Source organism: Cryptomeria japonica, chromosome 3 (genome assembly GCF_030272615.1).
Source record: "Cryptomeria japonica chromosome 3, Sugi_1.0, whole genome shotgun sequence".
Lineage (NCBI taxonomy): Eukaryota > Viridiplantae > Streptophyta > Pinopsida > Cupressales > Cupressaceae > Cryptomeria > Cryptomeria japonica.
The window spans coordinates 915,005,457-915,149,635 of record NC_081407.1 but is presented as its reverse complement, the minus strand read 5'-3'; the positions used below and the strand labels follow the sequence as shown (position 1 = coordinate 915,149,635).

The 144,179-nt window shown below is 36.0% G+C and overlaps 1 protein-coding gene across 2 annotated transcripts; it reads right to left on the bottom strand.

Moving 5' to 3' along the window:
• Window positions 1–58,943: 58,943 nt before the first annotated feature.
• On the bottom strand, window positions 58,944–103,040 carry LOC131073843 (CLP protease regulatory subunit CLPX1, mitochondrial). 2 transcript variants are annotated; one of them, XM_058010380.2, is made up of 15 exons: window positions 102,318–103,039; window positions 98,028–98,116; window positions 97,695–97,789; window positions 97,430–97,509; window positions 95,214–95,264; window positions 86,770–86,844; window positions 86,533–86,610; window positions 80,131–80,187; window positions 79,804–79,874; window positions 79,614–79,713; window positions 79,375–79,479; window positions 79,037–79,099; window positions 78,786–78,908; window positions 70,725–70,883; window positions 58,944–59,334 (listed from the first exon to the last, which is right to left on the bottom strand). In XM_058010380.2, exons 1-15 carry the CDS (start codon window positions 102,804–102,806, stop codon window positions 59,272–59,274), a joined length of 1,698 nt encoding a protein of 565 aa, XP_057866363.1. In that variant the 5' UTR covers window positions 102,807–103,039; the 3' UTR covers window positions 58,944–59,271. The 2 variants fall into 2 exon arrangements, with proteins under 2 accessions (XP_057866363.1, XP_057866425.1); XM_058010442.2 differs by lacking the exon at window positions 86,533–86,610 and having other exon boundaries at window positions 102,318–103,040.
• Window positions 103,041–144,179: the final 41,139 nt, after the last annotated feature.

Genomic DNA, 144,179 nt, shown 5'->3' with positions numbered 1-144,179 from the left:
CAATGAAATCTCTCACAAAGCGGGGAAAGAGAGAAAAACCCAATGGGAAAAAACCCTCCCCCAAAAGAGAGATGAAAACGAGATACAAAGAACTCTCATAGAAGTATGTGAAGGACAAAACCCCATGTGAGGAAAAAGTACCCCCCATATGAGAGAAGAAGAAGAAGAAGAGAGACTAGGAAGCCCCCCCTCAATGTGGAATCTGCACCAATGATAGAAGCTCAATGTATGAAGAAACTGCTCCACGAATGTCGAACAACATTCCTCCCCTTAGGAAGAAACAAAACCAAAGGTGTATCCATGAAGTCTCCCCAATCATGAAGGGAAGATGTATGAAAAAAACTCATGATGAATGGAATCTCTGAAAAACTTCTCAAGTGTCCCCATGTCAATGTTGAAAGATACCCCCTCCAAAGGTGGTAAACTGTGCCACACTGCTGAAAAAGGCACTCCAAGATCTAGTGGAGATGGATGTAGAACATGTCCCAAAGACTCACATGTCTCCTCAAAAGATAAAGAGACCTCCTCCAACTGTTGTACATAAGTATCGACAATCATGTCAACCTCAAAAGAATGATCATGTAGAGAATGAACAAGAGGGTCAGAGTGTGCCCTCGCAACAATCGAAGAAGGATCATCTTCATCAAAGAGAAGATGAATGTCATCAATGATGTCTCCCAAATCTGCAATGTAGGATTCCACAAACAAACCTGCAATGTCTGTCAAGTAATCATCCCATGAATCTGAAGCTGGAAGACAATGAATATCTTGCTACACTGAATCACATGAAGAAAAAATTGTCATATTATCTGCATCATCAGGTGCAATAGGTGATGTGATATCAATATGAGGAGATGAAATACAAGGCTCAAGAACGGGGTGACATGTGAGAATCCCCATGTTCAAGTGCCCAAAGTTCTCCTCAAAATCTGAACCATCACAAGAAGTGTGATCATCATGTGTAGAATCATCAAATGTGAAATCATCATCATCAACAAAATCTGAAAAGGAGTATAACCGAGATGCATGATCAACCATCTCAGTCGCAATGATAACTCTAGTCTCCAAGTCTCTAATGAAAACTGAGTTAGGTGTGAACTCCACAACTCTCTTAGTTGCACCATGTGTGATTTGATATATGGAAAGGAGATTGTTTGTCAAGTGGGGTACACACAACACATCATTGAAGGAGTTGTCCCCAATGTCAATAAATCCTTTCCCAATCACATCCATGTATGTATGATTGCCCATCAAAATCTACGGCATGGTGCAAGGCTCAAATGTAGAGAACATAGACTGCGAAGATGCCATATGATGAGAAGCCCCTGAATCTAGAAGCCATCTCTCTGAATCATGACTTGTTGTAGCACAAAGACCTTTTCCTTTTATTGTCCCAAAAAAGTGAGTCTTCCCACTTGTAGAAGCCATGAATGCTTGCCCTTTTCCTTTTGAATGTGAGGAAGTGGAAGTTGATGAATCATCCTTCTTGTAGACATTAGGCAAATCAATGTTATGCTTTTTGAGGATATGTGTGAGCTCATCAATCTTCTTAGAATGGCAACGACACTCCTCATGACCAAAATTTTTACAATAGGCACAAGTAGGTCTCTCCCTCTTTGGTGAGTTATCCCTCTTGGAAGAGGATGAATCTCCTTGTTGTGGAGAGGATGATGCTTTGTCCTTAGGCTTTGATTGCCATGTCTTCTTGTTTGAGTTGTCTTTTCCTTGATTTCCTTTGTTCCCTTGATTTGCCACTAATGCTTGAGACTTAGAAGCCTTAAGAATGTCCATGCTTACCAACTTAGTTTGTTCCATCATCAATATTTTAGTGAAAGCATCAAATGTAGGCATTGTGTAGCTTGAACCCATTGTCATCCTGTGGGTTTGGAAACTAGAAACAAATGTTGCATATTCTTGTGGAATTTTGCCCATCAAGTTGAAGATCAATTGAGTATCCTTCTTATCAATGCCACAATCCTTGAGTTGTGCCCTCAACTCATTTGCCTTAGTGACATAATCTTGTATAGTATCAAAGTTCTTGGGATCTAACATGGTGAGATCACTATCAATCTGATATCCCCTAATCTCATCAACTTGACCATACAAGTCTTGAAACTTTTGCCAAGCATCCTTGATTAGAGTACACTTCTCAATATGAAAAATGAGATCCTTTGAAACATACTTTCTACCAACTGCCATGATATTTTTAGTGAGCCAATCCAAGTGACCAACTGGATCAACCTTAGGATCAGCGGGAGCAACAATAGTTCCATCAATATAACGAGTTAGTCCTTTTTTCATAAGTTTACTCCATGCATCAATTTTCCAAGTAGCATAATTATGAGGAGTTAATAGAGAAAAATTAGAAGAACCCATAGCAGCAAAAAGGAAGGAACACAAGAGCACAAAAGCACAAGAGACACCCCCCAAATTCACTCAATCAAAGTACCCCCCAAAAAATGATGATTTTGGCACTTTATATGTATTGCGTGTATAATAGGCCACTTGCGAAAAATGGCAAGGTGGACTTCTGATTTTGTTTTACAACTGCCCCAATAGGTTGAGAGCTACAAAGCAAAAGATCAGAAAGATAGATCTATGAAATACAAATGCCAAATTGGCCAAATAAGACCATATGATGAAAGTACAATTTCTACCCAAAATTGCTGAAAACTAATAGCATATTATGAAAGTAGATGAAAAATTATGCACTTTAAAAAATGACACCTGAAAAGGAGTCCATAGGAACCCAAATGAAGCCTCCAAAGTTGTAAAAATCGAGATTTCATGATTTCCAAAAAACCTGTATCCAAAAATCTAAAAAATCCTACACCATTGTATAGATCACAAAATTCTACCCCAAAACAAAAAAAAATTCTCGAAAAAGGAGTCCAGATGAGTGAGATATCGCTATTTGAAAATTGCCTGCAAAATTATAATTTCTGGAAAATTTCCGCCACGGCTTCAAACTTTAAATGCCTCTAGATTTGGCCTCTGAAGTCCGATTTGGATGAAACAAAAGACAAAACTAACTTTCTTGGACCTCCTCAATCCAATGGTGACCTCATATTTGACCCAACAAGCTTTAATAATAACCTACAATAGAAAGCTCCAAAATGCAAACCTCAAATAGCATCAAATTTCTCTCAATTGGCAAACCAATGACACTCTAATGGCTCTGATACCATTTGAGATTTTGCCAAGATCAAGAGGCAATGGAAAGCACAAATAAGAGAGAACAAAATCGATGATAGGAATAAACTGCACTATATCAAGATGAAAATACTGATCAATTGGATCATCAAGCGTTCAATTACATACAATGAATATGATCCTGCTTATATAGGCAAGGCTATATGGATATGTGAGCACACAAACATGACATGTGGCTCAATAAGAAACAACAGTAGGTAGGAAATAGGTGTGGGTAGGTAGGAGAAACAATAAAATATTCCACATGAGGTGGATCACCCACTGAATGTGGAATGTAACAACAAGATAAGTTCAACACCATAAAAGGTGGAAATTCTCCTACACACACTATCCCAATGTGGCACAAACACCCAAGTGTCCCATACCCAAACTACTATGAAATGCATGTACCTAAGTAAACTTAAGTATAGTGTAATAATATCCATGATGAATAATTATTTACACCAACAAATAAGCTCCCCCTAAGCTTTATAGATAGCTTAGTTAACCGATGAAGGGTTCTCCACACTAGGTGAAGAATGAGACTCTTCTGATGGATTCTCGTCGCACTTGTTTCTCCAGATTTTGTTCATTTCATTCCTGGTCTCCTCCACATCAACTTTATTTTTACCTTTCCGACCAACAAATTGATTTACCAGTTGATTCATTCTTGCTTGACAAAACCTAGCAATGTGTCTCGGTTGATTCATTCTTGCTCTACAAAACCTAGCAATGTGTCTCGGTTGATGACAATGATAACATGCCATACCAGGTGCTCTCTAGGGTTCAGCATTTCCTCCACTAGTTCTTCTTTTGCAATTCATAGCAACATGTCCAAAATAATGACAAATTGTACAAATCACATTTATTCTCTTTTCCATCTCATAGGGACTAGACTGGTTAGCATAGGGTCTCTACCAATTAGGATTTCTCTAGTTATTAAAAGTTCTTTTCCAATCACCACCAGACCTCTAATTCATGTGAGGTGTTGGATTATTTGCTCCATACCTGCATTCAACTGTTCTATGCCAATACATGTTGCAAGTCTAGAAATATCCATTAAAATTTATAGGTTTATATCCTTGATAGGTATTAGGTCTATAACCATCAAAAGAACTAGAAATATTTCTACAAACATTAGCAGTATGTCCTGGCTTATGACAATTAAAACATACAATTTTTTAGACTTTCTTACAGGTGGTTTTCTTAATCTTAGGTGAAGATTTACCTTCTTCCATGGTGTCCTTAGTACCGGAAGACTCACCTTTCTCATATGTTGTATAATACAAGCCTTGTGTCTCTCCTTTCATCCTCTAAGACTGGATCTGCTCATCAATCATAGTAGAGCTCTTGTTAAATTTAGACAATAACTCATTAGCATCAGCCAGCTCTTTAGTTAGAACTTCATTCTTCTTCATCAAACTTTCTCTAAGAGACATTTCCAAGTCTAGATCAGCCTTTACTTCTTCTTTTTCTTCTTTTTCCTCTTAAAGATATGCAGTCAGGGTTCCAATCTCTTGGATCAATTTAAAGACCTCATGTTCCTTTTCTCTGATTTTTTCTTCAGCAATCCTTCTAGCTTCCATCTCTTGACTCATCCTGATAGTTAGGGCTTCAATTTCTCTCCTCGGATTTGACTTATCATCATTTAAATTTTCCACCTCATTCACCAAACCATCCATGTTTGCTTCCTCAGATGAACTGCTTTCACTAAGTTCATACAATTGTTTAGCTAGCTCTCTCCTCTTTACCAATGAAGCTTTGTACTTAACCCTCAATTCACCTAGGGTTTCTTTAGATTTTGCAAGTCGGTTAGACAGCTCTCTATAACTCATTCCTTCTCCCATGTTAGCCCTAGGGATCCTTCCAAAATGATTAACCCTTGAGGGAATTAGGATCTTATAGTAATAGATAAATTTATAAGGCATTGAGAGAGGGGGGTGAATCAGTGCAAGCAAAAACAATATAAATATGATCACCACTTTAATCAACTTTAAAATCAATACGCGTGCAAGAAAGATAACCACATAAGCCAACACCAAATAAGACATGCACACCATAACACAATGATTTTCACGTGGAAACCCAAATGGGAAAAACCACGATGGGAATTAGAACCCACAAGATTCACTATCTACAAAATAGAAATCTTTGACTGGTTAAGGTCTTACAAACTTTCCCAGTTAAGAGCGGACCATGTTAGGAGTCACCCGGTGAGAGGATTTACAACTTAGCTCTATTAGAAGCTTTACTTTGTTAGGAGTAACTTCCCTGGAGGATTTAAACTCAATTTTTTTAGCTACCCGGTTAAGGGATTTATACAATCAGGCTTGTTAGGACCTACCCAATTAAGGGATTTTGACTGCTACAACTATTAGGAAACAATAGCTAGATGATCTGCATATAGCACCTATGTTCCTAATAAGATCTGCTCTAGTTCTGCAATATACTTCAACAATACATCAATACAATGCTTCACAATTCACCGCACAATCAAATTCTCAATCTATGCTTATGATCTCATCCTTTATCTCATAACTCTTCACACTTTTTATTGACATCTCAACTTAGTTGGCTAACACCTTGGAACAAGTTCCTAGGTTTAATGAATCTATGCAATATTTCTCAGTATGCTTTATTTATGTCGGCCACCAACATAACAACCCAAAAATAAAAAATAAACACAACCGGATAACCGATTTATGTCATTATTCTCTATTGGTTAACAGGTTTTGAAGATTGATTGCCCTATATACCATAACTCACTCATACTCTTTAATCTCCCAATGTGGTGTGGGATATATCTGCAAGTACCTGTCTCCAACATTCTAGTAGAACCACATCACCTAACTCTTCATCGATCACCTGTACCGGTTGTCTGAATGTAATACTGGTCCTTGTTTACCGGTTGAAGTCTTATTTGTTGTTTTATTGTTAAACTGTCTCATGTACCGGTTATGCTTTACCGGTTGGCCTAAGAGACTTAGATGACTATCAAAACATAGTTTCCATCAATGACAACATAAAAGAGGTCATCAATCAACCTATTATATCATATCATCATCATCAAGCCAATAGTGATTATGTTTTATGATTATAGTGTATGTCAAAATGTGATGGATACATATGTAAGGTAATCTATGTATGATGTATGGATATGAGTTGTTGGTCATGGTCATGGTTTAATTCTTGCATATGGTGGATGTGATTATGTTTTATGATTATAGTGTATGTCAAAATGTGATGGATACATATGTAAGGTAATCTATGTATGATGTATGGATATGAGTTGTTGGTCATGGTCATGGTTTAATTCTTGCATATGGTGGATGTGATTATGTTTTATGATTACAGTGTATGTCAAAATGTGATGGATACATATGTATGGTAATCTATGTATGATGTATGGATATGATTTGTTGGCCATGATCAAGGTTTGATATTTGCATATGGTGGATGTGATTATGTTTTATGATTATAGTGTATGTCAAAATGTGATGGATATATATGTATGGTAATCTATGTATGATGTATGGATATGAGTTGCTTGTTTTTAGAAGCTAAACATATAATGTGATTATTATGGTGTGAACTTATGAATTTTAATGGTTTGCAAAAAATAAATGCGTAATATGAATAAGTAAAGATTGATGATTACTAAGAAGGCATAGAGGAGGTGCTAGAGGAGGTGATCAAAGAGGTCATGAAGAAGGAATTTTGGAGTTGTTGCAAAACCTATCAGCAAGAATGGATGTTATGGAGTAGGCACAAAGGAGATATTTTTCATTGATGATGTTAGTAACATTAAGGAAGAAGAGGAACCACAAGCTATTAATGATGTTCCATCGTAAACAAAAGGTGTTGAAGAAAGATTACTAAAATAATTCATGGGTGTTGGAGCCAAACCAAAGATAGAGGTTCTCACCTATTAGGAAGCATCAATGGAGAGGAACTCATTGATTGGATCGATGATCTTAACAAGTACTTTTAATACAATGGGTTTGTAGAGGAGAGAAGAGTTAAGTTTGCATGTACAAGGCTCAAAGGTCGTGCACTGCTATGTGCTGAGATTATGTTCAGTCAAAAATATGAAGGAAGAGTAAAGAAAAGATCACTTCTTGGGATAGGATGGTTGCCAAAATGAAGGCTAAGTTACTTCTAGGAGATTAACAAACTAATCTATTTTAAAGGCTACAATATCAAGAAAAAGGAGATGTTAGTGAAAGAATATATGAAAGTGTTTTACAAACTAGTGATTAGATCAAGCCATAGTGAAGAAGATATGGAGAAGGTACAAAGATACCTTAATGGATTGAGATATAGCTTGCAAGATGGCTTGAGTTTAGTGTCATCTAGATCACTTGAGTAATCCTATCAATTTTCTATTAAATCAAAAGAGAAGCTTATGAGAAGGAAAAATCAGCAAGGAAAGGTAGATGAAGAGGCTACAAAGGAAGAGGATAGCATGTTAGTGCAAAAAAAAAAACATCAAGATCAAGGGACCAATAATTCTATTGGACCAGTAAATGCAAAAAGAGGAAGCTAACAAAATAGAGGAGGTAGATCATTTGGGAAAGGTGGTTATCAAGGAAGAGGTAAGTGTTTTAAGTGCAACCAATATGTTGGTCATAAAAGTTGGGAGTGTCCCGAGTTCTTACAAGAAGGGCATACAAGGCTTAAAAGAAGCAGACAGATTCTACACACAAATCAAGAAAGTGTGGGATCACCTTCTCATCACAATGAGGATCCTATGATAGGAGAGTCTTTGTTATTCAAAAGAGTTTTGTTGAAGCCACCAACAAAGAGCCAAAAACCAGTACAAAGAAGAGCATTATTCAAGACAAAGTGCTACCTTGTTACATTTGCAATAAAAAGAAGAGGACAAAAGTAGTGGAAGCAGTAGCAAATTCATGTTAGTGAGTAGAAAAGAGTTTATACATATGACGAAGGATAAAGAAGTGGTATTTTCTTCGATACTCAAGCCCTAGATTGTGCTTACCTCTACAAAGTTGGATGGATTACCTAAGGAGATACACGATATATTGAAAGAGCGCATGGACATTATGGTAGTTGCTTTTCCTAATGTGTTTCCTCCCATGAGGAGTGTTAGTCAACATATGGATTTGATTCTAGGGACTATCCTTTCAAACAAGGCTACATACAAATTGACTCCTAAGGAGAATGAGGAGATTAGGAAGCAAGTTAAAGAATTACTTGAGAAGGGATTGATAAGAGAGTGTCTTAGCACTTTTTTTGTACCTATAGTCCTATTACCTAAGAAGGAAGGTGAATGAAGAATGTGCACATATTCCAAAGCCATTAATAATATTACTATCAGATACAAGTTCTCTATTCCAAGAATAGATGACTTGATGGATGGATTAAGTGGCTCTAGGTATTTTTGGAAGATTGATTTGAAAAGTAGCTATCATCAGATTAGGATAAGACCTGGGGATTAATAGAAGACAACATTAAAAACTAATGATGGACTTAACGAATGGTTGGTTATACCTTTTGGGTTCACGACTGCACCTAGCACTTTTATGGGGCTTACGAATGAAGTCTTAAAACCATTTTCAGGGAAGTTTTATATAATATGTCTTGATGATATTTTGGTTTTTAGTAGTTCTAAGGAAGAATATCTACATCGCATAAGACTAGTTATGACGATATTGTACAAGGAAAACCTGCTGATCAATCTCAAAAAGTGTGCATTTATGAAGACTGAATTGGTTTATTTAGGCTTTGTGTTATCCAAGGATGGATTAAAGATGGATAAGGAGAAGATTCAAGCCCATATATTGGACTACACCTAAGAGTGCATCTGAGGTAAGGAGCATTTGTGGATTTGCTAGTTTCTATAGGAAATTTATTAAAAAAATTAGTCATATAGTTGCTCCCATACTTGAAACAGTCAAGGGTTATGAAAATCGGCTTAAATGGACTCAAGAGGATAAAAGGAGTTTCAAATTTCTTAAATAAAGAGTAACTGAACAACCTATACTAGTGTTACCTAATTTTAGCAAAGCGCTCCAGGTTGAATGTGATGCTAGTGGCTTGGAAATAGGTTTGTTCTTAGTTAAGAAGGAAAACTAGTTTCTTACTTCAGTGAAAAACTAAATGATGTCAAGAATAAATATTCATGCTATGATCTTGAATTTTATGCATTGGTACAATCTCTTAAGAAGTGGAGGCATTACTTGCTTCCCAAGGAGTTTGTTGTCTACACAGAAAACTATGCACTATAATTCATTAACAGCAGACACAAACTGAATTAGAGGCATGCAAAATGGGTGGAATACCTTCAAAGTTCTAATTTTGTGTCAAAACATAAGAGTGGGCAAGAAAATAAGGTTGTTGATGCATTGAGTCAAAAAAGTTTGTTATTATATGATATTCGGGCAAACAGTGTTGGGTTTGAAAGTTTGAAGGAGTTATATGTGGATGATCTTGACTTGAAGGAAGCATATGAAGCTTGCAACAGTCCTATCAGTAGAGAAAGAGGACCATGGATTGATTTTATGTTGCAAGAAAGTTTTATATTAAAAGGTAATCGATTGTGCATACCTAAAGGGTCAATGAGAGAGAATCTCTTGAAGGAACATATCGTGGCAGCTTAGCAAGACATTTTGGACAAGATAAGACTTATATACAGTTGAGTAAACATCATTATTGGTCAAGGATGCAGGTTGATGTTAGGAAGTATGTGGAAAGATGCATAGTATGCCAACATGCAAAGGGTCATATTCAAAGCACTAGTTTGTACCAGTCGTTATGTAATGTCTCCTAATGGGACCCTCTTATATTCTGACCTAGAATAACAATTTTAGTGCATAGTAAATACAATAGAGGGACACTATCATAAGCTAAAGCTTGATCTTGAACCTGCACAATAGGTTAGTCAACACTTCCATTATGCTATGATAGATCATATATTCAACATTTTTTATATATTGTCGAGTTTATATAAAGGATATAACAACCTTTTCTCTCCCTACACTTGTCCCATTATGGAGCTCAAGTAGAATCACACAAGGCGCCTCAAGTCTATCCCTCGCCAACAAGCCCAAGAGCACTAAGGACCTCATCAACTTGGCCTCTTGGCCCACACTCGAGGTTGGTGTACATGTCAGAGCGTAGTGCTCTTGCTTCCTTGTATTCTCCATCCATAATTGGATGGTGAGATTAAAGGTATTACAGACTCCATCATATAATTTACTTAATCTACATATAAACAGTTAGTGATAGAAAGGCATTATTACATTGTCATACATATTGCAGTCTATATTAATATTACTATTAAATTTTGCATAAGAACATTATCAGGCATCATATATTAAACATACATATTAAGTGCATCCCTATGCATACCATCAAGAACAAGGATATTATTGTCTGTAACTTAATAACAGTTCCGATTTGATCTAGTCGATTCCATTCTTTCCAATCTCTCAATCTTATCAGCTTATACCTTTCACATAACCTTTCATAATGGTTGTGTCTTATCAAATTCAAAGGTCATATCTTTTCATGGAGGCCTCTATTGTGAAGTGTAAGTTATCATTTTAATTGTTAATATTAATCATTGCTTCATCAAATCGTGGCTATAAGATAAGAGTGTTGTATCATTGGTATTAGTAATGATGACTCATCAAATCGTGGCTATTAGATAATAAGATCGCCACTCATAACTTAATAATTAATAAATACTACTTTATTGTTTCCTACAATAATATGATTGTTGCTCCACAATAATCATACGTGCTTTGCTAATAATTGTGTATATATTATCCTAAGCATTGAGGTTGAACTGGTAGGATAGAGTCAATATCTATTTGTCTTGGCTTGATTAAATTATAGACTAAGGAGATGAATACTAATAAGTTGTTGTGTATGGTGAAAAGTGGATAATGGAAACAACAATATTGAAAGACTAAATGAATTCAACCACAAAACCCTAGCCTAACAACAACAAAGATCCACCATAACATATGAAGATTACCTAAGACAATGCAAATCAACAAAATCAAAAAGATTATACCATCACATTTCCACTAGGGTTTGAATCTCCATTCTTCCTATCTCCATTGATCTTTCTTGATATATTTGCTCTTAGATTTTATGTGTGCACAAGATCTCAACAAAGAACGGAAATGTGGTTGATAGTTTGATCGCATAAGATTGATTAGAATGCTCATTAGCTGAATAGAATGCTTAGAATGCTTAGGAGGGTTGATAATGAAGGAAGCATCCTCTTATATAGAAGACACTGTAGAAAATGAAGGGATAAGATTAAGAGGTGTAAAAGATAGATGGTCGGCTAGGATTAAAGAGTAGGTAGAGAAAATAAGAAAATAATGAGAGGTTAGTTAGTGTAGGAATTAAGAGATGAATGACATGTATCATAAGTAGAAAAGGCTAATGAATTAATTAAATAAATAAATATTTATTTAATTAATAGAGGAAATGGGATCAATTAAATAAATGAAATATTTATTTAAATTAGGGAAAAGGACAATTTAAATAAATAAATGTATTTATTTAAATGAGGAAAGGCTTAGAAGAGGATTGATGAATTAATTAAATAAATAAAGATTTATTCAATTAATAAAAAAATTAGGCTTAAATAATTAAATAAATAAAAAAATTTATTTAATTAGACAGGACAATTTTAGGTGTCTACAGCTGCTATTAGAAAATTGTGAAGTCTTATTTCATAAGACAATTTTCTTAATATAGATAATATCTTATTAAATTATTCTTGTTTAAGTTAGGTTGTGAGGAGTGTCATGGAGGGGGCATGACACATTACCAGTTCCATCTAGACCATGGGATTTTATAAGTATGTATTTTGTTATGGGCTTTCCTAGGATTCAAAGAGGCAATGCTTCTATATTCATAGTTGTGCATAGGTTCACTAAATGGTTTGAATTTAATTATGTGCAAGAGGACTAATGATGCAACAAATATTGCTATTTTTTTTTCAAATAAGTGGTGAGATAACATGGTATACCCAAGAGTATAGTATTCGATAGACACACAAAGTTTGTAGGACACTTTGGAAGAAGTTGGGTACACATTTTAGTTTTAGTTTAGCTTATAACCCCCAAATGAATGGCCAAATCAAGATAGTTAATAGAAGCATGTGTAATATGCTAAGGTGTCTTATTGCCCGAACATACCTGGAAGTTGGGATATGTCCTTAGCACAGGTCGTGTTTGCCTATAATGATTCTCCATTCAAGAGTACAGGTTTCAACCTATTTTATATTGTCTATGGTATGCATCCTATGGGTGTATTTGAACTCAAAGATCCTTGTGATTTGGAGATAAGTCTAAATGGAGAAGACTTTTCTAAAGTCATTCATGACCTTCATGAGGAGGTTAAAATGAACATAGAAGGTAGTAATCACCAATACAAACAGTATGCTAATAAGAAGCAAAGAGAAGTTCATTTTCAGGTGACTGGTTTTTTTTTTTGGCACATCTTAGGAAAGAAATATTTACTACATATGACTACAACAAACTAAAAATGAAGAAGATAGGTCCTTGCAATATTCTTAGAAATATTTCAGTGAATGCCTATGAGATCAACCTTCCTCCAAGCATGGGTATTTCTCCTATCTTCAATGTAGTTGATTTGTATCACTATAAGAGTACTGAAGATGAAGGTACAATAGAGGTAGAGTTGAAATCCACTGAGGAATAGCAAGTGACCAAGATCGCTTCGCTAGAAATTGAGTGCATTTTAAAAAAATATCATTGAAAAAAACCTACGAAAAAAGAGTATTTAAGGTATTTGGTGAAAGGGAAGAATCATTTTTTTTAGGACACCTCTTGGTTTTCTACACTTGAGATATCCAACTATGGTTATCCAATTGATGACCTGATGAATAGGAGCTCATGATAATTTTTGTCCCAAGGGGAATCTGATGGAGGAGCATCAACACTTTTGTTTCCCTTATTATGTCTTTTTGGTTTGTTGTTCAATTTTAGCTTGTTGAGTGGTTTTTGGAGTCAACCTCTTTCCTTTCGACATGTTGTTATCACCTATGGTTTTGGGGTCAAATTTTTTTCTTTCAACATGTTGTTGTTTCCATCTGTGTTTGACGGAGGGGGGTCTCTTACCTCCAATTATTTTATTTATCCACTAGTGGTTGTGGACATTCAATTAGGAGTATTTGGAAAATTGTGGAGAAATGAGGAGAAAGAGATACCGATCGAGTTGTACAGAAACCTAACAATACAGAGGAAAAGGGCACTGGCAAAGAAGCAATGTAAACCGCACCTTCTTAGCCTGCTCTTAGTCTAGTCCTTCCCTCTGCAAACCGGTACAAGTGGATTTGTGCCCTGTCGTAGACTGTGCATAAACGGTTTTGGGAAAAGCGTCGTCTGCTTGCTCCCGTGAACATGCCTCCCAGTCGTTGTTGTCGTCGAACCTCTCCGCGTATAACTTGCCAAAAATTTTGGCCCCTTTTCCCCTACTTCATTGTGAGAGTAAATGCATCTACCAACCCCCATTCGCGGGCATTTTTTCCCTCTAATTTGTTTTTGGCGGTAATAATAGAGTTTTTATATCAACGTTTTCTTGTGTTTCATTTGATATTTTATGGTTGTTAAAGAGTAGAGTTGAAGGGAAACAGGTACCACAAAACTTTGTATGTGTGTGTTGCAGTATTGTTGTAATTGAAAAAGAAAATCATCTTTGTTCATTATGTAGATATATTTATATATATGTTGTTTAAGTTTTATTTTTATAATTTTATTTATAGTTTGTTATATCTGAACTATAAAACTGGAGAATTTTCACTCTTCTGTTAACTTATATTCATTCTTAAATCATTTCAATAAATCTTTTGGTTTGGTAATTCTCCAGGATTTGAAAATTGATTTATAATTCATTATAGTTTTGTATGAAGCACAGTATAGCATTTTCCATTGCACAGGTTTTGTAGATATTGAAATAGACCTATCTCCTTTAAGCCAACTGATAACTTAGAAAATAATCATAAAGAAATAATAATATTACCAGATACTTATAGCTCCAAGAAATACCATGAAGCATAAACTAAATTAGTCACACACAAATTAAAAACAGAGCACCCTCTTTCAAAATTGCACACATGCCATATCTTTATTGCTGCTTATGAATAATATAGAGGTCTCTATATATAAACTTTTCTACTCCTCTATAAAAAACAATTCTTAGCATGACAAAATCAGAATTCTGCGTTAAAAGCAAAGCATGCTAGGCATACATTATTGCTTAAAAGAAAACTGAACAATGACTGGCTGCGGTGGATAAGTAAACACCAGTAAACTCCTCTACTCCTTTATGTTATCCAATACAATAGTTATTGCTTTAAATTTAGTTTTTGATAGTAGGAATGCTATTCTTAAGTAAATTTTAACAATTTATTATCTTTCAAAGAATCTGTATATTAGTATAATGCTTATAGAAAAATATAAAATTTTTAGTTATTTTGTAATTCTTTCCTTGGTTTGCATTCATTTTATCTTAGGGGCAAAGTTGTTACGCTTGATGAAATAATTAACTACGTTCAATTTCTGCGAAGACATTCCACCGTACACTTACTATAACCTATATAATAATGCACCCATCGTCTTGAATCAAATTCAAAATACAAGCTAAAATGTTTGTCCTGGCAAAGGAAAAAAATTGCAAAAAGGGCATTATTTGCTTCAAAAACTACATGCAACATGACATTTAGACTAGAGAATTAAAAAAACAATTGTTTAATTTGGGTGTCCTTCCAAAATAAAGCATAGGGAAAAATATTCAACAACAGAACAATTATAAATACATAGGCCCATTAGTTTTATAGATATTCAAATTCAAGTGTTACATATGAGCATGAGTGTCTTTGCTACCTAAAAATTAGTGTTTTAGGTAGCAAAATATGGAACTAAATTTGCTATTTATTTTTTAACTATATTATGTATTAAATAGTTTAATGATTTTAAAAAAATAATATGAATAAGATTTAAATTTTTTAATTATATTATGTATTAAATTGTTTGTGAATATTTGGTAGATTATTTATGATGTTCTCTGTTTACTTTAGTTCTTTTCCCTACACTTTAACTTTCAGTTCTTTTCTCTGCATGCATTAATATTTTTTAAAAGATCTCTAATAGAACATAATGTTATTAGGGCTCCATATAAAATATTATTTGAATATAATGAATAATAAGTAACAAAATCTTATTATTATTGTTATTACTATATGTTTATAAAGCATATGCTATTTAATAATCAATAATATAATAAACTATTAGAATACTAATTATTTACAATTGTTGATTTTAAATAGGTGTGACAAATACACTTTCAATTATTTTGCCACCCCTTCTATATTCTAGGAGCTTCTATCTCATTTGGAAGTAATTCAATTTTAGAGATTATATGATTTTTATCACCATGCACAAGATATATTATCAACTTTATGAAATTTAGAAGAAGTGAGTTTCCTTAAGTTTGGAGTATTGATTTGTAGACACAAATGTATGTGTTTTAGAATATAATGATACTTTATAGGATTTTTAATCTAGAAATATTCTCCCATGTATCTATTGTGCAATGCTTAAATGTGTACATCTTGTAATTCTTATTTCATTTATTTTATATTTTATGTGTGATGATTATTAACCAAATTCTTAATTTCTAACCTAGTATCAATGCAAGTTAAGCTATATTAATAATCTTTATAGATTATACTAGAAGACAATGATAACTCAATAAGTCTGTATTTAGAGTAAAATTCAAAAATCACCATATTTATAAATTTTATGAATCGCCCAATCTTTGTCATTTTGAAGGATCATTTGATCATTTGATCATTTTTTATGTTCAATTTTATTTAAATTTAAAAATTTGTATTTAATAAGTGATCTTTCAACACATTTAAACTAATGAACGTGCTATTTCTTTTAATCATTTTCTTAGACACTTAAATCTAATTAGGGGTAAAAGAACAACTTGTTTGATGTGTTTGAGAAAAGTGTAGAGGTAGGAGAGTATGCTCTTGTCTATTTAGACAATCAGAAATCTAGACCCTCAAACCTTTTCTAGTTTATTGTTTGCATACCCTTAGCGGGTCTGCCCTCCCGATTCGCTTGGCACACTCGCACAGGCATTGGTGAGAGGGGAATGACCCAAGTGAGTATGGTCGGACCTGGGCATTCCAGCTCACTATAATAAATAGGCCTCTTGAGATGAAAATTTTAGAGGTTGGAGCTATTTGAGAGTTTACTCTCATATTGAGCATCTTGTAGGGCCCTTGAGGTCTAAATCATGCTTGTGTGACTACTAAGGTGTTTGGTACTTTGTTGATCTATATGCCTCAATCACGCTTGCGTGACCTCCAAGAGTAGTCTTCTAACGGAAATCCTTACTAGAATCCTTGTGCTTAGAGACCAAAAACCTTCTAGTCATTGGTGCAGGAGGTCAGACCTCCAAAGGCGTCCACATTTTTACGGCCCTTAGTAGAGACACAAAGATCACCATGGGGAGTTTTCATGGGAACTGATGCTTGCCTACCCCGGAGAAGTGAGTGTCATGGAGGGGATCTAGTGGGGTAAATCATCTAAGTGTCTGCTTTGGGTAGGCGTAGCTGGGAAACCAAGTGGGATCCATTGACTATTGTCCTTGCCAGCCCTAGGAATGTTGTATATGAGCATGAGTGTCTTTGAGACCAAGTTCATTTGACCATTATGTTTGCTTTGCTTGAAAATTTATTTCCAAGAGTAGATCTAACACATCATCATCCCTAAGCACTTTGGAAAACATTTGTCGAAAACAAACAATTTTTCCAAGTCAAATTCAAAGTCCTAGTCATCATCCTAGTCATGGTCATACCCTAGTTTTGTCCTAGTCAACATCCTAATCATTGTCCTTGTCACACTTTAGTCATATCCTAGTCATCATCCAAGTCAAAATCCTTGTTATCCTAGTCACCATTATAGTCATACCCAAGTCATGTCCTAGTTGTCATCCTAGTCATGTCCTCATCAAATTTTGGTTCAATCTTAGTCAAGACCAAGTCATACTTAAGTCCACCTTTTTGTCAACAAGTCCAAATTCCCAAACAAGTTGAAACCACATTGAAACTTCGTTTGTCTAATGTATTACAAGCCCAAGTTGTATAAGCATCCTAAGAAAACCCTTGCGAGTCCAATTTAAAAGAAGAAGCTCACGATAGCTCATAAAATATTGATCAACTAGCAATACAATATGATCCATTATTAGATGATCCACTAGCAATAAAATATTGAGAAATCCCTTTAACCATGTGATAATAACATTTTATTGTTCTTACATTTTTTAAGATAGAGGGTCACTAACCATCTAATATTATTTAGAATGGGGAGGAAGTGGAAATGGAAATCACTCATCCAACTAGATGTGCAAGACATTCCCAATGGAGGAAATCATTTTTCAAGTGATGACCTTGAATGGACACCTATTGGAAATGAGGATGTCCAAGATCTGGATTTATGTGATGCTATTCCTCTTGAGAGACTCTCTCACTTTGTCAAAGGAGAAGGTTTATTGGATAGTGCAGAGACACAATTTATACACAAGGATCATAAAGAGACCAACTTGACAAATCCTACTGATCAGCTACCAAGATGTATTCAAGGTTTGCCTATATTCAATATTATAATCAAGCATATCACGTCTTATACTTATCATTTACAATATATATATATATATATTAATAAATATATTTGTGTACATGTATAAATAGGTATCATTGTGCTTTTGGGCCTGAGGATAAAAGAAATGAATCTAAAAAAGTGCAAAGGGTACGAAAGTTTACTCAAAAAATGGGTTGTCAAACCCACTTCATTGTTAGGGTTATGTATGGCAGACCCGACATTGCAATACTTACATATAATAACTTTACCCACCAGGATGCCAATGGTGAATTTTGTCATCGAAAGAATGACCCTTCTGGTGATCCAAGGAGCACTTTTGCGCCAAGACTATCAAATGATTGTAAATCATATATTGAATCCTTATTATTGATGGGTGTGGGCATTGACACAATATGTGAACAACACTACTTAGATCGTGGTTTGACAGAGTTGTTGAATAAGAGGGACACATGTTTGCTGAGGAAAGATGTATTGAATGCATGGAAAAGAGTACGCTCTCTTCGATCACAAAAAAAATGAAGATGATGCAAAAAGTGTAAGCTTGTGGTATGCAGAGGAGAAAGATAATTTCTTCCACTATAAAACACCAAACAATGTGGAAAATGGTTCATTTATAATAGGCATTCAAACACCATGGATGCGAGAAATGATGGTGAAGCATTCACACAACTTAGTAATTGCAATGGATTCTACATTCTCAACAAATAAATATGGTGTAAGTAGAGTAATATTAAATGTATTTATAGTTTTTTATTTGGTTATTGGTATATTTTATCTAAAAAAATAATTTCTTTATTTTATTAATACACAGTACCAATTATATAGCTTGCTTGTATTTGATGAACAAGAGGCTGGTGTACCTATTGCATGGGCCATATCCTCGAGAAATAAAGTTGAGGATATAAATGAATGGTTAGAAGAAGTTTATAAAAGAGGAAAACAATGTAAAGAAGATTGTCATGTCAACACATTCATGATAGATGATGCGAGTGCTGAGATTGAAGCAATTAGGTTTTATTACCCTCCATTTATATTTACGATATTGTATTTACTTAATATTTAAAGTTTATACTACTAATGAACTTTTATAATGTAACATGTAGATTATCCTTTGGTTGCCAAGTAATTTTATGTCTATGGCATGTTCGTAGGGCATGGCTAAAGAATGTGTATAGGTAAGTCAATGTTTAATTATAATTTATGAAAATTTACACTTTTGAACATCATATCTTGATATTATGATTTACAATCGAGGTATGTCAGTAATAAGGATGTTGGAACAAATATGTTCCATAGACTAGGTGAGATAATGCATGTGATGAATGACAATGAAGACATCACTACAAACCTGATAAGAAATTTCATTGAGGAATTCAAAGATGAGAAGAAATTTATTGAGTATTTTCAAAAAACTTGGTGTCATGATGAGAGGCGTATCGGTAAGATCATCAAAAGATTCTTTATAGTATTTATGCATTTACATTATTTAAGTTGTATATTGTGTATGCTAAGACATCATTACATTTGTTTGTATAGCAATGTGGACAAAACATTTTAGAGGCTTCTCTCATGCAAATCAAGAAACCAATGCATCCATTGAGTCATATCACTTCCAAATCAAGAGTCGCCATTTAAGTGATCGTTCTAAGAAATGCACAAGGAGGATGGATTGGCTAATACATACACTTCTTCACAAGGTAGAACCATTCTATAAGAATAAAAGATATTTGCAGTTATCTGGATTTTTAAATAACTTTAAAAAGGAAAGATATTACATGACTGCTTTAGAGAGACCAAAAGCAATAGCAGATGCAGGTTGTTGTCCATATGGTTTCCTCCCTGACACATATAAGATAAGAAGCCAAACATATCGAACAAAACGGTACCTTGTAAGGAAATTTGGACCAAATTTGCATGTGTGTGATTGCCAGTGGGCAAAAAGAGGAAACACATGCAAGCATGTGTTGAAGATTTTAGATCTTGTTAAGAGAAAAGAAACAAATGAGCAAGATCAATTTGTTGGTAAGAGTCTTTTGACCTTCAAGTATTACATTTATAAATTTTAATGATTATTATTTATTCTCTAAACTAACTAAAATATTTTCATTAAATTACAGATGGCGTTACTCCATCGATTGATGATGATCATGATGTTGGAGGGAGTTCTAGTCATGAGAATAATATCCTTGGTAAAGTTAGGACATGGTATAAAAGTTTATTGATTTTTATAGTTCCTAAACTTAATAAACTATTATTCCAATTGCAGATGTTTGTAATCCATCAGAAGATCAAGATGTGATTGGGGCTGCAACTAGTGAAGACCAAATAACTGGTAAATTTTAATGTCACAATTTTTTGAATATTTTTTTTTGTAAATATTATTTTAATGAATCGTTGTTATTTTTTATCATAGATGGCCGAAATTCATCAAGCGCTTTCAATGATAAATTTCAAAGTTTTGTTGACTATATGAATTCAGTACTCCAAAATCTGCCAACTGGACAAAATGAAAAACTCATTTTTATTGAATGTGTTGAGAAATTTAAAAAAGAGTTTCATGCGTCTCTTGCTTCCTCTTCAAAGTTTACATCGATCCCTGGCTCAGAGAACATGCCCATGAGATGAATACAACCATGGTTTAGCCCTAGTAAAATGCGCAAATGCCATTCTCTCCATCGAAGACGAAATGACATTCATCAAGAATTAAATGAAAGAGTAGTGGAGCATGATGAATTCCAATTCCCTTCTGCAGGTGGTAGAAAACAAAAGAAAAAAAGGGTCTTAAGATGTTCGGGTATAGCCATACAAGAAGAAATGGTTAATATCAGAGAACAACATAGTGAGTAGATTTGCTATAATTTATTTTAGTTTTTTCATCATAATAATTCTTCCTTTTATCTAACATGTAAGAAATATGTGAATGTAGTTCTTGACAATCAAGAGAGTAGTCGACAACGTCAATTGCCATTCTCAATTGATTTGAACCAGTTGACAATAGATGAAATGCAAATTACAAATGGTAATTTTATAACTTTTAAATTTGCTAATTTATTAATTGTAATATTGCTAAGCATTTACTTCTAACATGTTTTTTACACTTCATGAAACAATTACTACGTACAATTTGTGGAACTCAACCATCATCAAGTATCAATGTTATCCCCAATCAAACATTTCAACAAACCATTCTAGGTAATTACATTTCAATATTATTTACATTAACTACATGTTGTACTCTTACACTTATCAATTTATTTATGTTGTTTTGCTACATGTAAATGTCATTGCATCTTTAGATGATCAACAAAATAGTGGACAACATAGGTTACCATTTCGTATTGATCTTAACCACACACCTGGGACAGTGGATGCAATTGAAATAGAAGATGGTAAACAATTATGAAATTATTTTCTAATAGTTTGTAAATTTACATTTATAAATACATTTTATAACTAATTTATGTAATGTACAGGTTTTGATGACATTGCAATGGCCGATCATGATCAACATTATTACAAATAATAAAGTCGAGTGTACTATACTTTCAAAATTTCGATAGTCTATTAGATACTTTATGCTACGGTAATGTTTGGGGAATATAGAGATTCTTCAATGTGATTGTGTAATTACCTTCCATTTTGAGGGAATAGCTTGAAGATTCAAGATAGAGACATCATTAGTATATTATACTTTTGACTAATTATTATATATGTAGAAAAATGGCTCATTTTTTATAAAATGACTCATTGACTAAATTGACTAATTGTATATTCTATTTTATTTGTTATTAGGGTAACTTCATTAATAGAATTATGTGCTTGAATTCATTGTCTAATTTAGATTAAATAAAAGTTTGACCTAATTAGTATAACCCTTTTTAATAAAACAAAATAGTTTTTTTTCTCCTCAACTCTTCTAAATCAAGGGGTATAAAATACATAATTCGTAAGGTTGTGCATTCTAGGTGAAAGAAAGGTAATACAATATATCATCTAAAATTCTTTACTTCTATATCATGTTAGATTGAATAATGAACTTTCAATAATAAATATACCATGTAGGTTTAACCCCTATCATCACCCCATAATAGGTACACCATAAACATAACATACTATTTTTTAACTTTCTAACACCCAATACTTTTATCAAACTTTTATGCCTTAGAGAACATAACTTTTAAAAAACCTATTGGAAGGCCATTGAACGCAATGACATAAATGTCAATTATAATTCAAAAGTGAATAAACTTTCACTTTAGATCATCTTAAGGTTTAGGGTAATTTGTTTTGGGTTAGGGTTTTGGGTTAGGGTTTAGGGTTAGGATGAGGATTGTAATTAGTGTTTACCTCATGGTTAGGGTTACGATTGTAATTTGCAGTTAGTTTTAATTTTAAGGTTGGGTTATGATTCTATTTAATTTGTATTGGGGTTCAATTTGTTTTAGTTGTAGAAATAGGGTTCAAATTAGTTTAATATTTAATTACATGGAAGAGGTTAAGGGTTTATTTCATTTTAGTTTAGGTTTAAGGATCAAGGTGGCCTTGGATTTAGGGTTAGGGTAAATCATATTGGCTTAGGTTTAAGGCTCAATGAAAGTTTGATAAGTTTTATAACTGAAAGTTCAAAGTTTATTGGCTTGTAAAATTTATTAACTTTTGAATAAACTTTATAATTGAACGTTTATTCACTTATAGAGTTTATTCAATTTTATAAAATTAAATATAGAAATATTATTCATCCCACTATTACAAACTAGTATATACATCCTAAATATTTATTAATAGACATAAGGAAGATCTTATTTAAACTTTAAACTTATTTAATATTTTATTCAATATATTTTAATTATATATTTAGTATAAGTTTATAATATTAGTATAAATAAAATATATTAAAAAAATTAAAATATAATCTAAATTTAAAATATATTAAAAAAATTTAAAAAATATATAAAAAAAATATTAAATATAATTTTTAATATATTAAAAAATAAAAAATATAATATAAATTAAATATGTTTAAAAAATATATTTTAAAAAATTATATAAATATTAAAAAATATAAATATTTTTTTTAAAAGGGAGAGTTGGGCCAGCAGCCTTCTGGTGGGGCCCCTGGCTTCCCCAGCGAGACTGTGATTCAATCGCCTTCTCTTTAACGGCAATGGGGCAGACAACGGCAGGGAGGCATGTTCATGGGCAAAGGGGCCAAACTTTCCGGCAAGTTATACGCGAAGAGACTGGACGGCAACAACGGTGGGGAGGCTAAGCAGGTGCGGTTTACATTGCTGCTTAGCCAGTGTCGAGGAAAAGGGGGTTTTGTCATTTGTATAATAGAAAATAATAGGGATCGAGTAAAGAGAAGTCAAATAAAACAAGGCACACGAAGGAGGTTTCTATTGATGTTTGAGAGAGGGGAAAGGGGCATCGATCACAAAGAGAAAGTGATCAAAGAAGAAAGGAATATCAGAAACAATTGGGAAGGAAAATCAAATGTTCATTTCATTGTTCTAGTTTGTTGATTTATCTCTAGGTAGATATTAAGTATATTTAAATATCACATACATTAAAAAAAATATAAATATAATCTAAATAAAATATATTAAAAATATATATTTGAAAGTGATGCTTGTAATCTTTACATATCCCATACAATGTAGAGATCAAATGTTCATTTCATTGTTCTAGTTTGTTGATTTGTCTCTAGGTAGATAGTGAAATTATTGTGCTATGTTGTTTTGTTGATTTCTTGGAATTCCTATCGCGCTACAAGTTCATGTCATTGTTTTGAAGTGTTTGTCATCATTTGGTAGAGAGATTTTGCCCTTATTTTATTTGGAAGTAAGTTGTTACCAGTCGAACTAGAAGATCCAAGTGAAATAATGATTTACTATTTTGAGTAAGTGTGAAGGAATCATCATGGGTGGCATTGGAAATTGTGTTCAAGTTGATGCCACTTTTTTTAGAATTTTGTAACATGGTTTCAAAACCATTCATGATTTTCCATATTGTTAAGAAAGTAAGTTATCTAAATTATTGAAATTATTAATAAAATAAATTGTGCACTGTATTTCATACAATATGTAATAATGAATTTAATATTGTTATATCTTTCAATAAATTTAGTAAAATATTTGAAAGATAAATATTAAACATATAATATATTTAATTTTAATTAATATTAAATAAGTAGAAGTTATATATTATATTATACTTAATATATAATTTATAATATATTTAATATTTTAATAGGTATTATATATATAAAGTATTTAATAGAAGTTATATATTATATTATACTTAATATATAATTTATAATATATTTAATATTTTAATTAGTATTAGATATATAAATTATTTAATATAATCACTATTATTATATTAAATTTATATTTAAGAATGTATAATTTATATAAACATTAAATTTATTAATATATTTTGATGTATATTTAAATTATAATCATTTTTAAAAATTATCATTTAAGCAAGTATATGCTCAACTTAAATATTAAATTGTAGAATGGTAAAAGATTAATGTCAATTTTATATTTTATTTTGATTTGCAAGTAATAGAACATATTAATTTTATAGAGATATAGTCGAAGACAATGCTAAAATAAATTCCAAACTTTGTTCTAAATTAAAAATTAAAATAGAATAAATTAAATACAAAGTTTGAATATATCAAAATTTAAATAATAATAATAAAAATAACAATTAAAAAAATTTAATGATACATATAAAACTTATTAACTAATAAGTAAATTAAAAGATAAAAGTAATTTTTTAATTTATTAGAAATGAAATATTGAAGAAATAGAAATTTAAAAAATATAATTATTACATTACAAACAACATTAAGAAAGATAGATTCAATATTAAATATTAGATATTATTATAAAAATAAATTAAATTTAAAAAGTAAAATTATATTTTAAATAAAATATTGAAAATAAAAATAAATTATACAAAAAATGTAGAAGTTAAAATTTAAATTTTTATATTAGAATTCAAAATTAAATTAAATTTTAAAAAATTAAAAAAAAATAATGTATTTTAAATAGATAAATTATTTTTTATTTTGACTATATATTTTTTTTTAATCTTTTGATATCATAGAAATGAAGTTGTAAAGTAGAATTTTAAAAAGTTAATAGATATTTTAATGAAAAATTTAAAATTATTATATTAATAATAAATAGGTATTAAATTGCCTATTTGGAAAATTATCATGCACTTGTAATTTTTTCCTTTTTTTCAAGGTTTCCATTCTATTTTCCAATTTTTTCAGTGCACAAATTTTTAAAGGTAAGAGGATTTTAGTTATCATATTGTAAAATAAAATTAAAACTTTGTCCAATCGCATAGTATTGCTTCGTTTTAAAATGGTTGAATTTTTTTATGGATTTTTTTTTTTGGTTTTCTTGATTTTCTTATGTTATTTTATAGGATTGTTTTTGGTTTATGCAAAAAAAATTGACCATTCAAAAATGAACAACAAAAGAGTTTGAGGGTTTGTAATGTTAAGAAAGTAGCTTAAAAAATAGGAGAAAATGTTTGGTAAAAAAATTAGAACAACCAATATTTGCTTACTATTTTGGAAATCGTTCATGTAATTTTTTTAGAATGTTTTCACATGTGATCAGGCCAACATTAGCAAGTACGTAATGGAGTACGATAATTGATGGTTTGGCTTCCCCTCGAAAAAGCAACTTCAAGCATGCTCTTGGACACGACAACACAAGTGGACAATAAAAACGGATAAATATCTGCACAGCAATGCAAGTGGACAATAAAAAGGGATAAATATCCGACTAACCGTGAACGGGAAGTGGAAGTGAAAAATAAAAATAGCTAAATATTTGATTGATCGTGAACCAAAAGTGGAAGCAGAAAATAAAAACGGCAAATATCCAACAACGCTCCATTCATCTTGCAATGTACTCCGGCAATGTTAATTGTCAATCATAGAAGTCGGCTCGCTCATTTCATATAAAGAATGTCTTCGGCATAATGACTTTTTAATTATGAACACAAACCAAATAATATAAATTTAAACTCAAATGATTTGAAAATGACATAATAATATTGCATCAATAAGCTTCTCTCTTAAGATCCTAAATAAGATCCTCCCATAAGATATTGAATAAGCTTCTCTCTTAAGATCCTAAATAAGATACTCCCATAAGATATTGAATAAGCTTCTCTTGTCGATATTTTCTCATAAAATATCTCCTCACACTCATCCCTCAAATTAATAGTTTTTAACAAGAAGAACAATCCACGTATAGAATCTTATCTAACCCTAGAAGTGATATTGTTGCCCATATTATATGGTCAACTCTAATTGGTTGGGTTGCACAAATCCCAGGTTTTTCTTAACAGAAAACAAGAAAATAACTAATATTTATAACTTTAGTAAAAAAGTAAGCTTAAGAAAACTGGTGCACACACTACCACACAACAATTTTATTGAAAATAATTTTGTATCGATATTATAGATACATAAAGGAGAAGGTTTCTACTTTGTAAGGATTAATTCGATTATGAACAAATCGGTGTCAACATTTTAGAAGAAACTAGATATGTTAATCCAAGAAAGAAGACATTTTTAAAGCATGTTTAAAGAATATAGAAACATTTTTGCTTGTACATATGATGATCTTAAAGAAATTACACACAAGGAATTATTCATATCATTCCATGGATGCTAAGTGAAATCTTTCCATAAAAAAACATCATGAAACCCCTTGTTTAGCAAGAACAATCTTATAACAAAATCCCAAAAATGTTGGTGGAAAAATATAAGGAAGACAAATGGAGAGATAAAGATTTGTGTTGAATTCTATATTTCAAATTAAGTTCCATTGAAAAATAAATATATATCACCTATTATGCACCATGTATTGCAAATAGTGACCAACCCTAAATGGTGTCATTACTAGAGATATTCTCGAGGTATAAGAATATTGAAAAGATCATCAAGAGATCAATGTCTTGGGTCCTGTAGACACCTAAATTTGGCTAATTAATTTAATCAAATTTAAATCCTATTCTTCAAATTAATTAATTAATTTCCTATCCCTTTCTTCCTATTAATGATTAATTACCTTTAATTAATTAAATGTCTTTTTTCCCAAAAACCCCATGAATTAACTAATTCAATTAATTAATTAGACTCAAATCCTATTTGAGCACATGGCTCCTAACCTTAACCCCCCATCTAACCTAACCCTTGTCCTAACCCTGGGGTTCCAACGAACCCTATCTATCCTAACCTCCCCCAACCTAGTCATCCTCCAAACCTCCCAACCAACCTTATCCTATCTCTCCAAACCTCCATATGTGCACATCCTAACCAACTTCCCTAATTTGGTGGAAAATATCCTATTTTGGGTGGCTTTGCCCAAAATAGACATGTATCCTCATGGACACATGCCATTCCTCTTCCCTCTTGTTGAGCCACTTGTCCTTTTTTGGAGGACAAGTGTCTCCTCTTCACACCCCCTCTCCTTCCTCTCATCTTCTATTTAATCCCTCCATTTTTAGACCAAATCCTCTCGGATCCACTATTTATTCAATGCATCGTTACTATGTTGAAATCACTACTCACACTCATACATCCATTATCATTTGCATTATCATCTTCATCAAATCATGGAGCATAATCAAGCATTCGAATTGACATCCTAAGCACACATCAAATCTTGGAATAATCGAATCAAAGCGAGGATATTGACTTGCATAGCTTTTCTTTGTGGTTTTGCTTTGATTTTAACATTCTGATCTTGAAGTGTTGAGTTTAATGGTTTGTTTTGGTTAATTAGTTTATATTTTAGCCCTTAGTTTTGCACGCACATTTTCTTTCACACATTTTCTTTCACACATTTTCTTTCACACATTTTCTAGCACGCCCGGTGGGACCCATTTCACAGGTCACCTAACGTTTTTTGTTGTGTGAATGTGTTTATTGCAAATTTTGAGCACTTACAGGAAAAAAAGCAAATCTACAAGTTGATTTCCACCTAAACGGAAGTCTATTTTCTCAATCCTATGATTTTACGAAACTGCGGGTTTGTGCCCTAAAACCGTGGGTTCACTAACATCATTTTCATACGACCACAAGATCGCCATCATCACTTTTGTACGAAAGGTAAAAATTTTGTTAAGTTTTGGGTTTTTATAAATGATAATTGACTTATGTCTGTGACACAGCGGGTTCGCGCCCTGAACCAGCGAGTTCGCTATCTCGCACTTGCGTGTTCACTTAAAATAGCAGGTTTGCGCCACACAGTAGCGGAAACGCTAATTATCATTTACATGATTTTCCCAAATGTTATTTTTGGTACTAATCAGCTAACTTGTGAGTTAGCATTTTAGACAGACAGCGGGAACGCGTTTTATACAACCAGCGGGTTCTCTTAAACCAGTAGGTTTGCACCCTGAAACAGCGGGTTCGCTTAAAATAGCAGGTTTACACCACACAATATCGGGATCGCTAATTATCATTTATATGATTTTGTTAGCATGTTATTTTAGTACTAATCAGCTAACTTGTGTGTTTTTGGACAATATTTTGCTAACGTTTATGTAGCAAATCGAGCAATAAGAAGACCCCATGCTTTTAAAACATTAACAATTGGTTGCGGGTGTTGAAATATGTAGCTAGAATCGGATTCTAGTTTAAGTTATTCATATAATTGGGTTGGGCCCCATTGTAACTTATAATAATAGGGCAGGCCCAATTTGGGCATTCAACTTATGTATTATGTAATTGTTGTGGGGCTAGACCTATCAAATATGTAGCTTGTAATTAGACCTTGACCTATATAATTGTAACGTGTAAAACTCTTGGCATAATATATGCAAGCCGGCTTAGGGTTATTCAAGGCATGTGTCACCTATATCTACAAGGTTATGTGAAGACAAACAATTATCTGATACAAGTGATGTATGTCTGCAAAAACAGTGAACTTCCTACTAAACTATCAGCGATTCTTCAAGAAGTCGGTGAACTACTTATGTGATCAGCGAAGTATGAAACAAGGTCAGCGAACTGTTGCAGAGAGAGCGAATCATATCCCTACGACAGCGAACTGGTTCCAATGGCAGTGAACCTTATTGTAGGGTCTACAAAAATCATCTTGAAGACAGCAAACAGTTGATAAGATCTACAATTCACCATGTAGTGACAGCAAGCTCCAGCAAACTCCCTTGTGGTAGAAAACATCTTGTGTTTTATAGATAATTTCATCATTTGTGTGTTCGCCCTAATTTGCAAACTTAATACTATTGTGTTGATGTTAAATGCTTCATGTACTGAAGCTAAATTGTAAAGATACCTACTGATTATTGAATAATAAGATCTGGGAATTGTTGTTGGGTTTTTCCTCTAGGAGGGAGGTTTTCCCAGGGTACAATTGTGTTTTTCTTGTGTTGTTTTGTGCCATAATGTGTTTTATTTTCAGTTTATGTTATTTACTTTAAATCTTATTACTAAAAACAACATGGCATCAGAGCTTGGTTCGAATTAGGGGTAATTAGATTGATTGTAGTTGTTCCTCCTCTTCCTATTTGCTCTTATCACTTCATTCGAAATGTTCAACTATCTCAAGTTTGAAGATAGATTGGATGGTGCATCCAACTTCATGTCATGGAGATTTTGAATCATGCTTGCATTGAATGGAAGTGATCTTGCAAACTTTGTGGAGAGATCATCTATTGAACTTGAGGCAGAAGAGGAAAAGACTTCATGGAGGAAGAAATATTTTCAAGCTCAGAGAATGTTGGTTGACTCCATGAAGGATCATATTGTACCTGTCATCTTCAAGTTGAATACTGCCAGTGAAATGTTAAGGATATTGGAAGAGATGTATGAAATCAACAACACCAATCGTGCTCTAGCTTTGAAGCAGCAGCTTCATCACATCAAGATTGTTGGTGTAAATTAGTATTCATCATGGATATTATTACATTTTACTTAAGTTTACTTAGGTACATGCATTTAATAGTAGTTTCGGTATGAGACACTTGGGTGTTTGTGGCACATTGGGATAATGTGTGAAGGAGAATTTCCACCTTTTATGGTGTTGATCTTATCTTGTTGTTACATTCCACCTCTTGTGGAATATTATATTATTTCTCCTACCTACCCCTAGTATTTCTTACCTACCCTTGTTTCTTATTGAGCCACATTTCATGTTTGTGTGCTCACATATCCATAAGCCTTGCCTCTATAAGAAGGCTCATCTACATTGTTTGTACGGACATTCATTGAACATCTTGTAATGATCTCGTTGATCATATTTTACATCTTGATAGAATACAGTTTATTCCTACCATCTATTTTGTTCTCTCTTATTTGTGATTTCCATTTCCTCTTGATCTTGGAAAAATCTCACATGGTATCAGAGCCATTAGAGTGTCATTGGTTTGCTAATTGAGAGAAATTTGATGTTATTTTGGGTTTGCATTTTGGAGCTTTCTATTGTAGGTTATTATTGAAGCTTGATGGGTAAAATATGAGGTCACCATTGGATTGAGGAGGTCCAAGAAAGTCATTTTTGCCTTTTGTTTCATCCAAATCGGACTTCGGAGGCAAAATCTAGAGGCATTTGAAGTTTGAAGCTGCAATGGAAATTTTCCAGAAATTATAATTTTGCAGACAATTTTCAAATAGCGATATCTCACTCATTTGGACTCCTTTTTTCGAACAATTTTTTTTGTTTTGGGGTAGAATTTTGTGATCTATACAGTAGTGCAGGAGTCTTTTAATTTTCAGATACAGGTTTTTTTGAAATCGTGAAATCCCAATTTTTACAACTTTGGAGGCTTTGTTTGGGCTCATATGGACTCCTTTTCAAGTGTCGTTTTTTTTGAAAGTGCATAATTTTTTGTCTACTTTCATAATCTTCCATGTGTTTGAAGTGATTTTGAGTAGAAATTGTACTTTCAATATTTGGTCATTTTTTGGCCTATTTGGTACTTGTATTTTGCTTGGATCTTAGTTTAGATCACTAGCAGTATTTGTTGAAGTCTCTTATATCTCATTTTGAGAAGTTGCAAAATTAAAATTAGAAGTCCACTTTGCCATTATTTGCAAGTGCCAACATGATCTTTTTATGGGGGATCAGTTGTTCATTTATATCTCTTGGTGAAATTCCATTCAGAGGCATCTTCATCTGCAATATTCTACAGGGCTTCTTTGTTGGTGGCATCATTTTCATGTTTCCAGATTTGCACTATCATGTTGTATGCTCTTGCATGAGCAATGTTGTACTTGCACTATCATAAAGTGTCACACCGCTTTGTATCTTTTCATTGTTGACTATTTGATGTAATCCTCTTGTACACGTAGATTAGGAATATCTTGTGAGACTTGGTGCATGGCTCAAGTTGAGACTTAGATTGTACACATTTGTGCATGGCTCCCATGAGACTTGGATTGTACCAGTATTTCTATCATTTATGAGTATCCAGATGATGCTCAAAGCAAGTTGTCTCCATGCTTGATCTTCATTTTGTTGCAGTGAGTGATTCATCATCATCAACATTGGTACCTGGTTTTGTCACACTTTGACATTATTGGTGCGGTATTGGCTCTCTTTCTTCCTTATGGCGAGATATTTTGGTCAACATCTTAGACCATCCTTGCAGGAGTTTCAACATTGAGGGAGAGCTTCATGGTCTCTTCTTCTCTCTTATGGGGGGGACTTTTTCCTCACATGAGGTTTTGTTCTTCTCATTCATCATTTGAGAGCATTGTGTGCTTTCATCATCTCTCTTTTGGGGGGGAGCTTTTTCCCATTGGGTTTTTCTCTCTTTCCCCGCTTTATGGGAGATTGCATTTGCATTTGTACATGGGTACCTAACACGGCCTCATAGTCGGGACCCATCTTGCATTGCTTAGTTGCATTGTAGACTTTAGTGCATTCCCCTAAGTTGCACTTAAGGGGGGGTGTTGGTGTAAATAATTATTCATCATGGATATTATTACACTTTACTTAAGTTTACTTAGGTACATGTATTTGATAGTAGTTTTGGTATGAGACACTTGGGTGTTTGTGCCACATTGGGATAGTGTGTGTAGGAGAATTTCTACCTTTTATGGTGTTGATCTTATCGTGTTGTTACATTCCACCTCTTGTGGAATATTATATTATTTCTCCTACCTGCCCCTAGTATTTCTTACCTACCCTTGTTTCTTATTGAGTCACATGTCATGTTTGTGTGCTCACATATCCATAAGCCTTGCTTATATAAGCAGGCTCATCTACATTATTTGTATGGACATTCATTGAACATCTTGTAATGATCTAGTTGATCATATTTTGCATCTTGATAGAATGCAGTTTATTCCTATCATCCATTTTGTTCTCTCTTATTTTTGCTTTCCATTGCCTCTTGATCTTGGCAAAATCTTACAAAGATGATGAAAGGTGAATCTGTCATAGCATACTTCATGAGGATTTCTAATTTGAGAGATCAACTCTCATCCATTGGGAAGGTTGTTGATGACAGTGACTTGACCATGCTTGCTCTCAATGGTCTTCCGGCATCTTGGGAGTCTTACATTCAAGGAATTAGTGCAAGATCAGAACTTCCCAAGTTCGATCATTTGAGAGCAGATTGCATACAAGAAGAGTCGTGGTTGATAGCAAGAGGAATTGAGCATGATCATTATGATGTAGAAAATCAAGTCCTTGCTTCGTATATGGTTAAAGGCAAAGGAAGGAAGTGGGATAGAGACAGAGATTCAGATCCTGCCCCTAAATCAAAAAGGAAGAAGGACTTATCTCACATCCAGTGCTTTAAGTGCGACAAGTATGGTCATTTTGCTCAAGATTGCAAATTCAAGTCTACTCCTCTTGCTTCTTATGCAGAAGTTGGAATAGGGACATCTCAAGAGGAGAAAAGGTCAAATGAAGAGTCCCTTTTCTAAAAGGAGGAAATATTAGAGGGAGCTTGACATCTTTAGCTTCAGATGGAGCTTGTCAAGCTCAAAGGGAGATAGTTTCTTTCAGCTTCAGAGGAAGCCGCATTCTTTGGTTAATGCATTCTTCTATGGGAGAAGTTTGAGGTGAAAGACCTTGTTCCACCCTCTGGGAGTGGGTATGGTGGAGCCACCTTCTGTGAGTAAGCATGGTGGTGTTGCATTATTCTCTAGGAGAAGTCTGAGGTTAGAGCCCTAGTTCCACCCTCTGCGAGTAGGCATGGTGGTGTTGCATTCTTCTCTGGGAGAAGTCTGAGGTTAGAGCCCTCGTTCCACCCTCTGCGAGTAGGCATGGTGGACCCACCCTCTGTGAATAGGTATGGTGGGTATCATTGAAGAAATTCTACCCTCTGTAAGTAGGCATGGTGGTCCCACCCTCTGTGAGTAGGTGTAGACACCCAAAATTGTCCTGTCTAATTAAATAAATATTTTATTTATTTAATTATCTTAGCTTAATTCTTCTATTAATTAAATAAATCTTTATTTATTTAATTAATTCATTTATCCTCTTCTAGCCTTATTTCTCATTTAAATAAATACATTTATTTATTTAAATTATCCTTTTTCCTAAATTAAATAAATATTTTATTTATTTAATTATCCCACTTCTTCTATTAATTAAATAATTCTTTATTTATTTAATTAATTCATTAACCTTTTCTACCCATGACACATGTCATTCATCTCTTAATTCATACACAACCTACTTCTTTCATTATTTTATTATTTCTTTTACCTACCCTCTAATCATAGCCGACCTCCTTTTACACCTCTCAATCTTATCCCTCCATTTCATATAGTGTCTTCTATTTAAGGAGATGTTTCCTTCATTATCAAACCCTAATCAATCATTCTAATGAATCATCTTAAGGACTCGACTACACTACGATCCTACTTGCAACCACATTCCGTTCTTTGTTGAGCTCTTGTGCATATAAAATCTACGAGCAAATATATCAAGCAAGATCAATGGAGATAGGAAGAATGGAGATCAAAACCCTATTGGACATGTGATGGTATAATCTTTGTGATTTTGTTTGATTTGCATTGTCTTAGGTAATCTTCATATGTTATGGTGGATCTTTGTTGTTGTTAGGCTAGGGTTTTGTGGTTGAATTCATTTAGCCTTTCAATATCGTTATTATTGTTTTCCATTTTCACCATATACAGTAGGTATGGTGGGCATCATGGAAGAAATTCCATGATGAGTTCGTTCACCCTCTGGGAGTAGCTATGGTGAACGTATCATGTGTTTCATCCATGGGAGTAGCCATGGTGGTAGCCACTATGTGACTTGATTATTCATAGAATCCTCTCTAGCTAAGAGGGAGTGTTGAAATATGTAGCTGGAATTGGATTGTAGTTTAAGTTATTCATGTAATTGGGTTAGGCCCCATTGTAACTTATAATAATAGGGTGGGTCCTATTTGGGCATTCAACTTATGTATTATGTAATTGTTATGGGGCAAGACCTATCAAATATGTAGCTTGTAATTAGACCTTGACCTATATAATTGTAACGTGTAAAACTCTTGGCATAATATATGCAAGCCGACTTAGGGTTATTGAAGGCATGTGTCACCTATATCTACAAGGTGATGTGAAGACAAACAATTATCCAATACAAGCGATGTATGTCTGCAAAAACAGTGAATTTCCTACTAAACTTTCAGTGATTCTTCAAGAAGTCAGTGAACTACTTATGTGATCAATGAAGTATGAAACAAGGTCAGCGAACTATTGTAGAGATAGCGAATCATATCCCTAGGACAGCGAACTAGTTCCAATGGTAGTGAACCTTATTGTAGGGTTTGCAAACATCATCTTGAAGACAACAAACAGTTGATAAGATCTACAATTCACCTTGCAGTGATAGCAAGATCCAACGAACTCCCCTGTGGCAGCAAACACCTTGAGTTTTACAAATAAGTCCATCATTTATGTGTTTGCCCTAATTTGCAAAATTAATACTATTGTGCTAATGTTAAATGCTTCATGTGTTGAAGCTAAATTGTAAAGATACCTATTGATTATTGAATAATAAGATTTGAGAATTATTGTTGGGTTTTTCCTCTAGGAGGGAGGTTTTCCCAAGGTACTATTTTGTTGTTCTTGTGTTGTTTTGTGTCATAATGTGTTGCATTTTCAAATTTTGTTATTTACTTTAAATCTTATTACTAAAAACAACAGCAGGACCGCTAAAGAGGGGTTTCGCAAAAACAATATTTCCTTTATTGCTTTCATTTTCACATTTGTGTCTTTTGTTTAAATTAGGCACACTTCAATTCAACTAAGGAAATGGACATGTTATATCTTCTAAATAATTAGGCACACTTCAATTCAAGTAAAGGAATGAACCCCATGTCTTTTGTGTCTTGCATGCTTGTACATCTATAGAGTAGTCCTAATGCTAACACACACTATCCTCTCCCTCTGGCTCTCCTGGTCGTAGGTGCCAGAGAAAAGTGTTAGTGACGCTCGATTTTACTTTCTAAGTAGGAGGGATTGTCCCCCTGAGTATCCTATAAGGTCGGGTGAGGGGAGAACGACCCAAGCGATACTTTCTTTCGGTTCTCTATAAAAATATTTGTGATTTTAGCTAAAGCTATAAATCAACTTGTAACGTTGTGTTATACCAATGGTTTCCCTCAATATCATTATGCAAATACCTTTGTGGTCTTGATGCAAGTTAAAATTCCATGGTGCTTGTGTGGTAGATGTATAAAATTTGTGTTCTACGGGCTAGGATATCTCTTAAATGAGCTAGCCACTGCATGTATGACTACATGATTCGCCCCGAAAGTTCCCCCACTACGAGCCAATTGTTCTTTAGTATCCAAAAATCCTTCTATGTGTTAACTTAGGTGTTGTGATACATGCATATCGAAGAAACTCCTCATGTATCCCCCAATTTGAGATAGAAAATTCACTGGGAAGTGATTACCCAGGAATTTGAAACTTGGCATGCCCGAGAAGTGTGTGTCCAGTATTGTCAGGCTTCTATCTATCCAGATGGATGTGGTATTCTGGGCAAAGAGATTTAACACATACTATCATTTGATTATTCTTAGGGTTGTACTTAACTGATTCTATCTATTTTATGGTCATATCTTCATGCTTGTTGTGTTTGGTGTCAAGTCTTTTGACAAATATCAGTGTAGCGGGTTTGAAGTTAGTTCTAGCGGGTCTGTGGTCTATTACAGTGGGTTTGTAGTCTTGTATTAGCGGCAATGTTGTCAACTTTGAGCCAGAATTGACATACTTAGCACAGTCACTCATTTTCTCAACCAGCAGGTTTGCTCTTTGTTTTAGCAAGTTTGCATGTTGTTCTAGCAGGTTTGCGTTTTTGGTGTCGTTATGTTGTCCAAGCATTTTTTAGTCTTGCCTATCTTGTTCTAGAGAGTTTGCACCCTTGTCCTAGCGGGTTCGTGTCTTGTTTTGGCGAGTTTGTGGCCTATTATAGCGAGTTGGCTTTTATCTTGTCATGATTTGTCAGTTAGTCTCGTTATGTTGTCAAATTTTTGTTTCATTGATTTACAATCTTACGTTCCCCCAACAGTTAGGGTCTATCTTTGGTGAGCCCAGGCTTTAGACATCATTGTGTTGTCGTTATGTTGTCCACATTGCTTTATACATTTCTCAATCTATTGCCAGTGTATGCCCATCTTTTATGATCTCAGTCTTAGACGTCATTACATTGTTGTTATGTTGTATGTGTTGCCTTAGAAACTACTTGACTTTTCAGTTGTTAGTTATCTCTTTGATTTTGGTTTTTTGACATCGTCACGCTGTCAGAATTATGTCTATTTAGCGTTAGAGTTTCCTTGACTCTTCAGCTGTTAGTTATCTTTCATTATCTTGTTCTTAGATGTCATTGTGTTGTCATTATGTTGTTTGCATTACTTTATAACTTTCTTGATGTATCAACAGTTAACACCTATCTTTCATGATCTTGTTCTTAGACGTCATTACGTTGTCATTATGTTGTCCACGTTGCATTAAAATTTTCTTGATCTTTCAGTAGTTACAACTTATCTTTTGTGGTCTTGTCCCTAGAAGTCATGGTGTTGTCATTATGTTGTCTGCATTGTCTTAGAAACTGCTTAATCTACCAGCTTTCAGGATCTATCTTTTTATGATCTTGGTCTTTCGATGTTGTTACGTTGTCTTTATGTTGTTCGCATTGTGGTAGAAATCTTTGGATTATCACTAGTTGATATCTTTATCCATGCATTTTATGGTCCTAGATGTCCTTGGTCTAGTTGTTGTGTTGTTTGTGAGTCTCTAGATTCTAGTTTGATTAGTATCCTTTGGTTCTTGGCTTCGCACAGCGTTCGGTCATTGTGTCCCTTTTGCGTCTAAGTGTTGCCAATTTTTCGGTTAGATCACTTTATGTCTCATATCTCCCAGCATCAAGATTATCGTCCATCATCATATCTTGTCTCCCAATTCGCATCATCATTTTCTTCTTTCTAAGTTAGAGGTTGAATATCAAATATCCAAAATTGAACATCAAACTTCATCCTCTTTCTAACTTCTTCAAAGTCAGTCCCCATCTCATCTTGGTCTTTGGTCTATCGTTCATTCTCATATTTCATCTCTCCAACTCATCAACTAATCGTCATGTCGCAATTCTATTATGATGAGTGTGTTCGCCCTTCATTTTATTCCACTTCACCCTATGTCGATGATGACAATGGTATGGTTGATCAACTTGATGACACATATATCCAAGTCATCCCTCAATCCTACTATGATAAGTATTATCAATCCTCATTTTCTTCCATTTCACCCTATGTCGATGATGATGACGGTATGGTTGATCAACCTGATGAGACAAATCTCCAAGTCATGTCACAATCTTATCTCACTTCTCCATCCAATTCTAACCTTCCATCTTATCTAAATTCTCCATCCAGTTCTAATCTTCCATATTATCTCACTTCTCCATTCAATTCTAATCTTCCATCCTATCTCAATTATCCATCTGATTCTAATCTTCCATCCTATCTCAATTCTCCATCCGATTCTAACCTTTCATCCTATCTCTATCCTTCGTCTAATCCTAATTTTCCATCATTTGTCATGCAAGCTATGACTGGGGGCATGAATTACACAATGTCATTATCATCTGTGTCCCCACCCATCCAATCAGTGCCACAAGTGGTCAGTGCCCCGCAACATCAACCTCAAGTAGCATCACAACCTATTGTTTCACAACCACGATTCAGTTATCTACAAGCACCGCCTTCATCTATTGTTGTGATGAACATTCATGAACAAGCACGAGGCACCAGTCGCAATCCTTCATCTCATCTCAATCCTCCACCGTCCACTTCCTCCTATCTCAATCCACCATCCACCATAAATTATCTCAATCCACCATCTTCCCTTACAACCCCCACCTCTATCATTCCTCTCCCACTTCCTACCACCATCGAAGACCTTTCATCCATTAAGATCGTCCACCCATAGTCCCCATCACATATTCCTACCATCATCCAAACTCCAGTTGAAGAATCTCCCATCCTTCCATCCATTCCATCTCTCCCAGTTGATGAATCTCTCATCCTTCCATCTGCTCCATCTCTTCCAGTTGATGAATCTCCCATCCTTCCATCCACTCCATCTATCTTAGGTGAAGAACCTCTTGTTCTTCCATGCATACCATCTCTCCCAGTTGATGAAACTCCCATCCTTCCACCCACTCCATCTCTTCCAATTGAGGAACCTCTCATCCTTCCATCCACTCCATCTACCCCAATTGAAGAATCTCTCATCCTTCCATCCAATCCATACACCCAAGTCACTGAATCTCCCATCATTGCATCTGAAGAGTCTACTCACTCACCTCTTGTCACGCTATCCATATCAATTCCATCATTCCAAGATCTTGTTCCAGAGAATGTTGAAATAATTATTGATCCAATTCAAGATCCTACCATTCCATCTCCACCATCTCAAGATCCTACCATCCCATAGCCTTCATCTCAAGATCCCCTATCTTCCCCTCTTCCAAGTCAAGGTCCTCCCATCACATCTACTCCACCTCTTGATCCTCCATTTCCTCATATCCAAACCATCCCACCACCATCACTTTATCCCCTTGGTTCACTTGCATTCATCTGTGGCAGTTCGTTCACAGTAGAAGAACATCTCATATGCACCACCCATTCTCCTCCATCTAATAATGGACTCGCATCTTGTTACCCAGAGAACAAGTATCCTGCTTTAGAAAAAATGCACAAAAAATGAACTATAAACATAAAGGCTTATGCCTACATGAACAATGTACTTTGGAGCCCATCCATGTTAAATCACATACAAGATCTCATGGTCTTGGTTACATATCCCAAGGTACTTCATCAAAAAATGTTGGTACAACTAATGCAAAAACCAAGTATGCTTCCAAACGCACCATTACATCTCCCCATCATTCCTCCAAATCATTTATTGTCATCCCCCCTCCTCCATCGTATAAAGCTAAAACAATCATCCATCTTCCTCCTTCATCCGCCAAATCCATTTTGGGTCCCTATATCCCAAAATCTACCTTCATATATCCCCCACATGCTAAATCCATTTTGGGCCCTTATATCCCAAAATCTCATCCTCCATCTTTTCCTACTCGTCCCTCCATACACAAATCCACTATCTCCATCACCCATCATAAACATCATATTCCTTTCATTCCTAGTCAAGATCAACAAAGGCACATGTCCTCGTGTTCCATCCAACATCTTACATCCATCACTTCACCCATAATTAATCCATCTCCTACACCTCTACACACTCCTTCCAATGCTACTTGCAGCACTTTGGACGACAAATCAAAAATGCATAAAGCTAAACATCCACAATAATATAAAGATGACCATGTCCACTCAAAAAGACATGTTCCAACAATGCAAAAGTTGATACAAAAATGCAATGAATCCCAAAAGCCGCAAAGGCCCACCAAAGCAAAAAGAAACAAAGCAAAAAGAAGCAGTGCATCTAAAAGAACCTACAATGGCATCCAAAATTGCTAGTCCACCAACTAAAAATGCTTCCCCTCCATCTCCTAAATCTATTTTGGGTCCCTATGTCCCAAAGCTACCTATCATAATTCCTTCATCCTATCCACATACTACATTCATCTCTCCTCCACTCATACCACATTCCCCACAACATGTGCCAATGTTAGTCCTGACAACATCCTCCCATCATGCTCATTTTACCTCCTTCCATCCAAACACTTGTCACTACCACATCCCGTACATTCCCCATCAAAACTATCTAATCCAATCCTTTGTGTAATCCACTCTTTCCTAATAAAGTTGTACCAACATCCAGTGATTACTCCAAACAATTATCCTTTTGGAAAAAGACATCTGAGACACTCGCGTTGGCTTTGATTTTTTTTCTATCTTTGTTTACCTTTTTAAGCTCATGAGGGCTCTATTTACTCTTGGTCGCCATGATCTTTTATATCATGGTGCGCTAGAAAAAACAAGGCTCGAGATGTGATCTTGTTGCTTTTGGTTTTTGTTTGGCATGTCTTTTTGGCATATCCCTTTGTTGTTCCCTCATGAGGTCTCTATCATCTCATGTTACACTGGGGCACATCTTCTCCTTGGGGTTCTTCTAGCACTATTGTCTGCAGGGTCTCTGTAACTTTGTGTGGTGCTAGATTAGCCTATGTGTTTGTTTATATGTGTCAGTCCATGCATTGGCTATGAAATTCCACCCTGGCCCTTCATACCTTGGTGACTCACAGACATTGCTAAATCAAAATAAGTGCTATGTACATGGCATCCTATTTTGCAGGTGCTTGAGCTCCATGATCATTTCATCCATATCATCCATTGCATTTGCATTTTTCTCCCCTTCCTATTCTGCTTCTTTCCTTCTGTCCTGACTGCTGGGGTAATGTTTCTTTCGAGACATCGCTCGGTTCCTTTTTCCCTGTGCACGCTCTCGAGGGGGCATCCCTACCCATTCTTCCTTCATCGAGCCTGGGGCATTTTTCGCTTCCTCGCTCTTAGGTGTTTTATTTTTTTTCTTTGCACTTGCACTATTTTAGCACCACCGCGAAGAGGGGCAAAATGTAGACACCTAAATTTGGCTAATTAATTTAATCAAATTTAAATCCTATTCTTCCAATTAATTAATCTAATTAATTAATTTTCTATCCCTTTCTTCCTATTAATTAATTCTTAAGTAATTAATCTCCCAAATCCCTTTCTTCCAATTAATTAATTCCTAAGTAATTAATTATCCGATCCTCCTAATTAACTAATCTAATTAATTGATTCCTCCTAATTAATTAATCTAATTAATTGATTATCCCATCCTCCTAATTAATTAATCTAATTAATTAATTATCCTTGTTCTTCCATCCCATTTGATTAATTACCTTTAATTAATTAGATGTCTCTTTTCCCAAAACCCCCATGAATTAACTAATTCAATTAATTAATTAGACTCAAATCCTATTTGAGCACATGGCTCCTAACCTTAACCCCCCATCTAACCTAACCCTTGTCTTAACCCTGGGGTTCCAACCAACCCTATCTATCCTAACCTCCCCCAACCTAGTCATCCTCCAAACCTCCCAACCAACCCTATCCTATCTCTCCAAACCTCCATATGTGCACATCCTAACCAACTTCTCTTATTTGGGGGAAAATATCCTATTTTGGGTGGCTTTGCCCAAAATAGACATGTGTCCTCATGGACACATGTCATTCCTCTTCCCTCTTGTTGAGCCACTTGTCCTTTTTTGGAGGACAAGTGTCTCCTCTTCACACCCTCTCTACTTCTTCTCATCTTCTATTTAATCCCTCCATTTTTAGACCAAATCCTCTCGGATCCACTATTCATTCAATGCATCATTACTCTGTCGAAATCACTACTCACACTCATACATCGATTATCATTTGCATTATCATCTTCATCAAATCATGGAGCATAATCAAGCATCTGAATCAGCATCCTGAGCACACATCAAATCCTGGAATAATCGAATCAAAGTGAGGATATTGGTTTGCATAGCTTTTCTTTGTGTTTTTACTTTGATTTTAACATTCTGATCTTGAAGTGTTGAGTTTAGTGGTTTGTTTTGGTTAATTAGTTTATCTTTTAGCCCTTAGTTTCACATGCACATTTTCCCTCACATGGTTCCTAAATCAATAGATTGTAAAACCCTAAGAATATGTCAATTTCTATTATCAGGTTCCACAAGTGATTTGGCCAACAAACAAGAATCAACCCAAGGGTAGATTTATTCTGCTCTTAAAGCTCTGTTATACCTAGGCGGGTGTACCATTTATCTCATCATTTAAAATCCTTTAAATATTCAATAATGGTGATAAAGCAGATAAAACCTCACACAATCTTCAAAGGTTTATTTATTTGGAATCTTGATTTAAATATCCTCTTTATTTTCTATTCCACATTGGCATGAGGGTTTGAAACAGAAAAATATAAAACTACTTCTACTTCTACTACTGAAAATAAAGAATATAATAGGAAATTTAATTGGAAGAAACCCTAAGAATAACTGAGAGTGGTGCCTTCTCTACAGGGCAGCCAAGTCCAAATAACATGTATCTTCCTTCTGATTATAATTCAAATTGTTTGACACTCTATTTGTTCATGCCTTAGATAAACATGCATAAATATAATGTTACTAGGTTCTTTTTAATCCAAGTGATTCCTTCAAATTATTGTGTCTTATTAAGTGAATTTCATCCTACCTTGCAAAAACCAATTGAATATATCGCACAAAACATTAGAATTGCTTTGATAAATCAGATCCTTCATACTCTGATTTAAATAATAATAAATAAATAAATTTGGAGACAACCACATACCATTTATCATATTTTACCACAAACAATTGAAATCAGAATTTAGACACAAGATTCTTGCTTTATGATATTGCCATTCTAAAAAAGGTGTTACAAATTACTACATATGTTTCTTCTGGATTCCTCCTAACCCTTAATGCGGTCTTGGTTTCTCCCTTATACACAAAATGGGAGAAGCGACCGACTTCAAACCGTTACAAAGAGACTTTTCAGTTACCGCCTCGATTCCTTGGGGATCCACCCGACCCAAGCTCTTGTATGCGTATCCGAAAATGAAAAGATATGCCTTTTCATTCAAGATAACAAAATACAATTATATTGTCTTAAATAATTACAATTAAAGAAAAATAAATAAAACGGGAAACAATTAAAACATAAGGTAAAGTTGGTGACCACGAATACAACTCCTTGTCTTCATATTTCGAATAGAAACCCATGACCAATTGGTCTAGCAAGTTTCTATTTAACGTTGGAGTGGGCTCCATGTTCACTAGTTGTTACGTCACTGCAATATTCTTCTGAAGGCTTTAAGTATTGACTTTCTCATTGATACATGTCATATTCATTGGGCCACTTGTACTTCTGCACATCTAGGACATTCACCATGTGGTCCTTCCATCTTTTATTTGTTATTGCACGTACCTCATAGATGAACCTCATGTATCCATTATCCAATGTTACTATTTTGTCCAGGAAGAGACTAAGGCTTTGCACACTTATGTGGGACCATTTGATTGAATTCACTCTTCCAATCACTCAAGTCCTTGATATGTTTATCTTGATCAACAATCGGTGGGATGGTCCAATGCTTAAATGTATGGAATGAGACAATCTTAGCCTTCACCCTGGGTTCTTCTACCGAGATATACTAGAGCTCTTCAATCATATTTTTCAGCATTTTTTCAGTTGCTTTGATGGGAGGAGGGGCATTTGGATCTCTTTGCAACACTTTACACAGAGTAATCAGATTCTGATGCACTAACTGCGACCTTTTGAATAATGACTCTAACTCAAGCTTATTCTCCTTAAATATTTCCAACACTTTTAACAATGATTCATAGCTTTTATGGGCCTTCTAATTTGTCCATGACATACTTTACCCTATGTATCACACCTTTTCAAATACAGAGAGAATTTGTTATGTCATTTTTTGTTTGGTATCCTCATTCATCTTTCTCAATTCTCCAATCGCTTTTTCATAATTCTCCTTCTCTTTAGTCCATCTCTTGGTATCAGTGTTGTCCTCAATTGGCTTTGGTACTGAATGCTTATGAAGAACAATTGTTTTGCTTTAATTGGCCTCAATTCCTTTCAACTGATCTTTCAATTTAATATTTTCAATGTATGGTTTATTAATTTCTTCATTCATATCCACTAGTATTTTTTCATATTCAATTTTTTTTGTTGCATGTTCTTCACAGCATCTCTAGTGAACATTGTTGAATGCATTGTCATTTTGGCCTCCTCTAAAGGGGAGGTATCTTTGAGTGTCTTGAGGATAAAATCCCCCTTTGTTTCTTTGACCATGTCAACCAACTTTGGTTTGTTTGTACTTTTAAATTTCACCCATGCAGCCAAAGTTTCTATCGGGGGTTATACCATGTTCCACTCACTCCTTGCTCATAATCAAATTTTTCTACTACAATAGGGTCTTCTTGATGTTTGACCTGATCAAATAAGAACATTTATTTTATGATCATCCCTGGAATGATCAACATATTGCTTTTTAACACCATATCCCTAGCCTCATCTGGGGTGACATTTATGTCATCCAACCTCAATTCCCTATAGGTTTTTTAAGCAATTTCATCATGCTAAGATTCATCAGCAGCCATCGTATTCATTTGCTTCTTCTCCTCAAATTATTTCATCTTCATCTTGATCTAGAAGTCCTTGAATTTGGGTGACTTAACAAATACATCATCTTCCATGAATCTCAAAGATGTGGCAATTCTTTCATCTTCATATATTTTGGCATTGCCTCTTCCTTAGTCTAAACCCCATTTGGTGGGGGCAGACTTGGAGAAGATTCTTGAATAGATACAGAATGAGGAGCATCACAAATTACAACCTCCTTGGGTTTCTTCATAGGCAATTTTGCTATTTTGGGTGGTGTGTCACCACCAACTGATTTCCCATACAATTTTTCAAAGTTGTTTAAATACAAATCAATCCTTTTAAGGATATCAAGTTCTTCAGCAAAAAAATCCAAGGAAACTTGGATCCCTTTTCCTTTTCTCCTCTTCCAAGTTAATCAAAATATTCCATTTTCTCTTCCTTTGGAAGATCTCATCAAAAGATACACAGTTTCTGATTACATCTTCATCCAGCAGCACTTATGAGAAACCGCTAAGCTAGTCCATATTTTTCTTTGACAAAATTAATGTGACCTTCAAAGTCACATAATCTCTCTTAGCCCAATTTCAAATTATAGTTTGTTTTTAAATATCCTTGCAATTCCTCAAGGACATCTGATCCAACAAATAATCCAACATACTTGGCAACATGGGGTAAAAAGGTCCCCTTTTTTCTCTCTCTCCATTACATCCTTTTCCATCCACATCACTTGCCACATAAACTCTAGGAATGCAATTCTATCATATACAAACAATGGTAATTGGTGAGGAGCTTGTGAACATCCATAAACACTGATCAAGGTGTACTCGGCTATGTAGAACCAATCACCAAAATTATGAGTATGCTCTGCTTTAGGCTTTCTAGCAAAAAGCCTTATCAATTCCATAATTTTAGGTGACAATATGTCAACAAGGTGGTTCAATGAACGCATGATTGAGACAACAAATACATCATGAAATATTTCATAATCATTGTTTTTACACTTCTTATGCCAAACATAACACCACATTTTAATGGGCATCTTGTTTCCCATGTTATCCATAATCCCCATTTTCAACTTCTTTTCTAGAGGTTGCCTATTTTGGTATTAAATCAAATGACATAATAGTGAGTAGTGTTGGAAGTCACATGACCCTTTCTTCTCTTTTAATGCAACAAGATGCTCATGGATTCTCCTCTCAACCTCTAGGGCAAAATCAAATTCAAGGTTCAACTGAGAATTTTGTATCCTCATAGCCATGTACATCAAAGCAACTAGCAATCTGTCTTTTGCATCTTCCCCCAATATCTGGCATAGGACAAAATATGTCCTTTGAAAATACACTTGAAACTCATCGACAACAAATGGCTCATTTCCTATAATCCCCATAGCTCGGTTATTGAAACCCCTTTTGCGGTACAGCGGGAGCTCATCCCTCATGAATGTTTTCCTTAACCTAACATAATATCCTTCAAGCTTTACCAATTCAACTTTGGTTATGGCTTGCTTGTTCAGCATAAAACAATCTACAATAGTTGACCTAGTTATTACTAACAAGGGATTTCCATTGGGCATTCTCACAGTTCTGGTGACAGGATGGTAATGCTCTGCCTGCACTTGAATCAACTCGACATCCATAAACACATTCGACATAATTAACTTGGCCAGGTCCAAAGTCCATGGGTTTGACACTGGGACCTTCCCATCTCTTTTATCATAGAAGTACCAAAATAAATCCCACTCGGTCATGGGAATTAAAGCATCCCTACAACCCTGTAAACTATCTCTAAAAACTTTCCTAGACGCTGTGCCCTCTGACTATGGCAATATATCTAGCATGGATTTCTGCAGTGGCCTTTTCTTTTCCTTACGGTTTGAGGATTTTGCCTTCTTCTTAGAGCTTTCTTCCTTTTGAGGCATTGTCACCCTTCCTATTTTAGCTCAAATTCAATTGGGTTACTCTCCAAATTCGCTAACAACTTTCAAAGCCTTGGGGAAATGCAGAACTTACTTGTTAAGGAGAATTTGTAAGTGTTCTGGACCTTCCTTCATCGTTGCAAAGCTCTAACCATCAATTCCTCGAATGCAGAATGAATTATACAAGCAAGAACTCTAAATTTAATTAGTGTTTGCGAGTGTCACTTCACATTTACTCCTTTCGTGTCAGCAGACCACCTTATACATCTTAAAATTTTGCCACCCTTTTCAAAACACACAGCTATGATGTGCTTACGCCATCCTTAATTAGCTATCTTTACTTTTCTTTCCATCGCTCTATCGCAAACTCTCCTCAAGTCCCACTTTTAATCTTCGCGGGACTACGGTAATATTTAATCGCCTTAAGTCACGTTTGCAGCTCCTACGGGATTGTGGTTTCAATATTTCTACTTACCGCTATACTGTAACATTACTTCTCTCCAACCACTAGCCACTTTCGGTTTAGCGCTAACTTGGTTTACCACCGCTCTACCGCAAACTTCATGAACAAATAACACACCGCCTCTGCGGGAATGTGGTAACATTCATATTACTCCTTCCTATTACCGATGACCCGCTATTCACCCAAAGGAATATGTACTGAGGTCTGCGGTAGTGCAGAAAGCCAGTAAATTGTTTCTTTCTTACCGCCAGCTCGCCAAATGTCGACAAAATAAGGTTAAGGCTTGCGGGATTGCGAGGACTGGTGACAGGGAAACTATAAGCTAATAAGATAAAGTTGGAAATTACAGAAAGGGATGCAACATTATGGAATCCATAGGACAACATTCTCGAAAACTTGAGACATGAAAGATTTACAAAGGTGATTAAATGTTTCAAAGGTGTATTGGCAAAGATGCAGACTTAAAACTTATGATTTCAAAAGATTTTTGAGGCTTCTAACACAATGCAGGACAAATTTTCTACACCATGGAGAACTTTAACTTATCGCATAATGCACTTTAGTTCTAAAGAGGAGTGGATATTGCTTTTAGTTCTGTGAAGAATATGCTAATGTTTTCTTTAATCGTGTAAATAATTTTTAGAAGGTTTGTGAAAGAAGAAAAGTACATGTATTATATTTGAATCAAATGATTAAAATGTCATAGTAATAAAAGCAAAATTAATAGAGCATTTTATAGAAAAAAAGGTATGAAAATGATCTTAAGGTAGTAGAAGTCATAGAAAACTTTAAATTTCTATCTACAAATTAGGAATATATTCATTTTTTGATAAGATAAATTTTGAGATAATATATTCATATTTTTCCTAAATTAATTAGAAGTGTTATAAAATTGATGGGAGGTGCAACCCCATTCAAATGGAACATAAAAGGCAAGGAACCATTCTACAAGTTTACAAAAGCTATCAAAGTGCACTTATATTAGTGAGTATACATTTCCCAAAAGAGTTCATATCTAGAACTATGCATAAACAAATATTTTTAGCCATCCTAACTTAAAATTAAATAAAAAAGAATGAGTGTTGATTCTCCTATTACCTTCCCAAGTTTCAGCCTTAAAGATCACAAACTTAAATATTTGCGATTGGACAAGCATGCATTTGTGGTGGTTAAAGAAGTCAATCAATTTTGATTCTATGTTTTGAATTGTCTTACAACTATCAAGATTCTACATTTAACAATAAAATCGATATTAACTTGGCATGGGATCAAAAGAAGGAACTAGATTGCTGAAGTATAATAATATTACATATACATAACCTACAAAGATCGTTCAAGTAGCGGGATTATCTTAGTTAATTGTTAAACGGAATAATAAATAAAAATTAGAAGTTCAAGCAAAAATTGAATGTGAACTATTGGTACTACTCACATCATCTATTGATGAATGGTAAACAAATAGTGTGTATTACTTAACATATACTAGATTCCCACAACATAAATGTAAAGTAGACAAAAACTTTAAAGCTCAAAGTTAGCAAGTACAACATTCGAAAAAATTATTTATATAATAGTAATATTGGTGAAACTCTTTTTCAATGTGTAGATAAGGAACAAAAGAAAATTTTATTGGAAATTTTTCATGATAAACCATGTGGTGTTCACTTCTCTAAATTAATTGTCTTCAAAATCAGTCATGCTTGATATTATTGGCTAATGATGTTTAAAGACACCCCTGATTGGGTTCAACATGGTGAGACTTGCCAACAATTCATTGGGAACCAAAACTTCTCACCTAACACTAAAACAATTAGAAGTTGGTGCACAATGTCAGCTATGAGTACTAGACTTCAACAACACTCTTACTTAATCTTCACTCCTTCAAGTAACACACCAAAGTGTTGACAACTACATATTATTTCATAAGTTTTGTAGAAGATATAGAAGTTCATGATCAACCATAGGAGCCAAGATACATCTACAAGCAAAACACCTATCACACAAAAGAGATCAAGCAAAGATTGTATGCTCTATAACAACGAAAGAACTATGTATTATTGCACAAAAGAATTGGAGCTATGATTACAATGAATGAATGAATCCTTATAAAAGATGAATAAAACCCTAGGTGCAAAATCTAATGCTAAAATTAGGAGAACTAAAACAATGCAAAGTAGGAGCTAAATTAAACTCAACTACTTCTAGAACTAAAACTAGAAAAACAAACTCTAGATAATAAAAAAGCACTTAAGTTTAGCTTAAGTGAAAAAGTAATTAAAGGACCTAATTAATAAATAATTAGATAATTGTCCCAAAATTACTCCAACACAAGAAAATCCCATTAAGCACACTATTTTGCACATAGTTGAGATTTCTTAAAATAGAATATTATCTCATGTTAGAGTACCTACCTTTCATTAATATTGATTTAAAATGTCTTAAGTTAATGGAATTTTGTTACAAGTATGGTATTATTCTCTTTCATTCACTTGATTACTATCTTCAATGGAATGGACAAGTTGAGTTCTCCATAAAAAAATATGACAACAAAGAAACTAGTGGATCAAATTTTGTGGCATTAGCACAACAAATTGTATAATACCTTTGCCTGAATAAGATCAAATTTACTTTGGAGGGACCAAGTTTTTATATTAATTTCATTCAATTCACGGAGAAACCACTTCTGTATCCTGAAAGTGTATATTGCCACATTCTTGACCACACCAATAGATAATCATCTAGGCTCTCTTTATTGAAATGAAGGAATGAGGAATCTTTGTCAAGGTTTCTCGAAAAAGGAGGTCTACCTTCCCTGTCAGTCGCCAGAAGGGAATCTCCCAAACATCTTCGATTATTTTGATCGCTTTCATCTAAAACAGACTGAACAGGGGAAGCAAGGGAGGTCCTCCTTTTTTAACCTCTTTCTTCTTATCAGACTTCTTCCCTTTCACTTCGTGGTCTACAAAATCAGGATTATCATCATCCTCAATCTGCCAACCATTCTCATTTGTATCTTGGTTATTTGAGCCCACATCCTCCAAATTCGTGTTGTCTTCATTATCAAAATTACCCGAGAAAGGGGAAATTTTGGCCTTTCCTTTGGCCAACTTTAAGTGTTCCATAATCAACAAGGTTAACCCTTCATGTAGGATAGGGTTCTTAGGGTTTTTTTGTGATTCCTAATGCCCATTCTCAACGAAGAAAGAAGATTAAATTAAAAGGGAGCCTTATCTCTATATCTAAAATGGTTGAGTAAAACAAAATGATGACCATAAACAACAATATAACAATCATCTAGGGTGAAATATTGAATGAGTACCTTGAGAACCATCACCCAAAAGGGTTTCAAAGACTTCATTTTGTAGCCATTGTTAGTTGGTTTCACTAGACACTTGTCTTCTTTCCCTTTCAGGAAGTTCAAAACCATAGTATCAATAGACTTCTTGTCCTTGAAGAACTTCTTGCCCTTCATTGTGTTGACATGTATTTTGTACACAATCAAACACAGAATAAAATACCCAAGGGTACCTTATCCTCTCTTGAGTAAAGCCTCTGATTGCTGAAGATGTCGCGAAAAAGGATCAATCAGGATGACTCCAAGGTTCTTCGATGTAGGATCTCTACGTGTGGATAAGCACCAGTGGTCGTTGTGAATGATGTTTCCTCAAGGGGCCTTACGTTTCCGAATTGCAGGAACAGAAATTTTCCTAAAACTAACAAGTTCTCAAAAAAGATCAAAAGATAGGGTTTGCAAGAGGTGAATTCTAATTTAATCCTAAGAATGACTCAATGTAGGCTAGACCTGGTAAAATTCTACCAATTTCAGTATTGCCAAGGAATTACAACTCTACTGGAATTGATGCGATCTTCTAAGGTGATTAGTGATTTTTTCGAATCATCAAGAATTATAGACACTACCATAAAGGTACATATCAATAGTTCAATAATGATTGAAGGTTCAAGCAATTCAAATATCTCCAGTTGACCACACAAGGCATCCTTACAATCAGTAAGAAGCTAGTGGTTTGGAACATGAATCTCACCAAAGATCAAGCCCAACATTTAGTCCTTCAAACTAAAATGCTACTTCGACTGAGAATGATTCAAGAAAGTAAACAACCATGAAAGTAGCCACGAGAATTGCAATAAAACACCATAACTTCAATATTTTATTGATCTCAAAGCCAAAATAGACAACAATTGCTTGAAATTCCTTCTTCAATGCTCAATCTTGCTACAAAATAACTTTCTTCCCTCTAATATCTAATTGCTAATTATCTGACTATCTCTAATGACAAAATGAAAATGAGTGAGGGTATATATAGCATCCTCAATTACAATGAACGGCCCAGATCAAAAGAAGATCAACGGCTGAGATTCTGACACCTAAACCCTAATTAGGGTTTGTTACAAAAAGTTCCCTTTTTAGTTGAACAATATTAAATGCATAGCCAAATATTTAATTGGCACAAAAATCTAGGAAACATAGACTAATGATAATTAAGGCGCCACATCATCTACAACAACCTCTCTTCTAGAACCTTATTCCCTTTCCAATGTTCCTTCTTAGCATACGTAATGAATCTGGACATAATTCCTTCAATCTCAGCAATAGGAATCTCGGGAAGATTCCTCATTCGTTCCTCCAAGTGGATAACCTGATCAAAGGCCTTGAGAAGAGTCGCATCCCATCCAGGTTCGAGCTCTTTGATCTTCTCAATCAGGTCATGTGAAATGACTTGGTAGGCTTTAGTCTTCTCAACTGCACGTCCAAGCAATGGCTAATAATTCTAGCCCAATGAATTGTTCCTTTCCCTTGAACTATCACTTGGATGAAGTAGAACATCCACCTCTCAAAATAGAAGGCTTGAGAAGCCCCTGTAACTCGATTGAGCAAAGTTATCAAATCTCTGTACTCCTCCTGGAAGTCAATCCTATGTGCTGTGTTGGGAATCTTGCTCAGGCGAGGACGACTTTTGAGTAACCAATTCTTATTGATGATGCTCAAGCAAGTGTCTGGATCATCTTCATACATCGACCTAGCTCCTTCTAGGCTTTTGTAAATCATATCTTTATGCTCTGGAAGATGGAGAGCTTCACTTATAGCCTCCTCCGAAAGGTACGCCAAAGTTTTCCCTTCCTTGGATACGATCGATCTTGATTGTGGGTCATAATGGCGAGCACACTCGATCATCAACTCATGGCACTGGACTGTTGGAGGGAAACCGGTCGCCTTGATGATGCCACTTTCAATTATTCTCTTTGCGACAGGTGATGGCTTGCCAATGTAAGGGACCTCTCGAAACTTCTTCACACTGAAGTTTCTTAAGTTGATATCTCCAATGTTGCTCCACTTGGACATGATCTTGGTCTCCAATTCTTCATTCCTCTTATCTTCCTTCATGAGGGCTGGACGACTAGTGGATGCTCCTGCCTTTGGGGTCGCCATCTTGACACCTACACAACATTTCATAATGAGTAACATATTTAAGAGAGTATCAAGGAAGATTCAAAAGGAAGACAAAAGATATTAATTAGGAAACTTCATGATAAATCTTGAGTTATCATTTCCTAATTAACAACGCAATTTTCAGAAACTTAAAGTTCAAAATTCAAAATTTCAACATTGGGACTAGGATGATCTCGCCATACCTCCACTTGAGAATTAATTCTAAAAAATGATGCAAAAATAAGGTGAGTTTTGGCTAGGAGAAATGTAGATCAAAGTCCTCCCTTTAGCAAAATGCACCTCCTTTCGTCTTCACAAGCATCAACTCCACCACCTTAAGCCTCCAACACTTAGGATAATTCGCTCCAAATAGACTAGCTTTCGCACCTTCTTCTTGATCTCCAAATCAAACTTGAAGTAATGAATGAATGATTGATAACAATTGCTCAAAATACCCCTATTATATAGGACGTTCATCACTTCATCTCCCCATAGGCCGACTTGGCAAAATAGGCCAAAAAATAAATAAAATTGCAAAAAACAAGAGGCCGACTTAATAAAATAGATAAAAATAATACCTCAAGTGCTCTATTTTCAATTTTAATTTAATAAAAATTAATTTTAAATGCCTTAATAATAAAAAATCGATTTTTTGAGGCTCAAAATTAATTTATTAAATGCCATGCGCCCTTTATTAAATGCCAATTAAATTAATTTTTTCAAATATTTTGAAGTTGATGATTTTGGCATATAATGCGATTTGGAGGATGTCAATGTTGGGATATGGCAAAAAATAATGAATGCTAATGACTTCGCTCTGGTCCCTAGGTGAGGGATAGGAGCACTTTTCTCATTCTAGGCCTTGCATTCCTCATTTTCACGTTCAAAACTTCATCTAGGCATTTTAAAATGGCATTTTCAATTGGAGTCTTGAGTTTAATTCACTTGAAATTTAGAAAGGACGTGCCTTATGACATTTTCGCCCTGGTCCCTGGGTGAGGGATAGGAGCGCTTTTTCGCTTTTGTCCTCAATCCTTCATCTTTCATTTGTCGATTCTCATTGTGGTGTAAGCAAATGATCTCTTTCACTTGTTCCATGCATGCTTAACTTGTTTTTTCAAGGCAAAATGAGTGTTCCAAGGATTTTTGCCCTGGTCCCTTGGTGAGGGACAGGAGCACTTTTTGTATTTTAGGCTAAGATTCTCAAATTTTGAAGTCAAATCTTTATTCATCATGCTTTAGAAGATCCTTCCCATCTTGCACAACCTTGCCTTAGCATAATCTCGGAGGGAAATTGTTGAATTCATAAAAATCACTCTGGTCCTTCAGTCAGGGACCGGAGCACTTTTGAGTCCTTGTGCAAATTCTTGATCACATTAATCTTCAAATTACCCTCTAGGCGTAGAACATCACATTTCACCACTTCTTAAGTCTTGGTAATAAAAATATCATCGCAAAATGTAAGGCAAATGGGCATATTTGGAGATTTCGCCCTGGTCCCTTGGAGAGGGACAGGAGCATTTTTGCCATTTGTCGTCAAAATATGCAACTCTTGCATCTCAATTCCACCTTGAAGTATTTTAAACGTCCTTTCAAACTTGCGCCTTGGCCTAGATTTGTCCAAAATTGGAGAGGAGAGCTAGATAATAAGTTTTTCGCCCTGGTCCCTTGGTGAGGGACACGAGCACTTTTGCAATTTCAAGCCTATCCGTCCTTTGCTAGCTTTCCAAATTATCTTCAATGGGCTAATCATGCCTTCTTCCATTCATTTCGATCACAAACTTGCCTTGGCTTTGCAAGAAATTTGCACTTTTTGGAAAATCGCTCTGGACCCTTGGAGAGGGACAAGAGCACTTTTTGGAAAATCGCTCTAGTCCTTGGGTGAGGGACAGGAGCACTTTTTGCCTTCATGGTATATTTCCTTGTCTTTTAAACCTTCAATCGCATCTAAGGCATAAAACATCAATCGTCCTTCCCATCCAAGTCAAGTTTTGCCATAAAATATCAAACAAAGAGGATAAACTTGAAAAAGCGCCATGGTTCTTCAGTGAGGGACAGGAGTACTTTTTGTCACTTTGGTTGATTTACTCCTTTGTGGACCACTTAAATTATATTCAATGGATAAATCATGTTTCCCTTGACCTCTTCAAATCATAAAATTGTCTTAATCTTGCATAAATAGTGCAAATTTGAAATTCAAGCTTCGATCCTTCAGTGAGGGACAGGAGCACTTTTTGCCTTCTAAGCCAAATTGTCTCACTTTTCACCTCGAAATTCCTTTGCTAGGGAAGATTTCATCTTACTTCACGCTATGAATAAGAGTTAATGTCCAAAAAAGGTCTAAAATTGTGCATATAAAGAAAATCGCTCTGGTCCCTCAGTGAGGGACAGGAGCGCTTTTGACCCTCTAGGTAAAAACTCCATCATTTCATTGCTTTCAATCAAGTCTGGATGCTTTATCATGTTCATTTTGCCGTCCACCATGCCTTTGATGTTTCAATTCGACCAAACAAGGCCAAAAATGACTCAAATAAGTCTTTTCGCCCTGGTCCCTTAGTGAGGGACAGGAGCACTTTTTCCTTTAACCTTCAAAATTCACCATTTTTGTGCCTTCAAAATCTTCAAAAACACCAAGTCACGTCCAATTCTCTTTCCTGGGGACCCTGCACAAAACAAAATAGAAAAGTCAGTGACAAATATGCATAAAATAACATTTTTGCCCTAGTCCCTTGGAGAGGGACAGGAGCACTTTTGTCCTTTCTGACTAATCCATTCAAAATTTAAGTCTCCAAACATTTCACAAGGCGGAGTTAGGTCATCTTCAAGGCCAGGAACCAGTTAGCAAGCCCTTGCAAAATAAGAAATTGCACTTAGAATGAAATTCGCCCTGGGCCTCCAGTTGAAGGACAGGAGCGAACTTTGTGTGTCAAGCATCATCTTGCCTCTGAAAAAAGATCAAAATTTACCTAGGCAAGAATACACAATTTCATCTTCAAAATGCTAACACTTAGACAAAATTTGAATTTTACCCCAAAAACCCTGACTAGACCTAACCTAAGACTTATTTGACTTTCCTGACAGACTTACCTTACTTCAATAATCAATCCCCGGAAGGATGCTTAATAACTTTCAAAATTTGACTGGACTCAGCTTGAAAATATACGGAAGAAACCTCTAAGGTTTAGCCTTAGCCTAGACAGACAACTCACTCACTCAAAACCCTAAAAGCAGAGAGAAGAACAGGCAAAACAAAAGCAAAAAGAGGGGGTCCCCAATTTAATGGGGAGATGTGTGAAATGGTCACAACACATTGAAAGCCCACTTACATGTGCAATCAACTCCTCTATGATAAATTGTTGGCCATGCATCCTAACATATCCATCTTTACAAATTGGGGTCAAACCCATGTAATCGTTCAAGGTAAGGAGAAGTCCACCTATATAAAGAATTCTCCAAATCGTCTTGTTCTTCTTCACATCTTCACAAGTAATCAGTTCCAGACGATTGCTATCACCTCCCATAGTTAAATCCCTTCCCTTCACTATGTAAACGACCCCACAAAAAGCCCTATCGTTGTTGATTAGCACACCATTGTAAATGACCTCGCAAGGATAGTCGTTCTCACTACCCACAAAGTGTGTGGTAACAATGAGGAGTAAAGTCATTAAACGATTACACATCATTATAAGGAAAAGAGCACACAATCCAAGCATGAAGCCTGGCATAGGCAATCAGCTCCTTAGTCTGAGTTGGCAACGTGTCACCCCTTCGCCACTCCATTTTATTATTACTATGCACCCCAATATTAGCTAGGGAGTCAACAACACCATTGCCTTCTCTTAAAATATGAAATATATGGACTTTTTCAAATGTGTTTATAATAAAAGGAGCCCTCTATCCAATTTTTAATAGTCCAACTAGGCCTCTACGTCCTCTTAAGGCATTTTATGGTATTATCTGAATCACCTTCAATCCAAACATTTTTGCAATTATAGTAGTAGGCTAGACACAACCCATGGTAGGTAGCAACCGCTTCAACAAGGTGATTCATTTGATTTCCCAATGAGAGTGCCAACGCTGAAATAACAAATAAAGCAATTGTTGCACCCTTGCTAAACAACCTCATTGTTCAAAAAAAAAAATTGAAGATTTCTTGTGTCATTTTTATTATGAGGCTTAGAATCAAGTTGAAGTTAAAAAATTCAAAGCAAAGAATTTAATGTTAAAAAAATAAAAGACATCCATTGCACTTTTTTTAATTCCTTTTTCATTTATCCTTTGAGAAAATATAAGCTTGATTTTTTCCATAAGTGTTGCATATTTTAAAACTACAACATTGGGATTTTTTGTGTTACCCCCTTGGGTTGTCCTATCAACATCTATATAACCCTGCCTAATGCAATTCGTAAGGGTAGAAAGATCAATGTGATGCTTGTTTCCTAGAGCATGAACTTTCCCCTCTTGTTGAGGGGACCAAAAGTTTTATGATAGTGTACCCTATTAGATCTCCCAAATTCCTCAATCTATAGACACTAAAACAAAAACACTTTAGTCAGCAAGTTCATCAAACCACTTTGATCCCTACATCTTTCCCCATTGCAAATATTGCCTATATTGGGCACCAAAGTGGAAAATGTCGTTGGAGAATAGAGCTTTCTGCAAAAATCACACTACCACAACATTCATTATTTAATTGTTGCAAGAAATGTAGGTGTGATTTTCGACCCTATTCCCATTTGGAATATAGTGTGTCCCCCTCAAAACAAATTGTAATACCAAGGATGATGTCTCAATATCATGCAATAAGGTTATTTATGGAATTTTGTTTCATTGTTGTCATGTCCCCTCCTTGGCCATTATATATATAACTTAAATCAATATGATAATTATCAATAATAAAATCATTTGAAAACTATTATTTTCTAATTAATATTCATTGATATTTATTATTAATGCGATGAACCTTATAGTATATTTTTATCTTATAATATTACATCGTATATGTTTTATATCATAAACATAATTTGAATATATTAAATTCAATTCATAAACAATCTAATTCTCACGACCCTCTATATAAGGGTCGCAGCCCTACATAAGTGAGGAAGGACAGCGATTAAAAAATATGAAGAGGTGCATATTCATTATGAATTGTTTACTATACTAGTTTCTTAGTGGCCAGCGAACACTTAAAAAGAGATTAATTAATATTAAGACACGATAAAAAAATGATACGATTTGTTGGAAAATAAACTATGGCAGCCTCCGTTAAGACAAGAGATTCAACTTGGTGAAGACCATATAGAAGGTGCGATCATTACCAAGTGCTGCAACTATCCCGATAAAATAATAATAAAACACATGATCATCCAAGAGGTGTGAGATTAGTAAAACAATATATCAATTCAAATGTTAATTAATATAAGACAGATTTGTTAGTAAAGATTACCTTCGTAAAGAAAGGATGTGCCCCCTCGGTGGTATCTATCCAAAGGTATAAAACATTCAGAAAATATATATGTAAAAAGAAAATGGGAAGGGGAAGGGGAGGAAAAACAGATATTATCTGAAAAACATCGATCAGATCAGATTAGAACTGTTATTAATTACAGGCAGTGATATCCTTGTTCTCGGTGGTATGCACAGGGGATATGCATACCAGATCTGATGCATGCTAGATCTGTCTGCTTTTACAGCCACAATAGGTAGAAGTGGTGTTAAATATTTATATAGTAGGTAATTACCAAATATATCGGTAATATAATTTTATATATATATATAAAATCAAATTAGAATAAGGATAAAAGATTTAAATATCATAATGATGTTAGCACGATTTATATTGGCTTGATATATATATATATATATATATACTTGATTATATTTTCTTAGATTATTTATATATGTGTGTCTTATCTCGTAATCAATCAAAGGAATGAATAGAGGAAGTATGTTAGGGAATTGCTCTTTACCAGTTCTTCCAAGCTAAGTAGGCCACCCCAAGGGATGGAATTGTCATAGTGGGATGTTCCTGCCTCTTGTGGGCCAAGAGGTGAGTTTACAAGCACCCTCTCAAGGCTTTCCTACCAAACTAAACTATGATTGCAACAAACATTTGGTCATATACATACTGTGTTTGGCTGGACCTACACTTTTCTAAACAATGTTTTTACCCTTTCTATGATTTTCCTACTAAATCCTAACTTAATTTTGCTAGCCTTTGATTCTCCTCTATGTTAAATCTAATTTGTTTGCATCACATCAATGAAAACCCTTGCTGGATCATTACTTAATTATCCGGCTTCGTATTATCACTTAATTTTACCCCTTGTTATTCAATTCGTCAAATTTTTCACTATCATATAGACATGATTCCCCCTAACTTCATATGCACTCTCGTTGCAGACATTTTCATTAAATTATTTGCAATTATAAATGAAGTTCCACATGATAGTGATCCTAAGCCTTAAAGAGTTATATTTCTCACATCAAATATTTTTCTCCGTGCCATTATTTCTAAGTTGGATTCTCTGCTATGAAATGTGTGAAACAATTGAATGACATAAAATATTATGTTGATCATCAATTGTAGAAAGCAATGTTCCGCTCATGTTAGATATACAAGGGATAGAATGCTCAATTTGAGAAGGTGAGCATCCCAGATTTAGAACTTTAATGCAACTATCATATTCGTTTTCATGGTTACAACAAGGATGTGGTAAGATGTTTCCTCCCAACCCAATGAGATTTTTCTTCACAGCCGATAATAGCATATATGACAAATGGTGATTATTCATAACAAAGCATAAATTACACCTTTTGAGTTGTACAATACACAATTCTTTTCATCTATCTTCATGAGCAATCAGCTTCTTAACATTTGCATCTATGCCGCACTAGCAGTAAGCTCCAACTCTGGTTCTCTGTCCTCAGGCACATTTGGGGCAACCTGCACAAATAGTCCTAAAATGATCAAATTATCCACAAAATAATGTTTGGGTATCAACTGAATGCATAAAAAATCCATTACTAATCATTTTGTTTATTAGATTTCAACCAACTAGAGTACAAAAATACTCCTGTTTTGGTGGAAATTCAATTTAGATTGTATTTTGTAGGCGAAGAACATGCATCATGTCTACATTTCAAAGATTAGATCACAAGACTAGGGTGGCAAGATGCAGCATTAGTGAACAGAATTTTTCTTTTTCCAAAGTTTCAAAGAATTTTTATTTTTTTAACACTTCCTTCTTTTTTTCACGACACATGGGCAGGAGCTGTGACAGTAATGAACAGAGAATGGAAGAAAAAAATATAAAAGTTTCAGGCCCACCTAGAGATTCGTCAAGGTATGGGAGTGTTGTGGGTGAAAAAACAGTGACATAACTCATGTGATTGCCCTTCCACTGCCCTGAAAACTTATGCAAAGAGCCCTTCCAAACCCATTAAACCTCTTCTCCAATTTGTGATAGTTCTAAACAAAGACAGAAAGAAAACATCAGGGCAAAGTGTGGTTGAGTCATATTTGCCACAAAGATTTTGGAGTCATATACTAAGTTACCAGTCATGGTAAAGGTGTGGGTGTAGGTGTGGGTGTGGGAATCGCATATGACAGTATAACAATCTTTTTCCTTGCGTACAAATATGGGTTCATACATGCTGTATTCAAAAAATTACGAGTGATACTCATAATTGCCAATAAAAAAAATATTTAAATACCTCATAATTTGCAAAAAAGAAAATACTTGTTAAGTCATAATTCAATGATTTGTCAAATGTCAATAATGTCAATACACAATGAAAATTACATCTATATTTAATAATCTCCATAGTGCTCTTCATCAAAAGCATCAAAGTCAACATGGGGTTCAATTTGACAGTTTTAGTTGAACCACAGTGAGTTACAATGCCACTTCCACTAGCAATGTACCGTTACAAGCCACCTCATCTAACGAGATTTCTAGCAAGTTGTGCAACAATAATTTCTAAGTCGATACACTCAAGAGTTAGATCCTGATTCCTCATCATTATAATCAAGTTTCTTATGTCACAAAAGATCCTATTAACTAGATGGGGGTCTGGGAGTGGAGACCCCAGTGGGGTTGAGGGGCAGCACCTCTCATGGGGGTTTGGGTGCAATGCCCCTAGCAGGGTCGACAGGCAGTGCCCTTCACAGGGTCCAGGGACTGCTACCGAGCCCAAATTAAGGCCTTTGAAACCACACAAACCTCCGTGACACACCATTTTCACAATTAAATAGACACAATTTTTTGTTTGTAAAAAAGATTTTTAAAAATAGCTTTTTTCTGTTTTTTATGGGCAGCCCTTGTGTTCACCCAAGTTCAGCCCAAGTTGGCCCAAGGTCTCTCCCAAAGACCAAAGGTGCTCGAGAGGGACCGTAGGTGAACCTAGAGGGGAACCAGCCCGGGACCTAAACCCAGACCAAACTCATACAAGTACTGGGGGATCCAAAGGGACTCGGTAACATAGGGTATATAGTAACCTCTATTGCATTACAAGACAAGGGGTTAAGGTTTTTCTAGATATAAGAAGAACGAGCAGGGAAAGGTTAATAGATCATTTATGGAAGGTGAAGCACAATATAAGGGTATGTTGATGCCAGTGCAATTTGCACAATCAACTATGCCATTCATGATTGCTACTAGTACTGATGATGTTTCTACAAAAGAAAAGAGAGAACGGTGCTAGTGAGAGGGTGACAACAGTTGCTGGTATGTTCAATATGCAAACACAGTAAGCGGCAGGATCTTTCGTGGCCAAATTTTTCTTCGCCCATGCCATCCCATTTCATGTGGCATGCTCTCCTCATTTTAAAAAATATTAAAAAATGCAATGTATGTTGATCCCTTATTTACCACCCTTTTAGAACATAAACTACACACCACTCTCCTTGATAAGAATATTCAAAGGTGAATTTTGTGATGGAGGAGATTGTTGTGACGTCTTCACACATCGCCCCATTGCAAATGGGGACCCTCACTTTTTTCGCTTTTTAGGGTAGATGTTTCGCTTAGGTCGCCTTGGTTTAGCAGGTAGTTTCCTAGTGTTTGCCTAATTGTTGTTTAGGGTTTTTGAAGTTATAGGATCAAGTGTGTAAAAGTTGAGAGTTTAAATGATCCTAATTTTGTTTTTGAATGTCCTCGTCAGTGATATTTAAGTGCCTAGGTGTTTTTGGACCTTTAGGAGTTGTTTTTGTTGAAGATGGTAACTTCACCAGATATTGTATCTGCTATATTTATGGTTTCCTCGAGTTCCTTTTTGTTTTCAGTTTGCTGGAAATGGTTCGATTTTATATTACATCTGTCAATGATATTATTTCATGAACCGAAGTCTTTGTAGCTGTCACCGACTTCATATTAGCTGGCTCTTCGGTTTCTTTTCTTCACTGGACTTCATTGGCTCTTGGGTATGTCGGTGTATAACTGACATCTTTTGGCATTTCGTCTTTTTTGTGAGCTTCATTGGGTTGTATGATGAGCTATTTATTCAGATGCTGTGGGTTAGTTCAAGGTGTATTCTTCGAAGGTTTTCTGCTGCTGTTTTATATGCCCTTAATTTCTGAGATGATTATGTTAGCTTGACAGTGAACTTTGTTGTGGGGAAGACTCTCTCTATTGACATCGTCTTCAAGTATCTTGTAAGTAGGTTTCTGGGAGTCGTATTCTATTTATCATTATCAAGCATTGTTAAAGTGATTACCTTCTAAGTGTGAGTGTTATGTAATTATTCTGAGCCTTAAATAGAATCTATTTTTTGGTGGCTGGGTTTTTCACCCTCAGGAGGGGGGTTTTCCAAGGATAATTTGATGTCTTTCTGATCTCTTGCTGTCTTAGATTCTTTTATGTGAGTTTACAGCTTTCTGATTTTTTTTAAACATGGTATCAGAGCAGGTATAAAATAAGATCCTAAATCAGATTGCTTAGTTTCGAAATTTTCTTTATTTGGAGGAGTTGTCTGTTTATTTCAATTTTTTCATCATGGTGAATGGACTCAAAGTTGAAGACAGACTGGATGGTGCAGCCAATTACACTTCATGGAAGTTCGGGATTATTATTGTGCTAGAAGAGAATGATCTTATTAACTATGTGAAGTCTGTTGTAGATGAACCTTCAGATGACACAGAGAAAGGTCAATGGAGGAAAAACAATCTCATGGCTAGGAAAATTCTAATTGATTCCGTTAAGGATCATCTAGTACCTGTTATATCCAAGTTGAATTCAACCAAAGAGATGTTCGAGTGTCTTCAAAGTTTGTCTGAATTCAACAGTACTAGTAGAGCTCTAGCATTGAAACGTCAACTTCTTCATATTAAAATGGCTAGAGGTGAATCTCTTGTTTCTTTCTTTATGAAGATTACTGAATTAAAAGATCAGCTTAATGCTATTTGGTGATTCTATTGAAGATAAAGATCTTGTTATGCTAGCCATGAATGGTCTTCCTCATTCTTGGAAATCTTTCATTTAAGGTATTAGTGGAAGAAATGAATTACCTAAGTTTGTTCGATTGAGGGTTGATTGCATTCAAGAGGAATCGGACGCAAATCTCATCATGAAAAAGATCATGTTCTTGTTGCTCATTTGTCTAAAAGAAAAGGAAGGAAAGGAAATTTCAAAAGGAACAAAGATAGAAATTCTGATTCAGCTCCTGAATCTAAGAAAAGAAAGGATCTCTATACGGTTCAATGATTCAGATGTGACAAATTTGGTCACTTTGCTAGAGAATGTCCTACGAGACCCAAATCTCAAGTTGCTGCAACAAATGTTGAAAATGTTTCTCCCCATAGAGTCTACTGAAAATTCAGAAGGGTTCTTATTTATTTTTGCTCTCTCCAGTAACATTCCTATTGACAGTGATACATGGCTTATTGACAGTGGAGTCTCCCTCCATATCGCTGGTTATCATGAACACCTCTCCAACTTGAAGGAAAAAGATTCACATCTTCAAGTTATTATTGGTGATGATGCATGTTATTATGTGAAGGGTGTTGATTCTACTTCTTTTCAGTTGGATTCTGGTGTCCCTCTTCTTCTGAGTGATATTCTCTTTGTTCCTGGTATTAAGATAAATCTGATTTCTATTTCAGCATTAGAAGACAAAGGTTATCATGTTGCTTTTGTTGATGGAAAAGTTCTTGCATGGAAAAAGAACACCAGCATTCAGTTGCACGTGAGATTGGTGTTCGTCATGATAGTCTTTACAAGCTTTCAGCTCGTCCTATTCAAGCTTTAGCTCATGGTTCTACAAGCTCAAGTGAGCTATGGCATAAAAGATTTGGTCATCTAAATTTCAGAACTTTGTCTTCAATGGAGAAGGTAGTTGTTGGTCTTCCAAAGCTGAATCAAAACCATGAAGGTGTCTGCAAGGGCTGTGCTCTAGGTAAGAATGTTAAGAGTACTTTTCATAGTAGTGAAAATAGAGCAAAGGATATTTTAAAGTTAATTCACTCTGATTTGTGTGGCCCTATGTCAGTTGCTTCTCTCAGTGGTTTTTGGTATTATGTTACCTTCATTGATGACTTTTCTCGTAAGTGTTGGGTTTATTTTCATAAGTCTAAAGAATTTGATGAAGTGTTGTCTAGATTTAAAGAGTTTAAAGCACTTATTTAAAATTTATCTAACAAGAAGATTAAGATTTTAAGATCTGATAATGGGGGAGAATATGTTTTTGGTTTGTTTCATAATTTTTGTGTTGAAGCTAGAATTAAAAGGGAGTTTTGTGTCCCTTATAATCCTCAACAAAATGGTGTAACTAAAAGAAAGAACAAGACAATTGTTGAGGCAGCAAAGGCTTTGATCCATGATCAAAGTCTTCAAACATTTTTATAAGCAGAGGCTTGCAGGACAGCAATATACATTCAGAACCGTAGTCCTCATCAAATTCTAGACAACATATCTCCAGAAGAAGTTTTTTCAAGTATTAAACCTGACATTAGTCACCTCAAGATTTTTGGATGTCTTGTCTATTTTCGTGTTCCAAAAGAGAAAAAAACTAAGTTAGAGCCTTCATGGAAGAAAGGCATTTTTGTTGGTTATAGTGAGTCTTCAAAAGCATATAGAATTTACATTCAACGTCAAAAGCAAATTGAAATCAGTAGAGATGTGTCTTTCGATGAAGAAGTAGCTTGCAAGAAATCAAAAGAATCTTACATAGAATCTGACAGAGAAGACTTTGAGCCTCCTCATGATATAGATTTGGCTGATCCGGATTCACCTTCAGAAATTCAAAGGGAGAATACAGACTTAGAAGACTCTACTGATCTTGTTGATCCAATTGATTCTATAGATACTTCTGCAGATCCCAGTAATATTCCAACTAATAAAAAAAGACCTTTGTGGGCTCGAAACACCATGGAAGAGGCTGAAAAATTTGCAGCCCCTCATGGCACTTTCAGAGAGAGTAAAAGGCCTCATAAGTTTGCAAGATATGTAGCCTTGATGTGTCACTTTTTACATCCGAGCTTTCTAATTTTGAAGAAGCCTCAAATCAGCAAGTGTGGAAGGATGCCATGATGGAGGAGTATCAATCCATTATCAAAAATGATGTGTGGGATATTGATCCTAGGCCCAAAGGTAAATCTGTTGTTTCCTCTAAGTGGCTGTTTAAAATTAAACATGCAGCTGATGGGAGTATAGAAAAAATATTAGGCTAGATTTGTAGCTAGAGGTTTTTCACAAAAGGAAGGCATAGACTATGAAGAGACTTTTGCACCTGTAGCACGTTATACCTCTATCAAAACTATTATTGCTTTTGCAACTGTCAAAGGGTGGAAATTGCATCAGATGGATGTAAAAACAGCATTCTTGAATGATGTAGTTGAAGAAGAATTTTTTAGTGAGCAGCCAGATGGATTTGTGATTCATAAGAAGGAATCACATGTATGCAGATTGAAAAAAACCTTGTATGGCCTTAAGTCCTCGTGCTTGGTATGAAAGAATTGATCGGTATTTGTTGATCTTGGGTTTTCTCAAAAATGTTGCAGACTCAAATATCTATTTCAAGGTACTTAATAGTAAACCTTTAATTTTAGTTCTATATGTTGATGATTTATTTCTTACTGGAGAGGATGATCTCATTGCTAGATGTAAGAAAGAGTTAAACTTCTGAATTTGAAATGAAAGATCTTGGTTTGATGCATTATTATCTTGGTTTGGAAGCGTGGCAAAGACCAAATGAAATCATTTTGAGTCAAGGGAAATATGCCATTGATATTTTGAAAAGATTTGGTATGTTAGATTGCAAATCTATGACAACTCCCATGGAAGCAAATCTGAAAAATTTAAATGAGTTTGCAGCTAGTTCAGATTTAGTTGATCCTACTGTGTATAGGTAATTGATTGGATCTTTGATGTATTTTGTTAATACAAGGCCTGACATATGTTATGTTGTTAACACTCTCAATTAGTTTATGAGTGAGCCTAGACAGATTCATTTTGTTGCAGCTAAACATATATTGAGATATGTGCATTGTACAGTGGGATATGGTCTTAAATATTCTTCTTGTGAAGATCTGAAATTGCAAGGTTTTTCTGATTCAAATTGGGCAGGATGTGTACCTGACAAGAAGAGCGCTTCCGGTTGTTGTTTTAGCTTAGGTTCAGCTATGATTTCCTGGTGCAGCAGGAAGCAATCATGTGTGGCCCAAAGTACAGCTGAAGCTGAATATGTTGCAGCTGCTACTGCAGCTAGAGAAGCGATGTGGCTTCGTAAATTGCTTGCAGGATTGTTTGGACAGCCTTTCGAACCTACAGTGATTCATTGTGATAACCAAACCTGTGTGAAGCTTTCAATTAATCCTGTCTTTCGTGATACAATCAAGCATGTGGAAATAAAATATCATTACTTAGGAGATTTGGTACAAAGGAAAGCAATGGAGCTCAAATACATTTGCACAGAGGAGCAAACAGTAGAAATTCTTACCGGACAATGCGGATGTTTTGAGAACTAATCTGGACAACTTTGTTATTGATCTTCGTCCGAATTAATTTGTGGACATTCTAATCCGGATTCGCAGAACAAACAAGGATAATGCGGATGTTTTGAGAACTAATCCGGATGGATTTCCCACCAAGGTTGAAATCAAATTTATCCCATAGGTGTTTGATTCGATACTTGTTTGTTCTGCAAGTCTGTTACGAAGAAGGGAAGCACGATAATCAACACTTCAACATCACAAATGCGGATAAGGAAGATCAATACTTCAAGGATTGGATGAGGGTTTCCGGACATAGATTCCAAAAGGTGAAGATGAGGACTAGATCAATCATGAAGAAGGCTTCACCATGATGATGAACAAATGAAGGAAAGCAAGTTCAAGACATGAGCAAATAGGATTTCACATCAAGAAATCCGGAACTACATCAAGGGATTTCAGTATCAAAGAGCGCCAAGTAAGGAAATATTTCAAGATTCCAAGATTGGGGAAATTTTCCAAACATAAGGAGGGAACAGTTCATGGAATTCCCTAACATAAGGATGGAATGTAAAGTATCATAAAGTCTATAAGGCAAGCTGAGGTGGCATCCTAGTCACCATTCGTTCAATCAAAGGGTACCAAGTAAACATTCATTCAAGGAGGGAATAGGTGACACATGGCGCTACATCAAATATTATTTATCTTACCTACCCTCGTCTCTCATTGGCCAATGTAATGGTGGTTGTAACAAACCCTAATTAGGGTTTTATCTTGTAATCTTGGCCCTTGATTCTAAATTAATCTTGGTCATTCATTTCTTTTGAGGCTCTATATAAACCCCATTGCCTCTCATTTGTAAGGGAGAGATTATCAAGAATTGTTGGTATATGCTGCAGATTTGAATACAAATCATTGTTCGAATTGATGGTGATTTTTGTTTAAGTGTTGTCTTGCATTCAAGGTTCTCACTTCCTCCAAGTTAGATTAAAATTTCAGATTTAGAATTTGCTTTCAAGTATAAAAGATTGGATGAAGAAATTTGTTGAATGTATTTGTGTGGAATCCATTTATCCATACCACTAGCCTCTTGCCGATTGTAAGTGCGCCCTACGTGGTCAACTGGAATTTTAAGAGCATAACTTCAATTGTTATACATCCATTGTATATGCATTAACTTGAATGGTAATCAATGTTTGATGGTAATGGTTTGAACATCTTTGCATTATACCTTAGATGATTGCACTAAGGCTGTGTCACGTTGTTCGACTTGATGGTGAGACCTTGCCTAGTAGGATTCCACAAAATTCGTTCACCCTTTTCTTGCATTCTAGGCTTTAGAATAGAATTCCTAAACCCTATTCCTTTTGCCCCTTTTTTAGAAATCTTTGTTAGAATTAGAACTAGAAGTTTCGGTGCAAAATCCTAAGTCATCGACATACCCATCCTAATCCATGATAAGATTGAGCATTCATGTACAACGTAAGTCCCCTTGTGATTCCAGCATTATCACATCAAACCACTGAACTTATCCACACATTAAGACCTGACATTTCATAACCTTGGAGTTGTCTCATTTGAGCACGAAGCATAGCATTTGAGAGACTTTGTTCAAAAGAGGATAAGATACCTTGGTATTTTATTCTATGTTCCCATGTGCATAAAAAACACATCAACAGACATGAGGCAGACTTGGATGAAGATTAGTTGTTATATTGTCATTGTTGAGACATGGACCAGCTAGGACTCGAACCTAGGACATTCCATATGTTGCTGGAGTGCTCTACCACTGAGCTATTGGCCCCTCTTGGACCAATCCATCGTCGGTCCGGGTGTAGCTTATTTCCAACACCAACAACCCCCTTAAGCCACACCTCTCGTGTGCTTGGGGCTCCTAGCTTGGACCTGGCTCTGATACCTTGTTGAGACATGGACCAGCTAGGACTCGAACCTAGGACTTTCCATATGCTGCTGGAGTGCTCTACCACTGAGCTATTGGCCCCTCTTGGACCAATCCATTGTCGGTCCGGGTGTGGCTTATTTCCAACACCAACAGTCATGGACGATTGGACTGATATTAGACCTCAGCCACTCATCAATATCATAGTTAATGTGTTGTAGACTTTCATTTTCTTAAAACTGTTAATTGTTCAAAGAAGCACAAGAATGGCAACTCTCAATTACAAATTTTGAGAGAGACCATAGAGAAAGTTGGGGCCTCAAAATGTTGGACAAATGCTAACTAATTTGGCACGTGTGCCAATTAGCTTGCATGATGGTGGAGGATGGTTGAAGGTGTTTCCAAGCACATGTTTTGGACCCCACTTTGTATTCATGCATTGCACAACACATTGAAAGCCGGGGAAAATAGATTTGGTGAAGCGAGTGGTGATCAAAGTTAAAAGATATTTAAATATTCATTTGCAACCACCACATCACTTGCTCTCGTTAGGACTTTTAGAGGAAAGAATTCCTTAGGAGACTAGATATGCCAATTATTTCATTTTGTTAGAGAGGATACTTGAGGTGAAATATTAATAGTTGACAATAGTTAATCCAGAGTGGGGTAGATGGCCTAATGCAAACAACACTAAAGAAAAACATGTGAAACAAAAGAGCCTTAATGACAACTAGTAGCCAACTGTGAGCTAAGAGATTTCCAATTTTCCTGATATGCTCTGCCATTAGAGGTGGCTTTAGCACAATAGTATCTTTCACTTAAATGTAATCTCCTTACAAGGATTTTCAAACTCATCATCAACTATTATCTTGCACTTTGCCAAGCAACTATATTGTCATGTAATTCAACTTGAATCTAAATCCCACATAGCTTCATACTAATACCACCATTAAACAGAAGATGATGTACATCAAATGCATGCTCCAGGTGTTGAGTTACCAAATATAAATAACATCAACAATTGCATGATAGTGATCAAAAATCTAATATAAGAGAGATGACTGGGGACAGTTGTTGAAGAAAAACCCATAGAACAATTCTAAATTTCATATGAGAATACCATAAACAATGCTAAACCTGCTACTAACTTGGCTACAAGTGACCAGTTACATAGTCAAAGTTGTCGGGAAGGATATTAAGTAAGCAAGGCATCAATAAAATTACCTTTGTTGTATTCGAAAACCCTGTGATCCAATCAAATCTCACCTGAAAACTTCAAGGCTAGACTAGAAACTCTAGAGGATACTACATCAAAGTATTTCCAACTTTATCAACAAATGCCTTTGATTGCATAACTTAATATTGTACTACAAAGATGAACTTTCAATATTTTGACCTTCTTAATATACATATATGGAAAGCTGTAGTTAATTAAAGAATTGATATTTGATAGTATTCTTTTGTACAAGTTAGACATCTGCATGACACATATTAACATCCAGGCCATCAGATCAGAAAGTCAGAGATGTGCTCTTACTTGATCAAGGTGGGTTAGTAAAAGGAAAGCCCATGTAATGTTAGTATTTCACTTTGATAGAATCATCAGTAGTTGCTCGAAGCATGCATACAATACATCTTGCTTCAAATGGGTAAGAAAGTGAAAGCAATAGACTCCAATTTAGTTCAGGTTGCATATTTGTACTGAGAGCTACCTTTGATTGAATGTGTTCTTTGACAGTAGTGTTTCATTTTGATAAAATAGCATATGTTATGATAGCATGCAGAAGATACATCTTTATATTATCTCCTAACATCTTGTTTCAAATGTGTTACCAAATTAGAAGTTGTATTAACAATAAAATTAATTGAAGGTTTTCACGATCATGATGCCAAGATAAATGAGCAATGTTGAGAAAGTATACAATTCAGTATTTAGAGCTTAATGGCAATTTTCTTGGAAGATTGATTGAAGCAGCAAACGAAAAAAAACATGCATCCTATTTCATACAGATTATATTTCCACAAGTTTCAATAAACTTGATTTTACAGCTCGAATTTGAATTATACTTGCAGCAGTTTAATTATCAAGAAAGCAACGAAGACATGATGATTTTGCTTTGTGCAATATTGATATTTATTCGGCAATATAAAAACAATTAAGGCATCGCACAAAAATTTAAAATTGATACAATTTCAAGTTAACACTGTGTAGTTGAAGACCAACTAATCAAGATATTGTTTAGTATGCCTTTCATGCCCACTAAATTTTCCAAGCATTTCACTTTCATCCAGTTTACACTATCACAGTGCACATGAAAAATGATGAATACATTTCCTGTATTTTGATTTATTTCGTGTGGATAAATACTTCAGTAGATGTGGCTGGCAATGCCATGTGATGCAAAAATGCTCTTTCTCAAATAGATTCATTCAGTAAAAACCAAATATGCACCTTATATTAACTTTTGACAACACAAGAGAAATAAGTATACTCCGGAAAAAAACATACCAAAGAATGAATTCGCTCTTGTTCTAGAAGATATTGCTCCAATGAACCCTCGCCACGAAGGATTTTGGCTGTTGGCCCCTTTGAATTTACAGATAATACAGCTTCTTCATCAACAACAACAGCATCTATTCTATTGTGTCCAGCTGTCGTTTCAGGTATCTGAGATGAGAAAGAAAAATTAAAAAAGAAATCTAAGGAATGCTAGTCACAAAAATATAAAGATAGAACAGAAGCATTTGTGAGAAACACAATCCAAAGAACTTGATCTTGAGCAGCATCCAGAAGCATAGCATTTCTCAACATGTTTTCTGGAGTCATTTTGGCAGCAAGTTATCTTTTCACATCTTTAGCACATTTTTGCAATATATAGAACAGTTGTTTTGGGTGTATGAAAATGTCAATCATATGTATTATAAAGGGCATGTTTTCTGCCTACCTTAAGCAATGCTTTTGCAATTTTTTAACATGTCCTTCAATTAGATAAGCCAGAGCACTTACAACCAAACAAGGTCACCAGTATCAAGGCATATAACAGAATATCACACAATCGTTAAAAAAGATATGGGTCAAAGGCTGAAAACAAATAAGCTGCCTTCAAAAGAAGAGAACAACCTGGTGCTTCAAATAAATCAGTTGGAACAACCATGCCCAGATCCCATAGTGGATGGGAGAGATCCATGTTTGATTGCATAACTTATATATAATAAAGGGCATGTTTTCTGCCTACTTTAAGCAATGCTTTTGGAATTGGATAAGCCAGAAGCACTTACATACAACCAAACAAGCTCACCAGTATCAAGCTGTCAGCTACTTGTGCATATAACAGAATGTCACACAATCATAAAAAAAAATATGCATCAAAGGCTGAAAACAAATAGGCTGCCTTCAAAAGAAGAGAACTTCCTGGTGCTTCAAATAAATCAGATGGAACCACCATGCCCAAATCCGTAGTGGATGGAAGAGATCCATGTTTGATAGCACAACTTAATATCTAGACAATGTGTACTTGTCACTTATGATTCATATAGTTGTGTTTTTTGGGTGGTTCCTGAATAGTAAATAAAATTAAAGGTGTCTTTTTGCATTCACCTAGGGCAAAAAACAATTCAACTACTTCCGTACTAGATAGGAGATTTTATATTTTATGACTATCTATTAAAAAAATCTAACACACCTACCGAATGCTTGCAACTTTCAATTAAATGCAAGGATTGAAATTTACAATCAAAACTAAATTGGATTGAAGTGAACACAAATACAAAGGATTATGAATTAAGCACGAAGAACTGCATACAAAGCCACAATCCTTCCTCTAATAAAATCTGCAACACAAAGCTTGCATTAGTTATTAGAGTTTACCCAATTCATAAAATAATTGACTCGAAGGCAATGCCACAAAATAGGTCAAGCTAGAGGCATATCTAAGAATTAAATGAAAGTACATTTTACAACTCCATAAATTAATGGCCATCGCACAAAGGGTTGCATAGCATCGAAACATAAAGTGGAAGGTTTCATTGACAATAGCATGATTCATATTGAAGGTTGTTAGAAACACGGTTGTTGTTGCACCAAAAGATCGACTTATTAATGCCTGATACAACCACGAGATTCAATGAATCCACAAGAGGCGGTTAAGCCATGTCACAAACCCGAGCACTGTGCTGCACAGCACAAGGAAACCAAGGGCGCATACCTTGCAACAATCCCCCCCCCCAATGCAAGCGAGGGGTTTGAACCCATGACCTAGGCACTGATACCACTTGTTAGAAACACGGTTGTCATTGCACCAAAAGATCGACCTATTAATGCCCGATACAACCGCGAGATTTAATGAATCCACAGAAGGCAATTAAGTCATGTCACAAACCCGAGCGCTGCGCTGCACAACACAAGGAAACCAAGAGTACACACCTTGCAACAAAGGTATCAATAACAGGGGCAATCATTTGGTTTCTCCCCCTAATCAAAATTTAAAAGGTTTATATTAATCCATTTTCTATTCATAAATACATCTCATGGGCAAGATTCTATTGATATGGATCATATACATGTTAAAAAAGCTACCATGGATGATTGACATATTGATTCTCATGCATATTCACAAATGGATGCTTTTGTGGGTAGAATACAATCTAGAGATAATATTCTTCCTCCCACACTGCTCCATTGATCACATTTTTGGATGAGGAAGCCCTGCAAAACAGCCACGATGGTCCATTATATGTGGTAGGTCAAATACATACGAGAGTTAATGGTGACATTCTTATAGATGCTACAATCAATTCAATATCTATTATTTACAATTTTTCTAAGTTATCGATTCAAGTACGGGTACGGGTACGAAATTGTAAAATCGGCAAAAAAAAAAAAAGCTTTGGGTATGGGTACATCCATACATATATATATATATATATATATAACATCAAAATTATAAAATATAAACTATCACTACCATTATTACAAGGATACAATCCATACAATGTAACTTTCCCATACATAAATGACAAATCCATAATTGCCAATAAATATTCATATATCATAAATATTAAAGTTTCAAAATGTCATGACATAACTAAAATTCAAATTACAAGCCATCCATGGGATTTAATCTCCATATTCATCTTCATCTGAAGCATCCAACCCAAGCCCAAGGTCATCATTTGGTTCAAATAAAGCATCAATTGAACCACTATCTATTGGAATGCCACTCCCACTAGCTATGTCTCCCTCAAGTTCCATAGCTGCCTCGTCTATAGAGACTTGGGCAAGTTGTGCAACTGTAGAATCTAAATCAGCACACTCAAGGGCTAGATCCCAATTCCTTGTTGCACACGCATTATATTCAGGTTTCTTATGTGACAACAAACGAAGGTTGGAGTGTATGTAGACCAAATCCTCAGCTTTCTTTGCACCCAAACGATTGTGTTTGACTAAGTGGGTGGAGTATGTTCTCCAATCCACTCAACTGAAGAAGAACTTGCAACCCGTTAAAAGTTAAAACATAATTAGAAATTTATAAATTTTAAAATAAAAATATGATAGCATCAAAATTTCAAATGGAATTGGAAAACTATTAAATTAAAATAAAAAGATACATACTTAGGAGAGAAGTTTAATTGCAAGAGGATGAAAGAAAATGGAGCCTTGACCATGTACATACCACCACTCATCAACATCCATCCCATATCTAGCATGAAGAGCTATAGTATCATGATATTATGTGGATAAAAATTGGCCAAACTCCCTCAAGACAATATTTCTTGTCTCTTCATCTTGATATATCTTTTTAAAGGCAGCCCTATAGCCAGAAGCAACCTCTACATCTCTATATGGTAGCACCCTCCTTCTTGTTGCAAGCATCTTTGCACTATAAAATTTTGGCGTCAAAGAAAATGCTAAGAGATGTAAGGGGGTGGTCATCTTGTTCCAACAGTCAACAACAATTTTTTGCACAACTTTGAAAAACGTTTCTGTTGGGTCATTTACTTTTCTTTGTATTACTTCTATTATTTTCTCCACCATGCAATCCACGGCATCATAAATTTCACCCAAACATGGGCGATCAGTATTAGCATACCTAATCATGCTCATGATGGGCTCGGTGAAATTCAAAACATATTCCACATTATCCCACCATTTCTCATCAAGGATCAATGCTCCTACTTTTTTAGCTCTTTCTATGTTGGACTGCTTCCATACACTCCACAAGGTGTTGATGACCATAGAACTCAAGGACTCTCGCACCTTCACAAGTCATCTTAAGATGAATGTGTGAGATGCAAATCGTGCTTTAGCAACCTAACATGACATAAAAAATACACATCATATGTCAACTATAAAAAATTAAAAAATTAAAAATTAAAAAATAAAATTTAAATTAGTAATTACCTTCAACAACTGCAACTTGGGGAAGGTCCTATAAATGGCTTGTGACATATCATGATTAGTCACAAACATCTGAATCCCCTTGCCCTCAACGTACACTTGTTTCACCCAATCAATGCATGTGCCAATCTTTTGCATGAATAAATTGAGTGAGTGGACTGCACATGGTGTTCAAAAGATGTGACCATATGTAGCCTCCACTAGAGTCCCAGCTGCCCTACAATTTTTAGCATTGTCCATTATGACTTGGAGAACATTTTCAGGCCCCATCATGTCAATGCATTCTATGAGGATGTTGGCAATGAAACTTGCATCTTTCATTTGTCCCTCACAATCTACCGCTTTCAAAAACATTGCCCCTTTAGGCCACACTGCTATAACATTGATCAATGGCCTATTTTTACAATCTTTCCATCCATCAGAATCGATGGACACACCTGTTTTCGGCCATATATCTTTGATGACTTTCAACTGTGTCTGTACGGATGCTTTCTCCTTTGCCAATAAGGTGGTTCGCACCTTTTCATACCCTGGGCAAACATAATCAGAAGGTGTATTGCAAAGGGTATGCACCATGTCCTGAAAGTAAGGTGACCTAACAATGTTGAAAGGAAGCCCATTGCCATAAATGCAACGCCCAATGCCCTAATTTGCAATCTCTCTCATTTCATTTTTTAAGGCAACATCCAATGGGCCTCTTTTCCGTGAAACCACAACATTCTCTAGTGTAGCAGGTGGTGGTATTGGCATGAAAGGATGTGGGTCAGCCAGTCTTGTGGAGCCAGTACTACTAGAAGGCCTCTTCGAGCTTGACTTGGAAAGAGGGTGACCAGTCTTTGCTTTGCCACTTCTCTTATCAATTTCCTCTTGTTCTCTAATATATTCCAAAACTAGAGCTTTTGGCAGCCCATTGCCATCTGATCCTAGACAAAAATTTATTCCACGTTTGGGGATGAAGCAAAGCTGACCTTTCACTCAATAGTATGAGCTCGTATACTCAATGCCACAATGGTTACACCGCCAAAGAAAACTCCCACCACCAGACATTTTCTTGATCATTGTATAATGCCAAAGTGGTGAATCTGGATCAATTTTAAAGGGGTAATTTTGAGTTCAAACCTAGGCAACTAAACTAAAGCTTGCACTTGCACTTCCAGTTTGAGCCATTATGTATGATTATATGAATAATGCACCTAAAATAAAAAGAGAAAACACAACATTATTGAAAAAAATTGATAAAAAATCGGCATTATAACCCCATACTATGCATATAAAGTGTAAAAAAATATACAAGACTTATTTTTAAAAAAATTAAAAACTTCAAAAAAAAAATTTAAAAACTTGAAAAAAACTTGAAAAAATTCTTGAAAACTTGAAAAACATTCAGATTCACTCACCTTTGATGGCTACATTTTCCTTCTCCAATGATTCCTACGCCTTTGACGCATGTCTCACACCTCTGTAGCCTTCACCTTCGAGGAGAAATGCTGGGCACTTTTTGACCTATGGGCCCCATTTTTTGAACCTATAGGCCTTGGTCCGTCTGGGTCCGCCCTGGGTTCACCCCAGGTGCAACCCAGGCGGTTGGGTCCTCTGTGGGTCCTGCAAATTAGGACCCACAAAGGACCCAGCCGCCTGGGTCACACCCGAGGAGAACCCAGGTGCGAACAAGGCTTGGACCCGACTTTGATTCCAGGCTGGGAGAGGAGAATCCAGTAACTTAGCAATTTTTAGATAATGAACGCTTGAAGCCAGATTCTTATGCTCATTTAGGAGTATTATTGAAGATGACTAATGGAGTATTGGTTCCACTTTGGGTTGCATCATTTTACCTTTTACGATGGGTCCTAAGGAAGTACAAATATTATGTCATGTTATTCTGCTTTGTAAATATTTTCCATATTTCTTGGTAGACCATGTCATGAACACTTGAGGGCTCTCCCTTACAGTGTACATCAATGTGTTAGATATTGTCACAAGGGGAGAACTATAAAGATTAAACAAAATCCATATGAGACTCTTTCTAAGATGAGTCATTTTAATTTGGATAGTTACATACACACCCCAAGGAACCACCTTATGAAAGTTAAAAAACCTTGCAAGTATATAAAAAGAGATTAGAAGAACAAAAGGAAAAAAAAAATATAAAGCTAAGATGTAACATGATCATATCAAGCCTACTATACCCCCTATTCTGCCTCAAAAGAGTAAGGGACCTATGTTGCAAAAACCAGTGTTTAATGCCAAAAAGAAGAGGACAAAGCTAATAAGATAGCACATGATTATATCAACCCACTTTACCTAACCCCCAAAACTGACAAAGGAGGATGAAGGACTTTATTGCAAAAACTAGTGTTTCATGCTAAAGGATCTATTTTGTGGATTCCTAAACAAAATTTCATGGTTCAACAAATACAAAATCTATCTATGGGACCACCACCAAAGAAGCAAGAGAAATGGATAAACTAGTCCTATAGTTCTACATATTGATAGTGTTCACCAAAAGTACTAATTGGCATTCGTATCAGGAGGAAACATATGTAATTGAAGAAGAAAGTCATGCACTTGAGGAAAAAGAACATGATGCTAATTTTTGGATGAAGGATGACCTTATGGAGGATATCTCCCTAAATATGTTTCATGAGACATTGAGCATTGTTATCCTTTACTTATCTATATATTTATATTAGCTTTTACTTTTCATGTGTCCTTACTCCTTAGACTTTGGCCTTTTGTTTATGCCATGATTGTTTTGTTTTTCACCTTCTATATCATTAATGTCAGAGTTGTCATGTTTTTCCTTTTCTCAATTCACCTTTTGTATTATGTTGTATGCTTTGTTTCCCACTTGGAGGGCATTTCCTTATTGTCATTATGTGCTTCCTTTAGATTTAAAGTTCTGTGTATATGTCATTTATGTTACATGATATCTAGCTCCTATTTGCTTTTTCTATGTGCCTTGTCTAATTCCTCTATGTCCTTATGTTTCATGTCTACCACTTACGTTTTCACATGTTCTTTGTTATGTTCCAACGTTACATAATGCATGATGTTCATGTGCTTATGATGTTACTTCCTATGTTGCACAACTTGCTTTGAAAACCAACTATCCTCAAAGGTGGTAGAAATGGAGAAGATGACTAAGAGATTCCATTTTGGAAAAAGCAATATAAACATCTGACTATTTTAAAAGGAATTGATGCAGATGTGATTCAAAAAACTGTTGATTGTGTTGAAGAAAGATTCAACTCTATAGATAGTTTGGAGTTTGGTAAATGCTTCTTTCAAGGTAGGATGACTACGAGTCTGTTACTACACAACACAACTCACAAAGGAATGTTAGTGACATAAATGACCTCCTTCCAATTGGTTGTGTACAAAGGTAGCAAGGAATTGGAGGAGAGAAGAAAAATATATAAACAAATTAAACAGGCAACATTGTAAAAAATATTATGATGTAAGAGTATAAGCAGAGATAATCATGAAGGCATGACAAAGTTGCACCCAATATAGGCGAATGATGAAAAATAAGTATGGTAAAGCATGAAACAAAGTAAATGGTGTCATCATGTGATAATCATGCAAGCACATAGGTAGAAGATAAGAATTGAGGCATGTGGAATAAGATTGCTCTCAATATAGGCAAAAATAAAGATTTACAATATAGACTCTCCCTTACAGTGTACATCAAATACAAACTCCAAAATTGTAGATGAAGCCCTTATAATTCTGTTTTCAGAGTTAAATTCTGGTGCTTCTGAATAATCTTTGAAAGTATTATGTTGCATATTTCAATTTCAGAAGTTATTCAAAAGCTCTCCTTCACTTTTACAATACAAAGGACATTCAGTTTGAAACTCTTGCAAATAAATATAAGAATTTGCAATCAGGGACACAAAACCCCTTGAAACATTGCCATTCATATGGTGTGATCAGAGTTGGATATATATCATAAACCTACCTTCCCCACTACAAGACAGGCACAAACTAAGAAAGAACTAGCTGCCATCCAGTTCTATACATCTATCAAAGATGTATTCCAATTCCTCTAGTCCGAAGGATGTTGATAGATAAATTCATGAAAACTATAATGATTGCAGTATCTCCAAGAAACGCATAATTGATTAAAGCCCAAAACACACCTTAAAAATAGGATGTGCCCAAATTATTTACCTCAAACATTGCCTCAGTCAAAAGGTTTTCAAGGATAGAACGTAAACCACGGGCTCCAGTATTCTTATCCATTGCTTTCCGTGCAATCTGTCGCAATGCTCCTTCTGTAAAGTGTAGCTTGACCTACATAAAATGTCATATTAATAATTAATTCTCGTCAATAAATCTATTTCCATGCATAAAAAATTAAGCTTGTCAAACTCTATTTCCAAAAAACATCAATGGAAGACACAATCGACAATCTATCTTACATTATTCATAGAAAACAGCTTCCTGTACTGTTTGCCAAGTGCATTTCTAGGCTCCATAAGAACCTGTTAAAAAGACAGCACAAAGAACTTATCAGACATGTTGTTTCTGTCATGAAGCTCTTTTCTAGCGAGAGTATTTCAAGAATAATTTACAAGAAGTAAACAACCTGAAGAAAAATGATACATATGACAGCTAATTATTTTCAGTGCAAACATGTCAAAAGCATAATCTAAAATCTCAATATTGAAAATTTAAGTACTCAAAGTCAGTCCAAAAGGATGAGCCAACAAATATTCTTTATAAATATTAAAGGTCATAAGGAAGATGTAAGGGTCACCTTAACAAGTTGGTCCTCATTTAGAGCTGACAGGCTGACAAGTACAGGAAACCGACCGACAAACTCCGGTATCAAACCATAAGCAACTAAGTCACTACTCTCTGCCTGTGTAGATCAAAGAGATTAGAAATGCTTAAAGCATCAAAGGGAATTCATGTTTTAAGAAACACAATTTGCATATGCTAGTCAAATAAATAGAAAGCATTTGAACATGGCTGTTCAAAACAAGAAGCATTTACCAACTCCAGTAAAGATGATGTAACTGCTGTATTGGTCAGGCCACTGGATCTAATGTTTGTACGTACAGGTGCTCCAAAGCCAATAGAAGAAACTTGCCGTCTGGTATTTTAAATGAGTTAAAAAGTTAATAGAGAATAAATACTAACAAGCAGACCCTAACAGTTTGCTCAACAGTATTGGCAAAGCTACCTTTCTGCAATAGTTTTTTCTAGGTCCACAAATGCCCCGCCACAAACGAAGAGAATATCTTTTGTATCTATCTGCAGGACAAGGTAGCCAGAAACTAGAATGCTTTGATATCCAACAAAGCAAAACATTTACAATTGGACTTTACAATACAAACTCGAATATCTTTTGCATTTATCCTGCTTTGCCCCTACTTACAATTTGGCATTTTAAATTGTCTAGCAATGATCCAGAAGAAAATATTTCATGTTTATTAAACAATAACAAATAAAATCCATAATACATATAATTAACTAGATAAATGTAAAAAACTCTGTAAAATAAACATACCTGAATCTGATCAGCACGAGGATTCTTACGAGCCCCCTTCTCAGGGACATTTACAACCTAGTTACATAAACAGCTTTCCAACATAAATTTCTCAACATACCTGAATATAATCTTATCTTTCAAATAAAACCATATGAAAGAAAAGATGCATATGTGTATATATATAATCAGATGGGAACAAATTTCATACAGACAAAGGAACCATATATTAAATATTGTTCTAAAAAAGAACAATAAACTTACGTAGAAATTAGAATATTAGATTTTAAAAAGAAAACCCATGACCAGATACTCAATGGAACCAAAATGATATACTTACGTCTGCTTAACAGAATGGCTAAGTGTACACTTAACAGAAAATAGAGTAGAACTTCAAAACTTACAGCACAGGAAATGTTACAATCAAATTCTCCATAAATAAGACAGGAAGCAATTTTACTTCAAGAAAAACAATCCCATGTGGCAATTTCATAGCAGACCTCAAGGTTCAAATCCCTGAAAAACATGCTAAACTGAAATTTGAAGTGATATACCACGTCCATTTGAGGTGCAGCACAATGGGCAAAGCCAGATGCAATTACTGGGTAAATTCCACAGAACAGATACACATAGGTCACGGTATTTAAGCAAAAGGCATGATCCTTGCGTGGACAGCAAAGAGGCAATCAATTTAATCATAAATAACAGTTGTCCTTATGCTTAAGGTATAGAATAGAGTGCCAAAGGTCCCAACCAATGCTTCAAAGAACATTACAAATCCACACTTTCAAAATGAATAAACCACGGGAATGAACAAGGCTCTAATTTGCATCAGATAGACAGAGAGACATACAGGAGTAAACTATCTCTAAACTACATGAGCCAATTTCATCTATGTCTGAAAAAGCTACTAGATATTTTCAATTACTTCTTTAAATCTTCAAATCCAATAGCCTAAAAAATAAAAGCATATACCTATGATACACCAAGTTTTTAGCATGGGAATGGCAAGAAATGGGGAAACATGTTTCCCAGATGGCAGGGGATGGGACGCCTTTTTAAAGGTACAAGAAGGGGCAGCTATTAAAAACGATAAGGGAAATTTAAAAATATAATCATATTATGAAACATTAGAGCTAAATTGAGAATTCACACGAGTCAACATACAAATAAACAAATTGAAAATGAAGAAGCCAAGAATAGAGGTCTTAATGAAGGGGAACCTTTTCCTTGCAGCAATAAACCAAAACACTCTACTACTGTAATGTCCCCACTTTGAAATAGAATTTAATAATAAATAATAATAATAAAATTTAAATATTAAAAATTAAATTAAAATATAAAAGAATATAATTATATATAATTAAGTTAATGAATGGTCAAAAGACATGGAAGGAAAAGTTGTGACTCCCTAAACAATGAGATATAAAAGGGAGAATAGAACCTCATTTGAGAGGGAGATAAATGGGAAATGAGAAGTGCACATCTGATCTAAATAAGAAGTGCAGACCTGATTATGAAGCTTTATGCCCCTTTCAAAGGGCAGAAATAATGAAGAGTTGCAGCACTCTTTCAAAAGGTGCTAATGGTGAAAGGGTGTGTCTCTTGCCAAAGGGCATGCATGATGAAAAGGTGTGACCTCTCCCTCACATTGAGAGATATAAAGGAAAGGAATCAAAGCATCCAGCAACAGGACAATGGATTGGATCAAATCAGAACTGTTATTAAGTTACAGGCAGTAGCATCTTTGTTCTTGGTGGTATGCATGGGGATGTGCTGAATATATATGCTTAGTATATGAAGTCTGATAATGTTGTTATGCAGAATTTAGTAGTATTATTAATATAGACTGCAATATGTATGACAGTCATACGTAATTTCATATATATTCATAATACATGAGAAGTTAGTATACTTATAGTCTGAATCATGTTATTACTATCAGTATTTAAGAAGATGGGAATGAGATGTTCCAAACAAAGGTAGTCTAAATCCAAGCGATAGGTTAAGTCCCAAGATAGGGTGGGGATCAGCAGCCCATAAGCCTTGAGGGCTAAGTCACTAGGTTCGAATTCGAATTCGAAGTTCGACAACTTTGAAATACGAATGAAGTTCGATGAGGGAAAAATTCGAAATGTATAAAATTTGAATTAAATTCGCCATATGTAATTTTTAAATTGTTTTAATAAATATATGTAATATATCTATAAAATTGCCTAAATAGTTTAACATTGATAAATAGATTTGAAATCGTTACAAAAAGATGACATTTATAAAATATAAACCATAGGAAACATATGCTAGGGCACAAACTACAGGCAAAAATTGCAGGCGAACTTCTCTTGCAGGCTGCGACTATCACGGGTCTGCGACTACTTCTCTTGAAAGCCGCGACTCACGACAGACTAAAGATGTGTTTAAAAAATATTAACAGAAGAAGAAGGCCAAAAATTTATAAAGAAATAAAAATAAAAAAATTTTGAAGTTTGACGAATTTCAATGAATTTTTTTTTTTTTTTTAAGTTCGGCGAATTTCGAACTTCAAGGATGAAATTCGGCCAAACCTGACGACTTAGCTTGAGAGTATATGATGCAGAGCATCCACACCAATACCACATTAGGGAGATTTCTTTCTCCCAATATTCCTATTCAATAGGTACTAACTCTTCCAAGTCTTCACAAGTCCCTTACTAGATTTCTAACCTACTCACAAGGCTCCAATAGCCAAAAACTCACCCAAGCTTCTCAAACCCTTAACCAACCTCCCACACATATTCCTCCATGCATACTCAACCCTCTTGAACCCATATCCATGCTCCATAGCATTTAAAAACCACTAGTCTCCTTTGTACTCGCACAACCAAGGCTGCCCCAAATAGGATCTCCACTTTCCACTAGTTCCCAACTTCACAACTTGCCACAAGTATTCCACACAAACACACAACTCCCTTGTCAATCCTAAAAGGCTTATCAACATGTTCACTTTGGACTCTCTCTACCCATGCAACCTCCCAAAATAACAAAACAATGTTTAATGAGGACTCACTATTTTTAGGACAGTCAACAACATGTTTAGGACAACCATATATTAAGGTTTCTTTTCCACTTCTCAATGCCTCCAAAGGCTTCTAGAGACTCACTATGGTCTGCCCAATCACTCACCAACTCCAACTACAAAACCAAACAACACTCAAACTCACAAACACAAGTTCTTGTTAAACTGTCAAACTAGGACAGCCACTAGCCATTTTAGGACAATCAATAGTTTGTCCATTTGGATTGTTTCGCCAACTTGACAACCCTTGTTCCCTATCTATGGAATCCTCACACTCTCCACAACCCTCACTTGACCCCTCAAGGTCCTCCAAGACATTCAAACCAGCCAAAACTTCCTCTTTTACACTGCTGTCCCAGACTGAGACACAATTTTCAGTCAACTTCCTTCAAGTTTTGCACGTGCTGAATAATGTATGAATCCCTGCAACAAAAAGGAAACTAAAATAAATATATTTTCCCTCCATTCCACAAAGTTTTGGCCCTTGATCACGTGGAATGGAGGCTATTTACATTTTATAATGCCTCAGCAAACCCTAGGGTAGGGTTTTGACTGTTTTTAGTAAAATTACAACAACTTTTTCAAATCAAAATGAAATTCAGTAAGACAAAAGGGACAATGCAGGGGATTCACCCCTCTACCATGTCCAATTTGTTTGATCCTCAAAAGAATAGGTTAAAGCAATGAAAAACATGAAATAGCAGACTATTTTTCTGAAAAAAAAACAGAAAATGCAGGGAACATCAAGATATTTAATTGATTTTTCTTATTACATCCACCAACAGCCATACCCAAATGTGTACAAGGATTTTATAATGCCTTCCAAGCCTCCACACAGTTATAACCACTTTTACAACTCATTTTAACAACAAACACATGATTACCCTTACAAACTCAAAAGTTGCTTGACAACTCTTTTGTCAATTTTGACAATTTTGCTCCAAGTTGCATCTAGACTTAATCTATGACTCCCATGCCCCAATAATGACTCAAATAGGTCCAAATAGGCCACAAAGACCCTTACATATCATAAAACAACATATTTGACCCATTGACACTCATTTTCAACATAATGACAACTTTTGACAAGTTTTGACAATATTGACTATATGACTTCAACATGACTCAAAACACCTTCTAATGACCTCAAAGACACTTATTACATCAAGAATGGTCATGATTGACCTTACTACATCACATGAACTCAAAAACATTATGATATTGCATAATGCTTTATTAAGGCATAAAGACCTATTAGGCATAAGAACTATGAATAATGAAATTAATCATCTAATGAGGAAAATAACTAAGCAGTTGTTAATAACTAATCAATTGAAGAATATCAATGATTGGCTTTATGATTAGTCTCTCAATCAATTTTAGTATATTGAAATAGATTATTTATGTTAATCAGGTAGGGGACATTACATACAAGCTTCACACATTCTTTTTAAGATCCTTCAAACTGAACCAAAGGTCTGTACTCTCCCACCAAACTTCAGGGCATAAAATTGCCAAACCTAGACAATGAATGGGCTTTTAAACAAGTTGAGACCTTGCACCACAATTAAAAATCTCTGAAATCCAAACTTGCTGCTTTATATCAGAAATAACACTCTCACAAACCATTAAATTATTCAGACCAACACATCCAATAAATATTTCTCATCTATCCACAATACTATACAATTTTTTGGAAACAATTCATTGACGAATGTTTAGGAAAGTACTAATTTTATTTTCAATAAACAAGCAATATTACAACCCATTTTTTTCAAGGAAACTTTGGCTAAAACTAATATTTTACTAATCACATTTTGCCACATATTTTACTCATGTTACTTTTTAAAAGTTTCAACCAGAAAGTAAATGCCTCGTCCACATCAAATAAACTACAATTCCTTGCACCGTTTTTTAAAACCAATGGAACCACCAAGTTGACTAATATAGAAATTCTCAACAAAGTGCAGGTCTCCATTGTTGAAATCCAATCTTTTTTGTTTACATATAATTCTTACAAGTAGGCAATCCTCCTGATGTCACTTAAAAAATTTGGCAGATTATAATCTGAATCAAGACCAGACAAAAAAGATTGGAGTCATATGTTTTTAAGAAGCATGTGCTTGACATGTGGAAACCCAGTATGCTACTGAGGAAAACAGAGCTGTGTTGATAAATTTTCCTTTGGAAAAATGCAACCCAGACTATATACATCATATGTTCCTATGATGTGGATAAAAGGTATAGAATTCCTTCAGGGATTGTTTCAGCTTTTATAAGAGAGTACTTTCCCTTGCTAATGCTATAATTGTCCAGCATCCTTTTTCAGGAATGTTGAGTAAAAGATTCTCAATGAACTTTCCAGGCTATCTAGATGTATTTGTTATGAGAGATTGGTCACAAAGTTCCAGATATTCCAATTTTCAGTTTGGTAACTAGTTAGGTAATATTATCTCTTTAACATATTTATTCTGAACAGAATTAATATGAATAATTGTAGACATGTCTCAGTAACCAGACTTCGATGGATTCAGGCCAGAGTCACAAGTCCAAACCAGATATATGATTGACCATGCAAATACAGTTCGGAAACAGCGCTGAATAAGGACACACCAACGCTTTCTAAGTTTGTAGAGACTTGCCAAGAAAAGCGAGTATCGGGAGACTTGACCAGAACTCAACAACTCCCCAAAAGACTTGCTGAGTCAAAAGATTAAGCATGGCTAGCAACATATAAAATCCTGAAATGACAAAATTTCATTTAACTCAAGTTTTACTCTTTCCACACCAATTTACAAGGGGAAAGAGTGTATTGATTGGTAGAAACAGATTTAGCAGTTGATTGAAAAATGTTCCAAAAAATTAATATTTAAACATTCTGAAATCCAGAGTTACAGATTTCAAAGCACAGAATTGTTCCAGTCTTTTATTTATTTATTTTTTTGGTTTTGCTATTTATTACATACTTTACAAACATGATTATTTTGATGTCTTTTCGAGTTAGTTTCTTGTAGAATTATACTAACAAGGCATTTACTCCTAAACTTCTAAATTCTTTATATTTTAATAACTTTCAGTTTCATGAGTCTTTTGACAAATCTTGGTGCTGGGTATTTGATGAGTCCTAGTCAACTTTGGCTCTTTGCCTTACTGAGTTCAAAGCAACTCTGAATCTTGCTACTAGCATTTTGGAAATGCCTTGAATTCATTAAAGGTCTAAGCTAAAGCTTAAGTGGTACCATCAAAAACCTTTTGAAAAATGATCAATTTTAGAAAATCCACAAAGCTTACTTGAATGCTTGCAGCCATATTTTGAACTTGACATAACTACATACATTAAGAGCATCAAAAAGAAAACACAAGCTCACCGTTCCTTCTAGCATTTTTAACAATGCTTGCTGAACACCCTCTCCAGACACATCCCTACTAATATTCAAGCTTTCTGCCTGCCAATTCATACAGTTGAGTCTAATTGTCTCTAGATGACAGCAATCATCATTGAGTGCACAACAAACACCAATTAAGTACAGAGCAAAAAAGGTTTCATCCAGCAAATCCTCTATTTTGAATACAAAACAGAAATTAAAAACAAAATTTGAAAATACCTTCTTTGTGATCTTATCAATTTCATCAATATACACAATGCCTTCTTGAGCTGCTGCAACATTGAACTCAGCAGCCTGCACGTTAACCCAACAAAACAAACACAAAAGCATAAGCTAAATTATCATCTATATAAAGAAAGATTATCATCGATATAAAGCAAGAAATGTAACAGTTTTAGATAATTTCACCTTTTAATATTAATAAGCAAGACATTCATTGGAAGATAATCAGTCATTATTTCTGCCCTTTCAAAGGGACACAACCTTTCACAATCAGATCTGCACTTTTTATTTAAATCAGATCTGCACTTCTAATTCCCAATTTATCGCCCCTTCAAATGAGTTCTCTCCCTTTTATACCTCAAATTTGGGGGAGTCACAACTTAACGTTTCATGCCTTTTGACCATTCATTTTTATACCTCAAATTTGGGGGAGTCGCAACTTAACATTTCATGCCTTTTGACCATTCATTAACTTTAATCAAATTTACTTATATTTAATTATTTTTTAGTTTAATTTTATTTTTATTCTTTTATATTTTAATTTTATTAATATTATATTTCAAAGTGGGGACATTACAGTCCGCCCTACCCAAGATTGCTTGTCCTCAAGAAAAGATAATGTTGTGTTCAAAATGGAGTCTCCAATATGAAATAGCTTTGGAAACACACATGGAATAAACATGCCAGAAACATATCAGGCATGAACCAAACACAGAGCATACATATAAAAACACAGAGCATACACATGGATATATGCAAATACATGTATTGTTAGATTCCTTCCTATTGACTAGAATGATTCATTGATTCATGTTTACCCTGCAGGATGGCAGCATCAAAGATTTAATACCAATTGTAATGTCCCCAACTAGGAGGCTGCCAATTCCCAATGATTAACATATATCACTATGCATTTAAATCAGATTTAATTAAAAAAGATTCAGAATCTGGTGGAATTATGGAGATGTCATAGTTGACCAGTTTGATAGGCTGTTTGAGGAGGTGGCTTATGACAACACTTATGAAGCGTCTTGTATTTTATTTAGTATTTTATGGTGGTCTCCTTATTTGGACATGGTATTTGGGTATAATATGATTTTACATTGATAATTTATAAATATATTATTTTTCATTAGTGGAAGTTGAGGTGGACTTTTGCAGCATTTAATGCAAAATTTGAATGAAATTTTGGAAGGATTTTCAATCTCAACATGGGATTTAGATGAGTTACCCGATAATGGGATTTAGTAACCATAGAGGGGTCATCACATTTCATAAAATTGAAGACGGGAGTGGGAGGATTCAGTTTTACAGCTGCGGGTTGAAGAATGAGTAGGTAGTTGAAGGCAGAAGGCCTAGTTGATGGTTACAGTTTGAAGGTGGAAATGCGAGAGAGCTTAGGAGAAGGTTTTGGATGGCATATTGCTGTAGCATCATTTTGCTGCAGGTTTATATCAGTTTGTAATCAGATTTGCATGTTTGAATTGAAGCCAACAGACTTGCCTGAATGTATTTCAGTTTTATTTCAATATTTGAATAGAAATTCCTCAAAATTTCTTGCATCTTTTCATGAGCTTTTTGCTTTGAGTTTTCTATTGTAAATCAGATTTGTTGAAGGGCGAAGATCCCTCGATGTCAAAGTGCCCAAGAACCTCCAAATATTTCACTCCCTCTCACCCTGCTGTCACCAATGTTTTCAACTCCTTGAATCATGAATCAGATCCTAATACTGCCCTTGTTGGAGACTGCTCAGGCTACTAAGGACCCTGAGAATTCTCTGGCTGAAATTCCCCCAAGTGACGCTCTTGAGGGCATAGTGGTGACGGTTCACTCTTCCCGCTTGAAGGAAATTCACCAAGAGAGTCTTATCAAGCAGATTGAAGAAGGCCTTATTCCAGGACAATTTGTTGATCAAACCCCAAACTAGATCTGCTGCTAAGGTGGGCAGTGTTGATTTTTAGTGATCAGATTAGCAGTATAGAATAGAAAATCAGAATGCAAAGTAAATCATACACATAACACACATGTACCCTGGGAAAACCTCCCTCTTGGAGGAAAAACCCAGCAACCAAAGATTTTGATTAGACAATAACCAATCGAATCTTTACAATGAGCGTCAACACTTGAAGCTATCAGCAACTATGCACAGTAACATCTACAACCTAGGGCACACAGAGATGATGAACTTATCTGCAATACAATGTTGCTGTCACAAGGATGAGGTATGCTAGTCCTAGGATGGTGATTACAGCCTTCAAGAACAGTTCTCTGATCTTCAAATGATGACTGCTGCCACCTGAAACCAGTTCGCTGTCACACAGTGATGTTTGCTGACTGCTATATAAGGTTCGCTGTCTTCTAATAATGTTCGCTGTCTTCCAATTGGTGTTTGTTGTGCACTCAATGATGATTGCTGTCATATAGAGATAATTCGCTGCTTCTGAAGTACTTCGCTTATAGCAGTTAAGAATGTATTTTCTGAATGTACATCTTAACAATGACATTAGCATTACATATATATATGAGACTCTAGCCATCAATTTGCCTTAGGTTGGCTAGGGGTCTAATTACAATGCAAAACATAAAGTGGCGCCAAAACCAAATAACCCCACACGTTAAGATAGGGCAGGGTTACTCCACAAGTTACATATACCGCCTCACTTAGGGCACGGCAAACACAAGATGTTTAAGCCTTCTAAAGGTCGACAGGGCCATACACACGCCAGATATGCTAGTTCGGCCCTAGAAAGGGCTCCGACCTAGCTACTTACAACAACACTCCCTCTTAGCTAGGGAGGAGACCTTCAAAAGATCTGAGATTCATGGCTGCTCCATGAACAATGCAAATGAATACAACCACCATGACTACTCCCATGGATGACGTTCACCATAGCTACTACCAAAGGGTGAACAAGCACAAGTGCTGAATCATATCCACCATGCCTACTCGTAGAGGGTGGGTCCACCATACCTACTCGCAGAGGGTGGAAAAACACAGGTACATCATGGAATTTCTTCCATGAAATCCATCATGCCTACTCGCAGAGGATGGAGGAGGGCTTTCACCTCAAACTTCTCCCAGAGAAGAGTGCATTACCACCATGCCTACTCGCATAGGGTGGATCGAGGGCTCTAACCTCAGACTTTGCCCAGAGAAGAATGCATCACCACCATGCCTACTCACAAAGGGTGGATGCACCATGCCTACTCGCAGAGGGTGGAACAAGGGCTTTCACCTCAAACTTCTCCCAGAGAAGAATGCATTACCCAAAAGATGTGGCTTCCTCTGAAGCTGAAAGAAACTGGCTCCCTCTAAGCTTGACAAGCTCCCTCTGAAGCTAAAGATGTCAAGCTCCCTCTAACATTTCCTCCTTTTAGAAAAGGAAGTCTTCATTTGACCTTTGCTCTTCCTAAGATCTCCCTATGCCAACTTCTGCAAAAGAAGCAAGAGGAGTAGACCTGAATTTGCAATCCCAAGCAAAATGACCATACTTGTCACACTTAAAGCACTGGATGTGAGATAAGTCCTTCTTCCTTTTTGATTTAGGGGCAATATCTAAGTCTTTGTCTCTATCCCACTTCCTTCCTTTGCCTTTAACCATATGCGAAGCAAGGACTTGATTTTCTACATCATAATGATCACACCCAATTCCTCTTGCTATCAACCATGACTCTTCTTGTATGCAGTCTGCTCTTAAACGATCGAACTTGGGAAGTTCTGATCTTGCACTAATTCCTTGAATGTAAGACTCCCAAGATGCCATAAGACCATTGAGAGCAAGCATGGTCAAGTCACTGTCATCAACAACCTTCCCAATGGATGAGAGTTGATCTCTCAAATCAGAAATTCTCATGAAGTATGCCATGACGGATTCACCTTTCATCATCTTGATGTGATGAAGCTGCTGCTTCAAGGCTAGGGCATGGCTGGTGTTGTTGATTTCGTACATCTCTTCCAATGTCTTGAACATTTCGCTGGCAGTCTTCAGCTTAGAGATGATAGGTACAATAATTGGTGCCCTTCCTCAAATTCCCAGCAACTTGGAAGCTCAAAATTCACCACTTCAAGCAAGCTATCAAGGCTTGAACTCAGCAGCTCCCAATTCAAGATGATTTCAAGCAACTTTCCCTACAGTCTGGAGCGAATTGAAACTACTGTCGATAATCTGCTCCTTCCATTGAGTTGCTCAACAGAAAGGAAATCATCCTCCACAAACTATTTGATCTTTCTTCCCTGGATAAACAAAAGTGGAGACTCAAATCCAGAGTGTTATGGCTCAAGAAAGGAAACTCCAACACCAAATATTTTCACTTGAAATCCTACCAAAGATACAACAGAAACTTAATTAAGGAAATCAAGAATCTTGCTGCCCAAAACTTTGAAGACCTCTATCATACTGAAGATGATAATATTACGGTTCAAGACTTTCCTGAATTTCATCCCCTACACACTTCCAAAGATGATAATATTATGGTTCAAGACTTTCCTGAATTTTATCCCCTACACACTTCCAAAGGGCTCCAAAGGTATTCTTTGCCAAGCTATTTCCATGGTTGAGCTTCAAGATGTGGTGACTAAACTTCCCAAGGATAAGACTCCAGGACCTGACAACTTCACCAATAACTTCTTCTAGCAGTTATTTGATCTCATCAGCCAGGACCTGCTTCTCATGGTTAAATACATCCATAAGAAGTAAAATTTTGGGTTCTATTAGCTCAAATTTTCTTGTCTCAATTTCCTAAGACAAAAATGACGTAAGTTTTGGTAGATTTAGATTTATCTCTTCATGCAATTCTTCCTAAAAGATCACTGCCAATAGAATCAATAAAGTCCTTAACAAAATTATTGGCAAAGAGCAAGGTGGCTTCATCCCAAGCAAGCAAATCAACAAGATTGTGGCCGTCCACAAATCATTACACTCTTGTGGCAATCAGAACAAGAACATGGCTATTAATTGGATAAGTCCAACATGTTCAACAGATTCAACCACAACGTTCTCCCATGCATCATGAGCAAAATGGTGTTCCCCATTGAATTTTGCATATGGGCCCACAGCTATATCAAGGATCCTTAGAATGCACCCATGGTAACACATCCCCTTCCAATTTCTTCCAGGCTACTAGAGGCCTTCAACGGGGATTCCACCTTTTTACTTATCTTTACCTTATATTTGCTGACCCTCTTGGAAAAGCTCTCTCAATGAATAAATGCAGCCACCACTTAATTGGGACAAAGGTTGCTGAAGGAGTCGAGGAAACTACCCATGCGCAGTTTGCTAATGTACAATTCTTCTAGGTGAAGCCAGTAAATCCAATGTTAGACACAAAGCAATCTTGGACATTTTCTTGAAAGCTTCTGGTGCTGAGCTCAACAAAAATAAAAGTAGATTCTACACTTGCAGCTCCTCTCCAGCTGAGATTCAAAGGTTCAAAAATCATCAATTCCCTCATGGCAGAGATGGACCCTTCTGCTCTCACTTTTAAAATGAAGCATGTGAACTACTGGAATAGTCTAAAAAAGTTGATAAGAGAATTCACAGCTTCATCAATGGATGGCTCTCTTTGACTAGGCATGTTACTCTCATCAAATAAGAAATTGACAAAAATGCATGTGACTTCTATATACCAAAAAAGAAATTTCATCTAGTGAGCTAGAAGAATATTACCAACACTAAAAGTCAAGGTGGCCTGGCATTACACCTGCTCTTCACACAAATATAGCCATTGGAGCCAAACTGGTTTGGACCCTCATAACTCCCCCTCTTCATTTTAGAAGCACATCCTTGTTCATAAATATGGTAACAGCCTTCAATGGATGGAGCTTATTAATAATATCACTCCAATCAAAGGTGCCTCTTGCATATGAAATTTGATTTGCAGGTCCACTAATATCATAGGACAGGATCTCCTAGCTCCTGGGTAATGGCCAGCAAATTAACTGTTGGGAGGACTCCGTTCTTGGTAATGCTCCTATCAACCACTTCTTGCCCAACTGCCTTCTTCAGTCTTTGCCCTCGCTTCAAATTTAAAAAACTGCATCAACTTGTCAAATGAGGCAATTATCAGGCCTCCTAGGTTGATATAGAGGGTCTCAGTCAGTGTGATCACGACTCTTGGCAGCAAATCACAAAGACTCCACTAGCCTTGGCCTTTAGACCCCAATCGAAAAGATAAACTTGTTCAAGGCAGCATCACTTCAACCAGGCTCTACTCTGTTCTTGAGGACTCTGCTCTTCAGGTCTCCAGCCACCCTAGAAACAAATCTCTGCAATCCATTTGGAATTGGCATCTCACCCCTAAAGTCCTTTTCTTTCAGTGGCTTTTTCATCAACACAGAATTCTCACCGGCAGCGACTTGCTTAAGAGAGGTATTGTCGGACCACACATATGCAACAGATGTTTTAAAAATAAAGAAACCTTAGATCACCTACTTTTTAAACCCTTGCAATCCGCCTAGCTTTGGACCTCTCCTGCTCAGGAAATGGGAATCTCTATCCGCACTGGTCTCTACAAACAAAACTGTCTGATCAAATGGAACAAGCATCATTCAATATTTCTAAAATGTCATTCCTTTCTTTTGTGTCCAGTTTATCTGGCTGGGTAGAAATCAAAAATACTTCAAAGATGAAGCTTCTAGCAATTGTTCTCTCTTGTTTAAAATCAAAATTGAAATCTCACTCAACAGTAAAGTCCACTTCAAGCACAATCAGCACTCCAGCAATCTTTCTTCCTCTGAAATTAATCTTCTCAGCAGTTGGCACCTGATTGACCTTATCCAGAACAAGGTCCCTTCCAAGCAGCCTGTTGACAACAATCAAATCTCCTTTTCGGCTCTATTTCGATGGTGCCTCTAGGTCTAACCTTGGGGCTGTTATTGCTTGTGGGGTCATCATGATGGATTCCAAGACCAAGTTTCTAGATGTTTGTGCTAACATTAGCAAGACTACCAACAACCTGGCTGAACTCATAGCCTACAAAATCAGCCTCAAATTGACCCTCAAGACTCAGCTAAAAATTATTTTTGTTTATGGTGACTTGAAATTCACCATTCAAACCTTGAAGAACCTTCAAAGTGTTCACTCTATACAACTTCAAATCATCAAATCTGGAGTTTACACTTTGTCACACAATTTTAAATATTGTTTATAAACATGTTCTCAGAAAGGAAAATGACTATGCTGGCAAAAAGGCTAAAACGGATATTAACACCCCCAACAATAAAATCATAATCACTTACTCAATTGTAACTATCAAGACCTTGCAATCTTGATTGTTTACTGCTCTGCTGTACAATTCAGTTTCTCTAATTAAAGTCTACCCTTTTATTTTCAAAAAACAAACATTATAGGAAATATTGCTGATCAAATTATTAATATGAAACATTGTTGTTAAGGCGGGGACTACTTGTACTTAACTGCCAAGCATGATTCTTGCCACTACTGTAAACTTAAAGAGGTATCTGAAGAGGTTAGGACCATTTTGTGTATAGTAGTCTCTTGGACTTGATATTTAAGGCAAATGGTAGGGTTAAGACTTAAAGATCTAATTTACCTTAGTTGTATTTATTGCATGAAGGATTCATTATAAATCTAGAAGAGTTATTTATCAATATTGTAAAGGACTTTATCTTACAATTATCTGTAATCAGCAGTCTTAAAAATAATGAGAAAAATTTATATTTCAATGTTCATGGAGTACAATCTCATTTACTTTCACACTCTCTCTATGCAATTGGAATGGCTTTAGATGTTAAACACATCAGTTATTGCTCTTTTTTTCCCTAAGCTTTTTGGGTTCCCAAAACTTTCCCAATTTTTTTCCAATAATATCCTTGAAATTTCAAGATATCTTTATCTTTTGGTATGCTAAGAAATTCCTGAGAAAGATATTTGCTTCTACATATGGTAAGCCCATGACAGAATTTTCAAGGTTGTGGGGGTGTGACCCCGAAGCTCTTTAAAGTAAATTGATCCAGATCCTATGAACCAAAAGACAGTTTGCAAAGTGCATCCTGATCTGTCTCCTGCTGTAAAGATGCCACTTGCATCAAGATAGACAATCCTGTCGGTAGTGGCAGCATGTTTTTGGGAAAATATGTAGAGCGCAAATTATTTATCATTTACCTCTCCCTTAAACGGAAAAAAGAAAGACCTCTATATTCACACATAACTTTGTCAAAGACTGTTCATTAAGAAATGAAGAAAAAAAGCCTCATGCATTGTACGAATACAAATTTTTCGACATCTTTGCAGAGAAGTGATTGCATTAATCTCTTTTTAAACCCAGAATAGAGTTATCCTGTCGAAGATTCCCAAACAAGAAAAAAAATGCCATTAATTCAGTAACCAAACTACAAATCAAATGAAAGTGTGGAGAAGAGAAACTAACAAGGAATGCAATCCCACCATGGGGAAAGAAATTTTATTGGAACAGAATCATACCATGAGAAGCTTATACAAAATAGACTCCACGTCTTCTCCTACATACCCTGCCTGCAATCATATGAGTGTAATTAGACAACCAGAAGAAGAATGAAAGGAAAATGCTAGACAGGTCCCATGAAAAGAACCGAAAATGAAGATCAATATTTACATCAGAACCAGCTCTGCACCATCCTGGTAATTAAGTTCCTACTGAAAACAACTTTCCTGATTTAACAGGACAAGAATGGGTCTCTTTGACCAAATGCACTGACATCTGTTCACCTTAAAATTTCTAAAGGTTTTTTTCATCATTTTACAAAGAAAATCTAAGTTGCCGGTACTGGTACAGGTAGGGGCATGGGATATGGGTACGCAGACACAGCAATTTTTTCCTTGGGTGCATTATGTTTGGGTAAGGTGTGTATATATATACAAAAAAATTAAAAATTTAAAGAAATATACAGAATTGTAAAACTAAATACATTAGATAGCATTATACTTATTAAATGATAAAGATAAATATTAAATGACAATTGATAGTTTAGAATTTCAATATTATGTAAAATGGCATATAATATATATATCAGCTGCCCTTCAAAATGCCAAAAAGAGAAGAGAAAGTGAAGAGAGCAAATTGATCTTTGTATTGAGTGAAATGATACTTTTAGGGGCATTTTATGGTTTTTGGATGCAAAATAAAAGTTTAAAAATGCTTTTTTTGTTACTTTTTGGCGCTCAATGCCTTTGGGTACCGTGGGTACACCCAGCAAACCCGTACTTAGTACAGGTGAGGGGCAGGTTGTGGGCATACCCACTGCCTTAGAATAAAATCACTGAATTTAGCTCCAATATTTTGTAATATAATTTATATAAGCATTTATTTTACTTCTTCATGAGACTATACATTATGATTATGATAAAGTCAATCTTTGTGTCTATATTGCATGGATTTTAACTTCAGCTATGCCAAATTTCTCCCTTTTTACCATAAAGGAGGTGTTTGAAAACGGCAGGTATTAGGGTTGCACAACTCATCAAAATATATATAAGCTGTGGAAAGCAATGCCCTTGTGGACTTCCAGCGTCACACACCAAAGTGGTGTCTCTCTTTGTGCTAACCTAGAAAACTACCTTTACTTGCACCTTTTATAATTTATTTAAGTATCCATTTGTCTGCAATTCTGTTTGAGCCTGAGTGCTTCTGGTTGCTGACCTTAAAAAATGTAGACATGGTTTAAGCCAGAAGCACTCAGATTCACTATTATGGACTATAGAAACATCAAAATTCTAATGCAATTCTGTTTGCTTATCAACAAGGAAAAGTACAATGAGTTTAATTATATTCACTGACAAATTGGTCTAACACAGATGAATATGACATAATAAAACAACTTAGAAAATTACCATAAAAGTTATACTAACTCATTAAAAGGAATAGTACAAACAGATTTAAAAAGCAATGCCACTACGCACCAGTGTTGCTTGCACTGATATTAAAACAAGTATAATATCTGCTTTAAATTTTGTAAGCTTATAAGCATTCTGATGTTACTGTGATTAGATGGAACACAATAGACACCTGGAAGGGGATGTTACTGCTTCAATTCAGCTACTTTGGCATTCCTTCAGTTTTTTTACAAACCTGAACCAATCCCTGACATGAACAATTAAAATTTCTGCCCCGTTCGGTACTTGGTTAGTATTGATGTATGCTACTAAATAAAAATTTGCCTCCTGTGCCAGCTTAGGGCTTGGTTCAATAACTCAGTCTAGAGTTTCAAACCATCAGTTAGGGTTCCACTCCAGCTGCAGTACACACACCACTCCTCAACCACACCTCACCCCCTCCCACCATCCAACTTCCCCCTCTCACCCCCACTTAAATGTTATTGCCGTTGCAAGTCCCACAGCACAGAGTACATAGTCCTGAATGTTAGCATCCAAGCCACAAAGAAGTCTAATGTTTGCAGTACCATGTTTCTTGAAGTTTCCAACAAAACTATTGCTTCCCGTATTTGTTCCAAAAAACATCAATACTACAAGATATAATTTATGGTTGCCGGTTGGAAGATATAATTTTACAGAACAAAAAAATGTCATCATGCTAAGGCATTACAAGATATGCATATGTGTTATGACACTTCAAGACAAAAATGCCAGCTATATTAAAATACAAAAACTGTTCATTGAGGGGTATCCAAAGAATGGATGAAGTTCAAACTAATAACCAATACCTGTGTCAAGGTTGTTGCATCAGCAATCACAAAGGGCACATTAACAAATCTGGCCAAAGTTTTTGCAAGCAGTGTCTTACCTGTTATCCCAACATAATTCAGTTGTATCAGATGAGCAGTCAAACTGACATGTAATGAAAATAGTGAAGGTACCACCTATCCAATTAGTTTTCCAAAAGAATGCCTATATTTAGTATACTCTATTTGTGATAAAGGAAGACAAATCAACAATGGGAAAAAAAATTTAAATAGCAGAGGTAAATACCACAGCCAGTAGGACCCATTATAAGAACATTGCTTTTCTCCAGCTCCACGTTATCACCATCATCAGTTTCCTCCTGTTTACGGGACATGCTAGGCCTGCCACTCATAACCAATGCTCAGATTAGCTAACCAATATACCAGACATTATACCCAAAAAGGAAGAGTAAAAAATAACATTCAGCACACCTAAATAATGTGAGTAATAGTAGAACATTGATGCTAAAATGTCAAACCTGCTAACCTATATTAGAGACATCAATGGCATACATTGATTTCATAATGACAGAACTCTGAAAGAAAATTCACTGCTTGATAACATGTAATGTTTGCTCACCCTTCAGTTAATATATCCACAAAATTCTCTCTCTTTATTGACTCATAATATATCCGTTTGTAGTGATTATGCACTGCAACTGCTAGCACCTGTCATAAGTAATGGAATGTCTGAGCAGTTTACCAAGAAAATCGCACTTTTAAAGGCTAAGTTTTATAAAAGTATCTAAGTTGTGTATCTGACATTTATTTATAACTTTAACATCATAACATTGTCCAACATTTAGAGCATCTAGTAGCAACTCTGACGTAGATAATATATTAATCAGCAATGTAGACCTCCCAACAGGTATGCCATATGCAAAACATGCATGATGATAATAAAAGTAGTAAGAGGAAAGGAGAGGGAAAAGAGGGATCAGCCCTCCTCGCCTGGTGGGAAAGATAGAAGAACAATAAAAAAGATAGATCTTGAGTTCATTGATAGATTCAATCCTTATCATTAGAAGAACTAAGGCAGAACATTAAACAGGAACAATTGGTAACAGTATACGAGGAATCCCATAGACTCAACTTGAGAGGTAACAACTTGTCGCAATCCAGCTTAGCAAATTACATGGTGCAACAATAAGGAGGAATAAAGGCTCAAACCATGATATTATCCTAGCCATTACTTCTGTTACTACTGCATTAAAACTTTCGATTGTGATTATTTTTACAATGGCTAAGTTTTATGGCAATAGCTTATAGATGTCAAACGTATAGTTATAAATCTAATAAAGTAAGTTGTGTGTTTTACAACAGAATCTCAATAAGCAGCCCTCACATAAAATGAATAAAAAATATAGATAAATAATTCTATGAATTTTCTTTTAGTAATCCTCTTGACAAGAAGTCTTGTACATGCAAATTCAACTCTTCCTTCTCAATGAACTCATCCTATGCAAAGCTTTATTCAGAGAACTTGCTCCTGGAAGCAGATTCATCTGAGTAGTTGTCTTCCTTGAAGGTGGCATTCCATAAAAGATAATTTATCAATACCATCCTGCAATGTTTTCACTTCTCTCAATATTTATTTTGTACCAGGCTTCTCTATTCTGTGGATCACAGCAAGATATGCCTTAAATACCTCTTATCTATCAAATTTTCTTTTACTGAAATCAGCAACGTTTTATTATACTCCATCCTCTTCCTTCATTAGCAACAACTCCAGTTTCTCTGCATCTGCAGAAAATATAAAATTTATTGCTCCAATGTCATACTAACCCACTTTTCCTAATAGTGCATAGTAGGCACCCATTTCCATAGCATTGCACACCACCTCATCATGGTCTTTCTCTAATGTGGACATTCACCTTACACTATTCATTGAAAGTAATGTAATGATTCTTTTCCAGCCAAGACAATTTGTATGGACGCAGATGTGGGGTGTGCTTCAGATTCAACTTTTCACCATACCAGGTAGCAGTTTTTTTTTCTCACATCAGGCATGTCAAGAGCCCTTTAATTCCCTTCATTCACAGTCCATGCTCCAGGGACATGCACACCTCATACAATTTTCATGTAGCTTTGGAGGATCATCAGTCATGGAAGTAAGGGGAGCTCTAGGGTAAGTACCTACTTTTTGGCTAGGTTTTGGCTAAGTCCATCCAGCCAGTTATTCTTAAGCTAAGCCAGGTAATTTTCTTATAGCCATCAGAAGAAATCACTTCACAATAAATAATGAATTTGTTGGTTCTTCTGCTCCAAAACTCAACAGAGCCAGCTTTTATCTCCAGCCTTAGTCTTTAGCTTCAGTCTCCATCTGCTCCCATCTCATGTTCACTGAGCAACCTTTTCACATAGTTATTTTCTGACTTGTACCAATTTTGATCTCTGGCTCTGCCCTGCCTTGGCTTGCTTCTCATGTTTAGTGAGGTAACTTTTCACATGTTTAATTTCTGACGTGTGTAAGCTTAATACAATTTGGGTTCACCACTTATGTTTTCATTACATAGTTTTAGTCACTTTTTTTAATTCTTGAAGTTTTTATAAACATTCCTACTTGTACTTTCAAGTCCTATTGACCTACTTTTGTCGTTCATAGAAGTTAAAATATTTTTTGTCCTCTTTCTCCTCAATTCTCTCCATGTTCCAATCCAGCATGAACTGCCTCATCATCTTGCACATGTTTCTCTACTGGAAGCAAATTGACTCTTAATTCTTACCTCCTTCAATCATTGCTTCTGGAGATTCAAATGCACAAAGTTGAGCCTCTTCTAAGTCAAAATCTCTTTCCTCCATATTTTATCCTCCTGAGAGCTTATGTCCTGGTTCTTTGTCCTTGACAAGAACAAGATTCTCCACAGGCAACAACATTATTTATACTGGGTCCATTTTCCTTCTTCAGTTTGTCCACATCTCCATAGACCATCTCGCTCCAAAATCACATGCTCCATGGATGCCCTTCCTCACTTTCTTCCCAAGAAGGATGTCATCAATGGAGCTATCATGATGTACATTTATAGACAATATGCCATGTAGCATGGACCTTTCCCTTGCAAAATAAGTTTCCTCTATTTTCATCTAGTTTCCTCCCACTGCTTACAAATTCATGGAAGTTGCATTTGCTTTCTCTCATCAGATTTTCTAACTAGCACACCAATTAACATACATGGATGTGAAGACGTTTAATTTTTTATAGCGAGAATGTCATTCTTTTATAGTTGTGAAATTAACTCTTGCTATGATATTGGATCATTTTAGCAGAAGACATCTTGCTTCCCTCCACATTACATAGTTCCTAAAATGCAGTTTATAACACTTCTCCTCGTGTTATAAAACTAATATTCAATGAAATATTACATCCACTTTCACAACTAATGAGAAGCTACAATAAAATATTCAAATTCTGAAACTGAAACCTTCAGTCTTACAACTTTGCAAAATCATCATTAATTCACCAATAAGCTAAAGTTAAAATGGTAAAAATATTTTCACTCTTTACTTCAATCTCATAAAATTCCAAATTCACAGTAAGATAAGGAAAAATAAAGAAGAAAAAGGTAAATTTCATAAAGTTGCAGAATACTGTTAAATTTTAGTAGTAAAGTAAAAGGAAAAAATCAGAAGAAAAAAAAAACTTCATAATTACACTGGCAACCTCCAATTAAACAAAACTGAAGAAAAGATTATAGAACACGGTGAAGGCTAAAGTAAAAATAGGGTAGAGAACTGTTCATATTTTCAAATGGAGACCTTAAATTGTAATTAAAATTTAAGAAAGCTACAGAAAAAGTAGGGAAAGACTTCATAACCTAGTATTCTACACTAGAGACATTCAACTTAACAAAATTGCACGCTATTATTATTCAAACTTAGATTTTCTTAACAAAGGTACACACAAAGTGTTGATATCTTACACTAAAGACCTGCTCTTTAGAAAACTTACAAATTCACGTTAAATTTCAAGGAGGCTAAAGAAAACAAAAAGTAGAGAATAAATGTCCAGAGTTCAAGCTAAGCATGTTCCACCGTAAAGCACTGAATATTACAATTAACCATTCCAAAAGCTTTTATAAAAATAAGTAAACTGTAAAAAATATTGCAGGTAATTATTGACCTTAGAAAAATATGGGAAAGCTTTTAGAATAAATTTCAAGTCGTTATCAACCTAAAGAGAAAAATCAGAATGCTTTTAGAATAAATGAAAGAAAATTGCAAGTCATTAATGGATTCAGTTGGATCTGGTCCAGATCCAGCCGGATACGAATTTTTTTGACCAGCCAGACTTTTGTGATTTGAACCAAATTTTCCTTTCCCTATAGAAATTACACCCATTTTTATATACAAATTCCACATTTCAGTATTCTTTTGGCATCCTGAGCCTAGCAAATTTTCGAACCCGAACCCCGTGACAATGTTATTTAACCTGACAGGCAATAGGACAGAAAAAATGTTTGCATTTAATACTTAAGACCTAAGTCCAACCAGCTAGATAACCCAGGAGTGATGGAGAATTCCCACGATAACAACAGGGATTTAAACCCTCAAGAACCACTCGACAAGCAACAAGCAGGAGCAAGCTTCAACGTATGCACGTATTCCGTGCCCAGGCAGATCGCTGTTTGTGCCCCAGTGGGCAAAGGTTCCTTCTAAAAGACACTGAAAGCCTTAATTCTTACTATAGGGATAAAAATAGAAAAAAAATGTGCACATTAGACGTTAACAAAACTATAAATACTTGCAAAGTTTTGGTAAAGCTTAGAAAAAAGAAAAATACTCTGGAAACCTTCAAATTTGCAAAATTGTACAACATTAGTAAGGCTTGACAAATCTAACACCAAAAGGAAGGGAAAACAATCATTGGAACCTTTTTTGCACGCTCCTGGCCAATCACAAACTTGTCAAGGGCCTCGCAAATTTCTCTTGGTGTAGGCAAAGCCTTGCCAAGAGTCGAACCACCCCAACTTTCCTTCCCCGCACCGCCTCCGCCCGTCCCGCCGGTAGCAGGACGCGCGCGCACCAGATTCGTATTCGGAAGAAACGGCGGGTTTGGTGGCTTTTCAACCGGCACAGCCGGTGGCCCGTTCGGCCCATTTTCAGGATGCAAATCTGCGGTGAGCTTGAAATCTCGCTTACATTCTCCTAAAACTCCAAACTGCGCAAGCGTTCTCAAATTCAGGCAATTTAACCTGGACGGCAAACAATAACTATTTACAGGATTAAATGCAGAAAGCTTTGTAGAATACAGACGACGGTAGTAAATTTCAGTCAAATGACGGCTACTGCTGCTTCTATTCGGCGAGCCGGTTCGAATCCCAGCTAATCCTAATTCTCCCAGGCGTTTCCATCGCCCCATTGTAGTTTCTTATAACTTTTGTACTCTGAAGAGCGAGATTCGACCCTGCGACCTGAAGAGCCTCGTAAATATGGCGGCAATTTGATAATTTCGGTCCGGGAAATGGAAGGAAGATTGACAAATTTTAATCCGTCGGCAGGAGTATGGACATGAAAAAAAAATTCCTCCGGACGAATCTTCCCCCAAGGCCCGCAGCAATAAAATGTGTTTTGATGATTTATTTGAAAAGAAATTGTTAACAAAATCGAAACTCTATCCATAAATAGAGATTAATTACATAAAATATTGCGACTATTGTGACGTCAATACTCTAGATATATTTCGTGTGGGGAGGTGTGTGTTTATATTGCGATCTTCGATTTTTCTCTCTTTTCTATGTGTTTTTATAAATGAGAGCAACTATTTTGTTTTAATTATTTAATATCTGTATAAAATACAATCTCGTTTTTTTGAGTGGAAGTATATTGCCCTCATACTAGAAGATATATATAAAGGATTTTTATGGCATGAAAGCATTGGCGTTTGAAACTTCAGAAATTTATGGTCAACAAAGATACATTTGACACATCTTTATATTTTTTTAAAGAAAGGAGAAAAAACAAATTTGCTTCTTATTATTCTTCATATTTACCATTTGGCGTGGAAATTTTGAATATAAATTTTACTCTTTTTTTATAAAATATCTAAATTAATTAAATGAATAATTAATATACATATCTTAAATACATCTATTTATTAGAAGGGTTGAAATTAATTGATTAAAATATTAGGTTTCTATTATGGAGACCCAAGTTCAATTTCTTATAGGAACGGTTAAAATAGTTTTAAGTTGTGACTCTTGGTCTTTCATAATTGATTTCTAATATGGAGGTGGTTTCTAAATAAAAATGGATCTCTAAGTAGTGACTCTTGATCTTTCATAGATGATTTCTAGTGTGTTTACTTATAAAGAGTTTGTATTGGTCTCATGTTGATGCTCATTGAGCAAGATATTTGTATGCAACACAAAAAAATACACCTATCTAAACTAGCAATTGCGCCTTGGTGTGCAATAGGCACATCGAATAAGTGTGGATGGTTAATCAGAGAGAATTTTGATCTATTTTTCTGCATATATGATGTCAATTGGTTGACATAATGTTGTTTTTGCAACAAAGGTATCAATAGAGAAGTGATATCTTCATTCCAAACACAATTGAAACAACACCTTTCAATTGAGAAGATAATTAGGCTCTATTGTTGACGAGCTCATGTTATGTTTGCAATAGGGAGGGAGATTGGGGGGGTAGAGATGGAAGAGATAAATATATAGAGAGTGAGAGATAGAAAGATAAATATATAGATAGGAAGTGATATATAGAGATAGGTAGAGAGAGGGATAGACACGGGGTAGAGAGAGATGAAGGGGTAACAAAATAGAGATAAAGGGGGAAATGGAAGAGGAAATATGCAAAGATGGTGATAGAGAGGTGTGTGTGTATATATATATATATATATAGAGAGAGAGAGAGGGGGGGGGGAGGGGGGGAGCCTGGAGAGAGATAAGTAGAGGGAGAGAGAAGAGGGAGTGGAGATATATATACGTAAGAGGAAGAGCTCGAGGGGGGGGAGATAGCTCAATATATATCTCTCTTTATATCTTTATATATCTCTTTGTCACCCTTTCTTCTATTTCTCTTGTTTTGTCCCTATCTTTGTTTCTCTCTCTTTGTACATCTCTTTGATCCTCTTTCCTCTCCTTTGTTTCATTTGTTTCCCCTCCCTCTCTCCTTATTCCTTTCTCTTTTATCTCATTTTGCCTCTTTATAGCTTATCTCTATCTCCCTCTCCCTTCGTTATTCCTTTATTTTCTCTATTTATGTCTCTACCTCTCTATAAGCAATATTAACATTAATGAAAGATAAACTCCATATTAAAAAATGAAAAAATGTTGTAAAGTTAAATGTAAATATGATTAAATTCTTAAATAAATGATGTAAAGGTTGTACAAAAGGATGGTCTGGCAAAGGATTTGTGTTCAAATTTTCTCCCCATATGTCCACAAATCTGAAATAATCATCCATTTTGTCTTAATTTCATAGTCTAGGTCATCATATTTATGGGGTTTCAAGTTCGAATCTTGGCAGAATCAAATTAATTTGTTTCGACCTATGTTAATATAAAAAGGCATACTGGATTTCGAATTATGACAATTGATCGAGGGTTTCCGCAAGGTTCTAAATTGCAATATCTTTTACTCTTTTCACTGCATAATCTGATTGTGAGATACATGTGAATTTCCTTTGAATTTTTCCAAGTTTGTAGTAACTAAAAATGATGGAGTTGAGAAAAAAGGGCTCTGGAGGACAAGAAGGAAGTATTTGAGTGAGCACGCATACAAGGTCTTTGTTCTACTATCATGGAAGAGGTCATTCAAGTTTGCAACAACTAAGAATAATTGAGTTGAGAAAAATGGCTCTCGAGGATGAGAAGGAAGGTTTTGAGTGAGCGTGCATACAAGGGCTTTGTTGTGGTACGACCTCCTCCATGTAGGTTTAGTATTTTGTTGATGTAAGCGCCTTCTAACCCTTGGATTTCCTCATTTCCTCACATTGTAGCACGTTTATAGCATTTTGTATATTTGGCTTTGTCTGTGTTTTCAATCGTCATAAAATCTATGGTGGCCTTCACTAGAACGACAATTGATTTGTATGATTTAGCATTCAGCAACATACGTTGCCTTCAATGGAGGAAAATGTACTTGTTGTCATTAATGTTATCAACTCACGTAACATTTAATCCAAATACTTCAAAGAGGCCCTTGTTGATAAACTGGTGCTTATCCTGAAGTCAGCATGCTTTTGGGCTAATGAATCGATTGTACAAAGGATAATGGTGACCCACGATGAGAACAAGGTAAGCCCCCTCCTAGTATCTCCAAAATGTTTTCTCTTTCTCCAACCATGATATGGTTGAAGTGGTAAATCAAGAGAAGAATAGATTGAAAAATATTGCTATATTTCTTGTTGGAGCACGGATATTAATAAAATCTTGGTGAGCAAATTTCTAGATGAATGGTTTAGAAATGTATAGCTAAAAAAATGGGGCATTCAAATTTGTTTTTTTTAGGGTGGTTCAAAAAAAAGCTTTTTATGGTTTTCTTTAAAGATGTCAAAATGCAAGAGGCAATGACTAATAAACAATACTAGAACATAGGTAGTTGTGTTTTTAGGGCCATGAAATGGTCTCTTAAAGTGGTTAATGATAAAATTATGTCTTTATCGTTCCCTCAATGGTTAATTATTAAAAAAGTTATGCCATTCTTGTGGTCCTTACTACCATAAATGCTCACTCTCGTGACCAAAATCCTAAGGCAATATGAGGCTAAGGCAACCCTACCTCATCTCGATGCGAGGATTTTAGTTTCTCTGAACCTTGTATTTTAATTGCCCAACTCTATTGACCTCAATATTGAGAATGATTATTTCTCTTGCAATATCAAAGTGTTGGGGGGTCTAAATGTGTGTTATCTATATCATAAGGAGGGACACATTTGAAGAAACTGTCTCATCATTGAGATAAACTCTATTAAAAGCAATGCTATGCCTAAAATGGGTGTAGGCTTTGTTGTCTACCTGAACAGAGAAAATCCCAATTCCTTCCAACTGTGCCCACCCAACCCTTCTCCCCCATCCGAGGTGTTGGTTGCCAATCTGAACTCACGTAAGGATGCCTTGATCCTAACCCCATCCATAATGCCCTCCCCATCTAAAACCCCAACCATTGACCCCCCCCGTTACCCTCACCCTCTATTTTTTGGAATTTCAATGTCAATCCCCCTCCATTTCCAACGATCTCAAAGTTGTTATCCCAAGTTCTTGCTCCTAATCCCTCTAGTCTTAAGAAAGTGGGCTAGTTCTGGAGTCTAAACATCATAATCCAAGAAAAAAAAATGCTCAATAGATTATCCTTGAAAAAATAAAAATAAAAGATGATAATTAGAGAAGAAGAGGTCATAATTAACATCCTTCTCAAGGAGTGTGAGCCATACACTATAAATGGTAGCATTCTCAAGAGTATCTCAAAAAAGGATGTGAATCCCAACTATAATTGGGAATTTGGATCTTTTGTAAAAAAATATGGTGTTGGAATTAGAAAACCTAAATCAAAACACTAAGGGATTGCAAAATTTTAGTAGCCTAACCACCTATGTGGAGGAGCTAAAGCTATCTAATAGTTTTAAAATCCTAACAGAGGATCTGTAAAGCTTCTTAATAAGCAATGTGGATAAAGAGTCTCCCATGGACTTAGCTACTTATGACGGAGCTCAAATTGGGGCATTTTTGGAATCCCCTAGTGATTTGAATTTAGTTAGCTCATCCCATGCCCCGATGTTGAATCCTCTAGTTACCCCCAATCAAGGTATCACCTCTTCACCTTTAACTAGTAAAACCAAAGCCATTCATATCTTGAGATCTGGTAGAAATAGCAAATTGTTGACTTTTCTAATAACAAGGCTCTAGTGTCATTTATAAACCCCTATAGCCCAATTCCAAACAGTACAATGAACCCTTATTAGACCTTATCGGTATCCCTAGGAAAGGCCCCTATATGGAAGTTGATGAGAGGAATAAGGTAACCTGGTTTAGCTCTTACCCCATTCTCAAGAAGGAAGACGATGGGAAAATCATTACCGTAAAAGGAGGAAAGATTAAGGTTATCGTGCCCAAAAAAGGAGGAAGACCTAAGGGATCTTCCTCCCTTGCACACAAAAGGAAAGAGACTGAAGTGAATCTTCCTAGTTGCTTTAAGGACTCTAGGAAATCAATGAACACCTCATATTATGTTTAAATATAGATTTTAGTTGCATCCCTTGAAATTTAAGGGGGGTGGAATCCCCAGACACGAAGTATGTGGTTAGGAGATTTTTAAACTCGATAAAACAAAAAGATTTAGTCTTCCTTCGAGAGGTCAAGGCTACTCAGTTTACCCCAGTGGATGCAAATCTAAAGTGTATATGGGAGGATACTTATCAATTCTCAACTAAGCATGATAAAAGAAGAGGTGGAACAACTATTTTTTTGTCCAATAAATGGGCTTAATTTTCTCATTAAAAATGGATCCTCCCCTTGCAATAGGTTAGTATGGGCATCCTTGAAAAAAATGTTATTTAAGTTTGGATTATGCTCCATCTATGCACCTAATGATTACAGAGATAGGGTTGATTTGTGAAAGTGGTTACGTGGCCTTGAGGACATCCCTTGATTCATAGTGGGAGACTTTAACATGATTGAGAAGCATTATGACAAAGCTGGGGAGAGCATGACATAATGGAAAGGTACTAAGAAATACTTTTGGGGAAGAGTGAAGGACAAATTAATACTATTTGACCCACTTGAAGGCAAAAAAGAGGAGAATACAAGCATTTGGTTTACTTGGTGCAACCCCCGACAAGGAAAAAATAATAATTTATTGCAGATTAGATAGGATATATGCTAAAGCGAATGTAGTAAAACTAGGGATAGGTGGGAACAAAATGTAAAGAGTTGGAAAGTCATCTTTCAACCTTTAGGTAAAAAGAAGGCCATGGACAATACAAGAGAAGAAAACAATACAAGAGAAGAAAATAATCTTAATGATGAACTTCTGCTAACTAAGAAGGAGCTCCAGGAGAACCCATCCAATATGGACTTGAAAGACAATTTGGTCATGGTCAAAAATTCTCTCAAAAAGATCCTAAATAAGAAGATCCAATGTCTTAGAGTGAGATCCAGGTTGACCTAGATGAGTAGTGGTGACAAAGGGTCTAAGTTCTTCTTCAACTTCCCGAAGTAAAAATAATTTAAAGAGAAATAATAATCAAGTAATAATGGACTAAGAAGAAATTAAAAAGATTTTCTTTAAATTCTATAAGAACTTGTTCTCCTCAAAGGGAAATAGTTCTAAGTGTCTGTAGTATCCTAAATTGTACTCACCTACAATTTTGTCCTCACTTAGGCCTCACGTTGGCATTTTATCCTCCAAGGCTTGATTGCAACACTGATTTTGCTCACACCACTCATTTACCTCACATTTTCACCAAATTTCCAACTTATTCACCAATTTGCAAGACAAGGATGTACCACACCCTCTTCCCAAATCAGGACCAGGACGTACCACATCTTAAGCCTCCTAATTTGGCCCCAAATTGGCACCCTCTAACGGTCACCTTTGATGAGTAGTAAATCTAGCCCCATGTTAGCTTGTTGCAGAAATTCAATAGGATTTTCAAAAACAAGTATAAAAGGAGGTCTACCCCTCTCATTTTAACCCTATCGAATTCAATTCCTTGTCTCAATTACACTCTAGAGAATCCAAGCGAGCAAGCAATCAGTCTTCTATCAAGCATTGGAGCAGAAGTGAAGTCAAGATTCAAGCATTGGAGATGACATTTATGTTCTATGTTTTATGAAGACAACCTACATGAAACCCTAATTCCTTTATGGAGACAAACAAAAATTTATAAAAGGTACATCAATAGTGTTTCATTCATTCTTAGCCTTTCCCTCAAAAGGAAAGTATTTTACTGCATTCTTTCATTTACATTTTTAATTCAATTTCATGGTTAATTACACTCTAGAGAATCCAAGCAAGCAAGCAATCAGTCTTCTATCAAGCATTGGAGCAGAAGTGAAGTCAAGATTCAAGCATTGGAGATGACATTTATGTTCTATGTTTTATGAAGACAACCTACATGAAACCCTAATTCCTTTATGGAGAAAAACAAAAATTTATAAAAGGTACATCAATAGTGTTTCATTCATTCTTAGCCTTTCCCTCAAAAGGAAAGTATTTTACTGCATTCTTTCATTTACATTTTTAATTCAATTTCATGGTCAATTCCAAATCTCGAGGTTTGACATAAGGAAAACCCCTATTCCCAACATATTTACCCTTTTAACTATGCGCAAGAATAGGTATAGAGTTGCGTTCAAGAGGATCGACAAGATTCTCATAAACAAACAAGTTCATCTTTCGTCAGTAGGAATTTTGGACGACCATGGCGAATTGATACTATTTGGTCTCAAAAAATCAGGTTGAACTTCTGGGAACATATTCAAAACATCTTCTTCTACTTAGATCTAGGTTGGTGGCTCTATATGACATCTATAGCTCACTGTTTCTATCAAATTGCTTCAATAGTTCACTATCTTGTCCTAATCTTCAACAATTCAATTCAATTCAATTCAAGAAGTAAAGAGCCTTATCAAAGGAGCTTGGAAACTAATCAAAATCATGGTATATCAAGGCTATATCTATTAGATTCCTCTCCTCCTCAATGTGATTGGTTAATTAGAACACTTAGTGGTTTTATTATCTTAATTTAACCCTATCCCTAATACATTTTGGTGAGCCTGTCTTCTTGCACCTTAATTTATGATTTGTGATCTCAAATTTGATTATTTATGCATTTCAAATTCAAATTTTCATTCATGATTTTTAGAAATGTGTGCGGGAAAAGTTGGGGGATGAAACGAAAAAATGTGATTTCAAGACTAGTCCACACACCAATGGGACTCTTGGTGCAAGTTATGGAGTTATATTGAATAACTCAACTTCCCAAGGGATGTTCCATTGTTCTCTATCTCACGAGACCCCTCAAGCCAATGCCTTCACTCTCAGATCATTAAGCAAAGTGACTTAGGGATGACAACCATGAGAACGAGGGATATTGTTCAATCTAGCATGAATGCATTCCTAGTTATGCATGATACTAAATATAACATGATATAAACTAGCATGGATATGATAATAAGATAAAAGGATTAGTGACAAAACTATCTTGGCATGTTATACTAGTGTAACATGATTATTATGTGTTAATGCCAATGCCTATTTAAGATGATATTAAGATTATTTCTATCAAAGAGAGGCTAAATGCTTGATAAAATGTCTAGATATGAAGATGAGATGCTTAGTAAAATGTCTATAAGTTTGATACTAAAGACTTGGATATGAAAATTAGAGAAGGAGGGCTCTATTTATAGGAAAAACAGGGCAATGGATGGTCAAGATTGGATAATCTTATCAAGGGTCGGGATTGAAAGTTATCAATCCATGTTTACAATTCGCACCAATGAAATGGTGACAATTGTCAACATAAGATTGCTTGAGAGGAGATGTAAGAAGCATTAAATGCTTGATAAGACCTCATGGTTACCTTGGGAGGTAAGGGTTAAGGTTAGGTTAGGATTACCTGTTGGATAAAGCTTTTATCCAAAGGATAAACTCTTGTGCAGGGGTTAAAGGGATAACCATGGTCAAAGCAATGAATGCTTGATGAGACCCTTGGGTTAGACGAGGGTTGAATTAGAGAGAAATTCTCTAATCATGCAAGAGGGTTGAGTTAACCATTAATGGTTTGGAAGACTTTTCAAGGTTAACTTGTTGAAGACATAAAGCCTTTAATGGTTATTGAAGACTTTAAGGGTTTGAGAAGTGACTTCCCTTTGCTTAGGGATGTGACAATATTTAGGGTATGGATTAGGCTAATTTAGAAGGGATTAGAAGAATCTAGAAGGGGGGTTTGAAAGGCAAGTGGGAGATGTAGGAGAATGCAAGTGGATGGAGGGTAATTTTAATTAAAATAGATTACTTTATTTCAACTAAAATAGATGCAACTTGCATAAATACAAGTGAAGAATTAAAATAAATAAATTAGATTTATTTACTTGCAAGGATCAATTTTAAATTTAATTAAAAGGGGAGAAAGGGGAATTAATTAAATAAAGTGATTTATTTATTAAAGGCTAGAAAAGGTTTAGGTGAGCTTAATTAAATAAATTGAGTACTTCATTTAATCAAATAGATGAATATGAATAATGTAATTAAATAGAGGAATGAGGTTAAAATGAATATTAAATATTCACTTAGGAAAGTGGTCATTTTTATACGTCTACAATTTACAATTGAATTACATAAATTTAGAGGTTGATTTCACGAAAACCTAATTTATAAATATAAATTTAAACTTATGGGTTGCTTAATTTTGATTCATTGTCTTAGATCTACTTGTTTATCCATTTTAAAATTTAAACTTTCACTCATAGATCTCACTTTCAATTGAATTACATAAATTTAGAGTTTAAATTCGCAAAACCCTAATTTATAATTGTGAGATTTTGCTAAGATCTAGAGGAAATGGAAAGCACAAATAAGAGAGAACAAAATAGATGATAGGAATAAACTATATTCTATCAAGATGCAAAATATGATCAACTGGATCATTATAAGATGTTCAATGATAGTCCGTACAAACAATGTAGATGAGCCTGCTTATATAGGCAAGGCTATATGGATATGTGAGCACACAAACATGGCATGTGGCTCAATAAGACACAAGGGTAGGTAGGAAATAGGCGTGGGTGGGTAAGAGAAATAATATAATATTCCACATGAGGTGGAATGTAACAACAAGATAAGATCAACACCATAAAAGGCAGAAATTATCCTACACACACTATCCCAATGTGGCACAAACACCCAAGTGTCTCATACCCAAACTACTATGAAATGCATGTACTTAAGTAAACTCAAGTAAAGTGTAATAATATCCATGACGAATAATTGTTTACACCAACACCCCCCCTCAAGTGCAACTTAGGGAAATGCACTTAAGTCTACAATCCAACTAAGCAATGCAAGATGGGTCCTAGCTACGAGGCCATGTTAGGTACTCATGTACAAATGTAAATGCAATCTCCCATAAAGCGGGGAAAGAGAGAAAAACCCAATGGGAAAAAACCCTCCCCCAAAAGAGAGATGAAAACTAGATACAAAGAACTCTCATAGAAGTATGTGAAGGACAAAACCCTATGTGAGGAAAAAGTTCCCCCCCATATGAGAGAAGATGAAAGCACACAATGCTCTCAATGATGAACGAGAAGAACAAAAAATATGTGCCCCCCATAAGAGAGAAGAAGAGACCATGAAGCTCCCCCTCAATGTCAAATCTCCTGCAAGGATGGTCCAATGATGTTGACCAAAATACCTCCCCATAAGGAAGAAAGAGAGTCAATGTTGCACCAATAATGTCAAAGTGTGACAAAACCAGGTACCAAGTCGATGACGATAAATCACTCGCTGCAACAAAATAAAGATCAGGCATGGAGACAACCTGCTTTGAGCATCATATGGATACTCATAAATAGCAGAAATACCGATACAATCAAAGTCTCACGGGAGCCATGCACAAATGTGTACAATTGAAGTCTCAACTGGAGCCATGCACCAAGTCTCACAAGATATTCCTAATCTATGTGTATAAGAAGATTATATCAAATAGTCAACAATGACAAGATACAAAGAGGTGTGGCACTTTATTATAGTGCGAGTACAACATTGCTCATGCAAAAGCATACAACATGATAGTGCAAATCTGGAAACATGAAAATGATGCCACCAAGAAGCCCTGTAGAATACTACAGAAAAAGACGTCTCCAATTGGGATGTGACCAAGAGATATAAAGGAGCAAATCAACCCCCCCTTGACTACTGGTTGGAAGCACTACAAGACAAGTGTGAAGTGACAAGAAAAAAATTGTTCCCAATTTTGCTTATTCCATGATATTTGTGTTTTTAAAAGATTTGAAAATCTAGAAAAAAATTTTTATTATGCCTCCCCCCCAAAAAACTTTATTAAAAAATAAAGAAAAATAAATAAAAAAGGCAATAGTCATTTTTGTTTTTTAAAATGAAAAAAAAAACTTTATTAAAAATTTATTAAAGATAAATTTTTTTTCTAAAAACCTTTATTTATTTTTTATTAAAAAAACCTATTTAACTAAATAAGAAAAAGTGAATTTTTTTTATTTATTAAATAAAATTATAAGAAATTTTGAAAAAGCAAAATTATTAATACCCCCCTCACGCGGGGAGGGGCCCGCAAGTACACTGCGGGGCTGCAGGTAGCCAAAATGGACCCCCACCCCCCCTTATTTAAAAAAAAAAAATTCGCTTTCTTTAAAAAAACAAAACCCCAAAAATGCACCCTACTTTAATAATCTATTTGTTTATTTATTTTTTAAATTTCCAAAAATAATTAAAAACGGAAAAAAAATAAATAAAATTTTAGACCTGTACCTGCAAGTCCGTACGATGGGCCAAGAGGGGAGATTTTTTCAACGCGAGGTAACGGAGGCCGATTTCGATGAATAGATAGTCGATCTTGGGGTTTTTGGGGCCTTCTGAGCGCAATGGCGATAACAGATTTGGCCAAAAATGCTCCAAAATTATAGATCGGTGGCGGGACAAGTCACCACCCTCCACCTTCAAACGACTCTAGATTTGGCCTCGGATGTCGGATTTGGATGAAATAAAAGGCAATTATTAATTGCTCTAACCTCCTCAATCTAATGGTGACCTCAGATCTGACCCAACAAGCTCCAATAATAACCTACAATAGAAAGCTCCAAAATGCAAACCCCAAATTTCTCTCAATTGGCAAACCAATGACACTCTAATGGCTCTGATACCATGTGAGATTTTGCCAAGATCTAGAGGAAATGGAAAGCACAAATAAGAGAGAACAAAATGGATGATAGGAATAAACTGTATTCTATCAAGATGCAAAATATGATCAATTGGATCATTACAAGATGTTCAATGATTGTCCGTACAAACAATGTAGATGAGCCTGCTTATATAGGCAAGGCTATATGGATATGTGAGCACACAAACATGACATGTGGCTCAATAAGAAACAAGGGTAGGTAGGAAATAGGTGTGGGTAGGTAGGAGAAATAATATAATATTCGACATGAAGTGGAATGTAACACCAAGATAAGATCAACACCATAAAAGGTGGAAATTATCCTACACACACTATCCCAATGTGGCACAAACACCCAAGTGTCTCATACCCAAACTACTATGAAATGCATGTACCTAAGCAAACTTAAGTAAAGTGTAATAATATCCACGATGAATAATTATTTACACCAACAATAATTCTAAAATTCACTTGTGGGTTGCATAATTTTTCAAATCTAGTTTCAGATCCGTTATGACATGTTATGCTATGAGTTAGAGGCATTTATCTTTCAAATTAACAATTCAAATTGCTTCTTTAATTGGTTAATCAATCATTTTTACAAAAAATTACATTGTTTAATCACAAATTTCAGTTTGTGCATTCAAAATTCCCTCCTTTGTGCATGAGTTTTGTTACAATTAGTCCTACCTATAATATTCCCATGAGAAGAAGTTGTTGAAATGAGGATTCCCAAGGTTTAAAAACTAAGGATATGGAGCCTGATTTAGATGACTTATTTCATGAGAACGTTGGTGCTTCCTCCAACCCAACAAATGATATCATTCATCCTCATTCTCTTCATAATTCTCATGATGAGGATGAATCACTAACTAGGGTTATCGTTGACCAATTGGAGAAGATTGACAATGAATTTGAAAATCTTCAACAATGGATGAGTCAACAATACTCATAAAGTGATGCAATCCCATTGAATGAAGGATTAAAAAGAATGGTGCAAAGTGATAAAATTGGTGTTGATTTGTTGCATGGTTTTGCTCATATTGTTGGACACTAATATCATGCTAATCAAACGTTGTTTTGAAGTCCTTGGTTACTCTCAACCCACTAGTCAAGTCAATAATTCCCTTCATATGCCAACATCCTTGCCTAGTGTGCCTACATTTACATATTTTATCATGACTACTTCCACACAAAATGTTGATCATACACGTGTTAGTCATGGGGGCAATCCTATTAATCTATATTCTTACATACCTCCTTCCATGAGTCTTCCATTTGTATCCTAATCATCTCCTATACCCACATATCATAATGTTCCACCTCCTTATTCTCAACCTCCACCTACATGAAACAACATTACTCCTCCATCACAATCCAATATGTCTAATTTCAATCTATCCACCAAAGCAACCATTAACAACCTTGCCTAAACTGTTACATTGTTACAACAACAATTAGCTTCCATTACTATATCCAAGTTTAATGTTCCCACATTTGATGTAGCAAACCCATTATCCGATGACATTGTACGTGTTGTCCCTCCTAAACATACGAAAGTCCCTTGATTGGAGTTGTACAATAGAAAAGGTTACCCCTTGACTCATGTGAAGATATTTCAAACTTTGTGTGGTGATTTTGCTCATAACCAAAGACTTATGGCTAAATTGTTTACTCAAACCTCTAGGGACAAAGATTTGCAATGACATTGTTCCTTGCCTCCTTATTCTATTACATCATTTCAACAATTAGCTAATGCTTCCAGTCAACAATTTCACAATAATATTGGTCCTAACATTACTTTGACCTATTGGTTTCATTGTAAGCAAGGAGTTAAGGAGAAAGTGATTGATTTTGTTGGTAGATATAAACATTTGTACTCTCAAATTGCTTATCCTATGCTTGATCATGATGTTCAAAGAATTTTTATTGCTAATTTAAAAAAAGAAATTACCGGGATAAGCTTCTATTTTCTGAGTTTACTTCCTTTACACAATTATGTGCAGTGCTTCATAATTATCCACTTCAAGTGAATCAGTTTGAATCATCTCCTTCAATGGCTTTGATTGATAAGAATGAGAGCACTCAAAAAATCTTTTGTGAAGTTTAAATCGAACAAAGGATACATCAAGATAAACGACAACATCAATACTCAAGTGGCAGCCATGACATCAGGTGTGGCCCCTTTATCCAAATACTTTAGAAAATAATTTACTCCTCTTTCTAAGTCTTTGCATAGTATAATGTCAAGGTTGATAAATAATAATGTGTTGAAGCTTCCTCCCATCAAGCCAATTGATACCTCAAAACCTTTGCCATATTATCATGATCGTAAAGCCTTTTGCCAATATAGCCGACAACCCGACAATGATATTGAGAAATGTTATACTGTGAGGAGTAAGATTCAAGACTTCATTGATAATAATACCATATATGTAGCTGGTGTGAATGACAAAGGAAACAAATTCGTAGCTCCTTCTAATAAAAAAACTTCAAACCTTCACTAATCCTTTGCCTTCCCACTCTACTAATGTTGTTGAGTATGTGTCCCTTTCCTTTTCTCCTAATGACCTTGGTATTGAGTCTAACAATATTATGAATCTTGTTGACAAACCTACACCTCCTAAGGACCTATGTATTACCTTTTCTCCTAATGACCTTGGTATTGACTCTAATAATACTATGAAAATATACATTCCCTATGAATATTGAGTAGGTCTATATCAATCAAGCTAGCATGTACATTGTATATATCAAAATATTAAATAAAAAACCATACTAATACTTTAATTTGTTTATAGTTTGTTCTTTGGTTGCTCCTCCCATAGGTCTTGTTGAATTTCCACCTTTTCTTATTTTGCAATTGTTGTGGATTAGCCCCAACCCTTATCTTTGTCTCCTTTTTCTGTAGGTACAACTTGATGTAGCTCCATCTAATCTAGGCTTTTCAAGGTGAAGGATGATGAATTCATCCATATAATGGAGTTGTTGTTTGGAAAAGTTTTCTTTGGCACGAGGCATAGATTCCAATCGAACATGGATGTGGTGACCATGGTGGTGACTTGGGGTCTTGAATTGGGGGACTCCATAAAGAATGTCCTATGGGTGGTGAGGACAATTCTAGACGACGAGTGGTTGGTGGGTTTAGACTTAGTTCTGGAATGGGGTATTCTAGGTGCGGGGTTTGACGTGAGTGAGTGCTTTGCAGACCAGAGGATGGCGGACCTCCATGAACTTGTTCCCTTTATGAGATGGCCAATCTGGTTTAATAGAGACGAGCAACAAGCGAAGACAGTGATTGTGTGGGACTCATTGAAAAACCTCCTGGGATAGAGGATGGTTGTGGGTGGCTGTGTGGTGGTTTCGGTGGCAAATGCGGGTGGTGGAAATGCGAATAGATGAAGGGGTAGGTGTCGTGGTAGGTGTGCTCGGGGCCACTAAATTGTTATGTTGTTTGGGTGGTGGTTAGATAATGGCTCTGGTTCTCGGCCCCCTATGAATGCAAACATTGTTTTTTGGTATATTGCTTTGGTAAATGTTTTCGCTTGGGTTATGGTTGAAAATTCACATTATATGTGTAGGGGTTTATAATTTTTTGTATTTCATGTTGACATTGTAGTTGGGTAGGGTCTGTACATTGTTAATGATGGTCAGGGTTTATGGTGTAAATTCAATGGTGTCTGCATTGTTGGTTAGCTTGTAAATGTGTCTATGGTGTCTCGTGGGCGAATGTCCCAATTTTGTTATCAACTCAGAGATGGCGGATGTCATGGTGGTAAATGGTGCTAGATATTGCCTTGGCTGGAAGCAGACTATAGGAATTTTTTTTGTTGCAAATTTGGTGGTTAGGGTTATATCTCTCAGACTAGACTCTGTTATTTTTTTCTTATAGAGTCCAAAAATAGCATGTACCCAAGCAATGTAATCTTTTTGATAAAATATTAATAAAATAACTACTTTACCGATAAAAAAAAAAAGAAAATATAGGTATTTAATAGTTTTTATCAATTATCTAAATTATTTTATATAATTTCAAATTTTACTTTAAAATTGAATTATTTTTTATTTTTTGATAAAAGTGGTAGAAACCACTAATTATTACTTGTAGACACCTAAAAGTTGCACAATGAATTAAGTGAGTCACTTTTCCGGCACACATTATTAACTATAAATTTTATAGTCCTGGTTCAAAGAGCACCGGTAGGAAAGAACCAGGCAAAGAAAACCTTTGGTCTTACTCATAAAATCCTAAAAAAATATACAGAGATATTAGCATGAAAGTACAAGGAGAGTATATGATTCAACCCCAAGCCCCACCAACTAGACAAAAAATTCGCCCAATCCCAAACCTAGATACCATAAACAAAACCCAACCAATACAAAATGAATTGGGCCCAGATACAACAAGCTTCTGCAAATGGAGTCAAAAAATCCGAGCAAGAAAGCCTTCAAGGATGAAGAAACCAATCATTGGGTCCTACATTTGGAGGAGACGAAGCCGCATAATTAATTGCATCTTGATCGTCAGGAGCAATCACCTGCAAAGGCATCACCATGCTTTAAAATTGAATTAAAAATATTATTATTTATAAAAAAATACTTTGTAATTGAAATATAAGATAAAATGATAAATAAAATATAAACAAATAAACAATATGATCATAATAAAAAGAATACGCAATATAAATGAAAAATAAAAAATAAAAAATAAAACGTGCCAAAAAAGTCATTTACTAGGAGAGGGTGCTACGGAGGAGGATAAAAATATGTTCTTGTCCTCTATTTTTTCTTGAAGCACAAAAATAAACATAAAAAAGAGGAAAACGACAAAAAACACAAACAAAAATCTAACAGTTTCAAGTATTTTAGTCGTCTTGCCTCTTTTTCTATGATTTTCAACCATTGATTTTGAAAAAGAGGTCATGCACTTTAGATAAGAATGCCTTTGACATAGAATTTGGACACTTAAATTGCACATATGTCAATTTTATAATATCATCCTAATCTAAAGTTTAATGCATTTAACATTTCTTAATCTATTAAAATAATTTTTATTTTTTTAATCGGTAAAGTTTTTATATTAGTTCTCAAAAAATATACAATTTTTGAAATTGTGGCTAATCTACCATTGATTTGCACAAAAATTCTATCACCCCTATACGCCCTATATTTACAATAAAAATTCCAAACACCTGGAGTGTGTCCATTTTCCTACTACTATGAAAATATACATTCCCTATGAATATCGAGTAGGTCTATATCAATCAAGCTTGCACATACATTGTATATATCAAAATATTAAATAAAAAACCATACTAATACTTTAATTTGCTTATAGTTTGTTCTTTGGTTGCTCCTCCCATAGGTCTTGTTGAATTTCCACCTTTTCTTATTTTGCAATTGTTATGGATTAGCCCCAACCCTTATCTCTGCCTCCCTTTTCTGTAGGTACAACTTGATGTGGTTCCATCTAATCTAGGCTTTTCAAGGTGAAGGATGATGAATTCATCCATATAATGGAGTTGTTGTTTGGCGAAGTTTTCCTGGACACAAGACATAGATTCCAGTCGAACATGGACGTGGTGACCATGGTGGTGGCTTGGGGTCTTGAATTGGGGGACCCCACAGAGAATGTCTTGTGGGTGGTGAGGACAATTCTGGATGATGAGTGGTTGGTGGGTTTGGACTCAGTTTTGGAATGGGCTATTCTAGGTGCAGGGTTTTACGTGAGTGATTTCTTTGCAAGCCAGAGGATGGAAAACCTCCATGAACTTGTTCCCTTTATGAGATGGCCAACCGAGTTTAATAGAGACGAGAGGCGGATGAAGGTAGTGATTGTGTGAGACTCATTGAAAAACCTCCTACAACAGAGGATGGCCATGGGTGGCGGTGTGGTGGTTCTGGTGGCAAATGCGAATAGACGAAGGGGTAGGCGTCGTGGTAGGTGTGATTGGGGCCACTAAATTGGTATGTTGCTTGGGTGGTGGTTGGATAATGGCTCTAGTTCTCGGCCCCCTATGAATGCAAAAAATGTTTTTTGGTATATTGCTCTGGTAAATGGTGGCCCTTGGGTTATGGTTACAAATTCGCATTATATGTGTAGGGGTTTAGAATTTTTTGTATTTCACGATGATATTGCAGTTGGGTAGGGTCTATACATTGTTAATGATGGTTAGGGTTTATGGTGTAAATTCAATAGTGTCTCCATTGTCAAATTATCCACCTACCACTGTGGTGAGTGCGGCTCCTCCAGCATCAGTTGTTGCGGATGAGCCTAGAGATTTTGTACGTTGACACTCTATCTTAATATCTAGAGATTTAATTAATTTTGTTCATCAAGTACACGATATTAAATAAATTAAACATAATTAATTTTTTTGTACAGGTGGACATGACCATTAGGATGGGTTTACATTCAGACCCATATGATCATCCTGGCCCGCTTGTTAGTTTTTTGCAGACATCGTTTGCATTTAAGGTGAACGATTTTATTTAAATTTAAATTTACAAGTTGAGTTTTTATTTAAAAATGAGATAAATGTATATATTAAATATATATGTACATGCATATAATTGACACACAACTCTTTTTTTTACCTTGTAGGATCTTGTTGATAGTAGAGCTTTTGTTGATGTTGCCCAGGATATGCGTAGAGGAGATGACCCGAGTCAGGTATGTGTACGAAAAAATATGTATATAAATAAAATCTTTCATGTAGGTCCTAAAAATTGAATTAAATAAATTTAAAGCACCTAATTAAATATGATCTGCACACCTAGTCCACCTTTAATTTTTTTATTTAAATATAAATAAATTTATCTAGTTCAAATTGAACATCAGATATAAATTTAATTAAATTTTTTTTTTCATTGATCAATCTATATGTGTGTGTGTGTGTGTACTATAGCATCAGATAGTAGTGGCATCGACAACCCCTATAGCACCTAGAGATGCAGAGCCCTCAGTGGAGAGAGGAGATGAGCCTACTCATGTACACGTATGTGCTACAAACTTATATTGAAATTTTAAATAAACTGTTTTTCATTTTTTATATGTAAATAATTACATGAACTACGTAGTTCTCACAAACTTTCATTTTTATCTTGCAGAGTGGATCTTCTCCTTATTCTCGTTCGCGTGGCTTGGAGAGGAGTCTAGAATGATTTAGGGCTTGTCCTTTTCATTTTAGGGGCTATATATATATAGATCTTTGTTATGTATCTTTCATGTAGTTTACTGACATTTGATCATTCTATCACATGGACTTGTTTATTTTGCACACTTTGATTATATTTCATGTTGACCATGGACTTGTTTCATCACACATGGACTTGTTTATTTTGCGCACTTTGATTATATTTCACGTTGACCATGGACTTGTTTCATCACACATGGACTTGACATGTATGTGTACATGATATGTGTGTGTGTGTGTGTGTGTGTGTGTGTGTGTGTGTGTGTGTGTGTGTGTGTGTGTGTGTGTGTGTGTGTGTGTGTGTGTGTGTGTGTGTGTGTGTGTGCGTGTGCGCGCGCGCGTGTGTGTGTGTGTGTTTTACGAGAACTTCTAGTACACATGTACATGTTTCATGGACATTATTTATATATATTTATTTATTTATAATCATCTGGAGCTACATTTCATGACATATGTGTGCAATGTTAAAAACAATCGACATGTATGAATATTAAATATAATTATATAAAAACATAATTTAATTTAAATCTATATATACCTATGTACATACTAAAAATAAATAAATACATTAAAAATAAATGAAGCAATTGTTTAACTAGAGAGCATACACATATGTACTAATTTAGCTTATATAAAAAAGTTTAATTATTCCGTGCATCTCAAATATAATAAAAGTTTGATCCACATCTCAAATTTAAAAGTTTCGAGATCCACACATGTCTTAAAAATATACACATGTACATAAGCAATAAATACATGATCTCATGTAATTAGGAGCTTAAGGGGATTTAAGCCTAGAAAGGGAATAAAGTTCATGTATGCATTACATGTGTGTGTGTGTGTGTGTGTGTGTGTATATATAAATGAAGCAATTGATATTTTTTTAAATAACACATGTATACCTTAAAAATAAATGAAACAATTGTTTAACTAGAGAACGTACACATATGTACTAAAATCTTATATAAATAAGTTTAATCTGTGCATCTCAAATATAATAAAATTTTGATCCACATGATCTCAAATTATAAAGTTTCAAGATTCACATGTCTTAAAAATATACACATGTACATAAGCAACAAATACATGATCTTGGGTAATTAGGAGCTTAAGGGGATTTAAGCCTAGAAAGGGAATAAAGTTCATGTATGCATTACACATATATATATATGTTACTCCCGTATTCCGCATTTGTTCCCCCTATGTAAGTTTTTATTCCCTTGCAGACTTTTTATTGTTTAAAAGTTTCTTGTGGTTGTAGTTTAAATCGTCTTTGTCTTTCAGCCCCATTTTGTAAGTCATGTAATTAAGTTCAGAGGTTCATAGGTACATTAATTCAATGAAGTCATTAGTCGATCCAGTTTGTTCGGGATCCGAATGTCTTAGTCCTTTGTGTTGCCCTATTGAACCTTGAACTAATGAACCTTTATGGTTCAACAATTCAATGGTTTCATGGTTTGATGTTTTCAGCCGCTAGGCTCAAAGATCAAGTAAGATGGGATATAAGAAGCTGGGCATCATTGTTCCATGAAGGAATATTTCGGGAACGTGAAGTGCTTTTAGAACTGACAAGCAATAACTTTTCAAAATGGAAAGTAATCATTTCTTTGATAGGTAATTTCATGAAGTGATGTGCAATTAATGCTTGCGTTAAGAATTGTCTTTTCAAAGTTATCTCGCACAAATAAGCAGTATGGGGATTGTGTCGCCAAATTTCATGCTAATCAAAACAAAGTACTTTAAAACCTGTTTGAAAAGCCAAAATTAGAAAACAAACAATTCAGCGAAGGAAAGATAATTCTCTGCTTCTCAAGCTCGGAAGCAGCGCAGTTTATGATAGGTGAGTTCAGTCTTGGCCATTTCTTTCATTTCACATATAGAAAAAAAGATTTATTCAATTTCTTGTTGTGGTGGTTCTGGGTTTATTTGCTTGCCACAGTTTATTGTTGAAGTAGTTGCATTATCAAAATGAGGCCGGTACCTCCCAAAATGGTTGCCGAAGCCAGTCTCATTAGTTCCCTCCTAGAGTTTGTTGACACATCTCTAGTTCATGCTGACCTCGAGGAGTTTATGGAAAGAACTCAAAAGCCTGCCAATTCTCTAACGATGCAAAGGATTGTAGATAGTGGTCTTATAGAAGTTGTCGTCTTCCCGCTTGCTCTACAATGTCCGGAACTAGTTTTGGAATGTATGAACCAGTATGATGCGGTCGACGGGTGCATTAGGGATGCCAATGGTGGAGTATTGTTGAATGTAAAGAGAGAAACCATTATGTATGTGTTTAAAATTCCTGCCTGAGAAGCCTACGAAAATTGGACCATCACCACTTCCTATGGCTATTTTAGCGAGAAGAAACCCCAATACAGAAGTGTTATAGCTAGGAATTGGTTGTTGAAATTTCAAAAGGGAGGTTCAAGACTTCCGAAACCTTTAACCCGAGAACCTATGATAAAGGAGGTTAGGGACATTGTGATTTTGTTGCATAAGGTTAAAGGTAGTCAAGAGGCCTTCTTTTGGAAGGATTGGATGTATTTCTTTATCCAAGTGATTTTAGACCAAAACAGGTACATTGACTGGGCAAGCATGATTGGGAATGGACTTCATGAGAGTTTGAGTAATATTCTGGGAAGCAATAATTTCTACATGACTTCATACTTGTTTTACTACTTAGCCTGTGTTAGGCCATGGCCTAGACTATATCATGAACCTTTTGTTGATTATATGCTAATTTATGATTATTACCCACACTTGCAGGCAAAGAGGTGTCATTAAAATTACAAGTGGGTTCATGATGTGTTTGTTGATAGGTTGATTGTTGAGTTGTAGGGTAATGTGAACCAGCGTATGTCTGAGGAAGCAAAACAATTAGGTAGTTCATATGGGAGTTATTTCATTCAATTTCCTCGGTTCACATATGTTAGGGTTGGTGGCTTTGAGGGAGAACCCATGAAACTTCCCAGGTATGCATTGGATCGATTTGTGTTGATAGAAATTTGCCAATAGTTAGCTCATATTGACTAAAAGACTATAGGAAAGAAGGATTATGGAGTTACTTTTCCAGTTGAGCTAGGCCATTATATTTGCAAGACAATGTCGGATGCATTGAATTTAGAAGTTGATTTTAAGAAGTTAACTCTCAAATACTATGTTCCTCGAAAAAAATTTGATAGTAAGGGATATGCACGGGAGCATCTAGTTCTCAGAGATGGTTTCAGTCATGTACCTGAACTAGAGGATTTTTGGGCAGACTGTGCCAATGAATTTGAAGTACGTAGGAGAATGTTTTCGCAGTTCAGTGTACATTAGATAAATTCTTTTGGGTTGTAGACGAACATCTCTAAAGTTGAAGATACAGGGGAAGACTTGGTAGACCCTCATTATACACAGGTTGTACAGGGGACTCCACTTCTAGAAATTGACTGGAACCAAGATGAGCAAGATCAAATAAGGGTCACATCCTTCCCAGTCATACGCAGGGCTGAAAAATGGTTAAGGCAGCACAAAATTGGAAAATTAACCGCAGAAGAAACCCTGTTCTAGTCTAGAAAGTTTCATCTAACCAACGTGTTGGGCTTGGTCTTGTAGGTGCTTCACAGGTCAAGCTAGAAGCTGGTAGTGCTAAGGCTTCATTGGAAGAGCGATCATCACCACAAGTTACAAGATCTAAAACCAGAGGGAAAGGCAAGAATGAACCTCAGGTGATTGTGGACTTAGACTCATCCCCTAAATTTGAAAGCGCAATGGCAGAGAGGGAGCTTGAGATAACAGATGTAGAAGCAGGTAATGCAAAAGGCCTGGGGGCAGAGGAGACTGATATATCAAACTACATGATGGTACCCACTTCTGGCCCAATGAAAGATTTGACTGAAAAAGAAACTGGTAGTGAGCATCCTCATTGTTTAGACACTACCCTGACCAGCAAGAAGAGGAACTTAGTTCCTGCCTTGAGCGATACCAATAGATGATATGGTCAGCAAAATTTTGGTAAGGACTCCAAAGGCAAAGAAATTGAAGACTATGTCAAGAATAGACTTTGATGAAGATACTAAGAATTGGACAACGGAAATTGCTCATCCTAATATAGATGCAGCCACAGGAAGCCCTTCATCAAAATACTTTTTCATTGAAAAGGTGAACCTCGGAGTCGAAACAAGGGCAACAAATGTCTATCATCTGGAGGCATCGAATAAAATAATTGTTACACAGACTTGGAAAGATGAAAAGGATAAGAAAGAACTAAAGGAGACCTTGAGACATATGGTGCTAGTAGGGTAATCATACGGATTTGTGTCACACTTTAGGCTAACAGTACCTGTTTCGGCTCGACTGACTTGACGGCCACGTAGCACTCGCGTGGCAACGGATTTCCGGCTGGAACATTTTTGTCCTTTCAATATGTTGCACCATAGAAACTTGGAAATATTTTGAATAGTTTCGGTCGGAACCCTTCCGGTGGAACTGTCTATGTGGAATGCCAAGTGGCAGGCACATCAACAAAAATGATGATTTTCTAAAACTTGTCACTTCTGTAATAAAATTCAATAGGTAAATTAAACTTATTAAAAAAATAAAAATACCCTTTTGTAGAGATCGAAGTCACGATTCTACTCATATAATTTTTATAATATTTTGATTACATTTAATATATAAAAAATTAAAAATACTACAACTAGGTATTCTTTTGTTCTATAACAGGCTAGTTTGAAAAACAAAAACAAAATATCGAATCACTTCAAAAAAAATTGAAAAAAATATGGTTCACTAGAAGAGAGAATCTTCTCCAAAAGAGTATTTTTAGTTTTTTGATTATCATAAATTGAATGGACAAATTGTGGTGGGAGACAAAAACCGTCAAATTCTGGCATATTTGACTTCCAAATGATATAACAAAGAAAATATACATAAATTTTTTAATTTTTTTTCATGCACTATATATATATATATATATATATATATATATATATATATATATATATATATATATATATATATATATGTCATCTATAATGGATATCAAAAAAAAAAAAAAAAATTGATTTACATTTTCTTTTGTGGTGGGAACTAAACCCTCTGATTTTCAACATTTTTCAGCAATAAAAAATGGACTTTAAAGCTAAAAAAAACATTTTCAACATTTTTTCAATGTGTCACAATTTTACGACACAAGAAATACTTAATTCTGGTGGGCAAGGTCCGCACTATATAGCCTATAAGCTAATTACGCTAAAAGTGTTCCCTATATGAACTTAATCCACTAACTGAACTATGATTGAGGGTCCATGTTTATGAAGAGACTTGCAAGATGATTGCAATGCCTAGAGCCATTGGATCATTTCAATAATGAATTTTTAGATTGATATTAAATGTTAGTAAATTAGAATGTATTTTTCTAACAAGTGCCACGTAGTGGCAAGTACTTGCCATCATAATATAGTAATAAAAATATTTGTTCTAATTTTGAATTGTAATAAAAATATTTGTTGTAATTTTTAATTATTATAATTTTGAATCATTGTTGTTTTAAAATTATATTAGAATAATTATATTTATGTAATATTAACTACAACTTGTATTTTAATAAAATAATATAAACTAGCAATAGCATTTTTGTGTGCAATGGGTATGCCGAAGAGGTGTGGAAGGTCAATTGGGGAAAATTTGGTCTATTTTTTTGATAAATTGTGTAGTGCACGAGGTCAATTTGTGGCCATGATGTTGTTTGTGCACCAAAGGACTTAATTGAGAGATGATAGCTTAAAATCAACTATGCATCCACTTATAAGGATTCAATCATAACTGAAATGAAACCTTGAATTGAGAAGATAATCAAGTTTTATTAGCAACAGGTTCATGTTATGTTTTCAATAGGGTGAGCACAAGAGAGAGGTTGAAATAGGGCTAGAAAGAGGGATATATAGAGGGTTAAGAGTGAGAGAGATATGGGTAAAGAGATACATATAGAGATAGAGAACAAGATGGAGATATAGATGGAGTTGAAGATAGAAATGGAGAATGGGGAGAGGAAAATTGAGGGAAGGAGAGAGATATGAGAGAGATAGAGAGATAGGGGAGATGAATATATAGACGTGGAATAGAAATATAAATAGTTGGAGAGATGACGATATAGAAATATAAAGATAGAGATAGGAAGTGATATATAAAGAGTGGTAGAGATATAGTGGTAGATAGAGATAGAGATAGAGAGATAGATGAAAGAAGTGATAGGGAGAGATAGATATAAAGAGGAAAGGAGGTATGGATATAGAGGTCCAAAAAGAGGGAGATTGAGAGAGAGATGGATGGATAGAAGGAGACATGTCTAGAAATTGGGGGGAGAGATGAAGATAGAACAAAAGAGGAGGGAAAAAAAGATAGAGAAAGGGAGAGGGAGAGATTGTAATACCTCTCTAACCCTAATTATGGTAAGTGGTTAGATTTGTGGTGACTATGTGGAATTATCTCTAAATTTATTTGATTGATTTTCATGCCATGATCTATGTTTACATGCAATGGATTTCTATCATGTTCTTATGTGATTATGATTGGGTGATATTTATTGTTTATGGATGCCAACCTGGTTCTAACAGTTTTGTGATGTACCTTGCTTATGTGTTTATTTCTGATTGGGGTGAGAGGGGATGATATCTCTTCACTCTCTTCGAGGGGACAAGAGATGTCATGACTCCTCTTCACCACTGTGCGTGTACATTTTTGATATATGTTATATGTATGTATATGTGTTTTCTTAATGATGCAGGATTGCAGGTACATGACATCGACTCCACCTGGTCTCACAGGTCTAAGCGTGTCTACCTAATCCCGATGGAAGTTGAGGGAGATATCATATTGGCCCTATAATAACTCTACCCCGTTGCCCCATGTTAGGGAAACGATCTAGTTTGTGTACCCGATTAGATAGCTAGTTGACTTATTTGATAACCCTGTTTGCATCATTGTTGTTTGGTGTTAGTGGAGTAATTTTGTTGGTTCTTTTATTTTATTGATTAAGTTGCTCTATAATAGTAAATATGTTTTGAAGTAAATAGTTGCAATAATAAATTAATAAATAATTAAATTAAATTGATTTAAACATGTTAAAACTATTATAACTATAAAAATAAAGTTAATATTTGAGTAATATCGTATTATTTAAATAAATTTTAATAAATATTATTAATTTTTTATTTATTAATAAACTAAATTTCTTTTTATCATATAGTTTGTTTAATTAATTGGAGAGTGGTTATGGTAGTCACGGGAGTTTATTTTATCTGCCGAAGACAACTTGAGGGGGTTGTTGTTTTGGTTTTGGAAAAATTCTAGCTGTGATTGGTGGATATTGGTTGAAAATGTTGGTTTTTGGAGCAAGCATTGGATTTCTTCAAATTGTTTTCTTTTCTCCATCTCCAGGTTGGTTTTCAATCCTTTATTTTTGTTAAATGAAATGTTCTGTATCTTGTAAAATGTGATGTCTGTGTATTTTTTTCGTGATGGATATATATGTATATACATACATATATATATGTATATGTGTGTGTGTGTGTATATATATATACATATATGTGTGTGTGTGTGTGTACACACACACACACACACACACACACATATGTAAATGTATGTATATATATGTATATATGTATGTATGTATATATATACAACATGCACACACACACACACACACATATATGTATGTATGTATGTATATATACATATATACAAACATACACATATGTGTGTATACATATATATATATATGTATGTATGTATGCATATATATATATACATATATGTATAGATACATATACATATATATGCATACACACACACACACACACACATATATATATATGTATATGTATATGTGTATATGTATATGTATGCACATACATATATATGTATATGTATATATATGTAAATCTATATATGTGTATGTATGTATATATATATACACACACACACATATCGATATATATACATGTGTGTGTGTATATATATACACACACATATATATAAATGTATATATATATATGTATGTATATATATGTATGTATGTATGTATGTATGTATGTATGTATATACAACATGCATACATACATACATATATATATGTATATGTATATACATACACACACACACATATATATATATACAAACATACACACATATGTGTGTATTCATATATATATGTATATATATGTATGTGTATGTATATATATATATAAATATATATATATATATATATATATAGATACATATGCATACATATACATATACACACACATATATACATATACACACACATACATGTGTGTGTATATATATATATATGGATATGGATATGTATATGTATATGTGTATATCCATATCCACATCCATATATATATATATATATACACACACATATATATGTATATGTATATGTGTATATACATATACACATATACATATACATATCCATATCCATATATACATATACACACACATGTATGTGTGTGTATATGTATATATGTGTGTGTATATGTATATGTATGCATATGTATCTATATGTATATATGCATATTGTAGACACCTAAAATTGTCATGTCTAATTAAATAAATATTTTATTTATTTAATTATCTAAGCCTAATTCTTCTATTAATTAAATAAATTTTTATTTATTTAATTAATTCATTTATCCTCTTCTAGCCTTATTTCTCATTTAAATAAATAAATTTATTTATTTAAATTATCCCTTTCCTAAATTAAATAAATATTTTATTTATTTAATTGTCCTACTTCTTCTATTAATTAAATAAATCTTTATTTATTTAATTAATTCATTATCTTTTTCTACACATGAGACATGTCATTCATCTCTTAATTCATACACTACCTACCTCTTTCATTATTTTACTATTTTCTCTACCTACCCTCTAATCCTAGCCGACCTCCTTTTTACACCTCTCAATCTTAACCCTCCATTTCTTATTGTGTCTTCTATTTAAGGAGATGCTTCCTTCATTATCAAACCCTAATCACTCATCCTAATCAACAATTTTGGAGGACTTGGCTACACTACGATCCTACTTGCAACCACATTCCATTCTTTGTTGAGCTCTTGTGCATATAAAAATCTGAGAGCAAATATATCAAGCAAGATCAATGGAGATAGGAAGAATGGAGATCAAAACCCTATTGGACATGTGATGGTATAATCTTTGTGATTTTGAGTTATTTGCATTGTCTTAGGTAATCTTCATATGTTATGGTGGATCTTTGTTGTTGTTAGGCTAGGGTTTGGTGGTTGAATTCATTTAGCCTTTCAATTTTGTTATTATTGCTATCCATTTTCACCATAAACATTTTGGCACGCCCGGTGGGACTCTTGTCCCTTTGCATTTAACAATTTTGTTGCAGATTTTGCATTTTTGAAGTTGCAGATCGAACAATTTCGACGATATTTTAGGTTTTTTCCGCGTCTACGAGTGTTCGGATCGCGTTTTTGTGTTTCAGAAGCGTCTGCGATAGAGGGAATCGCGTCTGTGTTTCTATCAATTTTTATTTTTGCAGGTTTCCGAAAGGTGCGTCTATGACTCCTAACCGCGTCTGCACTGCATCGGACCGCGTCTGCGTCATTTAAAAGCGTCTGTGATCTCTGAGCGCGTCTGTGCATAACAGAACCGCGTCTGTGTCATACAGACGCGTCTGTGTCTGGTATAGAGGCGTCTGTGCTTTCTGTTTTGCAATTTCAATTTTTCTGAGATTCGGGTTTTCGGATTTTGTACTTAGGGTTTCAGATCTGGTTTATTTTCGGCTAACCCTTGCAGATCTAGCTAACCTGGTTTGTGCAGCTTGCTTTGGAGGCAAAAAACGTTTTTGTTGAAGGCCCCTTTTCACAAAGTCTTTTGGGTTTTCTAAAATTTACCTAACTTGTGTGCTTGCGGGAAGGGGTTATCATTTGAAACAACCCAAACTACTAACAATTTTGTTGCAGGGCCTTGGCTAGGGTTTTGTAATTTTGTTGTGTGCCTTGTTTTTCATAGCTTAGCAAACACTTCAATTGGTGCACTAAAATTGAATCATTGTCTTTTGTGTCTTGAGCAATAGGCTCTTTTTGTTTAATCTTTAGAGGGCCTGTCTTCCCGTGTGGTCATTAGTACTACTAGTGAGAAGAGAACAACCCAAGTGGTAGCGAGGAAAACCCACCTCATCCAAACCACTATAATCAAATGTATTCATGGTGAAAACTATGAATAACGTGTGCTGATTAGTTCATACCGACACTATGTCTCCCCATAAACCCGTTTGATCAAATTTATTTGATCATTTGTAGGGCGTAACCCCTACCGGCTGGGAGCCTTCTGTATTTACAGAGCTAAAAGTGCCACATGTATGGCCACACGAACGGATGCCCTTACTAGCACCTCTTTGTTTTAGATGCCCAAATCCTTCTAGTTGTTGAGGCAGGAGGTCGGACCTCTGGTAGCGGTCCACACACATATGGTTCTTAGTAGAGATACAAAGTTCGCCATGGGGAGTTTTCATGGGGACTGATGCTTGGCTGACCCGAGAAGTGAGTGCCGAGGGTGGAGCCAGTAAGGTCAAGCATCTAAGTATCCGCTCTGAATAGCGTAGCCTCGGGGGTAAAACCCTATGTGGGATCAACAACTATTGTCTTGGCCAGCCCTAAGATTTGTGCTTGTCTTATGTTAAACACTCAAACATTCAAGACAAAATAGCAAAACATTGTGTCTTTTGTGTCTTCAAGTGTATGCAAAAACTTTTTACATCAAACAACACACTTTTGGAGTCTAAACAGTTTGCAAACATTGAGTCATCAACATTGTGTCCTCTTGTCACGAAAAACAGTCGAAAAATCAGATTTGGTCACAACAAAATAACTTCACAGATAGGAAAAATTGCACTAAAGTTACAGAAACGCGTCTGTGTCTGTTCAAACCGCGTTTGCGTCGGATAAGCGCGTCTGTGAAGTACAGAATAGCGTCTGTGTTTTTATCAGCGTCTGTGTCAAACAGAGAGGCGTCTGTGTCTGGGAATCGCGTGTGTGAAGTATACAGAGGCGTCTGTGTCAGGATTTAAAAACTTTAACAGTCAAGCAAAAAAAAAAAAATCAGTTTCAGCATACTTGAGCTTCTTAGGTTGTCTCTTCAGGTTTCATCTAGCGTTCAGCCTGTTCTAAGGTTTCACACAGTCCATCATTGCTTCATACCTCATTTTACATTCATACTTGTCTAAACTTGAGTCAAAAGGTCACTTGCTTGTCCTCATCATACTTTGTCAACACACTACATACAACTACACTTTGCTAAGTGGTCCCTCATCAAGGTTTCTTACCTTTGGGTCTCATTTGGTCTTACTTAGAGTCAAGGTCAGCTTACCTCATCAAGAGAAACTATCCTCTCTTTGGAAGTCACACCTACTCTACTACTTACATACTTGGTCTTACACTTTGGACATTGCAAGTACACCTCAAGATTCACTTACACTCCATACAACTCTTGGTCTTCTGTACTCTCGCCATTTTTCATCTAGTTTCTCACATCTTGGTCTAACACCTAGTCCATGGTTGAAACCCGCCTTCAAAAATCTAGGAGAATAGCTAAAGAAGCTCAAGAATCCGTAAACATGAGTTCTTATGAGTATGACAATGATCTATTCTACAATCCTGAGCACACTACATTACCAGACATGAATGTTTATAGACACAATCCAAATGTGGAGAGCGCAAACACTATAAACAACAATGCTACACACAATGACACAGTGGACAACTCTTCAATATTATCAGCAGACATAGAAGAATCCATAATGAATCCTCAATTCAATAGATTGGTTGAAGAGATAATGAAGAGGGATAGACAATACTTCTTACACATGATGGCACAAAGTGGAGCTAAAATACCTCATGATTTTGACATGTCTCAAATAATGGAACATAGACTTTTGCAACAAACTCACTCCAACATGGATCAAAGGAGACCTAATAGTGGAGGAAATAGAGGACCACATATGGTACCTGAATCACCATCAGCTTTGCTTCAAAAACCAGAAGTCCCACATACACATGGTCAAACATATGATACTTACCTTCGAAGACCATTATGGAAGTCTTATGCAGATAGATATGCTCAAGCTATGGATCAACCAAAACAATTGGACATTCAAAGGCATGCTCAAAATTTGGACACAAGGAAACCCCGTGTCAAATTTGGGGGCAACACATTAGAACATGACATGCCTGTAGAATATGGTATACATGCGCAAAATAGATATGGGGTTCCTCAACATGAAGCTATACCAAGTGCTCCATATATGCCGCATCAATATAGACCTCCTCCATATGAACATGTGTATGATCAATATCATCCATACATGCAATATGCTCCTCCTACAATTGGTGCTTCAAACATGGGGTATGCTTCAAGAAGTCGATCTCCACCTAAGAGCAATTTGGAGCAACAAATCAAAGATTTACAAAAGAAAATGGAGGACATAAATACACCAAAACCAACATACACAATGAAAGACATATGTCCTTATCCATTTGACAAGAGCATTCCAATGCCTCCATTTCCTGCACACTTTGTGACGCCTAAATTTGACAAGTATAGAGGAAAAGGGGACTCCAAGGCACACATAAGACAATTTTTCACAACCTACACTGAGGTAGCAGCAGAAGAAACATATTTGATGAGATTGTTCCCACAAAGCTTAGGCAATCAAGCTATGGAATGGTTCTCTCAACTACCACCTGGTATTAAGTCATGGGGTGACTTAGCAGAGGCATTTATTCAACATTTCTCCTACAATATAGAGACAGACATATCAGTCACTACTTTGTGCAACACCAAGCAAAAAGAGGGAGAATATTTTGCATCATTTTTACAAAGATGGAGAAATCTAGCCTACAGATGCTCTTGTGAGATTCCACAAAAACAAATGGTAGAGATGTTCACCCAAAATGTTAACAAAGAGATTGGTTATGACTTAAGGAAAGCGTGTTTGTCTACCTTCAAGGACGTTATCGAAAAAGGCTTAGCAACAGAAAAGGTCCTAATTGAACAAGGAGTCATTAAGATATTTAAGGAAAACAAAGATGACTTTAAAGGAAAAGACAAGCCAAGATTTTGGAATAAAAGCAAAAACACAGTCAATGATGGTGTTGTTGATGCCAACACAGTGCGACCCAAATTCATCTTTTCGGGATCAAGTTCTACAAACAATCGAGTGAATACTCAAACAACTTCTAGACCACGAAGGAAGTATACCCCATTGGGAGAACCACTTGAATCAGTATTCAAAAAGCTTGTGGCAAACAAAGTGATCACAGTTCCAGATTTTCCTCCATATGAACCAAAGGTCAAACCAAATTGGTGGAATGATGATGAGTATTGTGAGTTTCATAAGAGCAAGGGTCACAAGATAGGTAATTGTCATCGACTGAAGAATATTGTGCAAGATCTCATTGATAGAGGTGACTTTGAGATTGAGGGACACTCATCCAATCAAGAACATGAGATGTTTAAGGAACCATTCCCAAAACATGACAAAGGAAAAGCTAAAGCCACAGAGGATCAAACCAACTATACCAGAGCATCCTATAACTATGATTCAACTATCAATCACATATCGATGGACAATTATGTCTCTACTATTATCATCAAGGACAAAGCGTCCGAGCATTCTACCCAGAGACCCAAGATTGTCTTAAAAGGTGTTGGATCTTCTTCCGAACCTACCTTTGAATGTCATGTTACAACTCGCCGAGGTAAATTCACTTTGCAAGGTGCTCCAGCCAAGAACACTGCTTCCTCATCAACCAAACCTGAGTATGACCTTGTAGAACAGTTAGGGAAAACACCTGCGCTCATCTCCATCCTTGAGCTCTTACGCATATCCCCCGCACATAAAGCTATTCTTGACAAAATCTTGAGAGATACTGCTGTTCCTACTGATCTAAACGTGGACCAATTTCAAGCCATGGTGGGATACCTTTCCATTCCACACTCCCTTACATTCACAGAAGCCGATGATGCCTCCATAAGTCAGCCACATAATGCACCTTTACACGTTGAAGCTTCCATACATAAACATCGAATAAAGCGAGTCCTGATAGATGGAGGAGCAGGTCTAAATATTCGTACATTGAGCACAATCAGACAATTGGGATATTCTGATAAAGCTGTGAATTCTACAAACCAAATCACCATCAAGGCTTATGATGATGAAGAGCGTTCATCCAAGGGCACAGTTACCTTACCGCTAAGAATAGGGCCAGTCACAAAGGATGTGGTTTGTCAAGTCCTAGATCTAGATCTCACGTATAACATATTGCTAGGACGTCCTTGGATTCATGAAATGAGGGCAGTCCCATCAACATACCATCAATGCATTAAGTTTCCTCATAATGGAGTCGAGGTAACAGTCAATGGTGATCCAAATCCATTCATATATTGTAATAACTTGAGATCACATACTGAAACTATCATTCCCAGTAATCGTGAGGCTACTCCTTCTTCGACATACATTGATCCTGAGTCATTAAAACCCTCGACATCCAAACAAGGTGAACTTAGAGGCAAGTTTCAAGACAAAGGCATGGGAGAATACACTTTGAATCAGACAATGTTTTTACGACAAGTCATGAGCTCTCCAAAAGAATATGGGAGGCCACATCCTAACAAGCAAATCTCCATCATGATACTCAAATGGGATCCTACTACCTTTCAAAGATGGGGTGAACTAGAAGAGGAAAATTTATACAAAATGCTCTACAAAGATGTTGAAGAGGACACACAAGATCAGATTATTATACCCTGTGAGAACTATGGCAAAGGCTTCAAAATTCTGCAAAGATTCGGGTATGATGGAAAAAGCCCTCTCGGGTTACGCAAAGAAGGTGTCATGGAGCCCTTACAACCTGAGCTAACTACAAGAAGGGAACGCTCCAAGGGGCTTGGTTTTCTAAATCCCAGACTACATAATAAAAGAACAAAAGAGGTATGGCGAATTAAAGTTGCCGAAGTTCAACAAGAGGATTACTATTCCACAGACTCCAATGAGTGGGAATGGGGTTCAGACAAATCCTCCAGTGACTATGAGCTCACTAAAACATTCAGAGAGCCAGATGAACCTACAGAGGAGGAGGAATTTTACAAAAAGTTCAGAGTTGGTCAAGAACCAACCCATAAGGATCCCGCACAAGCTTCGTTTCAAGGTCCTAGGTCAAAATCACATAGGATGAGGACACCTGTCCCAGAAGGCTCTACTAGTGATGACAATTTGGATTCGCTCACGATCGAAACTGATGAGGAGAGTGCCATCGATGACCTCGACGATTACCTTGACATACCTGAATATAACCACATCTTCACTCTTCGTCCAGCAAATTCGAAAAACACTAATGACCTTCCCCTTGTTCATCCCCAACTCATTGACTGGGATCATGAAGGACCAGCACAATTTGATACATTTCAAAATGACGAAGCTATTATCGACTACCTTGGCATTCGAGATGATCTTCCCCCTGGAGACCACAAAGCAGGATACGCCATAGAGCTCAACAACATAGCATACTTTGGTGAAGGTGTCGGGCTTTCTAGTCGCAAAAATGTGAAAATAAAAACAAAACAAGGGTCTTATGGCGAAAACCACACTGTGGCGCTATCTGACTCCAAAAAAGTAAAAAGAAAGGACGTATCTGAGGGTGAAAACCTCTCTGAGGCACCCGAAGACGAAAGGCTCGACATTCTCCCAGCATCATACGAGGAAAAATCATCTATGTTGGTAGAGGAGACTATAAAGACAAACATTGGTACAGCAGAGGTTCCACACAACATATTTTTGGCTCAATCATTGACAGAGGCCGAGAGGACAAAATTCATGAGCTTCTTTAAGGGACGACAAATCAACTTCGCATGGTCATACGCTGATATGCCTGGACTGGATCCGGATTTGGTTATGCATCATTTGACAGTCAAATCGGGGGCAAAACCAGTAAAACAGAAATTGAGGAAAATGCATCCACAAGTGGCATTGCTAGTCAAGGCAGAGCTGGAGAAATTACTGGATGTCGGATTCATACGCCTAATTGATTATCCCGAATGGATTTCCAATTTAGTACCTGTCAGCAAATCGGATCGCAGCATCCAAATATGTACAGACTTCAGAGATATCAACAAGGCTTGTCCAAAGGACGATTTCCCATTACCAAACATTGACTTGATCGTTGATCTCACAGCAGGTCATGAAATGCTATCTTTAATGGACGGATTTTCTGGATATAATCAAATCAGGATTGCACCTGAAGATCAACATAAAACATCATTCACTTGTCCATGGGGAACCTTCTGTTGGAATGTCATGCCTTTTGGGTTGAAAAATGCAGGCGCTACTTATCAAAGAGCGATGACTACTATCTTTTATGATCTCATGCACATAACCGTGGAAGATTATGTTGACGATCTTTTGGGAAAATCAATAGACAGAGATACACACTTGGACATACTTTCAGTTGTCTTTGATCGGCTGGAAAGATACAAGATAAGACTAAATCCAAAGAAATGTGTCTTTGGAGTAACCTCCGGGAAGCTCCTAGGATTCATTGTGTCTAAAAGAGGAATAGAAGCTGATCCAGCAAAAGTCAAGGCTATCTTGGACATGCCGCCACCCAAGAATATCAGTCAACTTCGATCTTTACAAGGGAGACTCCAGTCCATATGAAGATTCATAGCACAACTTGCAGATAAGTGTAACCCTTTCCAGCACCTGCTACACAAAAACATCAAGTTCAAATGGGATGAGAACTGTCAACAGGCTTTTCAGGCGCTCAAAGACTATCTTTTGAACCCACCAGTTTTGATGTCACCAATTCCAGATCAACCATTGCTACTTTACATATCGGCTACTCCGACAGCATTGGGGGCACTCCTAGCACAACAAATACCTGACGGCAAGGAAAAGGCAGTCTATTATATCAGTCGCACATTGGTGGGATATGAGCTAAACTACACACCAATCGAGCGTGCATGTCTCGCTGTGGTCTTTGCTTCACAGAAATTACGACATTATATGCTCACTCACAAGACTAAGTTGATTGCCAGAATTGATCCACTAAAATATCTTCTCAACAAAGCTACACTTACTGGACGGCTGGCCAAGTGGGTAATGATTTTGAGTGAATTCGACATCGAATATGTAGATAGAAAAGCAATCAAAGGACAAGCAATTGCAGATCAATTGGCAGATGCTCCCATGATAGATGATGCTCCTCTACAGTCAGGATTTCCAGATGAGTCCATTCTAACAATATCACCTGCAAAGCCATGGCAATTATATTTTGACGGCTCATACACACAGCACGAGGCAGGAGCGGGTATACTCTTTATAACTCCCCAAGGCGATTCTATACCAAAGTCATACCGCTTATCATTTCCGTGCACTAACAATATAGCGGAGTACGAGGCATTAACAACTGGGTTAAGAATTGCAGTTCAATGGAAGATCCAAGAACTTCGTGTTTTTGGGGATTCTCAACTTGTCATCCGTCAAGCAACTGATGATTATCAAACAAAAGATGAAAAGCTAATGCCTTACAAACAACTAGTAGATGAGCTGAAACAACACTTTGCAAAGATAGAGTTTGAGCAGATACCAAGAGAACAGAATCACGCTGCAGATGCCATGGCTACAATTGCTTCGCTGATTGATCTACCCCAAAATGAGACCTGCTATGAATTCCTGGTAGATAACCTGCTGATTCCGTCATATGAAATAACTCCTAAGGAAATGATATGTGTTGTTGGTCCTGAATCCCAGTTATATGGTCCCATATTCACATACCTTCGCGACAATATCTTACCTCCCGATCTATCGAACAATCAACGCCGTACTTTCATTCGCCAATCCTCTCGATACATCATTTTAGCTAACATCCTATACCGACGAGGTCTAAATGGCACCCTTCTTAGATGTTTAGAGAGTGACGAAGCTCAGATTGCGTTACGAGAAGTGCATGAAGGGATATGTGGTCCGCATACTAGTGGTCCTACCTTGGCCAAGAAACTCATCAGGACTGGATACTACTGGCCTACTATGGAAAAAGATGCATATCAGTTTGTCAGGAAGTGTAAGCAGTGTCAAATTCATGGAGACCTCATACATGCACCAGCACAAGAACTACAACCACTTGCATCTCCTTGGCCCTTTTGTCAGTGGGGACTCGATCTCATAGGCAAGATTCACCCTCCTTCTTCCAATGGACATAAATTCATTATCACAGCCACAGAGTATTTTACAAAGTGGATTGAAGCCGTGCCTCTCATACAAGTTACTGGGAAACAAATCGCTACCTTCATCTTGAACTACATCATTTGCCGATACGGGATTCCTACTTCCATTATTACTGATAACGGGCGTCCCTTCAAAAATCAGGATGTTCGTGAACTCTGTGAGCGCTTCCATATTGCCCACCGTTTCTCCACACCATATTACCCCCAAGGTAATGGCCAAGCTGAGGCGTCTAATAAAACAATTCTCAAAATCCTTAAAAAGACAGTCGACGACGCTGGCCGTAACTGGCATATCCAACTCAATCCTGCACTCTGGGCCTATCGCACAAGTGTCCGCACACCTACAGGAGCTACACCCTACTCACTTGTCTACGGCTCTGAAGCCATCTTGCCTATTGAGGTCGAGCTACCTTCTTTACGGGTCTCCTTGAGAAACATAATCAACGATGAAGACTACAGAGTCTCTCGCTTACAAGAACTAGAACTGCTGGAGGAACGAAGGCACACTGCTTTTAATCATCTCAAGGCTTACCAACAACGAATGAGTCGCAGTTACAATCACAAAGTTAAGCCTCGCACATTTGAGGTAGGTGACCTAGTCCTCAGAGAGAACCCCAAGAATCAGCAAGACAGAGATAAGAAGGGCAAGTTTGAACCAAACTGGCTTGGTCCTTACATCATTACAGCGGTATATGGATCTGGGGCATATCAGCTCTCAACTACAGAAGGTGAACCCTTAGAGGATCCTATCAATAGCATGCACCTTTGCAGGTTCTACACATAAGCTCTTCGGAACATCCTAATTCAAAAATACAAAAAAAAATCAAAAAATTCAAAAATACAAAAAAAAAAATTATAAAACAAAAAAATCGTTACTTGGTGAAAACCTGGCAAACAGGCGCCTTGTGACACAAAAAAATTGAAAAATCGAAAAAGTAAAGAGAAATAATTTCGTCCAACGGTGAAAACCACTTCGGTGGCGCCCTGGGCAAGTACCATGGTGAAAACTGGGTCACCAACGCCATGCGTAGAGACTTTGCTCCTCTCTCTTTCAGGATTCTCTTTCATCCTTTCACTTCGCACACACTCACAACCTATTCATCCATAATAAACTTACCCATTCCCATCATGGCTTGTTATTGATCTACCTAAGATTGGTTAGCCATTCATAATAAACCTCCCTTTTCACATCCCTTTCCATCCATAATAAATCCGATCCTATCTGTGGCTAAGGCAAAATCCTATGTCTAGTGATGGGTGTGGAACTGAGAACATCACATGTTTTGAGGAGTACAGTTTCTTTTAGCTTCCTTCAAGTCTATCCGCGCACAATCCGCAATAAAGCAACATTTGCATCACAGATCTGCAATAAAGTTTCATCTTCTCCGCAATAAAGTATCAGTTTCATGGATTCAGTCATTTTCAAATGAGACACAACAGCAACAATGAGCTTCAACAAAATCAAATCTTTCAACAGACTCAGACAACATATGGTTCAGTGCTATCTATCCTTTTTGTGAAAGTGAACATTGTGACCATAATCAAATAAGACTTATACAAGTGACAAGACACACTAAACTTGAGGACTACAGTGGATGTTGGTGTTGAGTCTTGGTTTTCTTTTGATTTTATCTTTTGGTGACATGTCTTTTAGCTTTTCCAGGATGTCTTTGACTAGAGATTCTATCTCTAGGATGTCTTTGACTAGAAAGGCGAGGATGGGGTATCGTCACCTATTTGCATTTGCTGTCTGTGGATTGTCTTTTAGTAATGCTATGACTTGTCCAAGGATATGAGGACACTGTGAGTCTAGTATGAACTGGGGCATTCCTTGTTTGTGACTGTCTTATCTCCATGCAAACGGGTACAATGACTTTCTGGGTCGAACATATGCCTCGATTGTCATAACCTACTTGCCATAATAAAGCTCAATGATGATAATGCACAAAAAGCTCTTTCACTTTCATATCTTCTATCTTCCATCCCCCTTTCTTGATTGACTTCCATCGTCTTTCTCGAGTCCACGTAGCCCGCTATCACATGACTGAGTATGATGACACACCAAAAACATTTGCATTTCATATAGTTACACCTGCATCACCACATATAAGCATTTCATACATACATATAGATATCACAATTGCATCACATCCTGCATACAACACATGTTAACACATCTCACATTTTCATTATGTAAATAATCATTTACATTATCATATTCATCTGCATTACATACATTCACATTTGCATCATGCATCACATATACAACATAAAAGAACAAAAATATATTGCATCATATACATATAAGCATCCATATCATAAAACATGCATCACATAAGAACATATCATCACATAAGGTACACATGCATATAGCTGCCGCAAAAAATGGATCATCTCATATATAATCAAAATGTGTCATGATACAATGATGTCAAAAGAATCATATGGCTACAAAATCACCCGCAGGTGTCTACAATACAAAAATGGTACATATACTGATACAAAGGGGAGCCCTCTATGGCTATGATGAACTCCCTCCCTCGGAGCCGCCTGGCCTCGACGGACGCTGAGCTGTAGATGGTCCCGCTCCAGGATCCCCCTGCCTGTCTGGTGGTGGTGGAGGACCCATGACCCCACCGCTGGATGCCTGCCTCCTACGACTCCCTCCCGTAGCCGTCGCTGTGCGCGACGATCTATGGAAGCTCCTCGCCCGCTGATCCGCTGGCACGACACCATAGTACAGATCCCTCCAGTAGGCGATCTCCTCTCCAGCTCGCAGCACATATGCGTAGCCTGCTCCTGCATCCTCTGCTGCCCGCCTCCCTGCCCTCAAAGCTGTCTCGGCCTCAGTATATCGCTGGATGGCCTGGTCTCTCTCTCGCTCTGTGTCCCCTAGCCTGATCTTGAGGCGATCCCTCTGCCACTCCAAATCCGCAATCTCGTATGCCTGGCCCTGACAGATCTCTCTCAGCCCTAGCAGCTCATCCTCCTCAGGATCACCACCCTCAGCCTCTGCCTGTGGCTCCTCCTCTGCAGGTGCCTGCACCTGTGCCTCCCCCTGTCCCTGTCCCTGCACCTATCTCGGTCCCTGTGCTGCTGGTACATGTAGGGGCAATCCACCTCGACCCCTCACCACCTGGGTTGCTCTCTCCTGTCCTCCCTTCCTCCGAGGTGCCACTCGCCTCTCCCCCACCACTCCTCTCCGCCTCCGTCGGCCCCTGCCTCCATCTCCTCCACCATCATCATCATCATCCCCTCCCACCTCTCCCTCCAGCAGCTCTCCCGGATCTATCAACCTCGGAAATGGATGCTCTGCCCAATATGCAGAATACTCTGCGTCCATCCCTGCATCCTCTACCTCCGGCCACATGTCCCACGGTAATGGCATCATCTTGGCCATCTGTGTCACGGCCTGATCATATGATAGAAGTGGTCCGAACTGTACTTGATCTCTGACTGTACGGGCATACATGCCCGAGCCTCGCGACATCCTTTGGATCCGGCTGAACTGTCTGCATACCCTGTCAACAAGATGCCTCTCCAGAATATAGGGCGTCCGCCCAATAAGATACCTGCTCCTGAATGCATAGGGTAGCTCCACTGCGTCGTCATCCCACTCCTCGCACCCCAGGTACGGCCTCCAGATAACGATATCAATGTCATCTATGACGCGTCTCCAATGCTCCAATCGACCAATCCGAGGCTGTGATGTAATCATATCGTACAAATGAACAAAACTCCGTCCATGCCCTCTGCCTCTGAAGTGGATAGGTCGTGTGATAGGAAGGTGCTCATACGTCCACACCTGTAGGAGAGTCACTCCGCAGCCCAAGCCCACTGATCCGTGGTAAACAAACTGATGCAGCTCATAGTATAAATGTGCCAGGACACATGGCCCCCATGCATATCTGGTGTGCTCTGTCATCAGTGTCTCCAATGCTCCTCCCCAGCCAACTGCCAATCCCCGTGTAGCCCTGTCTGGACATAAGAAACCACTGATGGCTCCTCCAATAACAGCCGGCAACGCTAGCCCTGTCGCGGTCATGGTATCCCATGCCACGTGACCTGCTCTCATCTCCAACCCGGGATCCTGAAATACCCGTCTCAGTGCCTCTCTGTCTCCGTCTCGATCGTATGGAATCAACTCTCCATCGATCGAAATATGCAAAATCCTGTAAACATCCTCCAACGTCACTGTCATCTCCCCCATAGGCAAATGGAACGTGCAAGTCTCGGAGTGCCATCTCTCCGCCAGTGCAGTCAGCAAACCCATGTTTGCCCGAAACTCAGGCACATATAGCACATGTGTGAGACCCATCTCCTCAATCGAAATCATGTCCTGAATCGACAACTCTGGTCGCAACCTCTGAGTCGATG

What these genes read in the sequence shown, in the direction of transcription:
- LOC131073843 (XM_058010380.2), bottom strand. Translation starts at nt 102,806, where the DNA reads ATGGGGCGATGGAAACGCCTGGGAGAATTAGGATTAGCTGGGATTCGA. An exon ending in GTGGATATATTAACTGAAGG is followed by an intron (nt 97,790 to 98,027) that starts GTGAGCAAACAT and finishes TATGAGTGGCAG; the next exon opens with GCCTAGCATGTCCCGTAAAC. An exon ending in CATCATCTTTACTGGAGTTG is followed by an intron (nt 79,480 to 79,613) that starts GTAAATGCTTCT and finishes TGATCTACACAG; the next exon opens with GCAGAGAGTAGTGACTTAGT.